This window comes from Mesocricetus auratus, unplaced genomic scaffold, assembly GCF_017639785.1.
Source record: "Mesocricetus auratus isolate SY011 unplaced genomic scaffold, BCM_Maur_2.0 Super-Scaffold_100691, whole genome shotgun sequence".
Lineage (NCBI taxonomy): Eukaryota > Metazoa > Chordata > Mammalia > Rodentia > Cricetidae > Mesocricetus > Mesocricetus auratus.
In genome coordinates, this window is record NW_024429267.1 from 44426459 (window position 1) to 44540893 (window position 114435).

At 50.3% G+C, this 114435-nt stretch overlaps 2 protein-coding genes across 4 annotated transcripts; both read left to right on the forward strand.

Annotated features, from left to right (window-relative positions):
- The first annotated feature begins 7974 nt into the window (after positions 1-7974).
- Poc1a (POC1 centriolar protein A) lies at positions 7975-85264 on the forward strand. 3 transcript variants are annotated; one of them, XM_005074853.4, is made up of 11 exons: positions 7978-8351; positions 9924-10008; positions 12354-12525; positions 12864-13043; positions 14523-14630; positions 15719-15834; positions 22053-22186; positions 33463-33531; positions 43188-43280; positions 65406-65549; positions 84573-85264. In XM_005074853.4, the coding sequence occupies exons 1-11, from the start codon at positions 8334-8336 to the stop codon at positions 84669-84671; spliced, it is 1218 nt and encodes a 405-aa protein (XP_005074910.1). In that variant the 5' UTR covers positions 7978-8333; the 3' UTR covers positions 84672-85264. The 3 variants fall into 3 exon arrangements, with proteins under 3 accessions (XP_012972393.1, XP_005074910.1, XP_040595814.1); XM_040739880.1 differs by having other exon boundaries at positions 9927-10008; XM_013116939.3 differs by lacking the exon at positions 65406-65549 and having other exon boundaries at positions 7975-8351.
- An 18592-nt stretch (positions 85265-103856) lies between these two features.
- On the forward strand, positions 103857-110861 carry Dusp7 (dual specificity phosphatase 7). Its single transcript, XM_005074854.4, has 3 exons — positions 103857-104453; positions 105912-106346; positions 108783-110861. The coding sequence occupies exons 1-3, from the start codon at positions 103937-103939 to the stop codon at positions 109088-109090; spliced, it is 1260 nt and encodes a 419-aa protein (XP_005074911.1). The 5' UTR covers positions 103857-103936; the 3' UTR covers positions 109091-110861.
- The last annotated feature ends 3574 nt before the right edge of the window (positions 110862-114435 follow it).

Below are 114435 nucleotides of genomic sequence, written 5' to 3' on the forward strand. Positions count from 1 at the left end.
AAAATTATTCTTGTTACTACTTCATAACTGTAATTTTTGCTACTGTTATGAATCATAATGTAAATATATTTTGTAGACAGAGGTTTGTGGAAGGGGTCGTGACCCATAGGTTGAGAACCCCTGCTAATCCTTTCTCTAGGTCAGCCAGAAAATCCCAGATTAAAATACACGGGCAGAGGTACATACACGGCCTCACATAGGTACACACACACACACACACACACACACACACACACACACACACATCCGGATCCACATCTTAGACACAGCACAACCACATAGATCCATAGACACACAAGGTTGCTGTGAAACAGACACATACACACAGATGATACACAGCCATAGATACACAGGTGTGGTCATTCCCAGAACACTTGTTAGTGTGGTGGGGACACACACACACACACACACATGAATTGTTGGTGGGGACACACACACACATGAATGCCCGTATACTTCTACTCATTCCATATGATGAAGCACGAGACTCCTCTGGGAATATTCAGTCCCTCAGCTAGAACAAAGAGAATCCAGGAACCAGGGGAGAGGCAACTGGCCTGAGGAAGTCTGAGCAGCCTAAGTCCCACATGTTCAGCAATGAGGTATCCATAAAACATGGAGGCATTTAAGACCAAGTTCAGGGGTTCCGGGTAGGGGTCAGGATTCCTCTACACTCTTCACATGGCGTTTTCAGGAAGAGAGAATACACTGAGCAGGGACAGGGTGGGGAAGTGTGGCCCATGGAGTCATCCTAGCTGGGTGGGGCACAAAGTAGGGGCAGAGAGGCCGGGGGCTGAGCGGTGGACAGTGGGGAGTCTGGCCTTATCCTGGCCTGGCCGTGGGGAACTACAGATGGGTCTCAACTGAGGGAACATGCAGTGGGCCCCAGGGAGGCAGACAAGAGCTTTCTCTCCTCCTCCAGGGCCTGAGGACCAGCCACTTTCTCTCTGGGGCTCAATCTTTGCCTTGTACAACCTGGTGGTTGTATGACTCCTGGCTGCACCTGAATGGGATATAAAAATGACCCTTCAGAGAGAGGGTTTTGCCAACTGAATGAGGCCTTGCTTCTTAGAGCTGCCTGGAGAGGTAACAGCCCCTGAGGGGCGAATTCACTCTCTAGGGTGAGTTTGTTCCTGCTTGCCTCTGACTCTCCCCTCATCTTTCCCTCCCTGATGTTTCTCCTCCCAGAAGCCCTTACTCAGCCACTAGAGTGCCTCTCTGGCCCCATGCTGAGTTGACCTCCAGTGAGAACACTCACCAAGTTCAGCCTGTTTGGTGGCCCTGTTCCTGTCAGCCTTCCCTTGCTCAGTCACTAGCCAGCCCTGCTGAGCCAGGTATGGGGGAGGGGAGAGAGCTGCACATGCTTTCCCTAAATGTGTGGAGCCTGTAATTGGGCTAAGGACACAGCAGTGGTCCACAAACATCCCTGGAATTGAATTGCTTGCTCCTGAGCACATAGGGAGCCCCTCCCTGAGCACAGGCTTCACAGGGATGGTGGGAAGGATCCAGGATTCCAGGGGTTGACTTGTTAAACAAGTCTGCATGACTTTTCTTGTGCTCTGCCTCCTGATACTGGGATTAAAGGTGTGCACTACCACCACCTGGCCATCCATATACTTATGGGAAGACGGGCCAAAGCTGGGTGCTCATCTATAGGGATCCCCTTTAACATCCCTACTGGCAAGGGATATTTTACCAGAGTGACAACCGTAGCCGGATGGAGGAGCAGGTATAGGCAAGGCAGAGACCTGTAACACCATTGGCTTTCTTTTTTCTCTAGGTTGTGGCCTGTTTTAGAGAAGGCTGACTCACAGGGCCATGCCAGCTCTGTAAAGGGAGCCATTAAAACCCAGGATTGCTGTGGGACTCCCTAGGGAGAGTACTTTGCAACACCACTCCCACAGCATAGTTCCATCTGAGGGGCATGGGGAGCGCTTTTGTTTCACTATAACTCTGGGACGAGGTGTGTGACTAACTGGAGACCAATTCCCAAGGATCTAGTCTGTTTTTCTGTCCTAACAATCTGTTTTTACCCCAATCTCATCTGCTTTGTCCCATGTTTCTGTTTAGGTCTCTTTTCAGATCTTTGTTGAATGTGTTACCAGGTAAGGCAGCCCACACCTGAAATCACAGCACTTGGGACACAGAGGCAAGACAACAGCAGTTCAAGGTCACCTTTGGCTAGATAGTGAATTAGAGACTAGCCCGGGCCACATGAGACCTTGTCTGAAAAAACAAAAATAAGAAACAAGCTGGTTGTGGTGGCACAGGCCTGTAACTGAGCACTCTAGAGGCAAGGTGGGCAGATCTCTACGGATTCAATTCACTGGTCTACACAGGGAGTTTCAGGCCATCCAAGGCTACATAGTGAGAACCTGTCTCAGCAACCCCAACAACAAAAGACAACAATGAAGGAAACCCAGGGTACCAGATGATAACAAATCACTGGAGGAAAACGAAGCAGGGACAAGGGAGGAGGGGAGGTCATGATGTTTGAACAAGTCATGATGGAATTGATAGTCAGAACCAAGTTGTCACTGGCACTGGATCCAGTATAAAAAGCATGGAGCCAGGTACACTGTCTTTCAAGGACTGGTGAGGCCAATGAGGCTGCAGCACAGAATGCTGGGAAGAATACTGGAAGCAGAGACAGAAGGTGTTGGCTAGACTGTTGGCGCAGAGGAAGTATGAAGTCACACACTTCGTATTAAGTGACAGAGAAACATCAGGCTCCAACATGAATTAATAGCTCATGGGATGTCCCCACCCTCATGTAGCAGGTGTTATACTATAATTGAGAACACAGGGGCTGGGAGAGTCAGTGTGACTCTTACTAGCTTATCCTGCTTGTAGGTGGCAGAGTCTGGATGCATCCCCAGACCAGCCCAACCCTAGGGACAAGCCCTGAGCTGCCCTGGCACAGAATCTAAAACCCAGGCCATCGGCAGGCACACAACAGATCTCCTGACAGCACTGACGGCCAGGCTGGACTGTTTAATTTGTGTGTGTGAGGGGGCACACATGCCGTGGTACACACATGGAAGTCAGAGGAAAACTTGAAGGAGTTGATGCTCTGCTTCAGCCATGTAGGTTCCTTTTTTGGTGCTGGGGGTTGTGTCTCTAAGAGTAAAGATGGAAGGAGGCGAGAAGGCAGCTTGGTTCAGCACCACTAAGTAGCTAGTGTTGGTTGAACCCTGAGGAAGTCTGATCCTGAGTAGTTTATTTCAGGCATAGTAAAACTTAGCAAAATTTGATTAAAATATTCCTAGTGATAATTAACTCCATCTCATATGCACAATACGCTTAAGATGTGAGTGCATCAAAACTCTTTGTAAAGTACATGTGACACCTTCCATAAAGATGAGTTCTACAAACCGGGCGGTGGTGGGACACGCCTTTAACCCCAGCACTCGGGAGGCAGAGGCAGGCAGATCTCTGTGAGTTCGGGCTGGACCGACAGCCTCCAAAACAATACAGAGAAAACCCTGTCTCGTTAAAAAAAAAATCTAAAAAAAAAAAAAAGATGGGTTCTACAGATGGATAAGCTTACAATGAGGGTATGGGGGAAGATCCTAAGTGGTTTCGCCACACAGGTAGTGGCAAAAGGTCACCAGGCTATTAACCACATCCACTCCCAGTCTTCTAGGTGGATAACAGGCTATGCATCCCTTCACTGAAGGAACAGCCTGAGTGTTTAACATTCCTTAGTGCTTTCCTGTGAGCACAAGGATTCTATGCCTTCCATACCATCTGGGAATTGAACTCAAGTCATCCAGCTTGCTTGGCAGCACACACTTTTCCATGCTCAGCCATCTCACTGACGCTTTCCTTTTAAAAATATTTATTTACATATTTAGTTAGTGCATATGTGTCTGTGTGTGAAAGTGGAGGCCAGCTGAGGGGGTCAACCAGTGGGTTACTTACAGGAGTATGGATGAAGGGTTACTTATCCCTTTTCATTTTTTATTTTGAGACAGGGTCTCACTGAATTTCCCAGGCTGGCCTCACATTCACTCTGTAGCTCAGGCAGGCTAAGAACCCGATCACACCTGTCTCAGCTTCTCCTGTAACTGTGATTACAGGGCTGAGTCACCAGGCCTGCTTAAATCCAGCCTTCTGAATTGAAGATTCCTAAACCAAGGTGTTTGACAGGCAAAGCAGACAAACCCGTTATCACTCAACAAGAAAAATCCCAAGTTTAGTAGACAGACTTTTCTGCATTTTTCTCCTCCCCCCAATCCCACTCTACCTCACCCCCGACACATGCCATGGATGTTTAAGCTGTCTATGGAGATCAGGCTGTGCCCTGCTCTAAGTTACCACACATAGTATGACAGTGGCTTTCCAGCTATGTCCTGCCCTAGGTGAATCCATGTTACACAGCAGTAGCTGGCTTTATTGTGAATACAAATACAAAGGCAGAATGACTCTATATTTCTTTGTGCATGTAGACTATCACTACCTGTCTAGGCACCAACCATGACATATAAACTGATAAACATCTCATTCCTGCAGGTAGAACGTTACCACCTGTGACCTTATCAAAGCAGAGTGGGAATACACAGGTACATTCAAATTGAAAACTAACAAAGCTGGGCAGTGGTGGCGCACGCCTTTAATCCCAGCACTCGGGAGACAGGCAGGTAGATCTCTGTGAGTTCGAGGCCAGCCTGGTCTACAGAGTGAGTTCCATGACATCCAGGGTTACACACAGCAAAAACAAAAAAACAAAACAAAACAAAAATTGAAAAAAATACCCCCCAAACAAAACAAAACAATCCAACTCCATCAGAAACACCAGGCTGAGAACTTGTCTTTGTTGTTATTTTGAGACAGGGTCTCACTATGTAACCTTTGCTGCCCTCGAAATAGCTGGCCTCAGATTCACAGTGATCCCCCTGCCTCTGCCTCCTGAATGCTGAGATTGAAGGCATGTGCCACCATGCCAGCCACCTGAGAACTTCTCAAACAGAGTAGACCAATGAAGGGTTTAACAGCCTCACCTGGGTGCCCTAAAAAGAATACCTAACACTCTAGTGGTCAAGAGCCACTGACCTTTCAGTGACCTGTCATCCAATCACAGACTACACGTGTCAAGGAGTCAACAGAGAATTCACTGTCCTCAAGGTTTTAGCTCATCACTATTTCCTCTGCTTAACTTGGCCCATTTAGACGACCATGCCTGTTTGTCCACCCATATGTAGGAGGGTCCGGTGCCTCTGCAGGCTCTACGCCTCCGCAGCTTGGCCCTGCAGCCGGGCTCTCCAACTGTGTTCACTAATATCACATATAAAAACCTGCAGTAACTCCTTGCATCTGTATTTGCTCTCCACCTCTCCTTCCAGCAAGGCTTCTTTGAACTCTGTACCTCTTAAATTCTTTTGTAGTCATTTTGTAACCTAGGTAATACATTGTGTGTACATATATTTATGTATATACGTATATTTACACATATATAATCTTTGCAATTAAGATTGGGATCAGGGGAGGGAGAGGGAGCTGGGATTGACATCTGAAGTAAGCTTGTTTCTAATTTTAATAATAATAATAAAAGATTGGGAACATGGGGCTCAGTTGGGTCAGTGATTGTGTAGCATTCATGAATATCTGGGTTCAATCCCCACCACTGGATAAACCAAACATGATAGTACAAGCCTATACTCCCAGAATGGAAGCAGGATCATCTGAAGTTCAAAGTTGTCTTCAGCTATGTAGTGATCAAGAGGCCAGTCTGGGCTACATGAGACCCTTCTTGTAACAGGGCCGCAGACCTCATGACAGAATTACTGTACCATTCAGGCTGTAAAACTCAGCACATCCATAGCACCACCTGCCAAAACTAAAACAAAAGCCTGATCCATCAAAGTCCATAGTTCTGGGGAAGTCTCTAAATGAACTAACCTTGTTATTTGGCTTCTGTAGTTCCTCTTCTGGCTAACTGTTCTTGTTAGCTGAAGTGTGTCAACCCAGAACATGGTTTTTGTGCTTTAAAGCCCCCCCCCCCCCAGGAAGGCTCAGTGCTACAGTGGGATCCCAAAAACCTAGTGTAGTTGTCAGCCAGCTAATGAAGACTTTCTTTCTTCTTCTTTTTGTGTTTTGTTTTGTTTTTCGAGACAGAGTTTCTCTGTGTAGCTTTGGAGCCTTGAACTCACAGAGATCTGCCTGCCTCTGCCTCCCGAATGCTGAGATTAAAGTTGTGTGCCACCACTGCCCGGCTCATATAAATCTTAAAAAGTAAAAATAAAAGAACCTGTGGACTGCTGGAGGAAGAGGTAGGGAGAGCTCTGTGAGTGTGAGGCCAGCCTGGTCTACAGAGTAAGTTCCAGCACAAGTCAAGACTACATAGAGACCCTGTCTCAAAAACAGAACAACAACAAACTGATATAGCTTGTGAATTTATTGTTATTCCATACATTTTAACATTATAGAAATATGCAAATGTGTCCATCATGTTTCTGACATGGTGTGCTCATGACATTTATAGACAAGAGAACAACTGAATATTATTATGGGAAGACTGGGAAACTGTTCTCTGAACAGTGCTGAACAATCCAGAGTAGATTGTGTAGGTGATCAACTATTTTTGTCTTGGGAATTTCACAGTGTCTAAGTTAAATTGGCCTAAACATTTCTAACCTAAAGGAACCAATTCTATGCCAACATTGTTAAAATAGCATGGGATATATATCCACTTCTTGTATCTCTCCTCAAGACATTTAAAAAAATTATTGTGTGTGTGTGTGTGTGTGTGCGCATGTGAGTGCAGGTGCCCTAGGAGACCTGAGGTGTTGAATTACTTGCCTTAGAGCTGGAGTTACAGGCAGTTGTGAGCCAATGGACATGGGTGTTGGGAATAAACTTGTGTCTCCTGGGAGAGCCATATACACACCTAGCCAATGAATCATTCTTTGAGGTCCAAATACACTTGTTCGCATGCCAGTTTCCTGAGTTTCCTGTCCCTGAAGATTTAGGGACACAGTCGCAAGCCTAGGCATGTGGTAAAAACCTCAGGGCACATCCAGACACTAATTAGTGACGGAGTATGGACAAGTTGACCTGCTCAGGATAGGTGATGGAAAGTTCTTGAATCTTACAAAGCACACAGTTCAGGTTAGGTGCATGAAGATTCCCATGGGAAGCACAGTAGGAAAAAGGTCACTAAGGGCCTTCTCAGCTTTCACTGAGCGAAGTGAGAAAGGACGGCCTCTGCTGGCCAGGCGGAGGATTGCCTTTTACCTCTCCTCTCTCTCTCTCTCTCTCTCTCTCTCTCTCTCTCTCTCTCTCTCTCTCTCTCTCTCTCTCTCTCTCTCTCTCTCTCTCCCTCCCTCCCTCCCTCCCTCCCTCCCTCCCTCTCTCTCTCTCTCTCTCTCTCTCTCCCTCTCCCTCTCTCTTTCTTTTAAGATAGGGTCAGGTTACGTAGCCCAAGATTATCCCCAGACTACACAGTGATGGGAATATATGGACCCTTTTTTTTTTTTTAGACAGAGTATGTAAAGGCTTCTCAAGGTTGAGGAAGAGTTCTGAGAAGGCAAGGCTGTAATCACATTCACTTTTAGGACAAACGGAGAGACTGCCCTCAGAGCTGACATCTTTTTCCTGAGGTCACTTAGTAAACCAAGTAGAGAATTAAGAATTGAGCATAGAAAAAAAAAAAAAGAATTGAACATAGATAGGTCTCACTACTCCATGGCTGTGACTCTGAGTCACTCCAGTTCTTTTAAATAGACACTTAAGACCATTCGGAGGAACAAACCATTCTGAGGGCCAGAGGGGCGCATAACTGGTTCTCAATGGCGCCTTAAGCGGAAGCATTAGGACAGCACCAGTGTCCTTTTTCCGGGGTCCTTAAGGCCGTCACTCCGAATCGTAAAGCTCTGCCCACTCCGGGGCATCTCGGGAAATGTAGTTCTACCTCTATTAAGACTGTAAGGTAAGTGCTATGTAGAACTTCATTTCCCGAAAGGCTACTCTCTCTGTTACCGGAGCTAGGCAATGAGCCGAAGGGCCGAAACATTCTAGTGTTTTTTAAGTTCTTAGAAGGAAGGAGTGACGGCAAACTGAGGCTTTTGGCTTCTCGGCGGGTCACCTCACCTGGCGGAACTGGAGGAAGAGAGCGTGGCGCCTGTAGAGCGGCCCTACTTCCGGTCGACGGGCAAAAACCTAGGACTCTTCTCCTTTAATTGCGGTGGGCGGGACGCGGCGACGCCACTGGCGTTGCTATTGGCGGCGATTGGGGGCGCGGAAACTGAACTGGCACAACTGCCGCCGCAGCTACCTCGGGTTTTTGGGGTGCATTTGGTCCTGCGAGCCCCGCCAGCCCTGCCAACCCCGCCATGGCTGCTCCCAGCCCGGTAAGTCCCTGGAGAGTGGGGGCCTGGCTGGCTGGAGCAATGGCCGCGAGAGGGGCGGGTGGTGGCGCGGGGTTCTGGGGTTGCTTCCTCATCTAAGGTCACGGGGTGGATCTGGGCATTGACCCATCGCCCCAAGTGCCAGGCTAAATGCTGGACCACTCCGGCGAGCAAACAAGTCCCTGTCTCTGGTATTTACGGCGTGCGAGGACAACTCAAGCAAGGCCCGAGTCTTGTCGTGGCCCCGGACCCGTGTGAGCCTCGTCATCCTGTCCTCTTCTTGATGTGTACTTGGAGGCGGCATCCTCTCCAACCGGTGGAAGCAGTAGGCCATTGGGATGCCTGAGGTCTCGGAGGCCTTGCAGTATGACCCGGGTCCGACCCTGACCCCTCTTCCAGTGCCGGAAAGGACTCCAAATTGGTCTTTTAAATAAGAGTTTGCTTCCGAAGTGCCTGGTGCTCTGGCCAGGTGGTAGCCGATGGTTCCTGATGCATCCGAAGACTTGGGCAAAATTAGAACCCAAACTTTTTTTTTTCTTTTTGGTTTTTCGAGACAGGGTTTCTCTGTGGCTTTGGAGGCTGTCCTGGAACTCGCTCTATAGACCAGGCTGGCCTCGAACTCACAGAGATCCACCTGCCTCTGCCTCCCGAGTGCTGGGATTAAAGGCGTGCGCCACCAACGCCCGGCAGAACCCAAACTTTTGACTGGCAATCTGATATTCTGTTTACGTCCATGACTACACGCTGTTTTTAGGGGAGAGGGGGCCCGCATGCAGGAAACTACTCAGGGAAGAGGGCGTCCGGAAGGGGTCCCACTGATCAGGTCTGGACTTGACCATGCTCTTCTGCCCACTGAGCCTAGGATGGCACTGTCTTGCCCTTATTTCTCCAAGAGGTGAGGTCCTCAGGTGAGGACAGGAGGCACAATGGACACCTGCTGCTTAGTTGGAGGCCACCCCCTCTGCCCCCAAACTACCACTCCATCTGTTAAAAGGCGTGGTCCTGCAGGTGTGTTGAGGGTGGAGCTAGGCACTGGGCCTCTCCTTTGTTCTGTGTACAGGTTGTGGCGGAGCAGTGACTTTGCTATGCCTTAGGAATGCCCTTTCCCAAACTGGGTTCCTTGGAGCTCCTAAATTTTTTTTTTAAGTTTTTAATGTTTGAGGTGGAGAGAGATAACTTATTATAGCTGAGATATAACTTTTGTATTTAGCTTTGGCTAGCCTGAAACTCACTGTGTAGACCAGGCTGGCCTAGAACTCACGGAGATTTACCTGCTCTGCTCCCTGAGTGCTGGGATTAAAGGTACGTGGCACTGTGCTCAGCCCATATTTGGTTTATTTGCTGTGGATTCATCTGTCTGTTCATGGTGTATTTGTTGATTGTGTGTCCTTCCTTGCTGTACTCATTTATTCTAATAGTTTCTAGAGGATTCCTTGGGATTTCCTATATACAAGATATATCATGTTAAAAACACTCAGGTGATGTATATTTCACCTAGTTATAGGAAGAGTCTTAGTCCCAGAGAAGAAGCCCCTTCCTCAGGCTTTACCCGTTTGACCTTGCTCTCTCCCTCAGGAGGACCCCTCACTGGAGAGGCATTTTAAGGGCCACCGAGATGCAGTTACCTGTGTGGACTTCAGTCTCAACACGAAGCAGCTGGGTAAGAGAAGGCATCTGTCTTGTCTAAGATTTTAGATTCTGAGCTGAGAAGGCTGAGTTTCTTTCTCCCTGGGAGGATTGGTATGGCAGTGCCAGGGCACAGCAAGGACATGCTGTTTGGTCCTTTGTGCTGCCTCTATGTGTCAGCTTTCTGAACCCTGGGTTTACTGGGCTCTGTGAGCTCCACGGTGCATGGGCAGAAGAGCATAGCGCTCAGAGACATTAGAGCCCTATCAGGGTCATGCAGCACTCAGGGACATTACAGCCCTCTCAGGGTTATGCCGCCGTTATTTATTTATATTTATTTTTCCTTTTATTGAAAAGGTTCTTTTTCTGGCTGGAGAGATGGCTCAGCAGTTAAGAGCACTAACTGCTCTTCCAGAGGACCCAGGTTCAAATTCCAGCACCTCCATGGCAATTTAAAACTGTCTGTAACTCTGGTTCCAGGGGATCTGACACCTTCATACCAATGCACATAAAATAAAGTTAAATAAGTTTTTTTTTTTGGTTTTTCGAGACAGGGTTTCTCTGTGGTTTTGGAGGCTGTCCTGGAACTCACTTTGTAGACCAGGCTGGCCTGGAACTCACAGAGATCCGCCTGCCTCTGCCTCCCGAGTGCTGGGATTAAAGGTGTGCGCTACCAACGCCCGGCAAATAAGTTATTTTTTAAAAATATTATTTTTCCCCCCTGGTTCTTCAAGACAGAGTTTCTTTGGAGTCTGTCCTGGAACTAGCTCTTGTTGACCAAACTGGCCTTGAACTCATAGAGATCCACCTGTCTCTTCCTCCCAAGTGCTAGGATTAAAGGCATGTGCCACCAACGCCTGGCTTTAAAAAAAAAGAAAGATTATTTTTCTCACAAAATATATCATAATTATGATATCATGGTTTCCTCTCTCTCTACTCCTGGCAGATTCTTCCTACCTCCCCTTCCATCTGGATCCATTCCTTTTTGGTCTCTCATTAGAAAAAACAGGCTTCTAAGGGATAATAAAATATAGTAAGATCAAACAAAAACTCTCAAATCAGAGTTGCACAAACAAACAAGGAAAAGAGCCCAAGAAGAAGGCACAAGAATCAGAGACACACTTGTTTCGCACACTCAGGAATCCCATAATGACACTAAGTTGGAAGCTATAATGTATATGCGGAGGCCTTGGTGCAGACCCATGCAGGCTCTGTGCTGGTCACGCATCCTTTGAGAGACTAGGGTCTAGGTTTTCCCCTATACATCCTGACCACTTTTTGGGTCTGCTCTGTGACAAGGATCCCAAACTGGCTCCATTTCCTTGAGTCTTCAATTTGATTGCTCATGGTAATATGGTACATTTTCTTGTTACAGAGACCTACTAGTGAGAAAGTTGTTAACAAGGTCCATCTCCTAACTCCATACTACTGTCCATTTGTTATATACACTGGTGTTCCTAAATAGCTTTCCTAGCTGTATGTGTCTTTCCATGGATTAGGCTTGTCTCTTTATCTTTTTTGTTTGTTTGTTTTTGTTTTTTTGAGACAGGGTTTCTCTGTGTAACCTTGGCTGTCCTGGAGCTCACTCTGTAGACCAGGCTGTCCTGGAACTCACAGAGACCCACCTGCTCTGCCTCCCAAGTCCTGGGATTAAAGGTGTGCGCCACCACCTACCAGCTTGCCTCTTTATCTTATTTTAAGGTTTCCTGCCAGAGGCTGTTGGAAGTGCTTTACTGTGAGCAGAAAGAGAACTGAGGTCATGTTTTTGTCTGTTCCTTCCTTACTAAGTTTGGTTCTTTCTTTTATTTTTAGTTTATTTTTAGTGTGTCTTGTTTGTGTGAATGTTTTACCTACATGTATGTCTGTGCACCACAAGTGTGCCTGGTGCTCCCAGAGTCCAGAAGAGGACATAGGATTCACTAGAACTGGAGTTACAGACTGTTGTGCGCTACCATGTGATTGCTGGGAATTGAACCCAGATCTTCTGGAAGAGCAGCAAGTGTTCTTAACTGCTGAGTCATCTCTCTAGCCCCAAGTTGGTCCTTTCAGTAGTAAATGATCTTTGTCAGACTGGCTCCTGAGTGTTGGGAGGACTTGGCCCTGCGCTCTCAGAGTATCAATGAGGAGACCCCACAGTTTGGAAATGGCATGTCAGTCTGGTTCCTGTGTGGCATGGAAAACTGCCAGCCATAGCTCTCCAAACTGTATGTCAGCAGTCATAGGAGGTGTGGGCCATCCCACTGGGATTCTTTTCAGTGCGCTGCCGGGGATGCCTGTGAAGGGGGAGCTGGGCCTGTTGGTCTCCTGTAGTCCCAGCAATGAGGTGGGTGATCAAGAATCTTGAGATCTGAGAATCACCATGTTACCCACTCTCCTCAGCCAGCGGCTCCATGGACTCATGCCTCATGATCTGGCACATGAAGCCCCAGTCACGAGCCTACCGCTTCACGGGCCACAAGGATGCTGTGACTTGTGTGAACTTCTCCCCATCAGGACACCTGCTTGCCTCAGGCTCCCGAGACAAGACTGTTCGCATCTGGATACCCAATGTGTGAGCTATGGCCCTCAAGGGACTAACAGTGCTGAGGGACTTGGTATAAGAGCTGTCCCTCCTTCGGTCCTTACCCTGGCTTTGTGCTGGTCACAGTGGGACATGTCACCTCTGAGAGAGGCCAGCAGAGGGCTTCAGTTGGGTTGTGTCCTTATGTTGAAAGGACTTACAGGAGGAGAGATGGGAGAGAAGCACTTTGTTTCTGTTGGGGGGGGGGCTCTTGTCTTTCTGGGGAGACTGGAAAGTCAGGCCTAGAGAGGTAGAGAGGACTTTGGTGTGTTTGTAGGTTCTCATGTCACTATTATGCGTCTCCTGAGTCTGGATATCTGTCCTCATAGCAAAGGTGAGTCAACTGTGTTTCGTGCACACACGGCCACAGTGAGGAGTGTCCACTTCTGCAGTGATGGCCAGTCGCTTGTGACAGCCTCTGATGACAAGACAGTCAAGGTGTGGTCAACTCACCGCCAGAGATTCCTGTTTTCCCTAAGCCAGCACATCAACTGGGTCCGCTGTGCCAGGTGAGCAATCCCTGTCTGGAGAACCTGGGAGAATGTAGGAGTTGTGGTGAACAGAGAGGAACTCTGAGTGTCAGCCTGCTTTGGAGCAAGTTGTATAACTTCCCTTTAATGTGTCCCTTAGCCTTGATTTCCTAATTTGTAATGTGTCAATAGCTGTGGTTGTTACATTGAATTTGTTTGGAGCTTCATTGAGCTCATGTGTGATACATATTAGTCAGCCATGATCCTCTGCCAGGGGTGCTGAGTACTCCCGGGGCAGCAGCAGCAGCAGAGGTGACAGCAAGCTCCTGTCAGCATCTCTCAGACAGTTCTGCCAGCTAGGTAGCACCATTCCCATTTTGCAGAAAAAGCAACAGGCTCAGAACAGAGCAGTGTCTTGCCCTAGGGCATGCAGTGGGAAGTGTTTGAGCTGGGCCGGAGCCCACATTTCTCTGGCACGTGGGTTCTCCTACTTCCTTCAGCTCGGTTGTGTTCCAGAGCTGCTAGGTGGGGACTTGATCCTGAGGTCCTGGCTTTGGTGCAGGAGGCAGTGCTGCGGCATGGATGCCAGGTGACTTGAAGAACTAATTGCAGACACTGATATGTCTGCCTGTGTCTTCTTCAGCTCCTTCCAACAGAGCTTTCTCATGTCACAGCTCTGCTGCAGAGGAAGGGGTTACGGGGGCCAGAACACCAAGAAATCATGGAGGTCAGAGTTAGGGAGCATTGAGCTATCTTCCTCTGGATGCCATGGAAGTTACTTATTCCCTAGGACAGAACCATTCTTTATTCTGGGAGGGCCCTGTTCTGAGAGGTCTTATGGTCAAGAACCTAAGAATGGAGAGGGGAGCATGGGGCAGTCCAGCAAAGTGGGGCCTGATGTCCACAGTTGGCCTTTGACAGTAGGATCCAGGACCTCCATTGTGTTTGCTGATGTACTGATGTGGGGCTCCTGACCTCCTCCATGTTATCAAACAGTCCCAGTTGTGCATTGCTACAGGCCATATGCCTCCTGGGTGTACTGATGTGGGGCTCCTGACCTCCTCCATGTTATCAAACAGTCCCAGTTGTGCATTGCTACAGGCCATATGCCTCCTGGGTGTTGTGTGTACTGTGCTGCGCGTGATTACTGTGGACCCTGGAGAGGATGGATCTCACAGAGGGAAGCCACTTGCCCAGCATTAGTGAAGGTATTAGAGCAGCGTATATAAGCCTAGGTCATTCCTGGGTCCGGTAGCTGAATCTAGTGGTGCACACCTCTAGTCTCAGGACTTGAGAGACAGGAGGACTGCCACAGTTTGAGGCCAGTCTGATCTGCATACAGAGTGTTGCAGGCCAGCCAGGACCATGTAGTGAGACCCTATGTCAAAGCAACAATAACACAAAATTCCTAAGACTCCCTGGATCAGGTGAGAGGATGCCGAGAGAGTGGCTGTAGAGAACATGGTGTGATACTCAAAGTGTCTGTTAGGAGTGTGACTTATGTCCCATTCAACTTAGGTTCTCCCCTGACGGGCGGCTCATTGTGTCTGCCAGTGATGACAAGACTGTCAAGCTGTGGGACAAGACCAGTCGGGAGTGTATCCACTCATACTGCGAGCATGGCGGGTGAGTCCCTGTGGCCTTCCATCTGCAGGTGCTCCTGCACAGGTCAGCGCATGAGAAAGCCCAGTGGGGCCTGGGGTTGTGCAAAGGGCAGCCCTACGTGCTGTTCTTTGGCTGGCTTGCCTTCTGTAGAGCTTTATACTCTTCCTTTGTGGATGGACAGTTAAGCCCGGTCCCCACCCCACAGATAGCAGGAACACTTCATCTAAAGTCATGCAATCGTTTGGCCTCTTTTTTCCCCTTAAGTTCTAGTTCTCAGAATTCTAATGTGTCTCTCGGATCATTGTATCAGCCCCCTAAAGTGCATGTTAAAACGTTGCATCACCCATGGTGGTGATTTATCAGTGAAAGCTTCCGGCTCTCGTGGCAGGCAGTGGCTCCTCGCTCTGTGCCACATCATACATGGAGAGTAGGAGGAGCCTATTCCTGAGCAGGGACTTAGCTTTTCTAAGTGTCTAAGTGGACTGCAGCTTTACTCCTCATTCCTTAATGAGGCAGGGGCCCCTTTAGAGTGCCCGAGTATCATGGATAGAGCATTGGAGGCTCTTGGCCTGTCTTTTGGAGAGAGATGGATGAGTAGTCCTTGTAGCCCAGGGGCACCTTCCCACCCATGCCTCAGCTGGCAGGACCTGTCTTGGATCCAGCCCTGGCAAAAAGAACCCCAAAGCAACTTGGCTGATTTGTTGGTTTGAAGATGGTTGTTTCCACTTGTACTTAAGGCTCAGCAGTGGGCTGGGCATGGTTACTCACACTTGTAATCTCAGTACTGAGGAAGGGAGGTGGAAGATGAGTCTGGGCTACATAGTGAATAGTGAGCTGTTCTCTCAAAAATAAATAAATAAATAGCCATAAGGAGAGAAGGAAGAGAGGGAAGGAGGGAGGATGGGAGGAGGGACATGGTTCCTGATAAGTCTGTTTTACTTGACTACTGGCCACTCTTGTCACCTACTACTTGGTCTTTCTTGACCACCTGGTAAAGAAGCATGCTCCAGGTTGAATGAACTGTGTGAACAAACAGGGATAGGACACTTCTGGGTCCATCCTAACCAAGGAGGACCTCTTACAGCGTGCGACTGCTCCTGTCATTGCAGTTTTGTCACCTACGTGGATTTCCACCCCAGTGGCACCTGCATTGCCGCTGCTGGCATGGACAACACAGTGAAGGTGTGGGACGTGCGGACTCAGCGGCTGCTGCAGCATTATCAGCGTGAGTGGCGAGCAGTATCCCGGGCCACAGAGCTCACACTCTCAGCTGGGGACAGTCTCTCACTCTCAGCTGGGGACAGTCTCTCACACACTCTCAGCTGGGGACAGTCTCTCACACACTCTCAGCTGGGGACAGTCTCTCGCTCTCAGCTGGGGACAGTCTCTCACACACTCTCAGCTGGGGACAGTCTCTCACACACACTCAGCTGGGGACAGTCTCACACACACTCTCAGCTGGGGACAGTCACACACACTTAGCTGGGGACAGTCTCTCACACTCTCAGCTGGGGAGTTTTTGGTGGGTTTCTGGCTAGGACTGTTCCTGAGGGCTACTTCTTGAGAACCCCCATACTACTCATTTCTCCTTATGACAGAGATGACTTTGCAGGCCAAAGAGACAGGGCTGCCCATAGAGGTCATCGTTGGTGGGTCCTTGACCCCTTGTTATCCTCCACCAGTCTGCCTAGGGCTGTGAACCATGTAGAAGCTTGTCTTTTGCTGGGGCCAGGCTCTGCTTCCAGGCCTAGGGCTATGGCCCCTTACTTAACTGTCACCTTTGGGTGGCAGAGCAGCTGGGCCTTGACACTGGTTTGGAGCTCAGCCTTTAGCACTCTCTACCCATGTGCACTTTCTTGGCTGCTTCTCAGATGTTGGAACACAGCACTTTCTTGGGCTACTAAGGTGAGCAGACCTTCTGGAAAGGGGAGAAGTTCCTGGTTTGGGACAGGACAGAGTGGAGTGTGGATTCTGTAGCCAGCGTCATCATTCCCAGCTGTGTGACACTTGGAGAATCCATTGATTCCTTGCTCTTGGGACAGTGGTGAGACAGGGTCTGAGTTAGCTCATGGTAAGAATGGAAAGTGACTGGCACCACATGGGAACAGTGACAAAGCTGCATCTGCTCCTGGACCAAGTGTTCGGGTCTCCCCGTGATTTGTCTAGACATACAATATACTGTGCCACCACCAGGTGGCAGGTCTTAGCCACAGGAACTAGGTCTTTTCTAGTCAGAGAGCCTGGGCATCTGCCATTGATGTTCCTTTAGAGGCTTCCAGAGCAGAACAGCAGTGGATTCGGCCTTCCACCTGGACAGGTGCAGGCCCTCCCTCAGACTCAGAGACTTCTTTTTTCTGTTCTGGGACAGGCCCAAGTGAAGGCCCAGGCTTGGAGACTGGTGAAGGTGGCAGAGCAAGGAGGCTTTGGACAGGGAGAGTGAGGCAGGAAAGTGACAATGGAGTGCCGTGGCCAGGAGTGTAGACTGTGTTCTGTGAGGGGTGATAATAGCACCTTCCACATGAGGTGGTAATCTAATGAGAAAGCACGCATAGGCATTATAGTTCAGTGCTTGGTGTAGTGCGTGCCACATAAACCCCTGCACTGGGAGAGGAGAAGTTCTAGCTGTCTCTGCAAGAGTCCAAGTCTCCCTGATGGATCAGGAGCCTAGGCCTGGTGTTTATGAACTATAGCAGCATGTACCCATTGGAAGACCCTTGAATGCCACCTTTAAACCTGAAGTCCCAAATATGAGTGACTGGCAACTCTGGGCCATGACACTCAAGGAGCAAACGGATGAGGGACATTTGAGAGGACATGTGTTGAGTGAGATTCTGCTAGGCTTCCTCCCGAACTTCCTGTACAAGGCTGTGGCACCTGGTAGGTGTTCACTTGAGAGCGAATGCACCCCTAGCCTTGGAGGTCACCTGGGTATGAATAGGAGAAGTCCCTCTCATTCTGCTTTCTGATACCAGGCTCTGGATAGGTCTGTTCATGTCTAGGGCCTTCCCAGAGAGCCCCGTGGCTAAAACACTGCTTGGGAAGCTCACAGCTCTTTAGTGTGCCCATAGGTCTGTTTGGAGGCTGACTGTTCAAAAAGGCCTCTCAGCACTGTGTTAGCAGACCTCTGATCTCTTTTCTGTTTCAGATCCTTAAGAAACCCAGGTGAAAGTTTATAAGGACATGATAATTCCAAATATCTCCCCTGGTAATTCTGGGTGGTTGCCAGGCACTTCTAAATAGTGTTCTGATTTGAGAGGCTGATGGGCTCTTCTAAGAGAATGTGGTTAGTGCTACTTCAGTGTTCATCCAGCTGCCCCATGGTCATGCTTCCTGCTCTTGGCTGGGCTGTTGGGGTAAAAGCTTGCTTTAGCTTTGAGCTACAGCCTATAACTATCACTGTTTGACTGACTATGCTCCCAGGCAAGTATTTTCTTGGCCCTGGCCAATCACTGCAAGGAGCAGTTCTGATTTCCCTATTATTCAGTATGGGTTGGTAGAACCCTGGGTTAGGCACCATATACTCAGAACCCACATGAAGACTGTTCAGACATCTGAGCAGCAGCCCCAGCCATCCCAGAACCCAGAATGTGCTTTGAGGTTTACAGGCATGTGCAGGTCCATAATCCAGGCACAGGCCTGGGTGACCAGCAAGACACTGGCACTCCCACTTCACCACAGGAAGTGTAAGGCTTGCCTACTGTCACGTAGCTGGAAGGCAAATCTAGGTCTTCAGTTGGAAGGGTCTGGGAGTCTGCCCACCATTCCCACATTGGGTCCCACATACCCTAATGTGGCTTTTTTGTTTGTTTGTTTTCCGAGACAGGGATTCAATGTGTATCTTTGGCTGTTATGGAATTCACTTTGGAGACCAGGCTGACCTTGAACTCACTGAGATCTGCCTGCCTCTGCCTCTCAAATGCTGGGATTAAAGGCGTGCACCACTACTGGCCGTCCAGAGATGATGTTCTTGACTGGCTATCAGCAGACTTGGCGTTGTCATTTCCAGGAACTCTGAGTTGAAATTCTTAGTTCTGATTGAGTTCTCTGGTCACTGGTTCCTAAGAACATCTCTGCACCCCCACCCTGCCCAAGAGGTGTTTGTTTAATCTTATTTATTTTTGTGCATATGGTATGGGTGTTTTATCTATGTGTATATCTGTGCAGTAAGTATGTGCTTTGCCCAAAGGGGCCAGAAGAGAGCACTGGGTCCACTACGACTGGAGTTACAAATTGTGGTGAGAAGCCATGAGGGTGCTAAGAATTGAACCAGAGTCCTTCAGAGGAGCAGCTAGGACTTTAGATTGCTGAGTCATCTCTCTAGCCCCTTGTTTTATGTTTTCAATGTGGTACTTGGGATTTAACCTAGGACTTCAAGCATAGCATGCTGTCACCAAGCCACATCCCTCAATCTGATCATGAAGACTTTTTTTACTTTTGTTTTTTGGTTAAAAAAAAATTGTGTGTGTTGGGGGGGGCCGGGGCGTGCACTGGTGCCTGCCAAGGCCAGAATAAGATGTTTGATTCCTGGAATTGGAGTTGCAGGTGGTTGTGAGCTGCCTGATGTGGGTGCTGGGAACTGAACTCAGGTCCTCTACAAGAGCAATTCACATTCCTAACTGCTGAGCTATCTCTCCAAGCATCTTGTTATTTCTCTGGCCCTACTTGGTGCTTAGAGACTGAATGTATTGATCAGGAGCAGTGCTGGCTAATTTACCTTGTTGTTTCCTTCCATCCCAAAGTGGCTATTTATGTGAGCTTTGCAAAGAGGACTACTCAAGGTGTTCTTGCTGCTAGTCTCAGGATATGTTCAGGTATATTCAAAGTTTCTTAGAAACCCAGAGGCCATTGAGTCACAGGCAACACGAGTTATCATCATGAGAAGCCATGCTGGACACTTGGAAGTGAGCAGACCCTTGCCAGTGCCCAGGCGTTCTCCAGGCCCCTTACCCTCTCTGGGCTCCCATCAGGCCTAGGTTTACCAAAGGCTTCTTCCTGCACACCAAACAGTGTAGGCAGAAAGGATTTTGTAAACGTAAGTCTCTCCTCAGGTTATCTGCTGCCCACAAGCAGCCATTTCCTGGTGTTTGGGGACAGGGGCTGCAGGACCCCCCTGGCTCTTGGTGGAATGCAAATGCTTGCTGTTATGCATCTCTGACACTGAGTTATGGTTCCCACCTTAGATCACAGCCAGGAGCTTACGGCTATCAAATGATAATCTGTGTTGTCCCTGATAGTTGCAACGAAGCCAAGGGCTTCGTGAAAAGTAGATTGTTCTTGCACGATCACTGCTCAAGGTGTTGTGAGGGGAGACTCACCCCTTTGTGGGAATATTGTGTGGGGATGGCTTATAAGATTAGGCGTGACTACAGTGGTCCTGTCCTACCACCCCTGCTGAAGCAGAGTAGAGGAGACCGTGTGGCCAGCAGACAGGCAGAAGAGCAAGTGGGGAAAGGCGGGGTCGGTTCTGTGTCTGGGTTTCCCTCACAGCCTGACATCAGCCCTTCTTGGGAGTAAATGGCTGTAGGTATTGGGCATCCTGGCATTTGAAATGGAGTAGGGCCTCTGTTGTTCTTCCTCTGAGGACAGTTTCTCTCTTAGGTAAGCCTGACCAGAGGGGAAACCGCCATAGTGTTGTGTCCACACAGACTACTGTCTTGGTGGTTCAGGGGAAGCCCAGGGCTCCCTGAGCATGTCTCACCATGCTCCATCTTTCTGCCACTGTCCATGCTTCTGCTTCTTGTCTTAGGTGGGGCTTGGGTGGCCTTCATTCCGGGGCAGGCTGCGGGTCTCTATTCTGTCTCCAGGAGTGGGCTGCAGAAGCCTTCAGATCTTCTCCAGGCTGCCTCCTGGAGTTGTGTCATTGGAACGTGTTGTTGAGATATAAATACCCAGGTTACATAAAGCCTTGGCTGTCTCCCCTAAGTGTGCTTGGGAATATGTCTCCACACTCCCCAACACATCAGTACACCAGTGTGGTTAGCATCTAAGAAGCTCCCTGTAACCTTTGTGGCTCTGCTGAGGGCCTTGCAGAGGTTCCTGTATCCTCTTGCAACCAGGTGAGAGCCTGGCTTTTGAACCGGCCTCTTTGTTTGTCAGTGCCAACCCATCAGGGTCGTGGCTACCTCAGCTGCCCTGGTTTTTTCAGTAGTTTAGTGGTAGTGAACGGGAAGGTACAAAGGCCTTGCCTTTGCAGCAGCTGTGATGAGCAGGTCCGTGTGTTGGCTGTGATGTTGCTCCTTCCCTATAGGGACTCCATGGCTCTGCTCATCTCTCCTAGCTCCATGCACACATGCCCTCAACCTCAAGGAAGGGCTGTGTAGTTTCAGGGGCTTCTTTGTGAACAAACATCCTAAGTAGCTGCTCCCTCTCCTTTTTCTGGTCCCACTTGGTGCCAGCCACTGAGCCAGTAGTGAGGCACTGAGCTTGGTTCCTGTCTGATGGAGGTGGGGATGTCACGAGACAGCAGATGAGCGCTGGGACACAGCACAGAAAGGAAGGTGGACTGGTGTGAGTCTTGCCGTGCTTTGGAAGAACAAATGAAGGAGGCCCAGTAAGGAGTTAATCTTAAAGTCATTTTCCCAGAAAGCTTCCCAGGGGAGATGACTGTAAGTGGAGGGCTTGAAGATCAGAGACAGGGCAAGAGACTTCTAGGCCCATTGGGAACATGGGGTGAAAAGGCTTCACAGATGGGCAAGCCACCAAAGTTGGGGTGCCTGATTCTTGGAGAATAAGGGACACTAGAATAGATGTAGGCTTGGGTAGGGATGGTGGGGAAGGTGTCATGAGTGGGTAGACTAGAAGGGCACAGGGGCAGAGGAGAGGGACAGCTATGCTGGCACTGGGGTCGAAGGGTTCAGTTTGAGATTAACTGCTAGCATCCCCATGCCAGCCCCACCGGTGCTGTGGTGCAGACGATGGGACTGCCTGGGTCAGAGTGACTTCAAGGTCACAAGGCAGGCCAGTGGGCGACTAGGACAGGAACCCAAGCCCTGCTGGCTCCTGACAATCACTTCGTCTTCTGCTCGCTGTCCCCACGTCAGGCCTGTCCTACCGAAGAGCACACTGTATTATATTTTGAGGGTTTCGCTGCAGTAACAGAGTGTAAAACAGATTCTGCACTATATTTGCCTGCAGCTTCTCTTCCAGTTTTACTGCTGACTGTTGTGGGGAAGGTGAGGGATCATGTGATCCTCTTGCTTGCTGTATCTGTTTCATCATTGTCTCCCATTGCCTGCCCTTGATCCCCATCCATAAATTGTGCCACGCTCCTGGGAAATCCCTGTGGGGTTCCCTCTCTCGATAAGCAGTGGCCATCCTAGCCTGGCCCCCTGATGCTGAGGCCCTGTAGACTCTCATCTCCTGTCCTCAGCTGTGTTCTCCAGAGACAGATAACGTCTCAGGATCACAACTAACATCGGTGCCTGATGGCTGTCCTTTCTCCAGTACACAGTGCAGCTGTGAACGCCCTCTCCTTCCACCCATCGGGAAACTACCTCATCACAGCCTCCAGCGACTCAACCCTGAAGATCCTGGACCTCATGGAGGGCCGGCTGCTCTACACGCTGCATGGGCACCAGGTGAGCAGAAGCACAGCTTTTTGTTTGTTTTTTGTTTTTGTTTTTGTTTTTCGAGACAGGGTTTCTCTGGGGCTTTGGAGGTTGTCCTGGAAATCGCTCTGTAGACCAGGCTGGCCTCAAACTCACAGAGATCTTCCTGCCTCTGCCTCCCGAGTGCTGGGATTAAAGGCGTGCGCCACCACTGCCCGGCTGAAGCACAGCTTTGATGCAGGTTCACGACTACATTTCATCTGAGGCGGGGTCATCTGAGGGGCCTTCCCCTCGAGCCCACTGTGGTTCCATATCAGCCTAGACAACACAGTGAGATACAGAGATAGGCTTGACATCTACAGGAGCCCGCAGAGGCCTTTTTTGTGACCTCAACTGATTGTTGGGGTTGAAGTTGGTGTACCTGAGAAGGGAGTAGGGAGCTAAGCGTGGGAAAGGTGTGGGCTGAATGGAATCCGTCCCTAAAGGACTTAGGCTCCTTGGTCTGGTGGCTGAGTAGCATCTTAGACCCTAGTCACCTTTGTCATTAGACCTCAGAAATAAAGACATGTCTTTCAGAGGTTGGGGCAAGAGAGGGAATCTGCATGTTTAGGAATTTCTGTCGTGGTGTCAAAGGTGCTTACTAAATATATAGAAGTGTTTCTGGAGTTGGAGAGTTGGCTCTGATAGCTTCAAAGAGCCTTGGCCCTCTGAACTCTGGTGGACGGTGGCTAGTGTATGGCTCCTGTGGGTCATCTACAAGACTTGGGGTACATGCATTTCTCACCAGGAGCTGGCTTGGGGCCAGGCCTCTCATGCATACCACCAGGAAGTTGTGATGTAGCTGTTTCCTGCGAAACAGATCAGTTGCCAAAGTGTCTTCCTTGGAGCGTAGTCACCATGTGTAAGTGGGCTAGAGTGTGGAGTCCAGAGATTTTAAGTGTGTCCTTTTCTCCGCTTGTGAACTGGAGGAAGGCAGGACAAAGAGGAGGTCAGGTCCTCAAGGCTAAGGGGGCCCTGGAGGAGCTTTTGTACTCTCCAACAAGTAGGGAGTATCTGGCTTAAGGCTTCCCAAGCTGTTTTAGAATCCAGTTATCTTCTGTTAGGGCATATGCTGCAGGCCTTTGACCATGGAGTAGAGGTGAGGACATAGCCTCTTCTTTCTTGGGACCTGAAAGCTGCTTGCAGTCTCTCACCTAGTGGCGAGTCCTTGTCTTCCCCAAGTTGAGGAGTAGGCCTGTCTTCCCTGCGTCACCACAGCCAGGGGCAATGTTCAGTGTCCTAAGGTGTAGTGACTGTAAGCCAATTGCTTAGGTTCACATGTAACCAGTTTGGGTCTTGTAACCAGGAGGGCCTGTGAAAGCCACCTCTCCTGCTCCCCATGGGCAAAACAAAAGCCCTTCTCAGAAGCAACACGTAAGCAGGTGCATGCCAAATGACAGTCCAGACTCTCCCTCCCTGTGAGGTCCTTTGAACAGTGGACTTCTCTCAGCCTGAGGACACTTCAGTGGGGATTGCAGATGTCATGCCCAGTGTTATGGGCATCATGCAGCGCATAAAGGCAAACCTGTTGACATTGTTTTCCCTGCATCTGTCTATCATCTACTCCCTGCTCACTGGGTCAGATAGGAGGGACACAAAATGAAAGCCGTGGTCCTACTCATTGGTGCTCACAGCCTGGACTGTGGAGGACTGCAGTTTAGGCAGAGGAATTAAGAGAATAGGAAGGACAGGCTGAGTCTTATAAAGTACTCGAGGGTTGTGTAAGAGTGGGGGGGCCCTGTCTGTCTCCCCCAGCTCAGATGAAGGTGAGAGTCAGAATGAGGCCCAGATGGTTTCCTCCACTCATCCCTAGACTCCTATTCAATACAGAAACAGGGTTGCTTACCAGGTTTTACAAATTTCTCTTGTTGAACTCTCTGGTGGCTGGCCCTCTTTTGGGGTACCACAGGCCCAGGGTATCCCTAGGCTTGGCTTTTTCAGAGTTGTGCAGGCTGGTCAGGAAGCCAGGGTCTGCTCAGACTCTGCTCCATGCCCATGTTTCCCATAACCCTTCTCTTTCTAAAGACACTTGTCCTATGTCTACCTCCTTCCTCTTCAAGACCCTTAGTGAGACTCCTGTACACCCACAGCTGGTGGTGACTGCCCAGTGCTGTTCTCCACACTGGTTTCCTCACCTTCTGCAATATGGGGTGACTGGTTTGAGCTTTCTTTTGGGTGTTTACTAAATATATAGAAGTGTTTCTGCAGTTGGAGAGATGGCTCAGTGGATGAGAGCTCTGGTTCTTCCAGAGGTCCTGAGTTCAATTCCCAACAACCACATGGTGGCTCACAACCATCTGTAATGAGATCTTATACCCTCTTCTGGTGTGCAGGGATACATGCAGACAGAACACTGTATTCATAATAAACAAATAAATCTTTTAAAAATAGTTTCTCGTTTGAAAAGTTGAGTCTCAGGGCTGAGGCAAGGGAGTGAATGTGGGGGTCAGGGCTGCCTGAGAATCAGCCTTATGTACCCAGCCCAGCCCAGCTCACTTGCCTGGCTCTGCCCTGTTGGAGGAAGTTCAGTGTCAGCTTCCGAAAGGGGAGGATGTTACAAATGAAACAGGTTTGATAATCTGGGTAGTTGGTTCAAACAAAGTCTACCAGCTGAACTGAGCTATTTGTGCTTATGGAGAGCTGTGGCTAAGAGTGGAGTCTGACCCACTCCACCCCTGGAGGCTGGTCTGAGCTGTCTGTGACTCGAGAGGGTTTGTCAGCTCCAGGAAGTTCTCTGTCTTACTCTCTGCCTGAGTCCTTGAGAGAGGGTCTAGCTGGGAGCTACATCACAAGAGGCTGTAGACCATGGGGCCCCAGTCCCAAGTGCCACTCTGTCACAGGTAAGTCATCTTTTGGGGCTCTCTGCTTGTGAAGTGCATTCCCTGCTTTGATCTTCCAGAAGTGCAGGTGGGCTCTGGTGATGTGAGCTTTTACCCTGTGTTCCAGGAGGCGATGACATGATGGGCATGAGGCATGGCTGTTACCAGCCCCTCCCAGCGTGTGTGGCTTAGCAGTTCTAGGGCTTGTAAGTGGTCCCTGGCTGCCCAGTGATTCTGCCTTGCAGATAAGCGGGAAGGCAGGTTTGGAAACCCTTCTGAGAACAGGTGATACTGGGGGTCTTACGTACTTTCTCAGGACAGCAGACTGAGACAAGCGCTCACATCCACCGTGTCTGCTGTCACACATGGCTTTGACACTGAGCTGTGGTTTCACCCTTGGTTCAGTCCCCAGGCACAGTCCCTAGAGAGCTGTCACAAGGAAGTCCATTTTGGCATGTGGGACAGCAGTTGTGCTTCCATTTCCATACATGTGGGAAGAGGACGTGCACCGGCTGAGGGTGGAGCCCTGGGAAGGTCAGCCTTAGAGTCATGTCAGGGTGCAGACCTTGACCAGGAGAGAAAGGGGCTGTGCATGCAGGAGAGCTGTTTTTCCATGTCCTGTCATGAGGGCAAGGCCTAAGTGAGCCCTTTTGGGGAGACTGTAGGGGAGGGTCCCACATAGGAGGAATAAGGGCCAGTTTAGGTGGCATTCATATGGGTTGTGGCCACAGCTGTCTCAATGTATATCTTTCCATTGTCTCCTGCGGCACAAGGGCATTAACGTGATGTAACTTGCCAAGCACCAGGATGAGCTCAAGATTACCCAGTGTCTTAGGTAGGGTTTCTAGTGCTGTGAAGAGACGCCATGACCATTTGATTGTGGTGGCTTGCTTACAGTTCAGAGGTTCAGCCCATCATGGCGGGGAGTATGGCAGCATGCAGGCAGGCATGGTGCTAGGGAAATATATCTATCTTGCAGGCAACAGGAACTTGACTGACTGTCACACTAAGTGAAGCTTGAGAAAAAGACCTCAAAGCTTGCCCCCACACTTCCAACAAAAGTTGTGACCCAGATTAAAGGTGTGTCCTCCAGCCTCAAGGTCTGGATTAAAGGTGTGTGTCATCCATCTTCCTCCAAGAAGACCACACTTCCTCTAACAAGGACACACCTCCTAATAATACCATTCCCTATGAGTTTACAGGGGCCAAATACATTCAAATTGCCACACCTAGTGAGTCTTGGTTTTCTGGGGTTGGAACTATGTGGGGATGTAGAAGGCCCATATCAGTCAAAGTGTCTGAGCATGTGACAATTTGGTCATTCTCTGGTGTGTGATGGACCAGACTTCCCAGCAGCCCACTTGAAGGGCATTCTATAGATATAGTCTCCCCTGTTGAATGTATATGAAATATATATGAACCAGCAAGGGGTTCAGTATAGGGTGAAGGACTCCCACTGTAAGACGAGGGTCTCACTATGGGGTGAGTGGCTTAGTTTTTTGAGCTAAAGACTCAATCTCTGTGTGGCATGGGGCTTGTTCTGTGTGGGAGGGCCTCATTCTGGGGTAAAGAACGTACTCTGTTGAGCTAAGGGCTCACTCTGTGGTTGAAGGATTTTCTCTATGTATTGAAGGGCTCACTCTGAGGGGTAAGTGGAGTTGTTTAGGTCCACTTTTGGTTTGTTATACCAAACACCCCCAGATCCAGACATGGTAGCACGCAGTAGCAATCCCAGCATTTAGGAGGCTAAGGCAGAAGATTTACAAGCTCAAAGCCAACCTGAGCTACTAGTGAGCTGTTGCCTCAAAACAGCAGGTATAATTTTTTTGTTTTGTTTTGTTTTGTTGTTGTTGTTTTTCAAGACAGGATTTCTCTGTATTGTTTTGGAGGCTGTCCTGGAACTCGCTCTGTAGACCAGGCTGGCCTCGAACTCACAGAGATCCTCCTGCCTCTGCCTCCCTAGTGCTGGGATTAAAGGCGTGTACCACCAACGCCCGGCCTAGGTATAATTTTTAAAATGTCCCAAGATGGGAAATTTATGAAGATCACGAGTTTTCTCACGCTCTGGAGCCAGGAGGTCCAAAGTCAAGGTGCTAGCCTTAGGTGAGGGCTGTTCTCTGCTCCCGAGACAGTGCCTCAATGCCACATCCTCAGGGGAGGAAGCCTGTGTCGTGTGTTCTCCCTCACTTGGCAGATAACAGGTGGGCACAGAGGCCAAGTCCTTCGATGAGAGCACTGAATCCCATTATAAGCCAGGACCCGATGATTGACTTCCTCTTAAAGACCCCACTTTGGAACACTGTTGCTTTAGGGACTAAACTTTAACATGAATCTTTAGAAAGAACAAAAGAATTCAAACCATTGGAAGGCTAGAAATTGCTAAGTTTATTGTAGGCATAAAGATTTCTGGTGTTCTCACATAGACCTGTCTTTGGAACTCAGAGCTACACAGGGTCCATTTTACAGTTCGGTTGCTTGGCTGCCCCTGGGGTGTGTGAGGCTGGCTCTTCTGAGGTTCTGTGGGAACATTGCTGAGTGACATGACTGACAGGCCACAGAACTGGATAAGTTTCTTGCTGACTTGGATTTGCATGGGTCCTGGCCCTTTCTCTGCCTTAGCTTGGAGCCCTCAGCAATGGAGGGAGGCAGTGGGCTGTCTGTAAGCTTGCAAGTACAGCCATGAGTGGACGCTGCTGCTCTTCTGGTCAGTGGATCAAGTCGGTCCCAAAGAGGGACGTGCCCTGAGTCTTGAGACTTGGAGGGTCTGCCACTATGGTGGCAGTTAAGCAGGAAGGAATGAGGAGCCCTGGCCTGATTCTCCATGCAGTGAAGATTTGGGGGCGCGAGAGCTGTAAAGGAGCTGCAGTGTGCCCCCTCATTTACGTCAGGGAACACCGGCAGGAGAGGGAAGGGCTTTCCCACCGACTGCAGCTGTCATTTGAAGCCTCGTGCCCTGAGCAAGGGCCCTCACAGATCTGTGTGGCAAGCGTGGGGGCAAGGCGTTAGAAATACAGATTTATTTTTCTGTATTTCTTGAAACGTCGTCTTGAGCCATGCTCATTTGGTTTAAATCCTCTAGAGCTATTTGGGAGAGGATGGTGGGTGGGCCGTGGGCAGAGTTAAATCTGGTACTAGTGGCTGTGCAGTTGGAATGCGTGTTACCCAGAGTGTCACTGTAAGTGACTGAGCTGTACCATCGGGCAAGTACAGACAGCCACCGAATGTGGGTGGGAATGCTTGCCACGGGCCTAGACATGGCCAGGGGCTGCTGACTGTACTCATGGCAGGAGCTCGGGCTTCTGAGGGACCCACAAGCATATTCTGGGCACTTGGGCCATGCCAGGCCCTAGGCTGGGGTTGGGGAAGTGGAGGAGAGGAGTCTTAGGTGCTTGGGCTGTCCCTGAGCCTGCAGCAGGGGAAGTAAGCTTCTGGAATGTTACTTCACCCTGTGTCTTGAGCTCACTCAGCCCTTGTCCAGTCACTTAGTTCTGGAGGAGGATTTTGATCGTCAGTAAGGTCTTACCTGGTACTGGTTGGACTTCTCTGGAAAGTGTAAGGGCCATGAAGGCAGGAAGTCATAGTTCATGTGTGCCATTGTCAGAAACCCAGAGTCAGCCTGGCCCTCTGTCACCTTTAGCAATCCAGAGTTAAAAGCTGGGAGCAGGTGTCCTGGGTCAGGGTTGAGAGAGAGCTTTGCTTTCCCTGGGGAGCACTTCCTATACATCTGGTGTGCTGGACTGAATTTCTGCACAAAGTCAGAGGCTGGAGTACCCACACCAGAAGTCCCATGGCCTCCTTGGTCACCACATCTCTGTTGGCCATTCTGCTTTTTCATCTACTTGGGGAGTGTGTGGTGTGATAGCCCTGTTTGTTCACTGGTATGTGGTGTGTCAGGGTACCTGGCTGAGCTTCAGCAAGCATAGCTCTTAGGGCACCATGGTCAGAATTCAGGTGCTGGCAAGTGTGAGGAGAGTCTAGAGATCTGGATAGGCTGTTTAAGGGTATCAGAGCGTGCAGTCTATCTTAGTTATTATGGGCTTCTTTGTTTTGCCTGATGCTTGCTGTTTAAAGGAAATGGACAGGAACTGACCAGATGACTTGTGGGTAAATGCCCTTGCTGCACACCTGATGACCTGAGTTCTTTTTTTTTTTTTTTTCTTAATGTACATTGGTGTTTCGCCTTCATGTCTGTGTGAGGATGTCAGATCTTGGGAGTTACAGACAGTTGTAACTCCATGTGGATTCTGGGAATTGAACCTGATGAGCAATTTGTAGTCTGACTTTTTCGTTGGGACCTTCATCTCCCCAATAATGACACATTATTTTGTTTGTCTGTTTTTGTTTTTCAAGACAGGGTTTCTCTGTGGCTTTAGAGGCTGTCCTTGAACTAGCTCTTGTAGGCCAGGTTGGTCTCAAACTCACAGAGATCCACCTGCCTCTGCCTCCCAAGTGCTGGTATTAATGTCACCACCACCCAGCTGACACATTGTTAATTATGAGAAGACCTATTAATTGTTATGAAAGCCCAGCCAATAGGTTAGGCTTGTTTCTAACTAGTTGTTTTTTTTTAAGATTTATTTATTATGTATGCAGTATTCTGTCTGCATATATACCTGCACAGCAGAAGAGGACACCAGATCTCATTACAGATGGTTGTGAGCTACCATGTGATTGCTGGGAATTGAACTCAGGACCTCTGGAAGAACAGCCAATGCTCTTAACCTCTGAGCCATCTCTCCAGCCCCTAACTAGTTTTTATAATTTAAATTAACCCATTTCTATTACTTTCTGCCTCATGACTTTATTACCTCATCTCCATAGTGCCCATCCTGCTTGCTCTGCATCTCCTGGCGTCTCCACTATTCTTTCTAGCATCTTCTGTGCCTGGAAATCCTGCTTAGCTACTGGCCCTTTAGCTTTTTATTAAACCAGAGTGACATATCAGTGTACAAAGATTATTCAACAGCAGCAGTCAGTGTTCTTAACCACGGAGCCATCCCTCCTGCCCCATGAGGACCTGAATTATATACCCAGATCCTAGATAGTAGAAGGAGAGAACCGACTCCTGCAAGTTGTCCTACTTCTACATGTGTGCCGTGGTGCGTGTGTATACACGCTACATAATGAAATAAATGTAGAGAAAAAATTGCAGCATAGATCCTGTGAGTCTGGAAATTGACAGGGGAGAAGAGGCATATGGTGAAATGACTGAGTTCCACCAAGGAAGACAGGGTCAGGAGGGAGAACAAGGAAGACGCCATATGTGTGTAGGGCAGCTTAAGAAGAATCAGCTCATAGACCTTCAGGGAAGGGGAGGGGCTGTAGTTGATCTTGTGAGATGTCTGCGTGGATGTGGTCAGGAGTAGACAAGGGACAAGGGTCCCCAACAGGTAGGCCACGCTGCTGCTGGACCTGCAGGGCAACTGGAATCTACACTGCTGAAGGCCCAGCAAGAGAAGTTGCTCAAGTCACACTCAGGATTTCCTGTGGGGGTACCAGGGCTAGGCCTAGCCTTGGGGTGAAAGGACCAAGCAGCATCCTTGCCTGGAGCTGGCCTCCAGTGCACCAGGGGTGATTGATCAAAGGAAAGGAATAGGTGGCCATGAAGCTAGAATACCGTATTTGATCACTGACACTATCGGAAAGGAACTCCCCACGTTCCCTTGGCTTGGAACCCTTAGATTCATTCATTTCAAATAACTGATGGCCTAAAGAAGAACTTGAGTCAGAACTGACAGTTTCAAAGGGAATGACAGCGAAAGTGTTGCAGACTAGAAACTTCTGGGATCTGGCTAACGTGGTGTCAGAGACAAATTTGTAGCCTTAAATTAGTTTATTTAAAATGAAAGAAGAGTAAAAATGACTGAAGAGCTCAATGTTGGAGCTCCGGAAGGAACACTGAGAAAGAGACATTTTTTTGGCTTAGCCTTTGAGGAACAGTAGAGTAAGCTAGAATGTTGGGGAAGAGCAAGATCAATAGAGGCTGCTTGTCCAGGCCCTGAGAGCCAAGCCCCAGAACACATCAGCATAGGAAGGAAGGCCTGGTCTGTGTGGTCACAGTCTGAAAGAGAAATACGTCATTATGTGATTTTGGCATGATACAATCTGATGGGAATACAGGCTGCACCGAGTGCCCCAGGCCGGTCACTTGGGCTCTGGGCAGACTAGCAGAAGCCTCTGATGAGCGCTGTTCTTTCTAGGAATGCAGAGGCTCCTGGTTGCAGGAGCCTTGTTGCTCTTAGTAAACAGGCACTGCTGGGGAGGAGTGTGGGCCTCACAGAGCCTTCTGGATGCTTGCTTATCCCTGAGTCTCCTGAGAGACTTGGTCTCCTGGGAAAGCGCCAGAACGTTAGCACCTGCCCTCTGGCCCTAATCCCCCCTGTAAGCTGGGTGCATTCTCGGAGTCTGCTGTTATTGCTGCTGACATCTTGTTCCCAGCGTGGCATCTGGTGGCTGAGTGATGACAAGCAATGAGAGTGAGCCACAAGTGTGTGTGCTCCCTTTGTTGCTGGCCCTTCTTGGAGCTCTTCCCATGAGCTCTGGGTGGGCAAAGGGCCTGTCTGCTTTTGCAACTCCATGCACTGGTTTCCTTCCCTTTTTTTTCTTCCTCTTTGTCTTCCCCTCAAAATGAAAAGCATTTTGATGTCTTATTTTTTATTATAGCATTGCCATACATTCATTAAAATGTTCCAAGTATGAAAATGGTCAAGATTGCCAAGAACCAAGAAGCTGTTCTTTGAAAGTGTATCCCCTTCCTCCACCAGCCTTGTAACCCCTTGCCAACTACCCACTGGAAGGGATGTCCCCATTCCACTCTCTGCAAATGCAGCCAGTGTCACTCAAAATGGAGTCACATAGTCCAGTATGCCTCACACCTGGTATCTGACCCTTACCATTCATGGATGTGAGTGGGCATTGTTCCCTATCAGTAAAAGTGGGTCCACTTCATCTTGGTTAATGGTAGGTTAGAATTCCTGGGGCTGCTGGGGCACGGTAGGCCTAAGCCTGTGAATCCACGTGTGTGGAGAAGGGAGGTGACAGGCAGGCTTATGCTTTGTACTATGTCGCTTGGGCTTTGTCTCCCCAGCTTGGAATGGTAAGGCATATGCTGTTCTCTAGGGATCAGGCAGGTTAGTATAGGTTCAGGGCTCTGAGCCAGTGCTAGCCACGTGGAATTATTTCTGTCTCTCTGTCTCATCACCCCCATTGTGAGTACCTCTGAGAGGAGGCACTAGAAGTGGGTTCTGGAAGCAAGAGCAGGTGTACCCTTCTGTCTCAGGTGCCTGAGCAGGGAAGTATGCTCACTGCCTGTCGCCTGGAGAGAAGCTGTTTGTAGTGTGAGGTCTCTTTCCAGCACTGAGTGCAGACTGCTTTGCTGTGTTCCCCTTGTCTCTAGAGCCTGGGCTCTGATGCTGAAAGTCCCTCCTGTGAGCAGTTCTTGTTACACTCTGGTGCGCTAGAAGAACTGCAATGACCTTTGTGACAGATCTAAGAGAGAGCTTTGATCTGGTTCTGCCTGCAGAATGCCAGGCACTGGCCATGGGAAACGTTCAGCTGGAAGGGAGAGGGCTGCATCTGTGGCTGTGACCAGGTCCTTGCTTGGCATATCTTTCTGGATTGGATTCCAGGCATATGGGGAGGAATGTTCTTTCTCTACTGGGAGATCATGATCCCCTCCCAACCAGGGTGTGCTTGTTGGAGAGTGCTGCATAGCATGTACTTGAAATTCCCCTTTACATGGTCACGCTGACCTTTTGTACCTAGAAAGGCAGAGAAGCACATTGCACTCTGCAAGGCCCAAACTTAAGGAAAATGACATGCACCCTGCAGACACCCTGCTGCCATTTGCTCCACTCCCCAGATACCTTCACTAATTCCCTCCTCAGCCTCCTTCCTGTTGTTCAGACCTCTGGTTTTGCCTCGTTTGTTTGAGCCATTGGCTTCTCCTTGGGGCTCCCGCTTCTCTGGGCTACAGTAGGGTGCTATGGGACCTGCAACAGCTCTTGAATGCTGATCTCAGCTGTGCATCTCTGACCTCTTGCTTCTCGTTATGGAAGCAGTGAAAATGATGCCTGTCCGGCCAGACTGCCAGTATGAATGTCCTGTTCTCTCCTCTCTGCCCAGCTTTGATCCCACAGCTCAACCTTTATCTGTTGAGATGTTTGGAAGAAGAGCTCCAGCAGTGATTCATGTATCTGACCACATGCAGGCGTCTGAGGACTGGGTGCTCAGACCTTTGTCCCACTGCTGCTGTCATTCAGGAGCTGCATTTAGACTTGGAGTAACCTTTTTGGAGGGGGTTTAGGATGTGTGTTGAGATAGGGTCTTGTGCAAGCCAGGCTGGCCTGGAATTCCTGATTTCCGGGCCTCCATCTCCCAAGTACTGGGATCACTGGTGTGCTTCCATGTCCAGCTGACCTTTGGTGTTTATTCTGTTTGTTCTGCTAGGGACCTGCAACCACCGTTGCCTTTTCGAGAACTGGGGAGTACTTTGCTTCTGGAGGCTCTGATGAGCAGGTAAGAAAAGAACGGCCTAAGGAGTCTGAGCTGATCCTGCTCAGAAACCCTCAGGAGGCTGGGGGCCATTCGGAGATGAGCCTTAAAGGTCTTCAGTGACTGCAGTCATGGTGAAGACACTGTGATGGAGCTTGGGGGGTGAGGGGAGGAGTGTGCTCGGTCCAAGGCAAGTCTCCTTCAGGGATGACCTGCAAAAGCGTCTCAGACTAGAGTGGGGTGGAAAGAGTTTGAACTAATTATCGTGGTGAAAAGTTGAAGATAAGATTTTCAGGTTTTTTTTTCTCCTGATTACATAAAGAGTGACGATTTACAGGGTACTTACTGCAGATCTGGTAATATTATCAGTGTGGCAAGAGTTTCATAGCTCATTTAGTTCTCCTGAGTCCTGTTTTATTCTTATAGATGAGGAAATAGTCCCAGCAGGTGGCAGAGACGGGGACAAGCCCTGAGCCCGCATGGCTGTTCGGCCATGGTTCTTCCCTGGGAGCCTCTGCTCCATTCTCTGCTGCCTTTTGCTTCCCAGCCCCCTGCATGTCCAAAGGGTCAGCGTTTTCTGTATCCTTGGCTGCAGAGAGGAAGCCCTGTCCCACCTCGTCACCTTTGCACTGAGACCTCACCCTGCCTGCCTTGTGCGTCTTTGCCCAGACTGCTAAATGCCAAGGGCTTATCTGGGGTGGGGGTGCTCTGACCTTAGGAGCTGGCTCAGAGCCTGGCTCAGGAGAGGTGTGGAGCACCGAGGACTGTACCTGTCAGCAGTTTCCCAAAGTATCCACACAGTCCTCTTTTTGTGGAGGAAAGAGCAGTGGAGTGCACACAGTAGATCTGGTGGACTGATGAGAACGTCCATCTGCTGCTCAGCCTAGACAAATCCTGTTGGCCTTCCATGAGTCTCAGCCACAGTGAAATGTACCATTCCCAGTAAAGCAGGGACTAGCTAAAGGTTCTGTGTCTATAGCTGGATAACAGCCAGCATGTATCTTCCCACCCCTGCACTGGGTCCTAGCTAGCAGCCAAAGAGGATTAAGGTAAAGGAGAGTCTTGAGCCTACAGTGAGCATGAAAACGGCAACTGTGTGGCAGGTGCACATGCTAAATGTGCAGTAGATGTGCCTGTTTACTGTGCAGAGGATGTACATGTTAACTGTGCAGTAGATGTGCCTGTTTACTGTGCAGAGGATGTACATGTTAGCTGTGCAGAGGATGTGCATGTTAACTGTGCAGTAGATGTGCATGTTAACTGTGCAGAGGATGTACATGTTAACTGTGCAGTAGATGTGCCTGTTTACTGTGCAGAGGATGTGCCTGTTAACTGTGCAGTAGATGTGCCTGTTTACTGTGCAGAGGATGTGTATGTTAACTGTGCAGAGGATGTGCCTGTTTACTGTGCAGAGGATGTGTATGTTAACTGTGCAGTAGATGTGCCTGTTTACTGTGCAGAGGATGTGTATGTTAACTGTGCAGAGGATGTGCCTGTTAACTGTGCAGAGGATGTGTATGTTAACTGTGCAGAGGATGTGCCTGTTAACTGTGCAGAGGATGTGCCTGTTAACTGTGCAGAGGATGTACATGTTAACTGTGCAGAGGATGTACATGTTAACTGTGCAGAGGATGTACATGTTAGCTGTGCAGAGGATGTACATGTTAACTGTGCAGAGGATGTGCATGTTAACTGTGCAGAGGATGTACATGTTAACTGTACAGAGGATGTGCCTGTTAACTGTGCAGAGGATGTACATGTTAACTGTGCAGAGGATGTACATGTTAACTGTGCAGAGGATGTACATGTTAACTGTGCAGAGGATGTGCCTGTTAACTGTGCAGTAGATGTACATGTTAACTGTGTAGTAGATATACATGTTAACTGTGCAGAGGATGTGCATGTTAGCTGTGCAGAGGATGTACATGTTAACTGTGCAGAGGATGTACATGTTAACTGTGCAGAGGATGTGCATGTTAACTGTGCAGAGGATGTACATGTTAACTGTGCAGAGGATGTACATGTTAACTGTGCAGAGGATGTACATGTTAACTGTGCAGAGGATGTACATGTTAACTGTGCAGAGGATGTGCCTGTTAACTGTGCAGAGGATGTACATGTTAACTGTGCAGAGGATGTGCATGTTAACTGTGCAGAGGATGTGCATGTTAGCTGTGCAGTAGATGTGCCTGTTAACTGTGCAGTAGATGTACATGTTAACTGTGCAGTAGATGTGCCTGTTAACTGTGCAGTAGATGTACATGTTAACTGTGCAGTAGATGTGCCTGTTAACTGTGCAGTAGATGTACATGTTAACTGTGTAGTAGATGTGCCTGTTAACTGTGCAGAGGATGTACATGTTAACTGTGCAGAGGATGTGCATGTTAACTGTGCAGAGGATGTGCATGTTAGCTGTGCAGTAGATGTGCCTGTTAACTGTGCAGTAGATGTACATGTTAACTGTGCAGTAGATGTGCCTGTTAACTGTGCAGTAGATGTACATGTTAACTGTGTAGTAGATGTACATGTTAGCTGTGCAGAGGATGTGTATGTTAACTGTGCAGTAGATGTACATGTTAACTGTGCAGAGGATGTACATGTTAACTGTGTAGTAGATGTGCATGTTAACTGTGCAGAGGATGTACATGTTAACTGTGCAGAGGATGTGCATGTTAACTGTGTAGTAGATGTACATGTTAACTGTGCAGTAGATGTACATGTTAACTGTGCAGAGGATGTACATGTTAACTGTGTAGTAGATGTGCATGTTAACTGTGCAGAGGATGTACATGTTAACTGTGCAGTAGATGTACATGTTAACTGTGTAGTAGATGTACATGTTAGCTGTGCAGAGGATGTACATGTTAACTGTGCAGAGGATGTACATGTTAACTGTGCAGTAGATGTGCCTGTTAACTGTGCAGTAGATGCACATGTTAACTGTGTAGTAGATGTACATGTTAGCTGTGCAGAGGATGTGTATGTTAACTGTGCAGTAGATGTACATGTTAACTGTGCAGAGGATGTACATGTTAACTGTGTAGTAGATGTACATGTTAACTGTGCAGTAGATGTGCCTGTTAACTGTGCAGTAGATGTACATGTTAGCTGTGCAGAGGATGTGCATGTTAACTGTGCAGAGGATGTGCCTGTTAACTGTGCAGTGGATGTACATGTTAACTGTGTAGTAGATGTACATGTTAGCTGTGCAGAGGATGTGTATGTTAACTGTGCAGTAGATGTACATGTTAACTGTGCAGAGGATGTACATGTTAACTGTGTAGTAGATGTACATGTTAACTGTGCAGTAGATGTGCCTGTTAACTGTGCAGTAGATGTACATGTTAGCTGTGCAGAGGATGTGCATGTTAACTGTGCAGTAGATGTGCATGTTAACTGTGCAGAGGATGTACATGTTAACTGTGCAGAGGATGTACATGTTAACTGTGCAGTAGATGTGCCTGTTAACTGTGCAGTAGATGTACATGTTAACTGTGTAGTAGATGTACATGTTAACTGTGCAGAGGATGTGCATGTTAACTGTGCAGAGGATGTACATGTTAACTGTGCAGTAGATGTACATGTTAACTGTGTAGTAGATGTACATGTTAACTGTGCAGTAGATGTACATGTTAACTGTGCAGAGGATGTACATGTTAACTGTGCAGAGGATGTACATGTTCACTGTGCAGTAGATGTGCCTGTTAACTGTGCAGAGGATGTACATGTTAACTGTGCAGAGGATGTACATGTTAACTGTGCAGAGGATGTACATGTTAACTGTGCAGAGGATGTACATGTTAACTGTGCAGAGGATGTGCATGTTAACTGTGCAGAGGATGTACATGTTAACTGTGCAGAGGATGTGCATGTTAACTGTGCAGAGGATGTACATGTTAACTGTACAGAGGATGTGCCTGTTAACTGTGCAGAGGATGTACATATTAACTGTGCAGAGGATGTACATGTTAACTGTGCAGAGGATGTACATGTTAACTGTGCAGAGGATGTGCCTGTTAACTGTGCAGTAGATGTACATGTTAACTGTGCAGAGGATGTGCATGTTAACTGTGCAGAGGATGTGCATGTTAACTGTGCAGAGGATGTACATGTTAACTGTGCAGAGGATGTACATGTTAACTGTGCAGAGGATGTACATGTTAACTGTGCAGAGGATGTACATGTTAACTGTGCAGAGGATGTGCCTGTTAACTGTGCAGAGGATGTGCCTGTTAACTGTGCAGAGGATGTACATGTTAACTGTGCAGAGGATGTGCATGTTAACTGTGCAGAGGATGTACATGTTAACTGTGCAGAGGATGTACATGTTAACTGTGCAGAGGATGTACATGTTAACTGTGCAGAGGATGTGCCTGTTAACTGTGCAGAGGATGTACATGTTAACTGTGCAGAGGATGTGCATGTTAACTGTGCAGAGGATGTACATGTTAACTGTGCAGTAGATGTGCCTGTTAACTGTGCAGAGGATGTACATGTTAACTGTGCAGAGGATGTACATGTTAACTGTGCAGTAGATGTACATGTTAACTGTGTAGTAGATGTGCCTGTTAACTGTGCAGAGGATGTACATGTTAACTGTGCAGAGGATGTGCATGTTAACTGTGCAGAGGATGTGCATGTTAGCTGTGCAGTAGATGTGCCTGTTAACTGTGCAGTAGATGTACATGTTAACTGTGCAGTAGATGTGCCTGTTAACTGTGCAGTAGATGTACATGTTAACTGTGTAGTAGATGTACATGTTAGCTGTGCAGAGGATGTGTATGTTAACTGTGCAGTAGATGTACATGTTAACTGTGCAGTAGATGTGCCTGTTAACTGTGCAGTAGATGTACATGTTAACTGTGTAGTAGATGTACATGTTAGCTGTGCAGAGGATGTGTATGTTAACTGTGCAGTAGATGTGCATGTTAACTGTGCAGAGGATGTACATGTTAACTGTGCAGAGGATGTGCATGTTAACTGTGTAGTAGATGTACATGTTAACTGTGCAGTAGATGTACATGTTAACTGTGCAGAGGATGTACATGTTAACTGTGTAGTAGATGTGCATGTTAACTGTGCAGAGGATGTACATGTTAACTGTGCAGTAGATGTACATGTTAACTGTGTAGTAGATGTACATGTTAGCTGTGCAGAGGATGTACATGTTAACTGTGCAGAGGATGTACATGTTAACTGTGCAGTAGATGTGCCTGTTAACTGTGCAGTAGATGCACATGTTAACTGTGTAGTAGATGTACATGTTAGCTGTGCAGAGGATGTGTATGTTAACTGTGCAGTAGATGTACATGTTAACTGTGCAGAGGATGTACATGTTAACTGTGTAGTAGATGTACATGTTAACTGTGCAGTAGATGTGCCTGTTAACTGTGCAGTAGATGTACATGTTAGCTGTGCAGAGGATGTGCATGTTAACTGTGCAGAGGATGTGCCTGTTAACTGTGCAGTGGATGTACATGTTAACTGTGTAGTAGATGTACATGTTAGCTGTGCAGAGGATGTGTATGTTAACTGTGCAGTAGATGTACATGTTAACTGTGCAGAGGATGTACATGTTAACTGTGTAGTAGATGTACATGTTAACTGTGCAGTAGATGTGCCTGTTAACTGTGCAGTAGATGTACATGTTAGCTGTGCAGAGGATGTGCATGTTAACTGTGCAGTAGATGTGCATGTTAACTGTGCAGAGGATGTACATGTTAACTGTGCAGAGGATGTACATGTTAACTGTGCAGTAGATGTGCCTGTTAACTGTGCAGTAGATGTACATGTTAACTGTGTAGTAGATGTACATGTTAACTGTGCAGAGGATGTGCATGTTAACTGTGCAGAGGATGTACATGTTAACTGTGCAGTAGATGTACATGTTAACTGTGTAGTAGATGTACATGTTAACTGTGCAGTAGATGTACATGTTAACTGTGCAGAGGATGTACATGTTAACTGTGCAGAGGATGTACATGTTCACTGTGCAGTAGATGTGCCTGTTAACTGTGCAGAGGATGTACATGTTAACTGTGCAGAGGATGTACATGTTAACTGTGCAGAGGATGTACATGTTAACTGTGCAGAGGATGTACATGTTAACTGTGCAGAGGATGTGCATGTTAACTGTGCAGAGGATGTACATGTTAACTGTGCAGAGGATGTACATGTTAACTGTGCAGAGGATGTACATGTTAACTGTGCAGAGGATGTACATGTTAACTGTGCAGAGGATGTGCCTGTTAACTGTGCAGAGGATGTACATGTTAACTGTGCAGAGGATGTGCCTGTTAACTGTGCAGAGGATGTACATGTTAACTGTGCAGAGGATGTACATGTTAACTGTGCAGAGGATGTGCCTGTTAACTGTGCAGAGGATGTACATGTTAACTGTGCAGAGGATGTACATGTTAACTGTGCAGAGGATGTGCATGTTAACTGTGCAGAGGATGTACATGTTAACTGTGCAGAGGATGTACATGTTAACTGTGCAGAGGATGTACATGTTAACTGTGCAGAGGATGTACATGTTAACTGTGCAGAGGATGTGCCTGTTAACTGTGCAGAGGATGTGCCTGTTAACTGTGCAGAGGATGTACATGTTAACTGTGCAGAGGATGTGCATGTTAACTGTGCAGAGGATGTACATGTTAACTGTGCAGAGGATGTACATGTTAACTGTGCAGAGGATGTACATGTTAACTGTGCAGAGGATGTACATGTTAACTGTGCAGAGGATGTGCCTGTTAACTGTGCAGAGGATGTACATGTTAACTGTGCAGAGGATGTGCATGTTAACTGTGCAGAGGATGTGCATGTTAGCTGTGCAGTAGATGTGCCTGTTAACTGTGCAGTAGATGTACATGTTAACTGTGCAGTAGATGTGCCTGTTAACTGTGCAGTAGATGTACATGTTAACTGTGCAGTAGATGTGCCTGTTAACTGTGCAGTAGATGTACATGTTAACTGTGTAGTAGATGTACATGTTAACTGTGCAGTAGATGTACATGTTAACTGTGCAGAGGATGTACATGTTAACTGTGCAGAGGATGTACATGTTAACTGTGCAGTAGATGCACATGTTAACTGTGCAGAGGATGTACATGTTAACTGTGCAGAGGATGTACATGTTAACTGTGCAGAGGATGTACATGTTAACTGTGCAGAGGATGTACATGTTAACTGTGCAGTAGATGTACATGTTAACTGTGCAGAGGATGTACATGTTAACTGTGTAGTAGATGTACATGTTAACTGTGTAGTGGATGTACATGTTAGCTGTGCAGAGGATGTGCATGTTAACTGTGCAGAGGATGTGCATGTTAACTGTGTAGTAGATGTACATGTTAACTGTGCAGAGGATGTGCATGTTAACTGTGCAGAGGATGTACATGTTAACTGTGTAGTAGATGTGCATGTTAACTGTGCAGAGGATGGGCATGTTAACTGTGCAGTAGATGTGCATGTTAACTATGCAGAGGATGTACATTTTAACTGTGCAGAGGATGTACATGTTAACTGTGTAGTAGATGTGCATGTTAACTGTGCAGAGGATGTGCATGTTAAATAGCCATGCTAAAATGAAGTCACGGAGCACAGGAAGCAACCTGGGGGAAACTCCCACCTGCCATGGCCATCCTCAGTGAGGCTGCAGCTCTCGGACTTCTTACATCTCATGTTTTTCTGAGGTGTTTGGTGTTATCTCTGCTTCATGCTGGCCACTGCTGCAAGGAATGTTAGGTCTCCATGTTTATACAAGGACCTTGCATGTGGAGTGTGCATATGCCAACATTCTATTTGCAAAGTGATAAATGAGATGCCCATGTGTCCCATCCCTCTGGGAGCTATAAACAGTGGAACTGCTCAGGGAGTGGTGAGGAGCCTTCATAAGAACTGCTGTGTCCCTTTGGGGATGGTGTCTAGAGCATGTCAAGTCTTCATCTTGGGTCATACAGTGGTGGGTTTTTTTTATTTTGGTTTGATTTAGTTGTTTTGTGGCCTCACTGGCTTCCATTGACTGTTGGTCATGTTGTATGATTCCTCCTGTGATGGCCAGGCCAGCCATCCTGAAAGTAACTCTAGAAGCAGCCAGTCTTCTGTGGCTTCTAGCCATCAGTAGGCAGTGTTCTTGTTCCTGAGGTTTTGTGGAAGTGCCTTCAGGCATTATCCCATTTAGGAGTGTGGTTGTTTATTTGAAATTTTAAAAAAAGTTTATTATGTATATAGTGTTCTTTCTGCATGTACGCCATAAGAGGGCACCAGACCTCATTATAGATGGTTGTGAGCTACCATGTGGTTGCTAGGACTTGAACTCAGGACCTGTGGAAAAGCAGCCAGTGCTCCTAACCTCTGAGCCATCTCTCCAGCTCCTTATGTGAAATTTTTTAACATTTATTTTTGTATCTTTAACTTTTTTGGTTTTTCGAGACAGGGTTTCTCTGTGTAACAACAGCTCTGGCTGTCCTGGAACTCTCTTTGTAGACCAGGCTGGCCTCGAACTCACAGAGAACACCTTCCTCTGCCTTCCAAGTGCTGGGATTAAAAGTGTGTGCTATCATTTCTTGGCTAACTTTTTTTTGTTGTTGTTGTTTTTAATGTGTGTGGGGTTTTTTTTTTTTTTTTTGCCTGCAGGTAGGTCTGTGCACTACGTTCATGCAGTGCCTATGAAGGCCAGAAGAGGGCGTCAGATCCCTTGGTACTGGGATTACAGAGGTTGTTAGTAACTGTGCTGGGACTCAGACCTGGGTCCTTTGGAAGAACAGCCAGTGCTTTTAACCACCAAAGCTCCTCCCCACCTCTTTCATCTATCTATTGGCTGGGTCTCACTCTGTAGTTGTGGGTGGTCTATGTAGACCTATGTTGAACTCACAGAGATTTGCCTGCCTTTATCTCCAGTGTTTGTACTACCACACCTGGCTAAGAGTATGTTTTTCATTGTTAAACCTATTAGGCTTAGGATAATGAGTGTGTTAGCATCCATTCCCTGGTGCCAATGGCTGGGTTACACTGTGTCCTATGAGCCTCCCGGCAGATCTGTGAGGTTGGAGCTGGGATCTTCTCAAAGAAGGGTACACTGGGTGTAGGCTGAATCCCTCACCTAGGCATCACAGTAGCCCAGTGGTCCTCAGCCTTCCTGACACTGCTACTCTTTAAAACAGCTCTTCACGTTGTGGTGACCCCGAGCTGTAATTTTGCTACTATTATGAATCATATGATATGCAGGATATCTGATATGCGACCCCTGTGAAAGACCCCCAAAGAGGTCTTGACTCACAGGTTGAAACAGGATATTAACCCGGTGGTGTGGCCTGGAGTTTATGTTCACTATTTCCCACAGTGTCATGAGCAAGGCCACCACCCTCAAGAGCTTCCTCTTCAGAGAGACAGATGATAAATGAGGACAGGGAACAAATGGATTACATAGTGATTCTGACGTTGAGACATTTGTGACTCTCAGGTTGAGAGACAAGCAGGTGCTCACCCTAGTTGTGATACATGGCTACATGATGACCTCTGTCCTGCTGCCACACACAGGCTTGTCCCCAAAGCTCACTCCCCAGGGATGTGGGTCCCAGGGTTGAGGTATGAGTTGGGGACCACAGTGGCTCAGAACTTTGGGGTTGGTTTATGGCCCATTTTCTCTCCTCATCCTCTGTGCCTGTTGGTCTTGGCAGGTGATGGTTTGGAAGAGTAACTTTGATACTGTTGACTATGGAGACGTGAAGGTGCAGAGGCCTCCACCCCTGGCCAGCTCTGCTGGAAATCTGGTAAGTGGCCAGCAGTCAGGGCTTGAGCCATGTGACTTTGGGATGGTCACAGTGCACAGCACTGGGCTCGGAGATGAGGAGGCCTGGAGACTTCTCTGTTACAAGAAAGGAACCCTGGGAAGGTCAGATAACACACTAGTGCCTTGACTCCAGTCTCAAATGAACAGAGACGAAGACGCCGCAGAGCGGCTGTGGTGTTCAGGACCCTGGCCCTTTTGGTGGCGACTGTTGTCAGGTGTGCATGCCGCTGCTACAGTGAGGCCAAGGATCTGTCCTGTGTCAGGACCCATGCGTGGTTCCTAGAGGGCTCAGAACACGAAGCCTCTGCTGGGACTAGTGGGAAAGACCCTGGTTTGGTTACTGTCACTTCTTCTTTTTTTTTTTTTTAAACCATGGAGAGGAAGTTCCTCAACCACAAACCATTTTTAGTACCTTTGTTGGTAAAAGGGCATTCAGTGTTCCTGAGCAAAAATAACTAATTTTGTAGAATAAATATTTGGGAGAAAGATGATAGCTGATAGCGGCTCATTAAGTAGACCCGCTTTGGTTGAGATAAGTCAAGACTGTAATCCCAGTTTACGCTTCTATGGTGACAGACTGTTTAAATCTTTCTTCCCTGGACCTAAGCAGCACCATGGCCTCCCAAACAGGAGGAAACTGGCCTGAACAACAGGAAGCGGCTTGCCCAAACCCCCCAAGTCAAGGCTGGAACTGAGACTAGAACCAGGAAGCCTCCTCGGTCTGTCCCGGGCTTACTGTGGCTGCACAGCTGGATCTCTTATACCATGTGTGCCCATGCCCGGTCTGTGCTAGAGCTGCTTCAGAGTAGGCCACACGGAGACTCTCCCCGTCGACTCACTGTGGCTGGGAGCTTTGCTTTCTCCTGAGTGCTTGCTGATGAGCCCTGAGCTGCTATGGGCTAGTTAGAATTCTCTGGGTTGCACTGATGTTCTCCTTGCTTCTGATTTTTCCTTTCCTTCCCTTCCTTTCCCTTTCCCTTTCCCTTTCCCTTTCCCTCCCTGCCTCCCTCCCTCCCCCCCTCTCTCTCTCTCTCTCTCTCTCTCTCTCTCTCTCTCTCTCTCTCTCTCTCTCTCTCTCTCCCCCCCTCTCCCCCTCTCTCTTTCGGATTTCTCTGTGTAGCCCTGACTGTGCTAGAACACACTCTGTAGACCAGGCTGCCCTCGAACTCACAGAGATCCACCTGCCTCTGTCTCCCTGAGTGCTGGGTTTAAAGGTGTGTGCCACCACTGCCCAGCTTGCTGATTTGCTTTTTTACCAGAAGGATCCTGTGTGGGTCTTGCTTGCCCTCTGTCCTATGACTCCCTGGCTATTGGGCACTCACAGCGAGATCAGCACTGCCAAGACCTTTGTAACCTTTGTATGTGCTCATTGCTTGCAGAGTAGGAAGTGGTTCCTGTTCTAGTCCTCGAGCGAGACTTTCGGATGTAACCATGCTGTTTGTCTTCTCCAGGCAAGCCTAAATAACTATGCTGGGACTGCCATTGGCAGGAACTGCTTGGCAGCTCTTTCCTATCTTAGGAGGGTCCTGCTATCTACTTTTTGGGAATGGTTAGTATCTACTAGGTGGAAGAAAAGGCCACATTTTAAAAAATTATTATTAAAAAGAATTTCATGCAAGTATTAAGCGTATTTCCCCCACCCCCTGCTCTCCCTTCCTAGTTCTTCCCCTCCTGGTGGTCTTTTGTTCCCTACAGCTTCATCTCTACTTCCACGTCATACATATGTATACAATTCTGTGAGCCTTAAAATCTAGGAACCACAAATGAGAGAAAACGGATGTGTTTGCTTTCTGAGACTGGCTCGATTCAGTTAATACGGCATCGCTGGTTGTGTGCACTTGCCTGTCAACAACAGACTTCATTCTTCTTGCATTTTAGCTGTTGTGAGTAGTGTTACAAGTGTCTCTGTGGTATGCTGACTCAGTTCCTCCAGTAGATACCCAGCAGTGGTATAGCCAGGCCATACAGTAGACCTACTGTTAGTTGTCTGAGATGCTTCCCTTCTGAGTCACAGTGGTTACTAGTTACATTTCCACCAACAGGGCACGGTGGTCCGTTTCGTCTGCAGCCTTGCCAGCATTTGTTGTTTCTATTTTTTTTAATAATTGACTTATTCTTATTTTATGTACATTGATATTTTACCAGCATGTATGTCTGTGTGAGGGTGTTAGGTATTGATAAGAGTTACACACGGTTCTGAGCTGCCCTGTGGATGCTGGGAATTGAACCCAGGTCCTCTGGAAAAGCAGTGCTCTTAACTGTTGAGCCATCTCTCCAGGCCCTGTTGTTTGTTTTTTAATGGCTGCTATTCTGACTGGGCTGGAATCTTAATGTTGATTAGATGGCTAGTGAGGTGGTCTGGTTTTTTTTTTTTTCTTACAGCTATTAGAAAAATAGTTTGAACAAGCTGCCTGTTATCCCGTAGCCCCACTTAGAATAGAGGATATATCACCTTTTCCCAGAGCTTCAGGACCTGAGAATCTAGGGTGTAATCATGTGGGTAGAGGAAGCCAGCAGGACCGGATGGGGCATTGGCAGGTAAAGGGCTCAGCGGGACTCAAGGCAACCAGTTGTCCCCGAAGAACTTTGAGACCCATGTTGGGGCTATTGTTACAGTCTGCCTTACATGGCCTCAAACAGGGCACGGGATATGGCTCTGAACCTTGCTGGGTAGCCCTGGTCAAAGCACCTCATCTCCTCAAGCCTCCATTTCCTCAGTGGGTTCAGAGTACCTATAGTCTGGTTATGAAGACGCCTGAAGTGATACAGTAATCTGAGAACCATTCTTTGTCGAGATAAGAACTGCTTGTTCTTTGTCCTAAGTTCCTTCTAGAGCCTTGAGAGGATAGGTAGACCTTCTAGACACCCACCTGCCCACCATACCCACTCCTAATGCTGCCTGAGAAGCTTCTCTGAAAGGGAAGAGGAAGAAGGCTAGGATAGTAGTATGCCTGTTTGGTTTATTCTTTTTTATGGGATATATATGTATGTATGTATGTGTGTGTGTGTGTATACATATATATGTATATCTCCCACAAAATATACATATTTAAATTAATTTAAATATTAAATATACATAATATGATATAAATATGTAATATATAAATATATATTAAAATTGACCATTTTAACCATGTCTCAATGTTTGTCTCAGTAAACCATCAACATCCAAATAACTTCCACAGTTATTTCAGCCTCCTAGGTTGGAGACAGCTAGTTTTTGCAGAAAGTGAGGCTAGGCTTTCTCCTGAGGTAGGAAGGGTTGCTGGCTAGTGTGTTCTTACCCTTCTTTCTAGAGCCTCTCCCAGCACCCAGATCCCCTGGCTGGCCAGAGTGCTGAGCAACTCTGGGGAACCCAGCAGCATCTCCGTGTCCTGAGAACTGGGTCTGACGAGCTCCCACGTTCCATTTCTGCCTGCATCCTATCCTTCCAGTAACTCTGGGTTACTCAACCTCAGTACCTGAGTGTTTATTGTCCTGTTACCCATGAGATCTTTAGTGGCATCCCTGGCCTTTACCCAATGGGTACTGGTAGCATCCTGCTCCCTGGTTTTGATGACCAGAAATGTCTTCAGATATTGTCGGGTGTCCCCAGTTGAGAATCACTGCAGAACCTCCTTCTTCAGGAGGAGCCCAGAAAGAACGTGGTGGAAGGAGTGAGGTAGGGGTGTGGAGAGGGAATTCAGGGAGGCTGCTCTAGGAGCCTGTGCAAGGACGCCCAGACCAGAGTCCTCAGATAGTTTCTGGTAGTCTATTTTGTAAGAATGCTGTTTGGCCTGTCAAATTTCAGGGTCTTAGAGATGTTGATAAACAATAAGAAAAGACTCTTCACTTTTAGCAACTTGATTTTCTTCAAATTGGAGCATGTTTCTTGCCTTTCCTGTCCAAAGGCTACATGGATTGGTGATATCTGCTGAGAGCTTTAGTGACTGTGCAGGATGGGTTGACTTCTCAAAGAGCCCATGAGCACGGCAGCCAAGGCCCAACTGTGCTATGTATCTGATGCCTTTTGCCCCTCATCTCTGTCTCCACATCATCGTAGGCACTGAAACAGGTGGACGCTCCTAGGCATTTGGGTTTTCAGGGAGTTCATGGGGCCAAGTATGGTGTGCAGCTTCTGACCATGTGCTTTCTTCATTGTGTCCATTGGGAGCCCGAGGGGCAGACCTTGCTGGGACCCTTTGCTGCTCCCCCACCAGCAGAGAACAGCAAGGACAGCCCTGTGAGCCTGTGGGGGTCCCTTCACACTTGAGCCCCACCGCCTGTGACCCCTTCTCCGACTGTGATTTTTTTTTCAGCTTTCAGATCTTGGCATGAAGGCTGTCCTTAAGCTTACTCCAAGCAGAGCTCTGTTCACTGCAAAGCTATTTTCAACCTCTGGTTGAAATTCACAGCTTATTTTTAGGCACATTTCATGTTGAAAAGCAAAAGCCATTTCCCAGCCATTCAGAAAGAGAATAATGGGTGCCATTTTCCTTCTGTTCTTGGCTGAGTTGTCCAAAGGAGGGATTTCAGGGCTTGTGGCTGGAACACTTTCTCTGATTGGAAAGTTGCACACGAAGGATTCTAGGTCATGCTGTGGGCTGAAAGTGGGCGGGAATCTCCGTGCTTTCTCCTGAAAGAAGGTGGGAAGGGCTGCTTTGGGGCAGATGAGTGCCTCCTAGAGGGTGTGACTGGGTACCGCGAAGGGCTTCTCTGTAGCAGATGCCTGTGCTCGTGTTTCAGGGGTCTAATGTTTAGCCCTGTCTCCTGCTGCAGCCATGGCCTTCTGCCCTCTGCTCTTACCCTCCTGCTCTCTGTCACTTAGGTAGAAGGACCATGGTGTCTTGGCTGATTGTGGAGTAGCATCTTGCCCATCCCAAATCTCAGCTTTTCCAGGACAGATTTCTACCCCAGCTGCAGAAGTACTTTTAAATTCTTTTTTTTTTTTTTTGTATAGGTCTCACTATGTAGACCAGGCTGACTTTGAACCCAGATCTGCCTGCCTCTGCCTGCATGCTGGGATTAAAGATATGTGCCACCATGCCCAGCTTATTAAGCTACTTCTAAGTAACAAAGGTGCATTATTTGCATCTACCGTTATTTGTGCCACAGTCAGAGGCCCATTATGCAATTGAGAAGGTTGTGCTTGTTGGGTAGGGGAGAAAGAACACAAAGTTCTATGTAATTCAATGAAACTGAGAGAAAAACAACAACAACAACAAAAAAGCCCACTTCCTGAGTTCTCAGGGTTGGCTGCTCCAGTTTAGACATTAACCTTGATCTCTGGGGTTGAGGGCTTTTCTCTGCTCAGCTCTGAAGGAGAAAAGCTCACCTGTGGTTAAGAGCTTGGCTTCTGGCTTCCAACCAACCCGTGATTGAATCCTGTCCCTGCCTTGTTTGCGCTGTGACCCCAGCTAGTGGCCGGATCTCTGAGGTATTGGTTCCTCTTCTGTCAACCTAGGAGTCCCTGGGTCCTCCTCCTTCCATGAGATTTCACAGATGGCATGCCAAGCAGCACTTGGCCCTGTTCCTGGCACATGGCGAGTGCTCACCAAGCTGTAGCTATTTCAAGAATGTTCATTTTCCCTCTTCTGTCTTCTGAGAGCCAGTCAGAAATGATCAAGTGTTCACACCGTTTGGGGTGAAGGGCATTGGACAGGGGTGTGGGTGCATTGCTGACTGGGAAGAGTTTTTGGTGCTGGCTCCTCCCGACAGGTGGTCCTTGTGAGGATCAGGGAGGGTTTTAGACCTGTGCAAGCATGTGTTGTATTTTTAAATGGCAGATCTCAAGTCTTCTGAGCTTTCAGATAAGAAAATAAACCTCAAAGGTGGGTGGACACACACACACACACCTCCTACCACTCTCAACACTCCTTAAGACAAGATGCCCGAGAATCTCAAGACATCAGTGCTAGAACCTTCCTGGAGAAGAGGTCGGCTCACCCAAGAATACCTGCCCTTAGCCCGAGGCCTCCTTAAGGGCTGCCTCCTCTGCCTTGTGCCCCAGGTTCTGACGGCAAAGCTCTTATCACCTGCTATGCCTGTGTTTTGTTTTGGGTGCTGCCATGGGTTCTGATTTAGGGTGCTTAGGGAATCTGATTCCTGCCCTGTAAGTACTCGTCCTGTGCTGAGGATCTGGGGGGTCCTAAATGCTTGTGCTGGTTTCTGAAGACCTAGTTTTTCCTTACAGGAACCTCACCTAAGAAGGCAAAGAAGAGACCCATTTCCCCCTGCCTCAAGGATCTTGTCTTGGTGCCTTTCCACTGTTGTAACAAAATACTGTAGACTAGATAGCTTCTAAACGATAGGAGTTCGCGTCTCACTCCTCACAGTTCTGGAGGCCGGGTGATGCAAGCTAGGCACTGACAGTCACTAGTGAGGATCCAGTGGGGAGGAAGTGGTGCCTTTCTTCTGTGTCTTCCTGTAGTAGACAGCACAGGCTAAAACCCTTTGTAAGGGCACTGATCCTAATCATGGCAGCTCCGTCCTCATGACCTAGTTACCCCCCACCCCCACCCCAAAGGCTCAGTTCCAAATACGCTAGGGATTATGATTCTATCATATAAATTAAAGGGGACACACATATTCAGGCTACTAGCAATTTGATTTCCAGACTTGGGTCTGTTTCCCAGAATACAGATTTCTGTTTTGGCATTTGCATTTAGTAGTGAAAAAAAAGGATTCAAGCTGATGACAATGGCACACGTCTGTAATCCCAGTCCTTGGAAGGTGATAGGAAGAAGATCAGGAGTTCACGGTCATTCTTGAATATGTAAGAGATTGGAGGCCTTCCTGAGCTACAGAAGAGCCTGCCCCCCAAAAACAAAACCACAAAACCACAAAATAAAACAGGAGAAATTCAAATTCAAAGGCATGCTTAGCAGGAGGGCCATTGAGGGTATTTGAAGCAGAATGAACCCTGGATTTATGTGTTTTAAAAAGGAACTTTTCCCTTTTCTACTTGACCCCATTTCTGTGTTTTTTCCCCCCCAAGACTATTAAAGGGAATTCTTGCTGCCAGTGAATCAAATGCCCAGCAGTTGCATAGGTTGGGAAAGAAGCTGCCCCTGCCTCGGGATACAGGACATCTCTGGCAGCTGTTCTGTATCTCTTCATACGCTGTGTGTTGTGCACCTGCTTGATGACTAGCTTTGTCCATAGTGTCCCTCATCTCTGTGGATGAAAGCTTGGTGGGAAGCAGGGAGGCAGACCCTCTCCTGAAGCGCCCCCATTCCTCCCTTCTTGATTGGCTCTTGGGAAGCTTTGCGGATCTCAGAGGGCGTTGAGGGGTGATTTGGGGACAGTCGGGATGTTGCAACTTACCTGGTTGTACATCTCTGTGTGTAATTCATTCATGTTCTCTGCATGCAGAGGAGGAACCTAGACTCAGAGGTCATGTGACATGCTGGTGACTAGTTCTAGACCCAGTCAAGTGTCCCCCTTAGGTGCAGCAAAACCAAGAGACCTTAGAATGAAAAAGCAAAAGGGGTCTCCCCATTTCTCCTTCCGCATCCTCAGACCAAGGACAAATACCCAGGCTCAGTGTGTGAGTGAATGCACCTCACATGTAGAGCCATGGCCTTGCTGTCTTAAGGGGCCTCTGGAGTCTGCATGCCTACCGCATTTGATCAGCTGTGATCCTCTGTGCCTCGACTGCTGTTTATTTCCCCTGTGCAGACATGCGGTGCTGTAGGTCTGGGCACAGTGCAGGGGATGTCAGGTAATCTGGCTACTCAGATGCCTTCCTGGCATAACGATGGGACTCTTACAAGGATAGACTGTGTTTGCATAAAGTGACATTTGCTGACATTCCTAAACCATGTTAGCTAGACTTCCTTGACAGTGTTGGGATCGAGACAGGCTTGTGAGACAGTCCCACCATGTAATCCTGGCTGGTGGCCTGGAGGCAAGGCTAGCCTCAAACTCACAGAGATTTGCTTACCTCTCTCTGCTTCCTGGGATTAACAGTGTGCATGCACCACCATGCCCAGTCAAGATAGTTCTTTTAACATTTGACATTTATTGTCCTGAGCTCCTCCAACTCAAGTGTGCATTATAGCCCATTCAGGGATGTTAAAACTTATTGCTGGCTAGGCCATTCCCAGGGTGTCTGATTTGGTACTTATACTTCTAATTCATTTCCAGGAGATACTAATGCTGCTAGTGTAGGGACCCACTCTGAAAACCATGGTCTATTGGAAGACAGTCTATCCAGCAGTGTCTGGCATCATAGACAAGAGTCTTTTTCATCCTAGACATTTCTGTGGCTGGTAGAAGCTACAGCTTAGGAGAGGCTCTTGAATCAACATCCCTCTCATCCCACTCTAGTGGAAAGGGGTTTTAGGGAAGTGATATCAGTCTGGTTAGAATCATCGGGATTGTTCAGAGAGTTTCCAGTGCTGTCCCTTGAGTCCTTTGTACCTATGGGCACCCATCAGTCTGCTTAGAACTAATCAAGCAGACATGCAGTTTTAGTACCAGCAACAACTGTCAGTAGAAAAGATGCTGCCCTGCCTTAGGCCTCTGCCAGGTGTTTCCCTCTTGCCTCCTGCCTCCTGGTTGCCATAAGATGCTCTGCCTCTAATCCAGACTTGTTAAATCTCCATTCCCAGGCCACTGCTTTCTGCACTGTTCTCAGTGTCTCCTTCTGTGCTGTCTCTGTCTCTTACCTCCCACACTATAGATATGGGCACATAGACCAGCTCCCATCCTGCAGAGAGCCTGCTGACTCTTGAATCCGTACAAAGCCCAGAGGCCTCAGGTTCAATCCTACATGTCTCAGGACTTACCCAGCACATAAATCCAACCATAATACCTCTGTCTGAGTTCTGCTAAGTCCTTTGGGAGATGTTCCAGCTCACTGTGGGCTCAGGGCTGTTGGTAGCCCCACTTTTGCATGTGAGGAGATGGTTCCAAGTCAGAGACAACAAGGGGGTGGCCTAACCGTTGAGCTTCACTAGAAGGTACACACAGCGCTTGAACACCTGTCGTCTCAACCACTGATGTGTTACTGCTATTTTGCTAATGATGATGACAAGCCACCTACAGCCCTGTCAGACCACACTTGCAAGTCACCTCTCTATGTAAGTGCCAGCAGAGGCCGCAGAACAATCCAGCCAGCTTTGTGGTACAAAGTGGAGAGCATGAGAACTGGGCTTTCAGGCATGGGAGGCTCCTTTGGTTCTAGTCTATCTTTTAAAACCCAGAAAGCTGAGAGTGGGAGAGACAAGCCCAGATGCTTGAGTCTAGCTCTGCTCTCCAGGGACACTGGCACCTGTTCCCAGCAGAGTCGCCCTCGGCCATTTGAGGCCTTTCCTCTTTTGTGTAGCCTTCCCCAGGTGTTCTGGAGGGAGGATGGAAATAATTTCTTTTTCTCCTCCTCTTCTTCATTTTGTTTTGTTTTTTTGGAACAGGGTCTCTCTACAACAGCCTTACTGTCCTAAAACTATGTAGACTAGGTTGGCCTTGAACTCACAGAGATCCATCTGCTTCTGCCTCTGTCTCCTGAGTACAGGATTAAAGGCATGTGCCACCAAACCTGGCCCTTTTTTTTTTTTTAATTTTTAAATAGGTGTGTGTGTGTGTGTGTGTGTGTGTGTGTGTGTGTGTGTGTGCTGTAGTACAAGTGTGGAAGTCAGAGACAACTTTCGGGAGTTTTCTCCTACTATGTGGGTCTTGAACTCAGGTCATCAAATTTTGTAGCAAGCACCTTTACTCATTCACTGAGCCATGTCACCAGCCCTAGAAATTCTTCCTACTACACCTGCCCAGAGCAGTCCCCTTCCCAAACATCAGTTATTCACAGCCCTAGGATTGGGCTTTGCCGTCCCCACAACAGCCACCATGTGCCTGAAAAGGGGTTCTCGGGAAATCAGAGACATGGGGGACACATGCTTGGGATCATGGAGCAGTGTGGCTGAGTGTGTGAGCCTACTGGCTGTCTTTGGCCCTTTCCTTGAGCTGTTTTTTCATGGTCTCACACTAAATGAAGAAAGTAACTTTCTGGCTTCATTTGTCCCTTTGGCAGCAGGTGGTGTGGGGTGATTTGGGCAGCCAACGAGCCACAAAGGGGAGTAGAAGCTGCATGTGTGGACTAGAGTTCCAGAATTTCTTTTCATTTGAAATGGAAAAACACTTTTTGAGTTTTCTATTTTCCAGATTGGGTAGCAGTGTTGACCATGTGGTGTAAGGGTGTTGGATAATACTTATGTTTATGTTCTTATTGGTTACCATGGCAAAAAAAAAAAAAACAGGCTAGATGGTTTCCATGGAGATTATCTTCCAGTTAGTTTCTGTGACGATCTGGACACTGCTGTGGGCTCAGTGATACTGTCGCTGCCATCACAGACTTTCTCCATGGAGTGCCAAAGGCTCATGCAGACATTCAAGGGCTTAGGCAAAGCCATCTGCCTCCCATGCTTGCAGACCCCAGGGCCCCAAAGGTGGTGGTGACCCTGTGGCTATGCTTCCACTGGGGTTCTCCAGCCTGGCATCAGCCCACAGCACTGGTTATCAAAACAAACAGAAGCCTTTTGTGTGACAGAGTAGATCAGCTTAGCACTGGAGTGGAGCCGTTAGCAGCTTGTCAGCCCCATGAGCCCCTCACCCGCTCTCTCCAGGCGCCAGCCGTACATCTTCCCCACACTTCGGAGAAGCCCTCAGAGCGTTTCTTTAACTCCAGATATAACATTCTACTCTAAATAAGGATTTTCCTTGATTATTTAACTGTAAAGCTCTTGTCAAATTCAACAAAATTAGTGATTTCTTCCTAACAATACCTAGACATGTTCACATTTAAATTCCCATGTTGTGTCAAGAATGTCATTTTGTGGGGCTGGGAATGTGGCTTAGTTTGCCCAGCATGCCGAAAGTACTGGGTTTGATTCCCAGCACCAAGTAAAAACAAGTGCGGTGCTGTTTCTCTGAGGAGGCAGCTCTCTCTCTCTCTCTCTCTCTCTCTCTCTCTCTCTCCCTCTCCCCCTCCCCTCCCCCCTCCCCCTCTCCCTCTCCCTCTCTCTCTCTCTCTCCCTCTCTCCCTCTCTCCCTCTCTCCCTCTGTCTCTCTTTCTCTCTCTCTCTCTCCCCTTCTCTCCCTCTCTTCCCTTCCCCACCCTCTTCCCTTCCCCTAATAAAACTTCCTTTCCATGTTTAAAAAACACACACACAAAAACAAAGCAGGCGTGGTGAAATATGACTGTAATGCTAACCCTTGGGAGCAGAAGCAGAAGGATCACAAGTTCAAGGTCATCTTTGGCTACATGGCAATTTCAAGGCCAGTCTGTGTTATATGAATGAGACCCTATCTCAAGGAAAAGAAAAGAATATTGTTTTGTTCTCTTTGCTCAAGTAAGACTATAAAAAACATTGACACCCTTGTGTTTCATCCTATTTTCTGAATACTGCTCTTCCACCTGCCTGTAGTTCAGGTCGGAGTCTTTGGTCTGCACCTGGAGTCAGACCAGGAGAACTCCTGAACCCACTGTCCTCAGTGGGACCCATCTCTTCCTGGAGCTATGATGGGCAGGCAGGCAGGCAAGCTACTGCCCATGACCTGGGACAGGCATCAAATAAGATGTACTGGCCCTCTTTGAAGTCTGCAGGAGGAGAGGTGAAAGAGGAATGATGTAACTATAGTTCATTCTGCTGTCTGCAACTTCATTTTCCTCAAAAACTCTAGAGAGGACCCTGTAGGATATGGCCTCCTATAGAAGTATGGGGCACTGGCAAAGGACTCTGGCTAATCTGAGGCCAGCTGCCTCTGCTAATTAGATAGTCAGGCCTGGGTGTCTGTCTTGACAGGCCTTGTTCATGTACTATTATGCTGTGCAAAATATGAATTAACTGAGCTTGGGAGTGATGCCTGCGGTATGGTCCATGGCTCTGACACTCTCCATTGAACTGAGTGCAAGGAAAACTTAAAATAGCCAGCCTTTGTTCCCGGAGTTTTAAAATTCTGCTCCAGTAGTTACAATGATCTGTCTTCAAGTGGATCTATAAATAAACTGCTACTGTTCCTCTTTGTCACCAAAAGCTTCCAAGTCTTTCAGAGACATCTCTCTGCCTCTCTTCTTCATTAGCTGTCTTCATCTGTGGGGTAGCTGCAGCCCTCAGAAAGCTGGGCTGACACGTGGAGTTTGTAAAGACAGCAGCGTGTGCCCTCTTTAAAATTCAGTTCCCCTCAAATTAACTACACAGGAGAAATAGTAGCTCTGCATTGGAGAAACTTGGAGAGAGGGCAGTCCCCACTGATCTAGGTCAGCACCCTCAGCATTAAGTCCTGTCTGCCCAGACCCTGCGTGCCAAAATGTGTAACCTGAATCTAGTCACGTGAAACACCAGGCAAACCCAAACCGAGAGTCACTTGAGAAAATAACTGACCAATGTTTCTTCAAAAGCATCAGTCATGAAAAACAAAGGAGGATTGAGGAAAACAACCAATATTGCTAGTTACACACACACACACACACACACACACACACACACACACACACACACACAAATCCTGGATAATATTCTGTCTAAATTAGCAATCCAAGGACATTAGCTGAAGAAACTGGTGAAACTCACGTAAGGCTATTCACTTTGGTTAGGGGCATTTCCCAGTGTTGACCTCCTGATCCAGACACTGTTCATTGCTTTTGTAAGATGGTAACACTGGAGGTGGGGGAGGGAGGTGATGGAAATTCTCTGTATTGTTTTTTGTAACTTTTCTATAAGTCTAAAATTAGTTCAAAGCTATTTAAACATAAAAAAGCAACTACAGTCAAAACTGAGACCTTATTAGAATTCTTGATCTCCTCCCTGCCCTCCAGGTACTTGCTATATAGAGGGCAGATATTTCTAGATAGCCCTGAGAGACTCTGCATAGTTGTCCTGAGCCTTAAGTTAAGACATGTTTGTGGAATTGATTGGAGACCCCTATGTGGTTTTTTTTTTTCCTGTCAAATCTGTAAGTTTTATTTTAGAAGCACTCTTAATTACATATCAATCCCCCCATCCCCTCACCCTTCCATCCTCCCTTGCTCCCCACCAATCCCCCCCCCCCCCATGTGTTCTTATAGGGAGCAATCTTTCCCAGGAGTGAGTGATTAGCTACATTGTTTCTTAAAAAAAAAAAAAGTCCATGTGTCTGACCACTCACCTTTATTCTGATTTGTCTTCCCTAAATATGTAATGTTAGCTTATTTTAAGACTTTTTTATTTTGTTTGGGTTATTTTTCTTTGTTTTTGTTTGTTTGTTTGTTTTGAGACAGGGTCTCTCTAAGTAGCTATGGCTGGCCTGAAACCCCTATGTAGATCAGGCTGGCCTTGAATTCATAGAGATCCACTTGTCTCTGCATCCCAAGTACTGGGATTAAAGGGGAGCTCCTCCACTGTGCCTGGCAAACATTTGTGTTTCTTGTTTCTTGTTAGTGTGTGTGGTCTGCCAGCACTTGTTTGTGGAGGTCAGCAGACATCTTGTGGGGTCAGTTCTTTCCGTCCACCATGTGTATCCCCGGGATCCAACTCAGGGCTTTGCGCTTGGTGGCAAACTGAGCCATGCAAGAATATTCCAGAGGTGTGTCTCACATTAAGTCCTAGGCCGACTGTATCCAGAAAAGTGGACTTCCCTGGGATGGCCCTACCTCCTCTAAGGCTCTTATGGACCAGGTTAAAGTAACTAGACCTCACTGTCTGCCCACTTCTCTCTGTGTGATCCTGACACCCACCTTAACTGTCTGCCACCAATGTGTGGCTCTGGCTGTGCTATGACAGTGATGACCTGAAAAACTTCAGCACCAAAAGGCCAGCTGTTGTTTCTTGTTCCAGGAACAAAGGCCATGGACCTCCTCTAGGAATGTTCTGGTTACATGGTGGGCATTGCTTTCTCAAGGTCTCCGTTAGTTTAAACTGCCTACTCTTCTCAGTTCTGCAGTCAAATGCTCTACCCCTGACCTGTACCCCCATCTTCTCGGTTCTGTATTGCTCCCCTCTCCCTCACTCTTGTGTGTCATTTCAGGAGGATAGACCTTACTTCTCCTGAAAGAAAATATGAACCCTACCTGCCAGGGCATTCTCTCCTCCTTTTGAAGACTCCCCACTCTGTGGGAAATGCTTGGGAACTCTGGCAGAGCCAGATTGGTCATGAGCCCAGGAGTGGTTGTCCCAGCCTGGGGCAAGCAGAATGGGGCTTTGTGCTTTCCCTGTCTGTCATTTGCCCATTCCCAGTGGCCTGAGAGCCACCCAGATGTAATGGAGTCACCTGCACTTTCTATCTGAGGGGGATCATGACATGAAAAGGTGTACTGTGTTGCCTCTGGTCCCAAAACCCAGATGGCACTGATTCTGTGTGGCATCAACATGTTGATCAGGCCTGTGGGTCCCTCGCCATCCATTTAAAGACATGTACTCAGCTTCCCAGCAGTGAGAGCCTATGTAATCAGGGTGCAGCCCTGAGACCTGTCTGGGGTCTTTAGTTGCAGAGTGTCCCATTCAGCTTTGAGGCTGCTGCTTTGGCTCCAGACCTTTGTATTTCTATTCCAGGACTTAAGCAAGTGACCCAGAACTCTGCCCTCCCCACAGCTGGTGTGGGGACCGGACATGTTAATAAGTCTAGAAAGTCAGCAGGGGTAGGTTCACACTTGGGTGACCATTGGCTAGACTGCCAAACAATGAGATGCTTTTAGGAAACCAGAATTCCTCGTGGCTTCAGAGCCATGTTTAGAATCAGAAGTTTCTTCTCCTGTTGGATTCCAGGCTAGAACCCTAAATCACAAGACAAATACGGCTATAGTATATCCAGTCTGCAGATATATGTGATTTAATAAGGTGGTTGTATACTTCCACATGAGAAGCTAGGCAAGAGACTGGGTAAGCTCTGCCTTTTAATTCCCTCTCCAGGACCAAGTTTAGCAAACATGAAGGCAACTGTTAGCTTCTGAGAGCAGCCGAAAGCCTGACATCAGGACAGAGAAACACCTTCTGAGCTCCTCTTACTGTGGGGGCAGATGGCAGTGAAAGGCTTTAACTGTGGGGCGTGTGTTTGTGTGTGTGTGTGTGTGTGAGAGAGAGAGAGAGAGAGAGAGAGAGAGAGAGAGAGAGAGAGAGAGAGAGAGAGAGAGAGAGAGACTGTGCTTGTTTGTGTGTCTGTGTATGTCTGTGTCTGTGTGTGCATGGTTGTGTCTATGTGTGTGTCTGTGTGTATGTGTCTGTGTGTATGTGTCTGTGTGCTTGTTTTTGTCTGTCTCTGTCTCTGTGTCTGTGTGTGTCCCAGAGTTGCACCCAGCCAATCTTTAGAAACTCAGTGACATGCTTTGATATGTTAAATAGACAATGACAGGCAGGCTGTGCAATAAGAAAACTAGTGAGAACCCAGCCCTAGATAACCCCATGTGAAGCCATGGGTCAGTTCTTGGACACTTGTTAATTTTAGGAGCAGACTGGGCAGAGGACAAGGTCCAGGGTGAACAATTAAAAGAAAAGGAGAAATGTGTACTTTGAGCAAATGTTAATCATCACCCATACACCCACCTGCAGGACCCATTCTGTTAGCTCAGCTTACAGCAGCTTCTGGTCAAATGGCAGGCGCTTCTGGCTTCTTGCCCACTGTGTGTAGTCCTTGCTTGACCCTGCATGGATCCCTGTGTGGCTAAGGGCCGCTTGGGAAACCCTGCCTATGGAGTCAGCTTCTCCCTCCCTTCCACCAGGGAGACTGCGCTTAGGATGAGGTTTACCCATGTGGAAATTAACTCACATATTGATGGCAAGCTTCATGAGTCTCTCATTAGAGGCATCAGCCTTCGGTTTAGCCCCTTGGTCATGCTCTGTGGGAGGCAGTACTTTTCACCTTGAATGTGGAGTGGCAGTGATGGAATGTCAAGTGTGTTATGTGCTGGACAGGAGGGCTCCTGGGGCATTGTAGATTTAATAGTATCTCTGGAGGAATGAGGGAGCTTTATAATTTCAAATAGTAATATTCAGCTTGAAAAAAGGAGCAGTTCTGAGCTTTGGTGAACAAATAGTTAGGTAACACAAGCAAAGTACAGAATATTTTATTTATTCCAAAAAGTTTCCTTGTGCATCTTTATGTATATAAGCAACTGCTAATTGACTTGCTTATTATGGTGTTTTTTTGTTTTTGAGACAGGGTCTTACTGTGTAAGTCTGACTGACCTGGAACTTGCTATGTAGACCAGGCTGGCCTTGAACTCATAGAGATCTGTCTGCCTCTGCCAAAATTAAAGGTGTGTGCATCATGCACAGCTGTTGTGAGGTGGGTTAGTTTGGTTTTTTTTGCATATATGTGTAATATGTAATATGTGTGGGTACATGTGTGTGCAGTTGTGTGTGTATATGCTTGTGGAGGTCAGAGGTTGATAGTCAATTATCTATTGAACCCAGATCTTGCTGATTCAGCTACTCCAGCTAGCCAGCTTGCTCTTGGAACTCGCTGTCTCTACCTCTGGAGCGTTGGGATTGTAGGCTGGCCAGCACACCCGCCCAGATTTATGGGTTCTGTGAATACAAACTCCAGTCCTTGTGCTTATATGCCCAGCCCTTTACGAACTCAGCAGTCTCCTCAGCCCTACCCATTGACTTGCTGTCTCAGTAGCTTATACTTAGAATTTATGTTAAGTGGAATCATACAATTACTTGCTCATTGGGTCAGGTTTTTTCCGGCCTAAATATTTTGAGATTGATTCATGTTGTTACATGTATAAGTAGTTTATACCTTTTACTGCTGAGGATGATTCAATGGAATGGATGTACCACAATCTATTTATCTATTTAAGGGTAACATTGGGTTATTACAAAAAAAGAGCTGCTGTAAGCATTCATATACATATTTTTCTATGGATATGCTTCTGTTTTCTTATAGTATATGGCTAGAACATATAATGGGCATAATACAAAGCTTATAATAGGATAAGCTTTTAAGTAACTGTCCAACTGGCATGTGCCGCCATGCCCAGTCTTATGTGGTATAGGGATCAAACTGAGGGCCTCATACATGCTAGGCAAGCTCTCGGAACCATATTCCTAACCTTGGCTGTTTTGGAGACTGAGGGAATGTTCCGTCTTTCCTTCCTTTCTCCCTTCCTTCCTTCCTTCCTTCCTTCCTTCCTTCCTTCCTTCCTTCCTTCCTGTTTTTTGTTTGTTTGTTTTGTTTTGTTTTTCAAGACAGGGTTTCTCTGTGTTGTTTTGGATCCCATCCTGGAACTTTCTCTGTAGACCAGACTGGCCTTGAACTCACAGAGATCAGCCTGCCTCTGCCTCTCTGCCTCCTCTGCCTCTGCCTCATGAGTGCTGGGATTAAAGACATGCACCACATGCCTGGTGCCCTAGGGAATCACAAAAGAATACCAAATCCCTGGAATTAGAGTTAGGGATGATTGTGAGCCACAATGTGGTTGCTAGGAACAGAACCGGGATTCTCTGGAAGAGTAAAAAAAGGTTGATTCTTTTAGATTGTCCCCCTACCCACCCAGCTCCCAGTGTCCTAGGCCCATTGTATAGTCTGCTGGCCTGGAGACCAGGCAGATCAGCTCAGAGTGTTTGTTGTTCAGGTCTGGTTTTAGTAAAATTTCATGCTTTGGTTCCTCATGTGCCTGGGTGACTGAGCATCAGCCACAGCTAGAGTTTTTAATGTAGTCCCTGCTGTGTGTGAAGGGTGGAGCCCGTGGTGTCACCTGACAGGGAGGTGACAGAAGAAACAGAAACCCGGGCAGTTATCCTGTGAACATACTGTGAGAGCCTAGAATCCTCCTCCAGGGTGTGAGAAGAGTCACCTACAGGTCCCAAGGGAAATTTCCGTGAGGTTAAGTAGATGTCTTTGGAGATTCATCTTTCTTGTGCTTTTGGTATTAAACTGTTTGTAAATGTGAATGGCATAGTGTGGAGCTGTATTTGTGGGTTGGTCTTGGTTGGGTGTTTGCTTATGATACACTAAAAGTACTAGCTTCTTTTCTCCTGCTATGGACAAATGCCTAACAGAAGCAAGTTAAGGAAGGAGGATTTATTTTGGCTCACAGTTCGAAAGGATGCAGTCCATCATGCTGGGTAGGCAAGGTGGCAGAGCGTGAGATAGCTGGTCATACTGTGTCTGCAGGTCAGAAAGCAGGAAGAGACAGATGCCACCATTCCGCTCAGTTCTCCTTTTGTTCGGTCTGGACCACCAACTTGTGGGATGCTGCTGCCCACATTCAGGGTGGGTCACTCCTCCTCTGTTAAACCAAAAGTGTGTTCCCTGGTGACCCCAAGAATAAGGATCACACCGGAAAACCACTGAAGCCCCTAGGATGCTTTTCTATAAACTGGGATGGTCTTCCCTCTTTAGCACTGCTGTGGGGACTCTGCCCTCATTACTCAGTGCCCTGCTACTTTGAGTGTCACTTCTCACCCTGGCACTTTGCTTTCGAAACCGTGTCTGCTCTATGCCTGTTTTCCAGGCTTCACAGGAAGTACCACAGCTCTTGAATGCTGGAGTGCAGGAGAGTGACCCCAGGACTGTGGGGGCAGGCCCATGCCCCATTGCTGCATTGCAGACACTGAAGAGGTTTGGTCACAGGAATTTCACTGCACCTGTAGGTTGGGCCCTTTGGGGCATCAAGTACTTGTGGAGAGCCTCTGTTCTCTGCTGGGCAGGCATTCCAGGACAGATAGGGAGCCATGTTGCAGAAACTCTTAGACTCAGGGGAGCCAGGGAAAAATTGCACATGGAAGTCCAGCTGCAGCCAGCATGACCTGTCACCTGTCACAGACTGCCTGACCCCCAAGGAGCTTGTGCTTTGATCTTAGATCCCAGCTGGGTGATTTTGAACAAGGTCCATAATCTGCCAGGGTGATCTTGCCTGAGAGAACACTTAGCCTGAGTGTCCTCTGTATGAAAATAATAAAACAGTTCCTACTGTGAAGGACACTCAAGGATTTGGTGAGGTGATGTTAAATCAGGGCCTGCAATGGTGGCAGATAAACAGCAGAGACCAGCCCGGTCAGCCTCAGTGCTGTGATGCCCGGATTTTGTTCTTTTGAGACAGGATGGCCTAGACAATGGCCTCAAGTTCACTGTGTAGCCCAGGCTGGCCTCACACTTTGATTTTCCTGTCTCAGCTTCCCAAGTGCTGGGGTTACAGATACCATGCTCAGCTCTCAGAAAACCCAGATTCTTTTTTAGTTTTCCCCCCTTTGTTTTCTTACTATATTTTTTCTTTTTTAAAGTTGTATTTAAAATGTTGTATTTATTGAGTGTGGATGTCCACACCAGTCCATGTATCCCATGTGCACTAGCATGTGCATTGGGTTACAGGACAACTTCTGGCGGTCAGTTCTCCTTCCACCATGGCTTTGGGATTGAACTGGGCAAGCACTTGTCCTCACTAAGCATCTCCCCACCACCTCGGTCTCCATGTGTAGCCCAGGCTACCCTGGAGTTCACAACCTCTTGTCTTAGCATCTAAGTTCTGGGATTGCTTTTCTTTCCTGTGTCTTTGTTGTGACGTGAAGACAGCCCCTATGAACGCATGGTATCCATGGGAACACATTTCTCTCCTAAAACCACTGCTTGGAGCACTATGGTTCCAGTTCTTGCTGCTCCCTTGGATCTGCTCGGCTTTGGCTCAGAGGGAGACTGCTAAAGTTGGCGCTCACCCTCCCTCCCCCATCACTCACTGTTTCCAGAAGCCCAGTTGAGCACTGGCAGCTTCTGCGCTGCTCTGCAAAAGCACTCAGAATTTCCATTCCCTCCTTCCCGGGCAGCAGGCAGCACCAGTCTGGCTGTCCTCATAAAGATGCCTGCTGTCGGGACAGGAAGCCTGTAACCTTCTCTCAGTAGTCTGAGAAGTAGGGGAAGAGTGTGTCTGGAAGGAGTGGGCACAGGGTTGAGAATATTTTCAAGGCTTGCTGGTGACTTCGGATGAGTTTAGTCATTGACTCCATTTTACAGATGAGGAGAGGCACTAGCTGGTCAGTGGTGGAGCCAAGGCCTCTCTGGCTTCTCATTCCTCACCAGTGACAGAACTGCCTGAGCCTGGGGATCACTGTGGTAGGCCCAAGCTTTCTTGGCAAGGCTAGTAGACTTCTGAAGTGTTTCCTTTTGGAATGGGCTTCTGGGTAGACATTGAGATCGGAAGTACTTAATCCCTGGAAGGACTGGAAGAGTCCTGGTCCCGAGAGCCACATCACCAGCAGACATGTCACCAGTGGGCATGTGGGCGCAGCACTGATTTTCCCAAGAATGTCCCTCTGGCTCATATCACACAATCAAATGCTTGGGCCACCCGATGCAGCATTTTCCAAGTTCCCATCAATATGTCCTTGAGAGTTTGTGGTTTATGAGATCAGGGTTCTTTCCTAAGAAAGAAAAATACTCAGTAGACCTACAACTGTGGAGACCCCAGGGGACTGAACCAGGCCCACCGTATGTGGGAGACAGTTGTGAACCTTGGACTAGCTGAGAGGCCACGATACAAACCTGGTACATGAGCTAGCTTGTTGGAGCCCACTCCCTACGGTGGGATGCTGTGCTCAGCCTTAATGCATGGGAGAGGGACCAGGCCCTGCCCCAACCTATTGTGCCAGACTATGTTGATTCCTCATGGGAGCCCTCACCAGTGAGGAAGAGTGGACTGGGGGGAAGTAAGGGGGACAGGAAGAGGTGTGGGAGGGAAAACTGGTTGGAATGTAAAATGAAATTTTAAAATGGCAGAAGAAAAATATTCAGGTAGGTTCCATGTGTTGAATTGCCCTTGCCTTCCTCCTTTGTCATTTGGAAATCCTCTCCTGGGTCCATTCTCTTTGAGGACTGTGATGCAGTCCAGGTGAGCATGTCCAGGCCACATCATCTTCCAGGACCCGGTGGTTGTGGATAACCTAAGAAGGAAGACATTGAGGGGAGATACAAGCAGCCAGCTGCTGATTGTGGGTCTACAGGCATCCCAGTACTGTCAGGGCTGGGCAGAATCCTAGGAGAGTCCCAGAGTATACTCCACTGCCCATGGCTCTGGGTAGAGTAGACTTGGCTCTGGTGCATAAGTGGGTCGCAAGCCTTGACCCTAGTGATAACCTGGGTTTGTGGGGAAAGGAGTGAAAAGTACAAGCAGGATGCAAGAGGAGCAGCATTGATTCATCTGCCTGTGCTCTAGCCCTCGTTCTGAAGACAAGGTGGCTAGAGGAACAGGGCGGGAAGAAGGAGGCCCAGGGATGTAGGAGCAGAGGCGTTCCTGATGGGAACTTTTAGTAAGTACCGGGTCACAGAGGCAAGAGAGGGGCATGGAAGGAGCTGCATTGGATGGACAGAGCCCTTAGGGTGACATGGTATGTCTGGAATGTCCATTAGACATTTGTGGGTCACCAAAACTTGGGGGTGGCCCAGAGCTTGAGCTATCACTAGCCCGCTGTGAAGCTGCAGGCATTGGAACTGTGGCTGACCTGCCTCCAAGCACCCATGCTCAGGGAATCCTCCTGCTCAACACATGCAGGCTGCTTCCTGGGGCAGGAGAAGCCCGTGTCTGAGTATAGAGAGGGGCTTGGTGACCCTTCAAGTCGTAAAAACCCAAGTGCCTCCCATTCCTGGAGTCCTGTCTGAAACAAGCCAGCTGTGCCTGCCCTGTGGGTTCTGGCTCTTGGCAGCCATCTGGGCAGAACAATCACACAGAGATCTTTGTTTTTCCAGGGGATCTGGGGCTGCAGGATCAGGAACATCCCCTTTCATTTCTGGGCCACAGCTGCTAGGCTCTTAGGAAGGTGTTAGTGAAGTCTGGGGCAGCCGGTGTTGGGCGCGTGGGCTTGAAGTTAAACTACTGTCTGGGAGAAGGGGTGACTTGAGGGCTTCTCCAGAATGAAGAGTTGAGGATGGACCCACCTCCCTGAGGACCTCTGGGAGAACTCTGAAGGCACTAGGGCCCACCTGCCCCTTCGTCCTGACCCCATCTAGTGTAGAGTGCCAGGCACTCAACCCTGCTTCTCAGCCTCCCTCTGCTGTGGAGATGGGCATGTGACTCTCTGCTGAAAGGCTGTGTCCTGTTTCACTGCTCTTCCCCATTTCCTCGGGGTTCCTGGCTTCTCAGATAATCTGTCTTTGAAAATGATCCTCTCTCCTTGTTTCCTCAATATTGAATAGACTAAGGGACTGTGCTTTCTGTCTTTAGCCAGAAATGAATTTGCCTGGCCCACCAGGCAAAAACAAGAGTCTGGAGTCAGTGCAAGACCAGCCCCAGGAGCCCGTCAGTATGCCCCAGACACTGACCAGCACACTGGAGCACATCGTGGGCCAGCTGGACGTCCTCACACAGGTAGGGCCTGATGGGAACGTGAGCACACGTACACACACAAGCACATGTCTGCAGTGTTCTAGCATTTGAACCATTTGATGTTGGCTGGCAGACACTGAGGTTTGTTTTAATGAGCCAGGGTCACTTTGTGTAGTCTAGGGTGACCTTGAACTGGAAATCCCCTTACCCCAGCCTCCTGAGTACTGCTGTTACAGGTGTGTGTGTGTCACCATACCCAGAGACTACTGGGTTTTTAAAAACAGAAGTTCATAGTGCCTTTGTGTTCCTCGTGGACTCAGTGTGTCTTTCACTGAATCAAAGGCACGGTGGCTGTCTTGCTTATGTTTGCTTTTGCTGTACTGAAGCACCATGACCAGAAGCAACTTGGGGGGAGGGACTGGCTTGTACTCTCACATCGTGGTTCATCACCGAAGGAAATCAGCACAGGAACTCAAGCAGGACAGGACCGTGGAGGCAGGAGCTGATGCCATGGAGGAGTGCTGCTTACTGGCTTGCTCCCCATGGCTTGTTCAGCCCAGTTTCTTATAGAATCCAGGACTATCAGCTCAGGGGTGACCCCACTCACAATGGACTGGCCTTCCCCCATCAAATACCAATTAAAAAAAAAAACCTACAGCTTGCCTGCTGCCTAATCTTAAGGAAGCATTTTCTTTTGGTTTGCAAGACAAGGTTTCTCTGTTTAGCCCTGGCTATCCTGGAACTCACTCTGTAGACCAGGCTGGCCTTGAACTCAGAAATCTCCTGCCTCTGCCTCCTGAGTGCTGACATTAAAGGCATGTGCCGCCACAACCGGACTGGAAGCATTTTCTTAATGGAGGTTCCCTCTTCTTAGGTGTGTATCAAGTTGACATAAAACTAGTCAGTAGCCGGGCGGTGGTGGCGCACGCCTTTAATCCCAGCACTTGGGAGGCAGAGGCAGGCGGATCTCTGTGAGTTCGAGGCCAGCCTGGTCTACAGAGCGAATCCCAGGACAGCCTCCAAAGCCACAGAGAAACCCTGTCTCGAAAAACCAAAAAAAAAAAAAAAAAAAAAAAAAAAAAACTAGTCAGCATAGAGGCTGACACCTTTGATTTTAGCCCTGGGGAAGCAGAGGCAGATGGTAGTCCATGAGTTCAAGGGCAGTTTGATCTATATATTAAGTTCCAGGCTGGTCAAGGCTGCATAGGGTGAGACTCTTTTAAAATAGTGTTTCTGTGTGTGTGAAGGGAAGAGGGGAGAGAAAGAGAAGAGAGAAATAGAGAATGAACCTGTTTTCCAATTTACATTAATAAAACATCAATGTCTTCCCTGGGATCCTGACTGTTGGACCTATGTAAGCTGCAGCTACCAGACTCTAAAGCTACCACACAGGTTTCTACCAGACTCTGAAGTCACCACACAGGTCTCTGCCAGAGTTTGTCACCCTGGTATGGCTGGAGCCACAGTGGTGCTTGAGAGAAATACTGTCCTTTCATCCCATTCTCACCTGCCAGAGAGCTGGGAGCAGTGAGTTAGAGGTTCTGAAAGCCTGGGTTTAGACTCAGTGTCATTCTTTTATTCCCTGGGGTCCTTGGGAAAACCCCTTTAGTTCTCTAAACTCTGGTGCCTTGACCTGTAGTGCACAGGTGGTCTGGGTGCTTGCCTCCATGTTTGTGGTAAGGGTTAGCAGATCTGAATCTCTGCAGTCTGGCTCATGCCTGGTTCCAGGTATCTGCTGAGTAAGTGTTTACTGTGGTCCTTCCCATGACCTTCATCAGTGAGGTAAATGTGGGTCCTACTGTCTAAAATACCCTGATGAGGTAACAGCTGCCCTGGAGTATGCCCAGAGGAGCAGCACACCTGAGGGAGGCCCTGACAGAAGAGCAACCTGCCTGTGGTCTGGAGAGACCACACAAATCCCAGGGTAGCTGACATGTGGCTCAGCGGGCAAGGCGGTGCCGAAAGACCCTCAGTTCCCCTGGTGCTTTGGCTTTAGATGCATGGCGGGGACTCCATGGACGCCTGTATCCCATGCTGACTTGTGGTTAGTGAGACTGTGGGAGGGATACATAGTCTGCTAGGAAGGGCTGTAAAAGCAGGGAGAGGAGAGAGCAGACCCTAGGTAAGTCCTGTAGAGGAATGCAGAGAACAGCTAATAGAAGTGGAGCTGAAGCAGCCTGGTAGCCTTTCCCTGACTCTGGACCTTGGGCTAGGAGAGAAAAGCCACTCCACATTGTGTCACGTCATTGGCGGAATGTCAGCCTTGGGCACACAGATGGAAGCATCCAAGGGAGAGGCGGCCATCAGGGTTTTGGGACTGCAGAGCTCAGTGTGTGGAGCCGTGCTGGAAAACCTGCGCTGAGGGGATGGGAGCAACGTGCAAAGTCTTTAAGATGAAAAACCCACCTCAGGCCCGATGGAAAGCGCCGTATGCGCTTCACAGCCTCACCAAGTGAGAGGGCAGGGGAGGGTGGGGTCGTTAGGACTTCACAGTGTAAAATTGGCAATTAAGTCTGAGAGGTGGCTAAAAATACAAGAACATCGCAGTGAAAATACTTGCTGTTGCTGCTGTAGGGGTGCACATGGAAGGCTGTGTTTTGTGTTAGCAGTCAGGAGTATGATAGTAGCTTTGTAAGAAACTCGTAGCACAGAGCAGAAGTGGCCTACAGCTAGGTGTTTGGCTGCCCCGTGACACCCTTGTCCTACCTGACAGTGTTTGGTCTCTTTGCAAATCCATGGTGGTCTTACCTTCTGTTCCTTGGTGCCACAAAGTAAAAAGTGTTCCCTTGGACCAGTGTGTCCTGAGGAAGCTTGGGTTCCATATAGCCCCACATAAGGCCACAGGCTCAGCCCACTTTTGTACAAGGTACACTGGGTTACTCCAAATGCTCTTTGGAGGCTTGGTCATCAACTGTCCACGCTGAACTAGCCCTGAGGACTACAGCCAGGTGACCACAGCCACCTTTCCTTTCAAGTGGCTTGTTCAGCCAGACTCCCTATCTAGTCTTTGAGTTCTGGCCTTGGGTCTACCCCTTAGCAGATGTTCCCCACTGTGTGCTTAGTCTTAAAGCCCTGTGTGTTCTGGCCGCCTCAGCACCGACTCCTGCTTCACTGGCCTTTTCTTCTCTTCAAGGAAGTCTCCTTCTGTGTGGTCTCCTGGAGGGAGATGGCATCTCTTGGTTCCCTTACACTCCTATCCTACAAAACCTCTTTCCAGGGAGAGCATGCATTTGCAGTGGGCAGTGGACAGGGATGACTTCTCCAGTTACAGGTTACAAAGGACTTAGTTCTCTTTGTTTGCTTGTTTTTTTTTTAAGATTTTATTTATTTATTATGAATACAACATCCTGCCTCTATGTATGTTTGCAAGCCAGGAGAGGGCACCAGATCTCATTACAGATGGTTGTGAGCCACCATGTGGTTGCTGGGAATTGAACTCAGGACCTCTGGAAGAGCAGTCAGTGCTCTTAACCTCTGAGCCATCTCTCCAGCCTGTTTGCTTGTTTTTTGAGACAGGATTTCTAAGTATAGCCTTGGTTGTCCTGGAACTCAATAGTCTGGCCTCAAACTCAGAGCTCTGCCTGCCTCTGCCTCCCAAGTTCTGGGATTAAAAGTGTGCACCAGGTAGGACCCTAGTTCTTAAAGCTGAATTCTTAGTCCACACTGGCAGTCCTAGCACTTGGAATGCGAGGCAGGAAGATCAGCAGTCCCCTGGGGGCTCAGTGTGTGTTTGACTTCACTGCAACCTAAGCCTCATGTGCCTTGATCTCCAAGCCTGGAATGCAGTGTTATTACCAGCACCCACTCTCCAGGGCTCTAGGAATACAGAATGTGTCCACCTGCGGAGCTCACCAAGCAGTGCCCAGCAGTGCTGTGTATTCCTGTTGTCATATGAGCCTCCCCTGGTGCTGCCACTGTTGCTACCCAAGGCTTGCTGGGGACAGTCTTCTATAAGACGGCACTATAAGGCCTTCCCTCCAGTCTTCTAGACCTTCCCTCTGCCCAAGGGAGCCATCTCTCAGTCCTTATGATAGAAGTGATGGTTCTCTACACACACACACATTCACTGAACCCATTCTGTGTTGGCTGTGTGAAACCCAGTCCCATTCCTGAGACGTCTCCTTGACTGAATTTGATGCCAGAGCCAGGCTTTAAAAGGGAACAGGGACCACTGAGAAAGCTAAGGAGCCATGCATAAGGAGCCCAGCCAGCCAAGGCATGGAGGCCTCGGGTCCTCTGGTGGGAGTTATGAAAGCAGCAGCCCAGGGTGACTGAACACTGAACAACAAGCTGGAGCCTGACCCGGCAGAAGCCTGAGGGATGTGGGAGTGAGAGAGGACACAAAGAGAGAGGCTAGGACTTCAGCAAGAGTCAGAGCTGTCATAGGTTTGCTCCTGGGAAGCAACTTCCTAAAACCTTGGAGCTAGATTTCACTGCAGGTCAAGGAAGGGGGTATGAGATCAGCAAAGCTGTGAGGCATCTAGCCTCCCCAGGAAGCAAGTTGGCCCCCTGGGACCAAGAGGCCTTGCAGGTCTATTAGCATTCCAACTGCCTTTGGGGTTTGTGCAGCATCAGAAATCAGTTCTATAACACACACACACACACACACACGCACGCACGCACGCACGCACGCACGCACGCACGCACGCACACACACACACTGGGGTTGTTCTGGTTTTACCTTTTAGAGATTTCCATGTTTATAAAGTATGTGCATTATTTGCATTACTTTTCGAAAGTGCATTTATGAGCCGGGTATAGTAGTGCATGCCTTTAATCCCAGCACTAAGAAGGCAGAAGCAGGCAGATCTCTGAGTTCGAGGCCAGCCTGTTCTACAGAGAGAACATTCCAGGACAGCCAGGGCTACACAGAGAAACCCTGTCTTAGAAAAGGGGTAGAGGTTGGGGGGGCATTTATAAGAGAAATGTAACTTTTGAAATGACCCTACAAGGTATGGACCCCTTGCTTCATCTCCTGCTGTCTGTAATCCTCATAGGTCAGGTCGGCCTGACCTTTCAGGTCTCCTCCGGTTGTTTTAGATGGAAAGTCCCTGAGAGCATCCTCCTGGTGCTTAGCTGAGGCCTCAGCTCTTCAAGTCTCCTCGCTTGATCTCGCTTTAGGGTTTCCCAGCATTTAGCATCTTGCCAGGTACTGTTATACCTGGATCCACCCTGGGGTCCCCCCAGCCTGTGGCTTCAGCAAGAAGCAGCTGGTCCTGATCTTAGTGTAGGCAGAACATCCTTTGCTAAACAGTTTGTGTGGAATTTTGGGGTGGCTTCATTAAGAGTTTCCTGCAGAACCAGCAAGCACTTGCTGTGTACACCTGGAAACCTGGATTCCTGGAACCCACACAAAGGTGAGAGAAGAAAACTGACTTCTCAGAGTCCTGTGACCTCCATACACGCTGTGGACTTTATACCTCTTTCCTCAGTATAAATAATTAAAAGAAGTTCAGAGCTGGAGAGATGGCTCAGCGGTTAAGAGAGTTTAAATAAAAAAAGCTGGGACATAGCTCAGTGGTGGTGCTTGTCCAGGATTCACAATACCCTGATCTCCATTCCTACTACTGCCACCAAAGTTTTTCCTGTAGAACAAACTTGACCTTCCTGAAGGATAAAGCCACAGTTCTTTCTCTGGGCTCTGCAATCAGATCCCAAAGGCTAGCCCCTGAGGCTGCCTGCAGAGACACAAACACACATGCACACGTGCACACACTCTTAACTCTGACACGTGCTCTTGATGTAGTACAGAACTTGTCCTTACTACCCTGTGAGACTGCTGCATGGAGCTCAGGGAGGGTCTGATCCCAATTGGGTACCATCCATGCTCAAAGTAGCCTGGATTCTTCAGTTCATGGCTGCCAAGCATGGAGAGGAATGTCTCCCTCTTGGGATTCAGGGATAGTCTCTCTGAATGAGCGCTGAGATCGCCTATAGCATGGGAACCAAGAAGTGGGCATTCTAGTCCAGGGATCCTGGGAGCTGCCTGAGAAATGCCAGTGTCTGTCTCAGTTGCAGAGAGAGAGAGCACCAGAGGTCATCATGAAGCTGTTGGGATTTAGGGATAGGCCTTTGAACTTGGACTCAGGCACTCAGGGCCAAGACTGACATTCTTCACGGATGTGTGCTTCTGTGACAGTCATTCTTTGAATGGAGTTACCTCAGTAGTCTGGGAGGCCACTGTGAGAAGTGCTGTGTGGTCCATCCAGCAGCTTGTTGGTTTTGTCTCAAGTCCACAGCAACTGGCTTAAGGAACATGAGTGTTTCTTGTGTTGTTTTTTCTTTCTTTGTTTGGTTTTTGAGACAGGGTTTCTCTTTGTAGCACTGGCTGTCCTGGAATTCACTTTGTAGACCAGGCTGACCTTGAACTCAGAGATCCACCTGCCTCTGCCTCCCAAGTGCTGGGATTAAAGACGTTTGTGCGCTGCATGTGTTTTCTGACAGTGGGATTCACTAAATGTGACGCATACAAAGCACTTATGTCTCCCTTGGGGGACTTTGTTATGAGATCATGTTCAACCTCATCACCTGTCCTGTGGCTGCCCGTATCTCTTGCTGAGCTTGTCTGAGGCTTTTTTCCTGACAAAGCTGGCTCCATCCTGGAAGCCTGTTGGGTCTACAGAAAAGCCATGGGAAGGGTGAAAAGGCCTGATTGCTATGGATGGCCTTTGCTTCTTAGGGCTTCCTGTAGGGTGAAGCTTCACTTAGAGGTCTGTGGAGTGTCCACCCTGCCATTTCTGCACCACTGGTCACCCACTTTCCCATGTTGCCCTTCACAAGCGTGGACATGACCACTGCGCTGCTACACAGCATCTGCCTTTCAGCCTTGTGAAGCGGCAGCATCTCTGGTAGAGCCACGAAGCCTTGCGAAATCGGCTCTGCCACCACGCTAGATTTGTAGCCCTTGTGGCAAGACCTGAAGGACTCAAGCCAGACCCGAGGGCTGCCAGACCTGCTTGCTTGATGTCAGATCCTGAGGGACAGCAGCACAGGCTTTGACCTGCATTTTCTTTCCTCTTGTGCCCTGTAGAGATGCTGGAAAACTAGCTAGCAGGCAGGTAGAGCCCTTGTCAAGGCTCACTGCCCCCTGGCCCCCTTGTGTTCCTCTGTAGACTCTCAGAACCCTAGAGGGTTGCTGGGCAGGAGCCAGTTACCCTCCTGAGCATGTGAGGCCCCGGGTCTCTCTGCAGGGGATGGGGTAGAGCATGGAGATGTGGACAATGACCAGGAGCCTGGGAGGCGGCTGTGCGCAGCCCAGCACAGACTTAGCCAATGGCTTGGTGGTTTTGTTTTAGAAGCCAACAGAAGAGTTATTTTTGACTCCAGTTTCACATCTTGCTGCTTTTTAAAAATACCAAGCCATGAAATTCTTGCTCCAACTTGGGTTTTTTTTTTTTTTTTCCTCCTGGCATGCAATGCTTCAGGCTAGCCCCAGCCATGCTGTGATGTCACAGTCAGGTTCCTATGGCTCACAGAGACTGCTACACACTAATCTAAGACTGGGAATTTAAGCAAGAGGAGCCAGGCCCTACAGGCTCTGCTGCTTGGTGCTCCTTGGGAGTTGAGTTTTCTAAATGTTCAGGTCCCTAAGCTCTACCAAGGGTTTTTGTTTGATGCAAGGATTTAGATAACCTTTAACCACTCCTGTCCTGCTAAATCCTGGCAGTTCCCTGCTTAGTGGGCTACTTGGGTGAAGTGTCTAGTTCCACACTAGTGGGAAAGGTTGTGTGTCTCTGGGTTGTGGGTGAAGCTGCCTGGATATTCTGTGGGGCTTTCAATGTCCTTCTTTGCCAGGTGGACCAGCTTTTGTTTGTAGGAATTGACTCTGGATTTTTAGTAGTTACAATATTTTTCCCTAGGGTTGGTCCTCCCATGGGATCCCAAACCCAATTTGTTGGGAAGATACAGAGCAAGTCCCCTTGCGTGCATTTCAATCCTGCTTACAAGAGGGTACTTGTTTATTTCCATTCAAACCATCCTCTGAACATCAGCATTTACTAGCAAGCACATCTAACTACCACACAGACTTGGTCCGGAGTGGATTTGTCATCCTCTCTATACGGGCATTCATGGGCTACCCTTTCAGCCACAGTCAAGTTCAGAATGGCCTGAGCCCCTGCCGCTTAGGGGTTTGGAGACAAGAGGCTTATTTGTCTTTCTGTTAAGAGGCTACTTCCTGGGAGACAAGGGACTGAAGACATTGTGTAATCTGTGGTAGGGACAGATGCCTGCCTTTAGCTAGTTGTAGAGGCACCGAGAGAAATAAGAACGTCTGTCTGGTCCCCAGCTCCTCCTCCCCATCCCTGTTGCTGACTTTGGCATTCAGTCCACAGGCTTCTGTGGCTTTACAATAGGAAAGGGTGGGGGAGGCTGCACCCTCCTCAAGTACCAAGTCAGGCAGCATGCAGCCCCCCTCATGGCACGCAGCTTATTAGCTGCACTCCAAAACTAGCTCATGATTGTTATTTCATGGGGGCCAGGATGGCAGCTCCCTTGGGGATCTGGCAGACATCTCTTGCTTTCCATCTTCTATCCCATTTGCGGTTGTGGCAAAAAGTACCCCCCCCCAAAAAAAAGAAGCGGCAGATTGAAATGGTCTGGGCAATGGCTGTGGTTCCTGCTGGAGCCTGGGAGTATTCATGGTTGGTCATGCCAGATTTCTTCTGAGGTTCCAAGCAGGCCTAGAGGCTTAGGGAGGGCTGGAAGATGGTGAGCAGGAGTTGGGGATAGGGACATATGAGACACACGCATGGACCCATCATTCGGGATGGTGCAGATGGGCTTAGAGATGGGTAAGGGGACTTCATTAGTTTGTTCTTCTTTATCTGGAGCCCTCTAAAGGAAGAGTCAAGCACAGAGTACTAGAAGGGGCCTGAGTGAGCTTTGTGGCAAGCAGCTGCAACAGGCCTGTGCTGCTCTGAGATTAAGCAAGCCACAGCTGACCTGTGGCTGCGGGCTGCTCTCTGCTGAAGTTGCACTGCAGCAGAGCCAGGGGAGCTGTCGTAGGGCCTGCTCTTTCCATCGAAGCCTGTGCTGTAAGCACAGACCTTCTTCATTCCTTGGGGCCTGGAGCAAGAACAGAAGTGTTGAGCTTTACCTAGCATGGCAATTGGAAAGAACAGTTTTTTGTCTCATTCTGATCTGGGCCCAGCTGATTCCTCTAGAAAACCCAGGACAGTGAAGCAGATGTTCCCTGGTGGGTCAGTGGATACTTGGCAGAACAGGGGAAACGTAGGAAAACCCACCTGATGATGCATGCCTTCCCCCTTCCCTGCAGTTGTCCTGTTGGGCAGGAGCTGCAGCCAGCTTGCTAGGCTATGCTGGAGTTCTCAAGCCTCCCAACTACAGAGCAAAGCTCTGTAGCTGCAAAACGTGGCCAAGGTTCATGCCCCTCCTTAGCTCTGTTGAACTTCGCATAGAATCAGTGTAGCAGAGCCACTGGACAAACTTGCTGCTTCCTGTACTTTATCTTGAGTTCTGTCAGACACCTGGCTTCCCAGGTGGGCCAAACATGGCTGACAAAGAAAGATGCCTAAACGCAGGTCCACACTGGCAGGACTGTGGCTTCGTATCCTCTTCTGTGTGAGCAACACTCCATAGAGGCTGAGAGCATCTGACTTTACAGATGCAGGGGGTGGGCCCTTCACAGTGTCTCCTTTTAAGGAGAGGCTGTGCTTGTTTGAGAGGAATTGCTATGAAGCCATGAGAAGGTAAATTAGTCAAAATGCCTTAATCCAGTAGCTAATCCACTGATAGAAAATAGCATTTCCTGTGCGTCCCAGACAGAACTAATCCTCAGTAGAGATGGGGCCTGTGGCCTGGGGCCTGTGCAAACATCAGAGAAATCCCTTATCCCTGAGATAATGTGAAGCAGAGGAGGACCCACGGCTCCAGGAGCCAAAAGCTTGTGTTGCTTGCAACAGACTGTGGGCTGGGGGTGGGGTGGCTAGAGATTCTGAGGGATTTCTATAGCTCTGGTGTTACGGCCAGCTGTGTGTGATCCTGGGCCCTTCAACATGGCAGACGTCATCGTAAGAGGGGACCTCCATTCCTTCCCTCCAGAGTTCATGCCTTGAAGCTTTAAGTCATCAAATCCGGGCTGAGACAGGACGAGGAGGAGCCACAGATTCTGTGACTCCCACTCTGATTTTGTCTCCCCCTTTTCCTGCTCTGCTGAAGTGAGGGCGTTTCCCCCAGGCTAGGCAGAGGAGGACCACACTGGGGGTAGGGATGGGTCTCTGCCACCCATCTCCCTTCCCTACCATTCCTTCAAGCTTGCCATATCCAGGGATTCAGTTGAAGTAAGTGCAGCCACTCAGACTCATCAGCACACTTGGGCTGTCCTTGGGTCTCAGGGAACTGTGTTCTCGACACTCCCAGTACTCAGGACTCAACATTCGTCCATCAAGTACTTCTAAGTGTCACCTATGTCTTAGAACAGGAAGACGTGGGACTTATCTGTGAAAAAGACTTATATAAAACCCTGCACTGATGGTTCAGACACTGGACCACTGACTGGCAGGCCAGCGTTGGCACCCCCAGAGTTGAAAGCCCCTCTGCAACAAATCATTAGATGTGAACCATGACCAGTCTGGGAGGCAGACTGAGTGGTGGGAAAGACTGAACTCAAACCAGCCTGTCCCCTGAACCAAGTTGGCCCCTTCAGTCCGTAGTCACCTGGACATGTGACTGGCCAGGGCACCATTAAGACAGACCTTCCTGTGTGCACATTTGTGCACACATATAGGGACATGTACCAAGAAATGAGCCTGGGGCTTGCTAGGGACAGAACAGAGCTGGGACAGGCTGAATACCCAGCATCCCTACTTTGATTTAATAGCTCACAAAACCTCACAGCAGAGAGAGATTTCCCCACTTACTGCATCTGTTTTAGATGTTGAGAGTCTGAGTGGAGTCAAACCATACTACAGTGAGATCAATTCCACATTTTCTATCTCTAAAATGAGACCAAAGGAGTTAGATATGTGTAGCGCGGTTCAGGTCAGATTCTTGAAGCCAATGGCCAGCCCAGAGCATTCCCCAGACCTGCTGCTCCTGCTCACACTGGTGTGTGCCAGGGTGGCTGTGCCCATTTGCTCTGACCAAGGGCAGCTGGCACCCCTTAGACTCTAATAATTGAATCCTGTGTTGGGGGGGAGGTTCCTGGGGAGCCCAAATCAGCCACAGTCCTGGAAATGATTAAAAGGAGGGAGCTATAAGAAGCCACAGACTACCATGCATCCCAGTGGCTCAGACCCTCCCAGGATGGACCACACTTCATTGAGTCCCATCTGTGACCAGGATTTCCCCACTGTTCCGAAGCTCAGCCAGGGTGGGAGCTAGCGGCCTCATGTTGCCCACAGTGCACCCTAGTTGCAGCCCAGCAGTGACTGGATGAACGTGAACTGTTGAGTGAGTGTTGCAGTAGATCCAAAAGCTGCATTTTACATACAGGAAAACTGAGTCAGGTAACTTAGCCAAGGCCAGTTGACAAGCTGGTTCAAGTTCAGATTTGGACATGGGCCGTCCAAGTCTGGAACCTGTTCTTTTGTCATAGAGCCACAGCTCCTGACTGAGAATTGCTGTGATGTCTCCTGGGGCTCACACCTCTCCTACAGCTACAACATGCTGAAAGGGGAAGAAGGTAGACCCCAAGCATGGACTGGAGCCAGGAGGGAATCCTGCGAGAAAGGTTACACTGGGTCTTTGGGAAGCAGTAGTGACATACCGCACAGGGCCACAGGTGCCGTGTGAGTGTCACACCAAGGAGTCTGAAGTCTTGGGTAGAAAAGGATATGTCAGAAGCAGTGGGGAGGATGGGAATCAAGGGGGAACTAAGAAAGGGAGTCACTAGGAAGCTGAGATGTGGGTATCAGGGGACAGACAGGAGAGGAGGTAAACCCCAGAGAATAACAAGGAAGGTGTAGGTCCACAGTGCTGGCTGGCTGTGGTGCCCTGGTGCAGGAGCCCGGTAGAACACAGGTGGCTGTAGTCCCTTCTCTACAGAGTCCTCTTGAAAGGTCCTGCTCTGACTACCTTGGTTGCTGTGATAAAAACAGCCAAGTGCTACCTCTGCTCAGCAGTCCTACCTTTTCCTAGCCAGAGTAGATCGGTCTTGCCCCATCAGACTAGGAAAGGTGTCCCAGGCCCCAGCCTTCCCTGATAGACTAGCTACCCCTCCTCTTGCCCAGGTATGTAACTAGAGGTCAGCATTCCACTTCCATCTGGTCACCTGGCCTCGCCACCTTGTCCACATGTAGGTTTCCTACTTTCCAACTCATGGAAAGGAACCCAGGAGGTTTCTTTCCTCCCCAGAATCTGCTGTCTCCCCAGGGGGCCCAGGGCTTTATGTAGAACAAGACCTGGGCATAGGGAAGTGCTCTGGCCAGGGTGAGCAGCTTCTGCTGGGAAGAAGGGCCCCGGAGCTGAGTGGGACTGGAGTAGCCGAGGGAAGCTGCAGTGAGCCCTTAGAAGCCCCTCTAAGGGTCTAGCCATGTGTCTGAGAGGAGTGGCTGGCCTGCCTCACGCCCAATAACTCACTTCTTTTTTCCTGCCAGCATGTCACTTACCACCTGTGATGGTGAAGCAGTTTTGCCAAAACTCAGCCCTTCTAGACTTGTGCTGGCAACAGCAGTGTGTAGAAGCCCTGGGGAACCAGGGTTCCTTCTTTGTGTTGCATGTGGAATTTGGAGCCTTTGGATGTCCTGAGAGAGTCAAAAGGATCCTATGAGTGTCCTGTAGTCCTTCAGGCTCCAAATTCCACAAGAGGCGCATTCTGCATAGCTGGTGGTGACGGTGCCTGTGGGAGAAAGTAGCTGCTGGAAGGTTTGTGGCTCTGAATGTGTGCGTGCCCTGTGCTCTGTGTTCTGAAGTGCCATCAATTCCTCTGCCTGTAGGACCAGGTGACTAGGGTCAGTTCTTCACCCAGAGTTCTTCAGCAACCGTCAGCCAACACAGAACCATATCATCTTCCTTGACTGTACCTGCTCAAACTTGTGGCTCAATGACACAGCAACAGGAAGTGGAGGCTTTCTTCTTCCCCTTCCTTTCTGGCTACAGGTACTGGGACCCCTACTCTAACTTCCTTCCTTCTTTCTTCTTCTTCTTCTTCTTCTTCTTCTTCTTCTTCTTCTTCTTCTTCTTCTTCTTCTTCTTCTTCTTCTTTGGTTTTTTGTTTTGTTTTGTTTTTGCTTTTGTTTTTGTTTTTCTGTGTAAGTTTGGCTGTCCTGGAACTCGCTCTGTAGATCAGGTTGGCCTTGAACTCAGAGATCCACCCGCCTCTACTTCCCAAGTACTGGGATTAATTATTTCTTTTGTATATCTCTTCCTACCCAACCACACTGGCCTCCTGACAGTTTCCCAGGTGTCACTTGGGCCTTTCCACTCATCCTATACTTGAGAAACACCATGATCTACCTGTCTTATAACATTTTGTCACAATTTTCTGCCAGAGATGGCACCTCCCTCCCAGCACAGTCAGCTGCAGCCTGAGCCCCAGAGCAGGTGAGCTATGTCAGGGTCACCATCCTAGTTGGTCAGACACACACCATGCTCTGCTCTCTTGCCTTAGTCCCAAAAGCAAAGTAAAAAGTAGGATAAAAGAAGGAAATAAGCCAGGCGGTGGTGGCGCACGCCTTTAATCCCAGTACTCGGGAGGCAGAGGCAGGCGGATCTCTGTGAGTTCAAGGCCGGGCTTGACCAACAGCCTCCAAAACAGAGAAACCCTGTCTCAAAAAAAAGAAAAAAAAAGAAGAAGAAATAAGCAAGAAAGAGTTGTAGAAAGATGCAGGACAAGCCCACCTCAAGAGAAAGCCAGGCCAGAGAGGAAAAGGCCAGTAAGACTACAGAAGGGGAGGTCAGTGGTGAGGAGATAACGAGACAGGGCAGGAGGTGGCCATCAGGAGAAAGAAGGGACAAATAAAAGGCTCACATGACCAGGGAGAGAGGGCTATGTGCCACCCCCTGAGGAGTGAGGGACAACCAGACAAGTTGTGTCTGACCTTTTTTCACTTTTCACCTCTTCTTTTGGGGGGTGGCACGAGATCTAGTCTCAGGGTTCTGGACTTTGTCACTCCTCCTCAAGAACTCATCTCTGGAATTATGCAGAGCCTCTAAGTGCGCTGTGGCCACCTGTGAGGCCTCTAAACTTGCCCTGGCTTCCTTTGGTGCTCTCACATGCCTAAATCCCAGTCATGCCAATCAGAGATGCCAAGACTCTCCCTTCAGTTACCTCAGGCCAACAGAGATACCCAAGCCCAGCTCAGTCCCGTGCAGGTGCCTGTTGGTCCTATTGAGAACAATGCAGGAGCTGAATTCAGCTGTCTGGGGTTCTAGAGCTTTCTTGGGATCCTAGCAGGCCTTCAGCAAATGCCTCATAAGTACTGCTGCTACAGAAAGGCATATACCAAAACGACTCTGGTGCCATGTTCCTCTGCCACTTGGGGTGGGGAGCCCAGGTGCCAGACATCTCAAGCTTGGCATTTTGGTAACAGCTTCTTTGAGAATCGCCATAGTTGTAAGTGACTAAATATAAAGGCTGTCACTTTAAAGTCAGCTCCTTTAGATTGTTCAGAAGGCCCTTCAGGGTGTTACATAAATGTCTTTACTTGCCTGAACTGTGAGTGAGAGAAGACACACTGGCCCTGTGAATGTTGCCCCAACCAGAGACAGATCACTGTCTCCCCTTCCCTCGCAGGAGAATTAGAATGGAAATAGAATACCGTTGTTGAGCCAATCCTAGGAGGATTTTCCTCCAGAAGCCCAGGATGAGTCATACTGGAAGCCCCACTCCCTGGCCCCAGCTCCTAGATCCTCATCTGCTGCCTGGAGCCAAGACTGGGCCAGTCGCTTGTCACTCTGCTCTTGGTTTTGGTCCCCAACACCTAATACTTTCATCCTTTCGGTTCGCCTGGGTTGGGCAGTCCCTCCTGGCCATCTTCTATAGGACTCAGCAGCACTCTAGCGTTGTCCTGAGCCCTGGCAGGGTCCTTGGCCCTCCTAGACTGGATTCTCCTTTTCTACATCAGGGGCTTGTGGATTCACTGTCCTCCCCTCCTTTTCTGTCCCCCCCAGCTGCCCAGCAGTGCAGATCAACTTGGAAACACTTACTCTGCTGTTCACTGTGCCTCTTCTCAGACCACTATAGACATCACAGTGGGCTGTGGGGCCTGAGGCTCATCTACAGAGTGAGCCTCCTGTGATTGTCTCTCTTGCCTGGTGAGCTCCTCCTCAGCTCCTGCTCTGCCTCATTTGCTTGAGGCTTGAGGCCAGGCAGGTCAGCATAACCCCAGGCTGATGTAAAGCTTGCCGTTTGCCTCCTGAGATCAGTGGACACCTGTTCACTCACTGACTCCTGGACAAGATTGTCCCTATGATATTACTTCTTTTTTCTTCTCAGACGGGGTTTCTTTGTATAACCCTGGCTGTCCTGGAGCTCACTCTGTAGATGAGGCTGGTCTCAAACTCACAGCGATCCACCTGCCTCTGCCTTCTGAGTGCTAAGATCAAAGGCATGTGTCATCACCACCCGGCTCCTTTAAAAACAAATTGTGTATTTATGATGCAACACACACACACACACACACACAGATACACATGCATGCATGCATGCACCACAGCATGCATGTAAAGGGTCAGAGGACAACTCTGGGCATTTGATTCTGTCCTTTAACCATGGATTCTGAGGATCAAACTCAGAATGTCAGTCTTTTGTGGCAAGTGTGTTTATCTGGGGAGCCATCTCATCAACTCTAACATTTATCTTTTCTTCTATCATAATTCCAAACCTAAGTGTTTAGGCAAAAAAGAAGATCCTTGCCTGGGTTTGGGGAAGGGCCAGCTGTAATATGGAAAGTGTGTCCCAGTGTTATCTGGTATGTGATGGGGCTGCTGGGTAGCCCTGAGCAATGTGTTTGGACATTGGGGCTGGAAGTTGTTGTGACATGTGCTCTCCCCCTTGGGCACCTGCAACCTGACCTGACACAGGTCCCTTTGAGGGACTGGGCTAGGGTTCTGCTCTTCTGGCCAGAACAAGTTGAGAGACAATGTGGGTCACTGGAGAGCCTGAAAGGCTAGTTCTCATCTGGCTTTGTAGAAAGTTGCCCACTACTGACACTTCATAGGGCTATGGAGTAGACTCCTAATGCTGCCTTTTAAGTCCCACTCACAATCTGAGGGAAAGGTGTGGCCTTACTTCCTAGCCCTCCAGACCAGACCCTCTGTGACAGAAGAATCCCCAGGGTAGGACCCTGTGAGTAGGCTCCCTACATGGACACTGGGCAGTAAGAGGGGACAGCAACTGCTTGTGTCCTCTGGACACTGAGACAGTACATATTTACTAAGCCTTCAGAGTGCCCAACACTGGTAAAGACGTGTGCTCGTCACAGGTAAAAGTCACATTATGAAAAGGCCACATGAAGTAGCCTAAGGTTAGTCCTTACTAGGCATGCCCCAGATGTCCTACATGTCACCGCAGATGTTCTCTTTCCCTCCCCGTCTAGGTCTGGCACAGTGGTGACCTGTCCTGCATTGCAGTGCTATGACCTATGCAGACCCCTGCCAGGGCCTTCCTTAACTGCATCATCAGGCTGGTCGTGTCTAACCTGCTACGCAGATGCGCTGGTGGGGCCTTTCCATTGCTGGGAAACGCCTCTTCTCTGTGGAGGGAAAGCATAGCGTGCACTGGAGGTGTAGCTGAGTTGGTAGAGTGCGTGTGTCTAGCAGGCACACAGCCTGGATCTGATACCCAGCCCCAAACTGGGCACTAATAGGGTTTGGTGACTCATGTGTGCCTATGATCACAGCACTAAGAAGGGGAGGCAGGAAAAAAGTGCAAGGCCATCCTCAGCTTTATAGTGAGTTCAAGGCCAGCCTGGGCTACAGGGGACCTTGTCCCAAAACAAAGGAAAAAGAAACTTGAATTTTTCTGGGAGGAATGCAGTCCAAATTAATGTAAGATACTATAGTGGAAGTCAAGAACATGGTTCCCAGGCCCAGCTCTGTCACGGGGATCATTGGTTCTGTGGAAATGAACTTGTGTGCTCTATTAGAGTAGGGTCATTGAGGGGATGTGACACCGAGAGTGCTAGGCAGCATTCTAATGTACAGATACCTAGAAAGCCCCTCCTGTCCAAGCCCATCCTTAGGGCTCAAAACACACTAACCTGACCCCTTGGCAGAACGGACAGGGAAAGTGTATCCAAACACGAAGATGGCGTGACTCTTGAAGCTTTCCTGGCAGGGAGTGAACTAAGAACAGTAGCGGGGAGCTCCAGGTGCGAGGGGCCCTGGCCAGGCATGCTGTACTTGTCCACCATCCCCGCAGTGGGAAGGCTGAGGCAGGAGGACAGCTGTGAGTTTGAGGTTAGTTTGGAGTACATACATCGAGGCTACAAAGCAAGGAAGGAGCCCCCTTTAGAACTGGGAAGACAGGGTCCCTGGTGCACCCAGCACCCTCCTTTAGCGAGTGGCTGTGAAACAGAGGATGCTTTTCTATTCTGTTTATTCTAATATGAACACATTTGATGACCACACTCCTGCTCGGCTAAAGTATGGGCCTCCCTCCCAGGCAACCAAGTGGAGGCCCCCAGTATTGCCATTGGTCCAACATCCCTTGTTTTCTGAGTCCACAGTCTCTGCATTGGAAATTGGGTTCCTGTTAAAATTTTAAAAGGAAGGGGAAAAAAACAGGCAGAAAAGGAAATGCCACCAGCCAGGCTCCCCCACTGTGGCCTTGAGTCCCGACTGTCTGTTGGAAAGGATCTGGAAGAAAAATGATTTTGGCAGTGTGAGTTTCACAGCAGCCAATGGAAACTTCCAGGAATGCCACTCCGGCCAGCCGGGGGCTGTTTCCACTGCCACTTTTACGAGATGCAGACCCATTCCTGGCTGACTAGCCAACTTGGGGATGTGATGAGATCTTTCAGCTTAGCTCCACCTCTGGATGGCTAGTTCATGTTCCAAGGCAGTGATCTTTCAGGTTCTGTCCTGTGACCTAGAGTGCAGAGTCCTCCCATCCACAGAGCACCCTCTGTGACAACTGACATCTACACAGCACGCTGTGACAATTTACAGTTGCACTGGAGGGGAAACTCTCCCAAAATGTCTCCATGTTATCAAGTGCATGGAAGCTCTCTTCTGGATCAAGTTTGAGCCTTCATGGAACCTCAGGGAATGGAACATTCTCTCTTAAAAGGCATCATGACCTTCCTAGTGCCTGTGGGAAGCGAGCCTGCTGCGCTCACGGTGACCTTGTCTGCAGTGACCTTATTCCCAGTGGCTCGTGTGGCTTCATGATGCAGTGGGCACTCAGCAACCCTCAATGGTGGAAACGAAATGGCCAGCTGAGCATGGGTCATCCTAGCAAGGGTTAGGGAAGGTGTGATTGGTGGGACAGGCTGCTAGGGCTCAGGCCCTCTGAGAAGTTGCCCACTACTGACACTGCCTGAAGCCAGAGGAAATAGACAGATTTGCCCCACCTTTGTGGGAGCCCTGTCTGCAAGACTAGACTTGGTCCATGAAGTACACACAGCCTCAGGGGACTGGATCCATAGGCAACCTTCGTGCTGGGTGTGTGGAAGTAAGTGGATCAATGTGGCATTGTCACTTGCCAGTGTCACCCTCATCGTCACCCCCAGGTGGCACTGTCTCACTCTGTCCTCATAGGACCCACACAAGTGGAGCACCCACCGTCTAGGCTCAGGGGACTCAACTTCCCAGCTTTGGGAAGAGTGCCCTCAGCACAGAGGGAGGGCCGTGTCCTGGGCAGGACCCAGGGGAAGAAGTGTCATCATTTTGGGGCAACTTCCTTCCCAGACAGGTGCTCCGTGGTCTCTGGTGATACACAGGGTCAAAGTTTCCTGTGCCATGGTTATCTTGTGGGAATGACTGAGGGCTGTGAGATCTGCCATCTGCCTCCCCTCAAGCATCGCTTTCCTGCCCGCAAACTCCAGAGATGCACACAGAAGGCATGAAAGGCCGCCACAGCCTGTTGGGGGGGGGAGGCACCTGGCATTTGGGTAGCAGGCTGGGCCCTCCATCCTGAGCCTGACACTTTTGATTTTGCAGACAGTGTCCATCCTGGAACAGCGGTTGACGCTGGCAGAAGACAAGCTGAAGCAGTGCCTGGAGAACCAGCAGCTAATCATGCAGCGAACACCGTCGTGATCCAGGGAGCAAGAATCAGGAGCTCAGTTGATTAGGACAGCAGGCCAGGGATGTGTACGGGGTCTTGAGTAAATAAATAAAGGGATTCAGCCCTGAGGGAGCCACATCTGTACCCAGTCTGAGATTGGGTGCTCCTGCTCCCCCACCCCAAGTGCTGTTTGTACCTGGAGCCTCCCCACCTGACCATGGGAAGCTCCCAGTGGGTGGCACCACACAGAAGGGAGACTTGCGACCACGCTTAGTTTAACAAAAAGGAGCCAGTTGAACTGAGTGCGTCCTCAGAGTCCTAAGGTGGTGGCAAACTGTCTAGAGAGCCTTGCTCGGTTTTCATTCACCTCACTTCAGCCTCCTGACTGACTTCTAAGTTGGTAGCTCATTGCTTGGATGAGGCAAGAATTTTCTCTCCATCTGACCACCCCTCAAAGAAAGCCCCAATGGACCCATCTGAGTCGGGTTTGTTTGGGAACAAGCTTGGTGGAATGGGTAGGGCCTTTGCAAAGGCTTTAATTTCTGTTACCACCAGGGCCAGTGGCTTCTTCCTCTCTACATGCATGAGAACAGAGGGATCTGAAAATTAAAACTAATTTGACCTATGATGTTGCAGGAATGGCTTGTTCTGGGTAAGACTTAACCAGTCCTCCATCCCAGGGCCCTAAAAGGGAGAGTCACAGCAGCAGTGGGGGTGGGGTGCTTGGAGGATCATTTCGGAGACCAAGGACCCTTATTTGCAGCTGTTTGGTGGTGCTGGAGTGCAAGGGTAGCAAAAGCCCTGTGTACTACCCACCTTCCCCTAACTGGCTTCCGCAGGGGTGTGGAGGCCGGAGCACCCTGTTTCCATTATCATGAGGGTTTCTTGGAGCCCTCTTCCACGTCTAGACTGGGAAAGCTGGTGAGTACTTTCCTTGTCTGCGTGGCTTGTGCCGCAGAGCTGCAGCCTTCAGCATCTTGGGTCTTAGACAACCAGGGAGGTCTTTATCCCCTAACTTACTCTCCTGCCCTGGGGGTGGGTGCGGCGATAGAACTCCCCGAAAGCTGTCAGTACCAGCTAGTTAGCATGGTCCAGGTAGAGCCCGAATGTCTAAGAGTGCAGTCTGGCAAGAGGGTCAGCCTGTGTTGATTTCTGATAAACCACAAGTGTGGGTGGTGCCTCCTTGTACTAGGTAAGAAGAGCTGAATTCCAGGGTCAGACCTTGGTCCTGCCTGCCCCGAGCTGTACACCTCAATACTGCTGTCTGAGACTGATTGTTACAGTTTTGAAGCAGTGACCTCTATTCCTCTAGGTGCTGCACCCTGCCCTGTGCAGAGTAGTGGCTCAAGGGAACCCGTCACTCTGCCCAGTCCCACTAGATGACAGAGCCCATTGTCAACAGCAGTTCAGTAGGGAAGAGCTGAGGTTCGCTGGGAAGCTGCAGTGCAGGAGCCTGGTAGCCTGCACTGGCAGGTAAGCCCTCGGCTGCCTCCAGAGGTGGTAAGTGCCCCACCCCATGAGCCTTAGCTGGCTACTAACTCAAAGGGTGCAGCTTGTGGGGCCAGCCTTGTCATCCCCTCCATGCTGGCCCTGCCACCCTCTTGGTGGAGGCAGGCTGAATGTGGCACACTCGGGAGGCAGAGGCAGGCAGATCTGAGTGTGAGCCTGGTGTCAGGGGGACCCTGTCTCAAAAACCAGGCAGAAGTGAGAGCTGAGAGTCAGCATTTTCCCCCTCTGCTTCCTGGCTGCGGGTCCGAAGTAATCAGCTGCTTCAAGCTCAGGCAGCCATGGCTTCCCTACCATGATGGACTGTGAACCAAATACACCTTTCCTTCCTGAGGGTGCTTTTGCCAAGTGTTTTGTCAAAGCAATGGGAAAGTGAGAGAGCAGTCTTGCAGGATGTTTCTGTAGCTCACACACATACCTCCCTTAGTAGAGCTGCAGGGATCAGGGAAAATACAATTCTCAGTGGGCACGCATTCTACCATGGGGCTTCCCCATGCCCAGGGCAGACTTAGGAAGTGCCAAAGCTCATTTAGGGCCCAGTTCCTCCCAAAAGGCTCCCAACTCAGAACCTCCCTGCTCCAAGAACTTGGGAACTCAAGTTGTACCTGGTTGGGGAAGGGTCTACAGTCCTCTTACCACTCTGGGCACTGACTAGCTACACTGTCATCTCCTGCCCCCGTGAAGACTTATGAACTCCCTGAGCTAGACAACTATCTGAGTGCTAGGAGGTCCAACACAGTGGGCTAAAGTCTCCAGAGTCTGGATCTGAGTAACTGAGCTCCCAGAAAGGCAGACTGTAGCTCTTTCCCTCCCCCACTCTGTCCTCAGTCCTGCACAAGGTTAGCTTGCGGGGTTCCAGGGCATAGACCTGCACTTGTCAGAGAAATAGTGGTGCCAGGCAGCCCTGGGAAGAAGTGGTCAAGCCCACTCCCAGCCCGTGGTTCGCATCTATTGCTGTGATAAAACATTGACCCAACCCAAAGCAGCCTAGGGAGGAAAAGGTTGGCTTATTGGGTTTTTGGTTGGTTGGTTGGTTGGTTGGTTGGTTGGTTGGTTGGTTGGTTGGTTGGTTGGTTGGTTGGTTGGTTTTTGGGTTTTCGAGACAGGGTTTCTCTGTGTAGCTTTGGAGCCTATCTTGGAACTCACTTTGTAGACCATGCTGGCCTCAAACTACAGAGATCCGCCTGCCTCTGCCTCCCGAGTGCTGGGATTAAAGGCATGGGCCACCAAGGTTGACTTGCCTTATACATCTGGATCTCAGGCTATCCTTGAGGGAAGTCAGGGCAGGAATTCAAGCAGGAGCCTGGAGGCAGAAACAAGCAGAGGTCATGGAGAAGCACTGCTTGCTCTCCATGGCTCACTCAACTTGTTTATACAACCCAGGACCATTAGCTGAGGGGTGGTACCACAGGGGGCTGGGCCCTCCCCCACAGTTGAGGGCCTGCCCTTCCTCAAATGACCCTGATTTGTCAAGTTGACTAAAACTAACCAGCACACATGGCAAACCCAACTGCCCCTAATGAGTACCACCCTCCCAGGAGCATCTAACAGGTGTGGTCCAAGAGCCCCCCCTATAACCCACCCACCCCTGCAAAGGGCCTGTGACTATTTCCACACTCTCTGCCTGGAAACACTCTCCAGTCTGTCCTGGGATCACCACCCTCTGAAGACTGACTGCCATGGCTAATGATTTCCTCGTGGTAGCAACAGAGTTGAGGTGGTACCCCTCACCATTGCCAGGTTCTGTCTGGCTCTCAGCTGGGCAGAGGTGGGTCCAGCCCAGCCTCGAACTCACAGAGATCCGCCTGCCTCTGCCTCCTGAGTGCTGGGATTAAAGGTATGTGCCACCACCACCCGGCTTTTTTTTTTTATTTACTTATTATGTATACAGAGTTCTGCATATGTGCCTGCAGGTCGGTAGAGGACACCAGATCGCTCATTACAGGTGATTATGAACCACCATGTGTTTGCTGGGAATTGAACTCAAGACCTCTTAACCTCTGAGCCACCTCTCCATTGGCGGTGCACGCCTTTAATCTCAGGAGACAGGCTGGTGAATCTCTGTGAGTTCAAGGCCAGCCTGGTCTATAGACCAAGTACCAAGACAGCCAGAACTGCACAGAGAAACCCTGTCTTGAAAAAAAAAGAAAAGAAAAAGGCAAAGTCCCCTTATATTTTCTGGTTTCTGTGAAATCCGCAGTGTGAATGTGGATAGTGCACGACTGTCTGTTACCCTACAGCCAGGTCTCTTTCCTGGTACTTGGCTCTATACATCAGTGTCATTTCCCAGGCAAGTAGCTCCTGCCACGGGCATCTCCAGGGGCAAGAAGGAAGTTGAGAGTGTGAGGCAGTAAAGCCTGGAAAGCCACCTCTTCTGCCACCACTAGGGCTAGCCCAGGTCTGGGGGTGGGTGGGTATTTGTGATTACCCAGAATCCCGGAAACCCAGCCCGCTGAGCAAGCAAGTGCATGTTGAGTCACCCTCGCCCTGCCGTCCCAGCTCCCTGTCTAAACCCTCATCTTCCTGAAGGTTTGCTCAAGACAGGCCCCAACCTAAACTAGGGGACCAGAGGCCACAGGGGCAGCTTCCACCAAACAGCCATACCTTCCTCCCCCCCCACCCTGGGCTGCTGAAGGGAGCTAAGTTTGCTGAGGGACCTGTGACAGGCTGGTGGCAGCGCCATTGCCCCAGGGCATAATTCCCCTTCCTGTCAACATTGCTGCTTAGGCATGGGGCCTGGTTCCTCACCGGGGACCTGCCTACCCCAGCCAGGGCACCATGAGTACTGTGACTCACTTCCACCACACTAAGGAAGAATCTAGAAGCTTCACTCTGCCTTTTGGGCCAGGATGTGGGGTGCCCATGGCTAAACTGGGGATGAGCCCTAAGGCAGCCCAGAGTGCTGGCTGCTGCCTAGCTGCTAGGAAGCATGGGAGACCAGTCCCTCCTGCGTGTGGAAGCACTCTCCAGAAAACCTATTTATAGAGCAAGGGTAGGTGTTTTCACTCAGGTGAGGCCACCCGCTGGTGGTCTGCAGGCAGTTGTAGAAGAACCCCCTCTCTCCCCTCTCCCCACCTCTACCCCACCCCCACCTCACCCCTCCCACTCCTACTGCCTGGCCAATCTGTTCACTGGGAGGAAGGGAAGAAGCCTGCTGTCCTGCCACTTCCTGTTCTCAGCCTCTGCTTCTCTTTCAGGCACACATGCTTGTGTTCCTAGAAGGGGATCCTTTAGTCTGTTTGGTGGGTCCCCTGTAGGTAGAGTCTGGGTCCACCGATCAGTGTCACACACACCAACGCCCCATCCATCTCCACCTTCCAGATTTAGCTGTCCCTAAGCTCCTGGGCTCATGTTTACCCAGGCCTGTGTGTTCCCTTTATCTCAGTCCTCCCCAGGGGATGGTGTCCTGGCTTCTAAATGCTTAGCTCCCCTGCTTCTCATAGCCCTCGGTGTCCGCCAGGTTTGGCTTGGTTTGGCCTAGGGCCTTACTGGGATTTGGCAGATCTCTCTAGAACAGCCCTGCTCTTTAAGAAACTGCTACAGCATGGAGCCCACCTCCACAGAGAGCCCCTTAGGCTGACCCCAGTCAAGGTCGCTTGCTCAGGGCTGGGAAGAGATCCCGTGCTCAGGCCTTCACATGTTCATCTCTCCCCAGTCCTTTTCCCATGACAGCTGCTACAGAATTTGTCCCTCAGAAGCCCCTGGAACCCGGGGCTGAGAAGCAGTGTAATTAGCACTCCTGCCTCTCCAGGCAGCAGCTCCCATGTGTCCATACCTGCTCACTGGAAACAGAAGGTACTTTCCGTCCCAGAAACCTGGCTGCTGTGGACTCAGGCAGGAGCTGGGAGAGTGACCTCTGTTCTGAGGCTGCCCCTAGAATGTGGGTGACCATCTCCCCCAAGCAGCTGGGCTGCACCTCGAATGATCTTTGAGAGGTGTTTAGTCTCCTGCTGAGAACCAATGCCTCCAATTTGAAGGAGACACAGTTCCATAGACCCCTCTGGTGGGAGTAAAAGCCTCAGGCAGGCGTGCCAGGTGAGGACCACCAGCCTCCCCAAGAGCACACGCCCATTGAGCCCTCCTGCAGATCAACATCAAGCCGGACAAGGGCTTTCCAACCTAGTCCCCCACGCCTGCCCCTGGCAACCCCATTGGTTCTTAACACAGCACTCAAGCCGCTAAAGGTCAAGCTAAGACTAAACATCAGAAAGCTGAGACAGCTCGTGCTACCTCCACTCAGCCCCCTCCAAAGACAGGCCAAGTGGGCCCCTCATTCCCATCCCCCGGGGCCCAGGCCTCTGCACGCTGCTCCTGCAGGCAGGACCACAGGCTTTCACCTCTGAGCCTCAGCCTTCACTCTGATAGCATAGTGACAGCAGGAGTAGCCTTGTGGGCTGCTGGGAGACTTGCCGAGACAGTTCATGCACAGTTCCAAGAGCTGGGTTTGTCTCCAGCGGACTAAGAGGAACCTAAGAATTAGGCCTGTATTATTGGCGTCCCTAAGCCAGTCAGCCAGCTGGGCCCCTGTTGACTCTCTGGGCTCAATCGGGGCGCCCAGTATTCCTGGGAAGGGGTCCATTGTGCTCCATGATGGCTTCACGCTCCTCTGCCCCACCGCCACACATCTTTTACTGGACTCTACCCCCCACCACGTACCGGCATGGCCTTTTCTCAGCGGGACTTCCAACCACCAGGCCAAGCCGGTGCCTCCACACAATCCCCTGTGCTGCCTCCCTTGCCCCCACATGCACCAGCTGAGGAAGCCAAGATGGTGGTCAGCTCCTCAGACCAGCAGGCCTGGTGAAAGGGCAGGACTGGAGAAAGGACACTGTCACTAGTCACCCAAAGTGAGGAGGCTCTGTCCCCACCCTCTCCTGCTCACCACGATTGGGGCTTTTTCCAGCTGAGAGAAAAGAGCAGCCTCCTAGGGGCCTCTTGTTCCACCCCCACCACTGGCCTGGGGCTCCTGCAGGGGCCCGGGAGCCTGTCTGCCAATGTGGGGCGCGGTAGAGTTTCTGGGGACCAAGCCTGCCTTGGCTTCCTCCACAGACACATGTTTCCAATCCCTTCCCAGGCCCCTCTCCCCCTCCCCAGCCCCTTCCCATTTCCTTGCTCAGCCGTCCACTCCATGTGGAACTAATTAAGAGACCCTCAGGGCTCCCAACCCGACTCTGGCCCCGGCTTGGGGAGGGCGCTCTGTCCACAGCCGGCCTCTGCAGAGATGCAGCTTCCCCAAGCTCACCCCATCCCTGTCTGGCCCCTGAGTAGCTCTAAGCTGAGACCACAAAGAACTGGCCATGACCAAAAGTCAGCTGTGCTGCTGGAAGGAAGTTTAAGCAGGCCATTTTGGCTCTTCCTCTTCTCTCCCTTCAAGTACCCCAGCTTCCCAAACAGCTGGGCCAGGAGCTCTGATCCCAATGGGCAGCTGGACCAGTGTAAAAGGCAAAGTCCAGGGTCCCTAGGGCAGATTTTGGGTTCTGAGTCACTAACTTAGTGACCTTCAGCTTCCCATCCAAAAATTGGGATGGTCCAGTGCTGTGTCAAATAGCCACCAGGCAACCTAAGGCCTCATTCTGAAAGCCCTATCCCATGGAGGCTATGAAAAAGAATTTTTTTTAATTCTGGTGCTGATCATTCTGACCAGCAAAGTTTGGAAATGCTAGGATGAGTAGGTCTAGCTGGCAGTCTCCCTGTCAGAGCTGTCACTGTATTCCTACACCGTGGAGTTGTCTCCAGAAGTGTGATCATATGACCGACCCCTTGTATAGCGGTGTACCTAGGGCCTGGAGTTCTGTGGGTCCATTCTGGAAAATACTATAGGTAAGGCAGTCAGGGACCCCCTAATAAGAAAGGCCCCTGTGGATCTGAGCAGCAGGTTTCCTCTGACTCTTAGGAAAGGCGGACACTGAGTGGCGGGGACAGCTAAGAAGGGCGTGGGAGCCCATGGTGGAGGCGGAGCTGCTATGGTCAACACTAGAGGCGAGGATGCTTGAGTCAGTCCAGGGCCCTGGTGACTCCCCACCTGATCTTCCTCAGGCAAGAGCAGGCATGTGGGTGGGACAGCATGGATACTGAGTCCCAGGCTGGCAGGCAGGGTTTTTCCCATGCAATGAGACCTGCACAGGCAGGCCCAGGATGTTGGGAGTGTCCACACTGACACCCCACGGCAATCTCAGCACGGGAATGGGGCAGCCACTGGCTCAAGGTTCAAAAGAGCTCCATTGTCTCTGCTTCCCGCCCAGTTGGGACCAGCCTCTGCCCAGAGCCCACTCTACCTGCATGCTGGCACAGGTGTCCCACGCCCTCCTGGCTGGCACTCTGCACCAGGGGCCTGCCCACCAGGGTCCTCCGCTAGCCTGTGCCCTCTGCCCTGTCTGAGCACAATGAGGGATAAGCAGGGGAGGACTAGGCCTGTCAGACACACATACGCCTCTCCTGCCTCATAGAAGGCCTGCATGGCATCCCACAATCCATACAGAGAAAGCAACAGGTTGGGGGAGGGGCAATGACAGGCTGGGATTGGAACCAGTAATCTTAGCCTTTCCAGTTTCCACCCCACCCTACTCTGTCCTAAAGTCACAGGATAGGGCATGGCAGGTGTCTATACTTGACCTTGTCTGACACAATTGGACCAGCCCAAAACTACTCCTACTACATATAGGGCATGAGAACAAAACAGTGTCTATGCTCAGCCAAGCCCCTGGGCCAGAGGCACTTCCCCAGCATTTCCGACTAAGAGCCTGCCAGGCTTGCCTCCGGGAGTTAGCTAGGCAAATGGAGAGATGAAGGGCCAAGGGCTGGAGCCCCACCTGGAGCCAAAGCAACAGCACGGTGATGTCTTCTCAGCTCTCCGGGTCTTCATGTGCCTCTGCCAGCTGCCCGCAAGTCCCACATCTGGGCAGAGCCTGGGTCCTGAGGAGTCCAAACACTTCTTGACCTGAATCACTGCACTGGGACAGCAGTTCTGGGCTGGCTCCTGCTTCAGAATCTCTGCTGAGTGCCCAGCTATAGCCAAGCACCTGCCTAGGGCCCTTTCCCCTGCCCTAGGGTCCAGGCACAATGTCATCCTGCCTAGAGACAGAGGCAGAGCGATAGTTTTGCTTTGTGTTTTGCTGTATCCTCTCCCTCCCTCCCTCCCTCCTTCCTTCCTTCTCTCCCTCCTTCCCTCCCTCCCTCTCTCCTTCCTTCCTCCCTTCCTTCCTTTCTTTATTCTTCTTCCTCTTCTTTTTATTTTTACTTTTTTTCAGAGACAGTTCTTGCAATCCTGGAACTCACTATGTGGACCAGGCTAGCCTCGAACTCACAGAGGTCAGAGATTCACTTGCCTCTGTTCACCGAATTCTGGGATTAAAGGTGTGTGCCACTATGCCTGGCTCATGCTCTTCATGAGTTATAGCTGGGAGGAAGACAGGGTGATTCGCAGCAAAGCTAGTCTCTTGCCCATCCTGTCCTCACTTGAGAGGAGTCAAGGTTCACTGAGTCTCTGCACCCTTCCACAATTTTTTGTGTGCTTCATAGGGTGGAGGGGACCTTCCTTGGGACACTTGCTGATGTGGCAGGACTGCACCCAGTCCACATAGGGGCATTCCCAATCCTGTTTCCCAGTGCCAGCACACCTGGGGACAGGCACCCTAGCTCCAGGACAGCCTGTATGAGATGTATAGTAGGTATGAACCCTGGGACAGGGATCTCAAGCCAGCACCCGTGTCTAGCCAGGCCAGGTGGTTCCCAGGCCATGTTCCTGGCATCATCGTGGTCACTGTCACCATCAATGCCTCATAGGAGGGACTCCTGAAAAACAGGGCTGAGTAGGCTGGTAGGGAGGGGAACAGACAGGCTCAGGCGACAGGCCGATGCTAATGAGGCAGTTAGGTCTAGCACCCAAGGCAAGTCCAGCCCAGGCCCCTGGCACATCCGCCAGCCCAGGCCAGGTGCCCTGGGAATTCCGGGCCTGCCCACCCAAGACAAGTCCAGCCCAGGCCCCTGGCACATCCGCCAGCCCAGGCCAGGTGCCCTGGGAATTCCGGGCCTGCTCCACCCTCCCAGCCTCAAAGGTAGGACTATCAAGAACATTTTTACTCCTGCTTTCCTAGTTCAAAAACCATAGACACATTTGGAGAGACAGAACCAGGGGCCCCTAATTCCATCACTACATTTTACAATTGAGTTAGGGGAGTTAGCAGGGCCTAACCCATTGGTACTCTAGGCCCTTCCTGGCTGAGGTAGCCATAAAAGAACCAGAAGCTTAATGCCAGAGGCCAAGGGTGATATGGTAAGGAGTAGCAGGCAGCTAAATACCCTGCTTTCAAAAGCTATGCTTCCTAAAGAGTCCAGGGTGGGCTTACAGGAGTGCTGTCTCTAGCCAGGGACTTTCATGGAGGATAGACAGAGTTCCTGAGATGCCAGGAAGAGGGGGAATACTTTAGGGCAGGGCCCCCCTCCCCTCCCTGCCCCGTCTACCTATGAGGCCCAAGAAAATTTCCAGCAGCCTACCTGATCCCCCAGGCTGTGGAGTGGCTTCTCCTGGTTCTCCAGAGATGACTTCAGTGTCAGCACTTAGAGCATATGGCTGAGCCAACCCCCCTCACTCCTCCTCTGGGTTTAAGGGGTGTTGGTATGGGCCTGGAACTCAAGCTCAGTACCCTAAGGATTGGAGTTCCATAAAGAGAGTAAAGTTCTGGCTCAGCCTGTGAAGGAAGGGTATGCCATACTGATCCTGGCGGGGGAAGGAGGAGCTCTGACAGGAATTTGAGGCCGGGCCATGGGGGAGAGCAGGGGTTCAGGGCAGGGAGCCTTTGGTCTCCAGGTACTCCTACTGAGCAACTCCAGGTAGGTCACGTGGGGAATGGAAGTGAGAGGTTTCCAGAATCATACCACGTGACAGGGGAGGCCCCAAAACATTTTAAATCATAGGTGTACATGCTTATGGCCAACAACATAGAAGCTTCCAGAAGCATACTGGGGTGGGTTCTAATCCTGACACAGCCACTTTGTAGGTATCTACTCTGGCTCAGAAGGGGACAGGTGGGTCTGGGGGGGAAAAAGGAAAATAATCCAAGGCATAAACAGGAAGGCAAGTTCTAGCAGAGGGACTGATAAGTGCCACCACCACCCAAGCAAGAACCAGCAAAGGTGTCAGAGGCTAGCCAAAGAGTGAAGAGAGTGTGGACAGCTGAGACTCCAGGCCCTGGGGAGACTAACTATGTTTGCCATGGAAGTTGAAAACCACCCACCCTACAGCCCCTCTCTGGGGTAAGTGACTGCCTGTTGCCTCCCACCACCAGTCTTCCGGCCTGGGGTGAGGGATGTGGGAGAGGGCAGAAGAGCCTGGAACCAGTTGAGAGCCCCTGGCAAAGAAGGGGCGCTCTGGATTTTAGTCCGGACCCAGGCCTTGGCTACGGCTTGACTTGTGACCATGGGCCTCAGTTTCTTCATCTGTCAAAGAAGTTGGCAGCGCTCCCAGAGCTGACACAAAGCCCAGAGAACATGTTGGACAGAGTCAGATGTGCACCTGGCCAGTAAGCCCAAGGGGGCTGTGTGTGGGAACTCACACCGGGAGCCCCGGGCGGTTCTCCACCCTCTCCCTAGACTGTCCTTCCCACTTGCTCATGTTTGTGTTTCCTTCCCATCACCTGGGCCACCGTGACTCACCCTCCCGCCCTGTGGGCATATGAGTAATTGGCTGGGACCAGTGCCAAGCCAATGGGCAAGCTACTTCCCTTCCTGGGCCTCAGCTTTCCCATCTGTAGAACGGTCAGAGCCCTGCTCTGATCACTTCACTGAGGAATCTGGGACAATTTGCAGGGCTGAGGAGGTGAAAGCAAGAGATGGCCATGAAGAGAGGGCAGCACAGACCTCACTGCCCAGAGCCAGCCAGCACAGCAGTCGCATCTTCTCAGAGACACCAGGAACTTGGAATGGACAGCCGGATGTCTGGCCCGTCCAAGACTCTGGCTTGACACTGGGTGGTAGGACTCACTCGAGGAAAGGGACCCGGTGCAGGAGGATGCATTGTGGGTAAAGGGTGGGAACTACTGGACCCTATAATGGAGAATTTGGAGCTTGAACAGACCCTACTGTGGCCAGGCAGGAAAACCTGCTGAGCCAGGGGCTTCTCGGGAACTAAAGATGTGACTTCGGGCATTGAGGCACAGCCTTTTAATTCCAGCAGGGGGAATGGCTTGAGAGTTCAAGGCCAGTCTTAGGTACAAAACGGCCTAGAGGTAGAGCTCAGTGGCAGAGTGCTTGTCTATTGTGTGAGAGAGTCCCTAAATTGAATCCCCAGCACTTGGGAAGGGCGTGGGATGAGTTCAGAGGGTAGGGACAGGAGCACTGGGTCTGGGTCAGGGAGTGGGAGGGGCAGGATGACTTGAGTGAGGGGGTGGGGAGAGAGGCCAGAGTTGGCATGGCTGTGAATTAAGAGTCCACCACAAAGAAGGGGTTTTGTTTGTTTTTGCCGTGCAAGGGCATTAGTACAGAGTCAGAGAAAAACTTAGTGCCCCCCTCCCTTCCATAATGTGAGTCCCAGGGATAGAATTCAGATCCGCAGGCTCAGTGGCAAGTGCCTATACCCCATAAGCCATTTCACCAGCCTCTACTTTTTATTTTTCAGCCAAGGTCTCACTAAGTTGCCTACTCTGGCCTTCAGTTCACTATAGCCTAGTCAGGCTTAGACTTGTGGACCTCCCACTTTAACTTCTTAGATAGCTGGGGACTACAGACTTGTGTTACCAGACCTGGCTGCAAATACGTCTTATGTCCTTTTCCTGTCACAATTATTTGGCCTGGTAATGTTTGCCTTAAAGATTGTGGAAGCCAGAGTGTGGCTTAGCAAGAAGAAGTGCTGCAATTGACTAGTAATGTCTGCCTGGAATAAAACATGGATGACTGCCCCATGTGGATCCCTGCCTCCTATTTCCCATCCTCAGACTAGTTTCTGTAGATGGGGCCTGTGGCTGAGAAAGTGTCAGAGTGGGTAGCCAGGGGGCTGCCACATAGAAAGGTTCTGCTCTGTCCTGCTGTCAGAGGACTTACATTATTTTGATCTTACACAGATGCCCATTCCTCGCTTATCTCTTTCCTGCCACAGAGCAGGCTCTCAAAAAGTGTTTGAGAAGCTGGGAAGTGGTACTCACACACCTTTAATCCCAGAACTGGGGGGGGGCAGAGGCAGAGGCAGAGGCAGAGGGATCTCTGTGAACAAAGCTAGTTCCAGGACAGTCAAGGCTACACAAAGAAACCCTGTCTCAAACAAACAACAACAAAGTGTTTGAGCAGGTGGAGGCTGGCCTAAGACCTGGCTCTCTTCTCTCCCTCTCCTTTGCTTTCTCTAGGCAGCCTTGGGGGATCAGATTCCCAGATATTTCCCAGGCCCTTGCTTCTGTCCTGTCCTGTCTTGTGCTCCGATTGGCCTGGACAGGGCCCTATCTCTTGCTCTGGTTATTTGTTCCCCAAGGCTCTGCATTCTCACCTGCTCAACCCACACATCTGGGCAGATGTGGCTCCCAGTTTACCCTGTGCTCTAGGGCTGTCATTTGGGGCCAGGAGGAGGGCAGGGGGCAAGTGAAGGGTAGAATCCTCATCCTCCAAGAGCTTCACCCCACTGAGACCCTAGAGCCAACTAATACAAGACAGCGAGTCTGGTGATTTGGGGGACAGTGTGCTTCCCATTGTTTGGTGGGACAGCCCCTCTGGCTAGCCTATCCACCCCACCAGGAGCATCAAGTGCCAGACAGGAGTATATGCACATACACTTAGGTGCCTGTGAGCATGTATGGATCCCAGGGAGATCCATGTCTTGGGGACTATGTTGTGTGTTCTTGAATGTATATGTGTGTAGATGTAAACATATAAGCATGTACAGCAAGAGTTCTGTTTGGGACTAGTCTTTTACAGATCGCTGCTGGCCTACTTGTCTGCACGTCTACCCAGGTGAGTGACCCACCAAGGGTAAGCATGCTGTTCCAAGAAGCAAGGGTAAGCAGAATGAATATGCGTTTCCAATGGTGGCATGGGGGAGCGTCACTGGGCACAGGGTGGTTGAACCAACGGCAGCAGGGGTCGTTGACTGCAGTGTTCATGGCCCCAGGCACTGCTTATCTCCTTTCCTTTCCTCCTTCCTTCCTTCCTTCCTTCCTTCCTTTTTGTTTTGTTTGTCAAGACAGAGTTTCTCTGTGTAACAATCCTGGCTGTTCTAGAACTCACTCTGTAAAACAGCCTGGCCTGGAACTCAGATCTGCCCGCCTCCGAGATGCAGGGATTAAAGGTGTGCACCACCACCACCTGGCACTCCTGCTCATTTCTAATAGGGGATGGTAGGTAGATCTGCCAGGAAGCCACCCCGTGAGCTGGAATCACAGGATACACCCGTAGTCCCAGCATTCAGGAGACATCTGTTCTTGGGGATCTGCAACTCCTCTCAGAAAACAGCAACAGGCAGGAAATGCCCCCTCCCCCTTCACGGCCAGGCTCATCCTCCTACATCATTCGGGGTTGGATGTGCACAGACAGGGAAGGCAGCTTCAGACGTGCCTTGTGGGTTCCAGGTAATTAGGAATGAGATAGAGACAAAGGAAGTGGATGACCGTACATGCCACTGGGCATCCAAACTGAGCAAGTCCATAGGTGCAGTCCCCTGTAGCTGAGATAGAATGCTGACTGCATCCAAACTGAGCAAGTCCATAGGTGCCCTCCCCTGTAGCTAAGATGGAATGCTGACTGCATCCAAACTGAGCAAGTCCATAGGTGCCCTCCCCTGTAGCTAAGATGGAATGTAATTGCACCCAAACTGAGCAAGTCCATAGGTGCCCTCTCCTGTAGCTGAGATGGAATGCTGACTGCTTGGGGACAAGGGTCCTGGAAGCGGGAAGCAACTAATCTGACTACAGGATCAGACTCCTGGAAAGTGACATCTAAATTGAGATCACAAAGTAGATGATGGCTAGGGGCAAAAAAATGTCCAGGTCTTTGCAGGAGATGGTGATTGTGCAACAGTTTCCTCTGCCATTGAAACATTCTGTCCTGCAGGGAAGCTTCTTAAGCAGGAAGGTAAACAACTCAAAATAGCTTCAGGAAGTCCCTGACACCGACCAGATTCACTAGGCCCCTCCCTGCCAGAGTAAGCAATAAAGGCTGAGCCGTCCTCAAAGAAGAGTGGAGGCAAGCTGCAAAGGCGACTCTGAGAACAGCCTGGAAGAGGTTTAGCGCAGTCACCTGGAAAGGACACTCTCCAGCCTGTTGAACTGCCTGCAGGCTATGCAGGGTGCTCCAAGTGTTTTTCTCCTAACTTCGGAGTACCCAGCTTCTATGAGCTGTCACCATGCTTGGTGATGCAGCTAGCTGTCTTTGAGTCATTTCTGCTCCTGTAAGTAACCCCAATAAGACTCACGGTTCACCAAGTTGGACTTTGGTGGTATCCATCCTTTGCTCTGTCATGGGCTCCCTATGTGGAGTGAGTAGATGTGTGGATTGTCATCTCCTCAGGAAGTTTTGTCACACAACAATGGTGCCACGGCCTGGAAGTGTGGAAGAGGCTCAGTCTGCCTGCACACCCTTCTGGGGTTTGCTTACCTTAAGGGTGCAGACCTGTGAGTGTCTGCTCTTCCCTTCCCTCAGAGATACCCTGGTAAGCTAGGCACTTCTGTGAGAGGCAAGGGATTAAAAAGGAATATCTGTAGGGAGGGGGCACGAGGCTCCCAGCAGTACAGACAGAGCATCTCTTTCAAGGGCCTTCCTCCAGTGTCTGTGAAGGAGACTCAGGTCCTGGGTGTCCACTCAGAACCAAGGCTTTGGGACTTTCCTCCAGCCTGGTTGATGGAGGCCCTGATCCTGCTAGCTTTTCCTGCCATCCCTTTGTCCCCACAGTCCACCCCTCCCCACATGCTCTCCTGCACCCTGGTATCTGATGCCCAGTCTCTGTTGCTAAGACTAATTAGGATGGAGCATCACAAACTGCTTCTTTTTTACATCCCTACTGAGTGCACAACCACCCCCACCCAGGAGCATCTCCAATTCCCACCATCCTGAAGATGTATGTTCCTTTGAGAGACTCCAGAGAGGAGAGAGACCAACCAGTGAGACAACACAAGAAATGGCGGACCTTCCAGCTTTTCTCTAGGACAAGAGATGGACCTATGAGTACATCCAAAAGGTGTCTCTTTCAACTGAGCCATCCCTGGGCTGAACCCAGCTAATCCCCACCTTCCATTCCCAGGCCCTCAGAAGCAAGCATGCCTGTACACAGTGGATCCAGTCTTACCTGAGGACAGCAGGAGATTCTTGTTAAAGCAACTCTAGCTCGTCCCTCTGGGGATGTCTCCCTGCCAGCATGTTAGTAAATCATGGACTCAGCTGAGAAAAAGGCCTCCAAGTTTGATTCCCAGCACCCACATAGTGACTCACAACCATCTGTAATTCCAGTCCCAGGGGATCCCGTGCCCACTTCTGGCCTCTGTGGGCATCAGACACCCACCCAAGTGATACATGAATGTACAAGCAGACAGAACAGTTAAACACTTTTTTTTTATTAAAGCCAGGTGGTAGTGGCCTTTAATCCCAGCACGCAGAAGGCAGAGGCAGGTGTAAGTTTGAGGCCAGCCTGGTTTACAGAGCTAATTCCAGGAAGGACGGGGCTACACAGAGATACCCTGTCTTGAAAAACAAACAAAACAATTAAAAGGAGAGGTCCTCTTTAGGCTGCTGAGGGTCTGGGGAGAACAGGATGAACATTAACTCTGGTAGCACAGAGGGACTAGCACCCAGGCTGCTGGGCTGATACATGGAAGAGGGACCGTTGCTTCAGTCCCAGGGTCTGAGCTCTGAGGTCCGCTATGAGCGATTCACAGTCCTCATTCATTCTCCCCTGGGGATGCTGCTGCATCTGGGCCAGCACCCAGACTGCCCCAGGAGTACAGCTCAAACCAGCACCCAGACTGGCCCCAGGAGTACAGCTCAAACCAGCACCCAGACTGGCCCCAGGAGTACAGCTCAAACCAGCACCCAGACTGGCCCCCAGGAGTACAGCTCAAACCAGCACCCAGACTGGCCCCAGGAGTACAGCCTGAGCGGCTGTTCTCCATTGGGAAGGATAATAGATGGGTAGACAGTTTGAGTATTGTCTGAGTTAGTGGGCTCTCCCTCACACTCTCCTCTCCCCCTGTAGGGAAAAGGGACCAGTCAAAGAAACACACCCTGAGCAGAGCCAAAGAAACACACTTTGTCCCTGGAATCAGAATCAGTGAAAGAAATACACCCTGGCCCTAAAATTGGAGCCAAAAGGCTAAAAAGGACCAAAAAAGAAACACACTTTGGCCCTGAAACCAGAGCCAAGTCTGACCCTAATTGCAGAAAACTAACCAATCCTCGAGCAGAGCTCTAGCCAATGTGAGGTCAGCTTTGGGGTCTGACCAATCCCCACCCTGGAAGCCCTATATAAACCCTGTGTTTGTTCAGCTTGTGGCTGTTGTGCTACCCGGCTGTTCTCTGGCAAAGGGCAGCCACTCTCCTGGATTCTTCCCTCCCAATAAACCCAATGGATGAGCTTTGGGTGAAGATCTTCTTTTCCACTGCGGGGGAGACGAGGTGACCCTGGGCAGAGCAGAGCCAGCAGGGCTGTAACACTTTTGCCAGAGAAACCTTCCCTTGGCTGAGAGGAGTTTTTACACTCTGCTCTCTACTCTCTACTCTCCTGGAGCAGAGCTGAACTGTAGGAACTTCGCCCCAGAAACCTCCAGCCTAGCAAAACTGCTACACTGGGCAAACATCCCCAGCTGGAAGACCCTGTCCTGCCGGAGGAGCAGAGCTGATACACTGGGGAAGCCTTTCCCTGAGGCTGGGCTGTAAGCTGCTAAGCTTACTACAACTTGTGGTGGTCCTTGGCTCCCGAGCTCCAGGATACCTTTCCACCTGAGCTGTGTAACACTCAGTATTCTGTGACTGCCAAGTGCCAGAATACCTGTCCCACCCCATCCACCCGAAATACCAACCCCCCTACTCTCTTCATTTTTGACACACCATTTCTCTGTGTAGCCTTGGCTGTCCTGGAACTCCCTCTGTAGACTAGGCTGGCCTTGAACTCAGAAATCCACCTGCCTCTTCTTCCTGAGTGCTGAGATTAAAGGCATGCACCACCACTGCTACCCTGTAGCACTTACGTTGGCAAAACTGAGGCCAAGAATGGAGAACCATACTCAGGTCATATCACACATCAGTAAGTGGCAGGATGGACTGGGGCTTGCCACTTGGACTCTAGCTCTGTCTATAGGCAGTGTTCTGAACCCCGGAACAGTACTCCCCAAAGTCAGTTCCCCTTTACATCTACAATACCCCCCCCCCACACACACACACGACCTTCTATGACTGCCCTGCTGTGACTTTTCTGAGAGTCAATGTAGCAGAGGGCTCTGATGGCTGTCTGGGAGGAAACCCTCTAAGTGGGAACTAGGGACGGAAACTACAGACAGACCTGACACCACTGCCCAGAGATGATTGGCATGGGACAGAGTGAGGGATTAAGCTTCAATTTGGGCCATCCTACCTGTCAAGAGAATGCACCTGGGGCTTGGAGGGAATCGTTCCCTCCCAGGAAAGACCACTTTAGTTTGGTGAAGAACACACAGTAGGCACCGCTGGACTCGAGCGGCTTTGTTTCTGCCCTACCTGCAGATCTATTTACCTCTTCAGCCCCGCCCTCCTGGGAGCTTATATACCAAGCTCAGCGAGACCCCGCCCACTGGGAGCTGGGTGGAACCCGCTGCCGGCCCCGCCTCCTTTCCCCACAGCCTCTTTCGGCGGTGATTGACTATCTGCCGCGCGCGTGCCCGCCTACCGCAGATGTTGATTGGAGCGTGGAGAGGGAGGTAGGTGAAGGAAAGCTGATTATGGAGCGCTCTCTCCCACCCACCCGCCCCAGTGGGAAAGTCACGTGGCGCTTCACTCCGCGCTAGTCACCCCCGCACTTCTGAAAGCTTTCTTAAAGAGCTCGCGCGTTTCCTTACCCAGGGATAGTCCTTTCAGAATATTTTCAGCTGTGCCTGCGGTGGGTGACAGTGGTCCTCGAACCATTCTATCCTCGAGTCACCCCTCAGCAGACTTGCTGGTGTAAAGCCCTCCGACTCCGGTCAGGAACCTATGGCCATCTAGGGGGATGGTGTGGTTATCTCAGACTGCGACCGCCTGACACAGAGCACGACACGTAGTAGGAGCTCAGTTTCCATTTGTTGAATGAACGCGATCCGAGAATGAATGAGGGTAACCGACGAGAGGAGGGAAGGTTGGCTCTAGGTGACCGCCCCCCACGCCCCAATCCTGGAGAAATTCTGTCTTTGTAAATGTTGGGTGGGGTCCCCGTGCAGCCTTCCTGCAGGGCACGGATCTAGCCGCTCAGCCAGAGGCGATCCAAGAGGGCGCTTTGGCTGGGGCCCCTGGGCAGGTCGTAGCCAGGTCCGGGCAAGGCGGGACCGCAGGAGCCGACCGAGGGCGCTCCCGCGCAGCTGGCGGGGGAGGGGCCGCAGAGGCGCGGTGCCTTTAAGCCCGGGCGCCGGCCTCGCGGCCCCGCCTCCTGGAGGACGCCCGGGCGCGCGGCCGCCGGAGCCGCGGTTTAATTGGGGCTGTCAGGCCGCGGCACGCGCGGAGGGCCGGCCGGGTGGGACTGAGGCCGGAGGCTGGGAGGCCGGGGCGGCGGGCGCGCGGCTCGGCGGGAGGCGGGCGCCCGGAGACGCGGCTGGGGCCAGCGCGGCCGGGGCGCCGTCCCAGGGCTGGGTTGCCCGGCCCCGGCCCCGGCCCCGGGCTCCCCATGAAAAACCAGCTCCGCGGGCCCCCAGGGCGGGCGCACATGTCGGCTTCGGGGGCGGCGGCGGCTGGGGGCACCCGGGCGGGGTCGGAGCCCGGTGCGGGATCTGGGTCCGGCGCAGGCATCGGGGCGGGAGCGACGACGGGAACGGGGGCCATGCCCTGCAAGAGCGCCGAGTGGCTGCAGGAGGAGCTGGAGGCGCGCGGTGGCGCGTCCCTTCTGCTGCTGGATTGCCGGCCGCACGAGCTCTTCGAGTCGTCGCACATCGAGACGGCCATCAACCTGGCCATCCCGGGTCTCATGCTGCGCCGCCTGCGCAAAGGCAACCTACCCATCCGCTCCATCATTCCCAACCATGCCGACAAGGAGCGCTTCGCCACGCGCTGCAAGGCAGCCACCGTGCTGCTCTACGACGAGGCCACGGCTGAGTGGCAGCCCGAGCCCGGCGCTCCCGCCTCGGTTCTTGGCCTGCTCCTGCAGAAGCTGCGAGACGACGGCTGCCAGGCCTACTACCTCCAAGGTGAGGGCAGAACCTAGACCCCAGACGGCCCTGGGCTTGCGTCGCTGCTCCCTGGCGCCCTCGCTGCAGGCTGTTTTCCTTTCCACACGCTTGGCCAGGCCGGGCGCCACGTCGCCCCTGGCCCGAATCCGCCCTTCTCCTGGGAGCCATCCCTCAAGGTGTGGGTTTAGCCAGGCACAGGGGGACCCAATCTGTATCCTCTTTCTCAGCATCATTTAGTGGCTGAAACAAACTTTTCCCCTTCCTATTTATTTTTTTCCCCTGTTGATGGGGAGACTACAGCTCACTGGCTCCCGCTGAGCTCCTCTGGGAAGGGGAGAGATCCGCTGCTGGAACCCGAAAGGATCAGAGCACACAGGCTAGCCTGAAATTCGTGTCATTAGAAGACTAGTATCGGGAGGGCACCTTTCACAGTAACACCCGACCTCTTGTGCCTGGGGGTCGTTTGTGTTGGTTTCTCGGGGTTCCCAGTATGGCCCCTACCAACCGGGATTGCGGCTTCTTGGAGGCACTTGGACAGGATGTGGGCAGTGGCCCAGGTGTGTGTGTGTGTGTGTGTGTGTGTGTGTGTGTGTGTGTGTGTGTGTGTGTGTGTGTGTGTGTGTGTGTGTGTGTGTGTGTGTGTGTGTGTGTGTGTGTTGGCGGGTGGTGTCCTCAGTCTGTTGCCCCTGAGTTTCTAGAAGGGGGAGGCTGGCAGGCGGCCGGCAGGGGGGTTTAGTGGCTGCAGCCGGTGTTTCCAATTAACATTCCAAAATGGCCTCTTGCTGGCAGCAGACAGGCAGGGAGGGGAAGGGAGTCCTGCGGCACCCTCGGGTGCCGCAGGGCCATGCCTGGTTAGCTGCATGGTGCTCCTCGTCTCTCCTGGCCTTGTGTAGCCCCCATCGCCCTTCTCTGTGGGTCACACGCTGGGGGAGGGGCCGCTTGTGTTGAGAAGGGCTCCAGAGAAAAGTGGATCGCTAGTACCCACTTCCCCTCTTGCTGAGGGAAAGGACCAACGGTGGTATCTTCACACCACCCTCTAAAAGTGTGGTTGCTTAGGCTGTCTGTCTCTGACTGGCCCGTATGTGTTCTGGTTCCTCTCATTTTGGAATAGGGCTTTGCTAGCCCACAGGTGCTGGCCCGAGATGTTGTTTTTTCTCTATTAGCTACTGCTAATTAGTACTCAGGTGTGTTGGGTGGAAGTGGGGGCCTGCCCTCAGATACTCTGTATCATGCGGCATGGTCAGTATTAAGGGTTATGGGAAGGGTCTCAGAGCTTAGGCCCCAGTTTCCTTATCTGAGAAGTGGTATTAGTTTTGATGGCAAGAATACATGAGTGGGTGCTCGTGTATTGTGTTTGTCCCATTGTCCTTTGACAGGGACATGTTGTGGCCTTTGATATGTGGGGAATCTTTGGCCCTTAATAGTCTTTTGTGGCCCTTTTGGACTCACCAGACCCCAATCTTGCCCTGACCACAGGTGGTTTCAACAAGTTCCAGACGGAATACTCAGAGCATTGTGAGACTAATGTGGACAGCTCGTCCTCTCCGAGTGGCTCGCCACCCACCTCCGTGCTGGGCCTGGGGGGCCTGCGCATCAGCTCTGACTGCTCCGATGGCGAGTCAGACCGAGAGCTGCCCAGCAGTGCCACTGAGTCAGATGGCAGCCCTGTGCCATCCAGCCAGCCAGCCTTCCCGGTCCAGATCCTGCCCTACCTCTACCTCGGCTGTGCCAAGGACTCTACCAACCTGGATGTACTTGGCAAGTATGGCATCAAATATATCCTCAATGTCACACCCAACCTGCCCAATGCCTTTGAGCATGGTGGCGAGTTCACCTACAAGCAGATCCCCATCTCTGACCACTGGAGCCAGAACCTGTCTCAGTTCTTCCCGGAGGCCATCAGCTTTATTGGTGAGTGTCTTTGTGCACTGGGCAGAGTGGGTGGGTGATCGAGGCAAGGTGTGTGAGGGAGGCTGGGTGTCGCCCCTGCCCAACTGGGTACTTCTGGGCCTGTCAAGACCTGTGTGTGCTCTGCATGTGCCAGCATGTGTCCGTGGGTGTACCCATGCTTGCTGTGACTCACTGAGTCCCTCGGGCCCCTCTGCCTGTTAGGACCTGAGCAGTCCCCTGAATCCTGGACTCCCCCAGCTCTCAGCACCCCCTGGGCTCTCTGTGGTCCAAACCTATGTTTTTCTGGCTCTGCTGTATTTTCAAGCGCAGCAAGCTGAAACATCGCAGCTCACAGACTCCCACGGGCCTCACTTGCTTTGTATCACGCCTCCTCGGCACATGTGTCTCTTCAGGATGGGGCTGTCACGATGCCTCTCTGGGCCTTATTGTGGATCTGAAAGGGCTAGGAGGTAGCCCTGAAGCCAGACTGACCCCAAATGGGCAGCTTCGGACATGTGATGCCCCCAAGTGCCTGTCTGGACCCAGATGCTCTTAGCTACCTACATAGGAGAAGGTGGAGGCAGCTTGAGGGAGGCCTACATAGGAGAAGGTGGAGGCAACTTGAGGGAGGCCTCCATCCCCGACCTCAGCTGACTCAGGCTCCCCCCCCCCCTTCCTCCTAGGCCAGCTGGCTTGGAGGTCATCTCTTCTGGCCTTACCCAGGCAGCCAGGAAAGGACACAGGCTCAGGATAAACATAAACCCTGTGCTCTTTGAGCCTGGTGCTTCTGTTTCTGCCTAACCTCCAGCGGCAGGGTGAGGGAGAGCCTGGCCAGATTGATGGCCACTATGTCCAGCTGAGGGCGTTTGGTGTCAGCTGGGCTGGGCTAACTTTAACAACAGGAAGTGGGAGGCTTCCCCGCCTCATCCGCTTACTGGGAACCAAAACTAGGTGCCCAGGCTGGGAGGAAGGAAGGAAGCTGGGGCCTGGGGGAGGGGCTGCCCAGAGCTTCCAGCCCTGCCCCAGGGGACAGAGCCAAGCACTCTGGGGGGGTGCTACCTCAGTGTTTGGGCTCCCACAAAGAAGGGGGGTACAGAGAGGGGCCTCAGATTGCTCAGGACTAAGGCCCATCTTGTGGGTGGTTTCATTCTTAAAAGTTCTCCATTTCTTGTGAGGAACAAGGAAACAGGACACAGGTGGAAGGGAAGGTCCCCCTTACATGACAAGTGATGGAGTCGGGCCCCAGCCTCCGGTTAGGACTGAGTCGGACAGGATTGAGCCACTCTGAAAGCTCCAAGGAAAAGTTTCAGTGTGGGTCATCTGGGAGTGACCCTGCTAGGGCTTTGGGGCTTTTCATTTCCCCACATTTCAAAGTCAGACTACTTGATTCTTTACAGAGCCAAATCTATTACCCCTCCTGCAGATTCTGCCCCCAGTACCAGAGCCATTGGCTTGCCCGGCAGTCCCACTGTCTGCTTAGGAGTAGGTCCCCTCCGATGAAGGGAGATGATGAGGGGAAACTTGGCCAGGCCAGAGACAGTAAAGAATTCTTGGTGAACAAGTGTATCTTATAGGAGAGTATCAATTGCCTACTGTGTTTCTGGCTTCCAGGAGGCTTGGAGGCAGGGATCTTAAGGACCCTGGGACTGTCTCTTGTTAGTTCATGTCCTTGGCAGCAGTGCTACAGAAAGAAGCTGCCTCTGTGGGGTCTAGAGGAGAAGATCCCTGCGCCACTGTTCAGTAACTCAGTCGGTATTTGTAGAGTTGGTAATGTGTGCCAGGCAGAGGTGCCCTCAATGTCCCTGGAGGAAGCTGGAAGGATTGGGGGAGGAGGAGAGGGGACTGGCTGTGGTAGGAGATGTCATTCTCATCCCTGGGTCTCCAGGAGCTGGGGCTAAGGCCTTGGGGGCCGATTGGAGAGTACATGGGCATGCTGGGCCCAGCTACCAATTCTTTCCACTGGTGCCCACCCCGGACCACCATTCCAGGATGTGCTGGGAGTCCCCACGGGAGTGGGTGCTAAGTAGAACGACCCTCTGTGTGTGTGGCCTTGTCACTTTGTTTCTGCTTCTGTTTCCACATTGGTACAGAGGGCTTGCTGGCTGTGGTGCCATCAAGAGGATGTGGGTGACACCCTTTGTACCACTTGTGGCCATGGTGGGGCTAGCAGTGATGCCAATGGTGACAGTAATTCGCTCTTGATGAGCCCTCCCTTGGTTCAGGTCCCTACAAAGCACTGAGAATAATAAAGTCAGGCTGCGTAGAGGAGACCCTGAGGCAGTCCAGGCTCAATTGTAGCATGGTATTGCCCTCCATCACGTCATCTGCACTGGGCTTTACCAGGCTGTGCTGGCGGTCCTCTGTACCTCAGCCTTGCGCTGTGACCTTCTGCCTACCTGTTTGGGTGGGAGGTTTCTTGCAGATGGCTCTGCTCTGACCCGCGTCCCTATGTTTCAGATGAAGCCCGCTCCAAGAAGTGTGGTGTCTTGGTGCACTGCCTAGCAGGCATCAGCCGTTCAGTGACAGTTACTGTAGCCTACCTGATGCAAAAGATGAACCTGTCCCTCAACGATGCCTATGACTTCGTTAAGAGGAAAAAGTCTAACATCTCGCCCAACTTCAACTTCATGGGGCAGCTGCTGGACTTTGAGCGGACGCTGGGACTCAGCAGCCCGTGCGACAACCATGCACCCAGTGAACAGCTCTACTTCTCCACACCCACCAACCACAACCTGTTCCCCATCAACACACTCGAGTCCACGTGAGGCCTGACGCACGGACGGGCGCAGCACCAGGGTCTCCCGACCTTCCTCGGGGCCTGACGGGGGGCCCTAGCCTGCTGCTCCCCTGGCCTGAAGGATGCACAGATGTTACCTGTGTCCAGAGAACCAGGCTGAGCAGTCGCTGAGCTCCCACGTTGTCCTGGGCAGGGCCCACAGCAAGGCTGCTTGTGGTAGCGCTTGCTGGAGTGGCTTGAGCTTTCCAGACATGTGTTGCTGAAGTGAGCATTGGTCTCAGCTTTCAGACTTGTGGCTTGGGGAACCAGCGGGGCCTTGTGTCTGCCCCAGGACATCCATTCTGCTGATGGCCCAGCTGTTGTGACTGTTTTTAAAGACATATCCACAGACCTGAGTTTACTACTTCTGGCAGGTAAATCCAAGCTCCCTGGAGCACAGAGTGTTCAAGCTCTTCTTGGTTTTTCTTTTTTCTTTTTTTTTTTTAACAAAAAGTGTTATTTTTCAGGTTACATGCAACAGTGGCTTATGTAAACCAATATTTCACCCCTTGATCTGCAAGAGAGAGAAAGAGATAGAGAGATATGTTCTCAGTTTCATTTCTTCCTATTTCAAAAAGCAACCATTGGTGTGTTTTCTTTTGTTTTCAGTGGGAAAGGCAAACCACATGTTCTTGACCAAATGCATTTTGCACATATGTGAAGCCTCTGTTTTCCCAGCAGGCCATCTTGAAGGGGTGGGTTGCTGCTCTCCAGGCTCCAGGACCCCTGGTTACACCATCTCTAACCTGTGGCCCAGCCCAGTTAAGTGCTTCATTTGCCCTGACCAGTTGCTGAGTTGCGCTTGGTGGGTACTGGTGGTCTCTGCATTGTCTGTCCTCCTAGCCACCTCCTGAGAGTCCTGCAGGCCTCTCTGAGACGGTTGGTGGTGGTCTTGCTGGAGGCGGTGCCACAGGGGAATGCCAAGCAATAGTATTAGCCATGTGGGCTCAGCCCCTCAGAGGGCTGGACCCTGGCCTTTTTATAAATTTACCCACCATTGTGTCGTCATCTCTGCCTCTCACTAGGAATAGAGACCCCACAGTACCTGGGTAAAGCATGGGTGGGGGGGCACACCCTGCCTTCCCAGTCTTTTCCCTAATGCTCACTGGGGCTTTGATCCAGTTGAAACTCCCAGCCCCCTTGTCTAGGTGCATGCCTGCCCTGGCCTATGTTGCCCATGCCTTTTACCTGCAGGCAACTTAATATATGCATGGCGACCCAAGGGCGGGGCAGGTGGGGCAAGGACAGGCCAGTGGAGGGAATGAGGTTCTGTCTGCCACCCAGTATCCATAGCACAAGCCACAGGTTCTGTAATGCTCCTCCAGTTTTATTCCTTTTCAGGCCTCTTACCAGAAACCGTGAGAAATGGGAAGTGGGGGCCTGGTGCAGCCAGCACCCACAGAGGGCAGTGAGTGAGGCCACAGAAGCGCCACCTCACCACATCTTACCTCACGGGGCGGTTTTCAGGGATTCTTTAGGGCAGCAGGTTAAAATCTTGCCACAGTTGAGAAATTGACAAGAAACTTCCATGCTGTGTGTGGTATGTCTCTGTCTCTGTCTCTCTCTGTCTCTCATTTTTAAAAAGTAAAGCCCAGAAAGATGAATCAGAGTGTAAATGAGGATATACCAGAGAGGGTGGCCAGTTTTGCTTTATGATCTTATGAAGGAAAATTTGTGACCCTACATACACACACACACACATCCCGAGCCAGCAACGGGACTTTGTTTATATTGCAAATAAATATTATTTTTTCTTTAAATGAGTCATGGTGTTCAATAGGGGCCTGGGGGAGCAAGGCAGGAGTAGTGTCACCTGTTTCCATGACAGTGGGTCTCATCTTGCCTAGAGTCTGCCAGGAGATGCTCCAATATAGGCGGGGACTTCTGGATGAAGTCTCTCTGTCACCATCTTTAGAGTCAAGCCAGGCAGTGGTGGCGCACGCCTTTGATCCTGGCACTCGGGAGGCAGAGGCAGGCGGATCTCTTGAGTTCTAGGCCAGCCTGATCTACAGAGAGAGTTCTAGAACAGCCAGGGCTGCACAGAGCAACCCTGTTTTGAAAAATAAAACTTAAGTAGCGCCAAGCTCACAGAGATACTAAGTTCTTCCTGTGTTTGGCATGGTGAGCACATGTTTTTCTGGTAAGGGTGTGGGCATGCTGGGGGCAGTGGGAAGTAGCATTCTCAGGCCTCCGTGGGGACTCCCACTGGCAGGCTACAGTTGGGAGCAAGAGAGTGGCTCTGGTGAGTGGGGACCACAGTGGACAGCAGCCCCCTTGCTAGAGATGTGCTTCAATCTCTTTAGGCGCTACCGGCATCAGATGGACACGGGCAGGGTGGGTAGGCAGGGCCAGAAGTGAGGACGGCGGCTTCGCCTCTTGGGGCTTTCCCCTCCGGATCAAGGCTCTTCTCTGACCTTGTGTCATTGCTGCTCACGAGTCACAGACTACCAGAATAGTCACCATCTTCTCAGCTTGGCCTATGACAGAGAGAGGCCAGGCTCTGCCACCATAGGTGGCTCAACTGTCTGCTGTGACTGGCAGCCTCAGTCCAGTGCTTGGACATTAATGGACCCCACATCCCTACACGTCGAGGGCCAGAGAAGTGGGGTTCTCGGTGTTGGCAAAGGGGTGGCTGCCACTCTTGCTGTGAGTTCCTCAGGGCCATGGTCCTTCTGTGCCAGGGGCAGGCAGGGGTGGGTGTCTGAGAAGGCAGAGACTGCGCCTTTGTTCCCTCTCGGTGCCCTTGCCTGGGGCTGGGGAAGCCCGCGGGCGCCTGGCAGGGGGCTGGGCCCTTAGCAGGCCGGGTAAGTGCCTGGCAGTACCAGTGTGCCCAGGGGCATTCTGGGGGTGGGAACAGCAGCCACTTCCTGAGCGCCGCACTCCTCAAGCTGAGGACTGAAGGCTTAAGAGGACATGAAGGGGCCGATTCCATCATTTCCCAACCGCGAAACCCACGCCCAGTGGTCTCTCTGTCCCTCAATATCCTCGTTGTATAGAAACTCCTTCACGCTGCCTGGCTAAGACTGAGTGACTACACCCTGGTTCCCTACTCTGAAACCTTAGGCTAGACCATGCGGCTCTGAACCCCAGACTCCAACCCTGCCTGTGGATTCTATTATTCTGTCCCGTCACAGCCAAAACTCCATTCCATGACTTTGGCTCATCCCAAGCCCATCCTTGACTGGGCCCCCAGACACCAGTCTCCCCTGAACTTTGGGTGAACACTTAACTACTGGCTCAGGCAGCATCCTCAGCTGCTCTACCCTGTCGCTCCCCTGACCCTTAGCCCTGCAAGGTCCCTGTTCCTGCCTTTGCAAATGATTCCCCGGGAACCCAAAGAACTCCACTGCTTTGCCGCTTTTTAGCATTCTCATGGGAGAAGGATCAAGCCACTTACTCACTGGCACATTCATGCACCAGCCATTTCCTGTGCTGGCTGGGCAGTCCCAGGAATGGGAACATGCCCCAGGGAAAGCTCTGTGATGTCAGCCTGGGTGGCAGGATAATGGGGCCATCAGCTTGTCTTCTGATAAATGAATCCAATTGCAACAGCAAGAGTGACTAAGGCTGGACACCAAGAAGAACTTGAAGCACTGTAGACTAGTCACCTTGAGGGGGTGTGGGAACAAGGAGACCACATAAAAGGCACATGTTTCCCTAGGGGAGTCCTCTGAGCCTGGGATGGCAGAGACAGCCTTTAGGATAGGGGCCACTCTACCTATCTGCCACCCTCAAGATGGAAAACACTCATGCCTCCTGAATGGGGCAGGTGGTGGGTGGCAGCCATGGTGGAACCTGGCATCTCCCTGCCGCTGTTACTGCCCAGAAAACTCAGGTGCTGGGATTCCGTGTCTCAGTATGGCTGTACCTGGGTCATCAACACCTACACCAAACAGGTCTCAGGAGTCTGGCTGTCTAAGGAGCAGGTTAACAGGAGCCTCTAGACACCCTGGGTCAGGGAGAGCATCTCTTTCTGACTCTTGACACCTTTCTCCCTGCTTGTTTTATGCACTAAAACACAGCATTTTCCTGTCCCAGAAGCCTCCCCGAATGGGACCTGTCTGATGTCAGAGACCTAGCAGACCCTAGGAAGCTTAGGTAACCCCACAGTAAGGCAGAGGGGTGCGAGGGAGTAAGTCACTCCTCACCCTGCCTCCTGGAGACCTTTCTCCCTCCGGCCCTGTGAGAGGCCAGACACACACTCACCCATGAGCATGCGTGAGGCCTCCTCATTTCTCAGGCTGAACAGGTCCAAGCAAGTCCCACACCGATGAAGGAGAGAGCCTGTCTCTGGCTGCAACCTCCTCCCATCGTGTATGCCTTGAGTGACATCAGCCCTTCGCAGACCTGGACATTAAATCCCAGCATTTAAAAGCTCTAGGAGCCTTATCCTCATTGTCTCTTAACTGGGCCACATGAGCCCGTTAGGACTCTAGACCAGGCAGGAATCCACCTTGCCTAGGTGGCCAGCCCCCTCCCCAGGACTTCCGTGGCACACCTCCAAGGACACCACCTGCAGCAGGCTTTTCTGGGCACTTCCATGGCCACACATCCTCTCACCTGAGGGCCTGGAGGTGAAGCAATGGGAGCATCTCCTCTCCACTGGAGACCTCTTAAGAGGGCAAAAGGCCCCTAAGTGACTCCCGGTTCAAGGCTGTCAAGGTCTGATTGGCATTGTCAGATGTCCTAGTTGCTGAGCGGAAAGTGGCCTGAAGAGCAAGTGTACAGGTCAGGAGGAGGAGGAGGCTAGGCGGTCATTCAGGGTAGGTCAGAAGGGCTGCAGCACATGGCCCAGGAGCTACAGTGAGAGGACGTACGGACCAACAAGACTTGGGATGTCACATGTGAGGGGAGGGTTCCAGCTTGTCTGGCTCTGTGTCCGGGGCCTGAATCCTGACCGCTAGCCTCATGGGTCCAGGCCTTAGGAGACGGTTCTTGGGGCTGGGAAAATGAGATGGTTTAGTCATGAGGGCCTGAATTCTGATCCCCAGCATCCGTGTAAATGCCAGTTGCTGTGGTGTGTGCCTGCTGTCCCAGCTAGGAAGGCAGAGGCAAGAGGAACCCGCCAGCCTGCTGGTGGATCAGGGTGTGCTTCACCGGCCAGTAAAAGACTCTGTCCCGAAAAGTAGTGTGGAAGAGCAATTGCAAAAGACACCCTCCACTGACCTCCCTGGTCTGCCCACATATGTGCGCACACACACACACACACACACACACACACACACACACACACACACACACACACGCACACATGCACGAGTGCGCGCACACACACACACACACACACACACGATGGCCCCCAGGGCTTGTGTATGGGTCTCAGTACCTCAGTAC

Coding starts and splice junctions, on each gene's coding strand:
- Dusp7 (XM_005074854.4), top strand. CDS start 103,937: ATGAAAAACCAGCTCCGCGGGCCCCCAGGGCGGGCGCACATGTCGGCT. Junction 104,454..105,911: donor CCAGGCCTACTACCTCCAAG/GTGAGGGCAGAA, acceptor CCCTGACCACAG/GTGGTTTCAACAAGTTCCAG. Junction 106,347..108,782: donor GGAGGCCATCAGCTTTATTG/GTGAGTGTCTTT, acceptor CCTATGTTTCAG/ATGAAGCCCGCTCCAAGAAG.
- Poc1a (XM_005074853.4), top strand. Junction 15,835..22,052: donor GCTGCTGCAGCATTATCAGC/GTGAGTGGCGAG, acceptor TCCTTTCTCCAG/TACACAGTGCAGCTGTGAAC. Junction 33,532..43,187: donor CTGGAGGCTCTGATGAGCAG/GTAAGAAAAGAA, acceptor TGGTCTTGGCAG/GTGATGGTTTGGAAGAGTAA.